At 38.2% G+C, this 144179-nt stretch overlaps 1 protein-coding gene across 3 annotated transcripts; it reads left to right on the top strand.

Annotated features, from left to right (window-relative positions):
• The first annotated feature begins 32677 nt into the window (after positions 1–32677).
• Positions 32678–124995, top strand: LOC149210064 (guanine nucleotide-binding protein subunit gamma 1-like). Of its 3 annotated transcripts, none has more exons than XM_089396599.1 (4): positions 32678–33413; positions 124045–124112; positions 124215–124259; positions 124424–124995. In XM_089396599.1, exons 1-4 carry the CDS (start codon positions 33261–33263, stop codon positions 124506–124508), a joined length of 351 nt encoding a protein of 116 aa, XP_089252725.1. In that variant the 5' UTR covers positions 32678–33260; the 3' UTR covers positions 124509–124995. The 3 variants fall into 3 exon arrangements, with proteins under 3 accessions (XP_089252725.1, XP_089252727.1, XP_089252726.1); XM_089396601.1 differs by having other exon boundaries at positions 32679–33413; positions 124559–124995; XM_089396600.1 differs by having other exon boundaries at positions 32685–33413; positions 124060–124112.
• The last annotated feature ends 19184 nt before the right edge of the window (positions 124996–144179 follow it).

Raw genomic sequence — 144179 nt, 5'->3', positions numbered from 1 at the left:
TCTGTAATCTGTTCTTTAACAATTTTACAATTTGAAGTTCTTTCATCTAATGAGGCTTGCATCAATTTTTTACCCTTTTAGAAAATATTTCTTTGTTTTTAGGATTAAATTATTTCTCCTAGTTTGAAACTTTACCAAATCATTCACTTGTCACTTTATCTTCTTCAATGATTAACTCAATATGATTAACAAAAGAAATTAATTCTTGATAGAAATTATAAAATTTTCCCAATCGTTTGAAAAAATTGAACCGCACTTTCTTTAGCTCTCCATTCACAATTAAAGCCCGATCTTTAAAAATATTGATTCTTACAGATGCCTTTTGAACCTGGATTAATCGCTCTTCAAGATTTTTTACCTATCCTTGGAATGTTGCAACAATTGTTTGCATGTTGGCATCTGATTCTTCTTTCACGATTTCAATCTCTCTCTTTTGACCTTGCTTCAAAATCTCAATTTGTTGGGAATGTTGGTTAATTAGTTATGATAATTTTGTTGAAACTATTGATCCAACTTTTCCTTCTCCTAACTGTGCTTTTTCCTCTATCTGTTGCATGGCCACAATAAATCCTTCTCTGATAACAATGGCATGGAATGAAGAAATATAACAAATAAACAAAATAATAATATCAAACAATGAAACTTGAAACTAGCGAAAAGGCTTTAAGCTTGATCGTATATTAATTAATGTTTATGATATAAATATTTATAATACAATGAATCGACCACCCATATGTTCTCACCTTGAAACCTCATAAAATAGATAAATAAGGAAGAGAGAAAATAGGATCTAGGATCTAGAAACTTTTGAACATACTTAGGATAAAACTATATCCCAATATGTAAAACAAATAAGGTGGTATACTTACGAATTTATGATTGTAAGATGATAAAGAGGCTAACATTTCCCCCCCTGAATCATAAGTCTGAGCAATAATACTAATAATGCAACATATACTAGTACCATATTCAAGTTTTCATGTTGAAACTCCTGAGGTGAGCCTCAATGACAAACTGCCAAAACTGGATACTGAAAACTCCAATATGAAGAGAGCACATAAATAGAAGTGAATCAACTGCAAGTTTGATCCATCCCTAAAAATGATTAACAACTTAATCAAATTCCAAGTTGCAATGCAAAAGGATCCATCTATCCTTTACTAGGTCAAATAACCATCCAAGTGAACACAAATGTCCACATTTTGCTCTTAAATAGTATCCCAATCTTGTATCTCATGTATGATTGATGCCCACTGGAAAATTATGTGATGTCCACTGCCAATTTTCATTGTATTGTTGTCAAAACTTTCACTCTGATAACCATAATCAACAATTCAAATTGAATATCATCACCAATTCCCCCCTTTTTTAGTTGAAAGGAGAGACCATAACCATCTACATTTGTTTTGAACACTCCCCCTTAAGAAGTAGGAGAGTTTCATTATTGTACTCCCCCTTTCAGGTGCATGAGAGTACCATTTTTTTTCACGATTGGTTGCAATATTTGTCTTCATGAGAGATGTAATTCTTCGATAAAACATATATAGTCGTTTAACTATTGACAACCACTCCCAAGGATAAATCCATTTATAATTAATCTTCAATTTGGCCAGTTTCTTTCTTTTGGAACAACTTTCTGATGAATGATTCTTCTTCCCACAATGGTGACAAGGATGGAGATCAAAACAATGATCTCTCGTATGACCAGTTCTTTGACAATGCTAACATTCTAGATTTTCTTCAACTTTCTCATTGATTGTTGACGTCGCTTGATCAATAAATCCTCCACTTATGAACTTGATTGGTTTTGAATATTCAGGAACATGCAAATTGTTGTCATCTTTGTCATATCCTAAACCATATTGTTTTTTATTGTACTAGATTTCTTCCCATGGTTTGATGATTGACTTGAAAAGAGAAATCTGAACTTTATCATGTACATCTTCCACACTTGTAGTTGTATTGTTGATTGGCTTGGAATTATCATCTTCTTCTCTTGAAGTTGTATTGTTGTATGGCTTGGAATTATGAACTTCCTCATCTTTATCATCATTATCATTATCTTCAAATAGAAGGATTTCATGAACCGAAACCAGTTGATAATCACGACTCTTCTGCTGCAACTCATCTCATTGTAGTTGTGACTCAAGTTGAAGAAACTCAATCATCTCCTATGCATGATGTATGTACATTTTAATATCAGTAAGAGTGGATTTGTTGATTTTCATTGTGTTCTCAACTATAGATAGTATTAAATTGTTTAGAAGCTCTAACAATTGAATACTTTTCTTCATTTTAACTCGTTGCTTGAACTTGTTTGCTTAATATTTCTTGAATTTCATGCTCGCTTGATCTTTGCTTCAACATGATGGGGGTGTCGAATATCACATAAAATGCACCCAAGTTAATGATTCTTACAATGTAATGACAAGTTCAAATAATTTCTTACCTTACTTGAAATAATTCAGCCCTTTCAATTATGACTTAACAATTTAATCAAGAATTGGGTGTCGGGTTCAACCGAGAATGTACCCGATACAATTAAAATTGATAAATTAACTTACAAAAAATTATAATTTGCAAGTTACAATACAATTCAATTTGGTGTGACTCTATTGACCCTATTAAAACCTTTTTACAAACTCTTGACCCAAAAATATGCAAACTGCATTAATTCTCTCTTAAACTTCAACATCCATCCTTTACCAGACATAATATCTCCTTCATGACTCAAATAACTTTATCAAAAGAAAGGTATGCTTATAGGATTTAACAACATGTAACTAAAAGCCAAATATCTTACCTTAAATGACCCTCTGTTTCAGTTTTACATAAAGTCTACATGAATCACGTAGTGATTACCAAAACATCCAAGAACCACAAGAATCATTCTTGGACAAAAATTGATTGTTGCTTCCAATTATGAACTCAATTGCCTACCTCTCTCAATCTCTAGATATACTCATATCCATATTTGCAGCAAGAAACTTTCAAATTTGATTTGAGTATATTCACTAGACATTCACCATTGATTTGTTTGCTAAACTTACACATCTGAATCCACAATATCGACCTACCAATGATTTGATCATGCTTGAACAATACTTTGTTTCAACCAATGGGTGTTTTACTCTATTTTTGTTCAATGCTACTCAACAACTAATCTTGAACATTGGTAATCTTATGTAACCTCTTGAAATGCAGATGTAAATCCATTATTACCTTGAATAGCAATGTGTGTTTACCATTCCTCAAATGGATATCAACCCTAGCGACGAATTCCAACTGGTCGACTTTGCCTTGGAAGATGCATTTGGTGTTTTATGATTGTGGAAACAATTTCAACTTCCACGTCAATTCAATATCGAATATACAACCTATGCCCATGATCTAACACAAATTGTAGTGATTATTTTATGATTCCTTGTATATCTTTGCACTCTAAAAAAAACGCAGCAACAACTTCACGTTGTTTCGACTCCTCACAGCACAATGCTTTTTAAAGAATGGATTTGTTGGCATGTCCTTACGACTCCACTTTTTGACTATTTAAAAATATGTGAGTTGTTCAACGTCGCTGCAATACGAATGCTTAGTTCTAGGTTATTTCACCTCTGTAGAGAATAATGTACACCCATCTTCATGCATCCACAACTCTACTCGCTTCAAGGCTCCATCGGTGTAGACCATTTTGAACTCAATGGCAGGGACAATAAACATTTATGCAGATTTTTTTGCACGCTGGATCAAAATATGGGTGTATAGGATTCGACTCTAGTGGACTTTACCACTCATTGGTTGACATCACACCTCTAACGTCGCACTTCAATGTCTCATTTTTTGCATAGAGATGGAAGAGACTAGAAGAAGTTGCAAATCCACTCAAAGGTTATCATATTGGAGGTGAAAAACACTTACCAAAGCTAATTTGAAGGATTGTAAACTTGACATAAGATTCCATGGCCAGCACTAACATCCCAAACAAATAGGAACAAAAGAAGACCACTGTTATTTCTACTGCACTAGTTGCTTTTCCTCAAGCAACAACTGTCAGGGTCTTTGCCTCTGCCTTCGACTTGTCCCCCTTAAAAACATATAATCACATGCTATTTTCCTCTCTCGCCATCACCATAACCAATCAACATCTAAAACCTATGACCGAAGATCCAGTATGCTAGCACTGATGGGAATATGAGAAGAGTCCTTATGAGATCACCACAACGAACACATCTCTAGTTTGCTAGCTTGCGTTATTTCATGAAAAAAATAAGTCCTATAAAATCAACTAAGAAGGATCAATAGTGCTCTGCAATGTTGTTGATGTCTCAACCATTATGAATTTTGAGAAACCTTTAGTGTCCATTTTTATGCGAAGGAACTTCAGGTCATTCCTCCAACAAAACCAATTTCTTGCTTATCGACAACCAACACAGGAAACTTCTTAATCATAATATTATTACTTTGAAAATTTTACTCTTTGTATAGAGGTGGGTCGCCCTACATTTCTATCTTAGCTTCCTCACAAACACATCACTTAAACATCTACCAAAACACAACCATGTGCAAGGCAACTATCCATTCTACGGATTCAAACAAAAAATAGAGAAAAACTAACTAACATCTTGACGAGATTCAAGCACAAGATTGCCTTGAAAATATTTCGTCTTCATACCTCAGGCTACCATATAGATAAAAAACTTGACCTGTTGCCACATAATCTAGTAGAGTTCCTACAATCTAGCATGGGTCCTAGGAGGGGTACCTAAGGGACAACTACGATACCAAATGACAACAACGGGACAAAGACCCACTATCACCTCAGTCAATGTCTCTTGCTCTTTACGGACTTTCACCGATGGGAGGAGTCCTGGTATGAGGGAAATCACTTGAATGATAGGTTCGATGACAAGGTATGTTGTGATTTCCAAGTTTCATTCAAAGGATAGGCTCAAATAATGGCTCAATACTTCAAGAGGAAGCTAATGGTTCTCCAAGAAAGGCCTATGAAGAGACCTAGACCTAGGGCTAATGATATTCAATGACGATGAGAATTCCTAAAGTCAAGGTTCCTATGATGATTAGGACCTCTCAAGAAGCTTTGAATGTTGCTTATATACCTTCAAAAATACTTTTGGTATCCTTGGAAAGACTAGAGTGGGACCATACGAGACCTAGGATTTATAGATAATCGCAAGAGAAGACTCTTCAAAGTATTCTCTAGGTCAAGGTGGGATAGGAAAAAGGGCCTGAAAATGATTTATTCCACTGAATACTATGTGTACAAACCCTCAAGAAAGCTAACACACCTAAACGTTCAAGATAGGTTGCAAAGTTGGAGTTAGGAACCATGGGAATTGCATGAAACTCGAAGGATGACTAGAGGATACACCAATGAGTAGCTTATCCAAGTGGATTTGAAAAATTCCTCCCCTAATGAATTTCGCAGGAAGTCCTAGCCAGGTCGTCTAGGTTTGAAGGTTGAAAATTTTGGAGGAGAAAAACAAAGGAAAAAGAGAGGTGACCATCAATCTTGCTCTGACCAATGCCTTATTTTTGAGCTATAGAGTCTATGAGGATAAAATATCTTCCAAAATTTGCCTTCAAGGAGGTTGAAAAGTGATGCCCTAGCATGCACTCTTCAATGATTACCTACTTTATATGGCTTTTCATGGAACAAGAAACAAATCCCTTCCACTAGGAACATTAATCTAATATCATGCAATGAATAACATGTGCAATTTGCAATTTAAACAATATTTTAATTTGATATTCAATAAATTAGGGCACACAAGATCTAGTTAATTGCCATAATTCCACACATTAGACATTTAGAAGGATTTTTTACAATATAACACTTACAAGATGATAATAGATATCCAACCATAAAAATACAAGTAGCTCCAGGATATGATGAAATTTCAACCTCCAAAGATATCAAAATGCATCAATAGAATCTCCAAGCAACATCCAAGAAAAAGTGCAAAGTTCTTTTAAGAGAGAAGTTCCAAGTGTTGATGATGATCCATTACAAATGATGCTCTCCTTTATTTATATTATCCTTTACAAGTTTGAATTAGCCTAATTAGTCTAATCAAACCCCTAATAATATTTTATTATACAAATAACATCCCTTTTAGTGACAAGCTCACCAAATAACTTAATAAATGAAAAATAAGCAATCCAAAACTAGCTGAAATGGTATAATAATGGTCAAGAGGGCCATTGGAAGGCCTAAATGGGTCCTCATAGTGCCATGATGAGTTAGAGGAGGGCTCCAAAATGATGATCAAGGGGAGTGGTCCCTTGATTTCCAAGCAAAACATCATGTGGTGGTCCCAAGTGGTTGTGGGGCACAATCAATGGTCTCATGGGTCTCCAATGGCTTAATAACAAGTTGATGATCCGTCAGTGAGGGTTAAAAGATGATGCATGCCCTCCCATGTCTCTCCAAATGAGACAAAGCCCCATTTGTGCCCTAGATCAACCGCCAAGTGTTTGGCACAAATGTTTGGTCGGTTGGGAAATGTGGTCCAAGTGCATCATCATCTCTGTATGGATGGAGCACGAACAAGAAATATGTGGTGTTGAAGAGTCCCATGGTGTGGCAATTAATGCTCTATTGTGGAGGAGGCCCATGGCTCTCAATGATCACCCTACAAGTGCCATTATGATCCTCTAGAGGACTTGGATCTCGTATAGGGTGAAAAAGTCCAAGAAGAAGACCCATTTGTAATCATGTATAAGATCCAATGCATCTCCTCACTACTAGTCCAACAATCCATTAGTGAAATTGAGTTAATAAGCTTCTTAATCATGGGAAAAAGTGGACACTTCATAGTGGTATTCCCTTCCAAACAGGCTTTAGAAAGTATAGGTGTTTCCTTGCTTGGTAAGAGAGGTTAATAAAGGACCCTATTAGGTGGTTTCAACCTCTAAGGAATTAACAAGTCTAGGGTACACCCATCAAATGGTAGGTTTCATGTGAAATGATAATGGAATGGAGTGGGGGAAGGAGGGAAGGCTCTAAGCCACATGCCATGGTAAAAGGGTAGTTATAATTAAGGAAGCCTACACATTGGGTGTATAGATGTAGGAGGGAGAAAGTGTGGTACATGAATTACCCCAACCTTTATTTTTCCACCCTTCTTCATATGCCTTTTTCCTTTTATTGTTTTTTCTTTCTTTGTTGCTCGGGGCTCCAGGTGATGAGAGCATGATGTGCATGATGTAGCAGTGATTCCCCCTTAAGGTTGGGAAATTCATTGCCCACCAGGGGTTGAGACAAGCATGGGTTCCTTAATGATGCAGGGGGCTCTCAAGGGGGCCTTAGGAACCATGATGATGGCCACAATGATAGGGGGTAGAGCTCATGTTTGTCTTTTTCCCATGGGATAAATTTTTATGTCCCGACCATCTTTTGCATTTTGTGGTACATTTCTTGTTGTAAGTGGCAAGACTACGATGTTAACTTTCCTTTTAGTTGCATCAACCTCTAGGGCATCATTCCAGTCTCGACCCAAAGTGTGGACAAGGGGAGGGGGAGCCTAATACCTTGTGGATCCAATGGAAAACTGTGGACCCAGATGGAAAAAGTGTAAAAATGGGGGTATAATGAGTGAAGGGAAGTGATATATACAGTGTTGGGAAGTGGGACCACGCAACCAAAATCATGGTTTCCCATGTAGTGCCACTCCTAAAGATGGTAGCCCATAAAGGAGATCCCATGGGACTAGGATACAAAACTAACCACCAAGTTGAGGCGATGGAACAAGAGTACAATCCAAGCCCATTCTTTTCGTTGAATCCCCCCCACTAATATATGTCCAAATGTGCCTAAGGAAAGCAAGCATAAACACCCAATCACATAATGAAAATTTATACCTTCGAGGTTGGAAGGTCCACCTTCAAACATACAATCATAACAGATTGGTGAGGGCACACAATAAATGGCTCAGGTGACAGAGAATGGTGGCACATCGAGTTATCTAATGGTTGCAAGGGGCTGCTAGCTACAGACTGAAGACAAATCTCAGGAGAAAATTTCTCCTATAGGGGTAACCCACTAGTGGTGGGTAACATGAGCTCCAAAGAAATATTGGAAATGACAATAATTTCCTCTGTTGATTGAACTATTGCATGGTGATAAATCGAATTCTCTACATAAGAATGTTAATGGGTGCCATCCTTGAAGAAGGTGTTTCCCAAGGCATATAAACCTTTGGTCAAATCCTCGGGCAGTAAGTATCCTTGTTGTCATTATTCATCAAATTTCCTTTTACACGCAACTCTCTTAGGAGTACACAGGTTCATCCACCCTCAAGTCCATTCTACATCAACCACATGAGGAAGATTACTAACCGCACGTACATGTTATAAGGAAAATTCAGACAATGAAACTTGAAACTGGTGTTGGAATTTCTAAGTCTAACTGTTAGAAACCCTTCATGTACTTTTTGATTTATTCCTTCCTATTTGTTCTGATTAATTAACAAGTTATTTACAAAGTAAATACTGAAAATAAACACAAGTACATGCTCAACACATTACAAATAATCAACTAAAGGAAATAGAAACAAGCACACAAATGACACCGTTATTTTTGGACTAATGTCCTCGGAAAAATCCAATGCGGGAAAACCGATGTAGTGATCTGAGGGTTTGATTTATTAAGCAGTTTCAGAATACAATGTGGGTGCCAAATCTGGCTCACCCAATAGAGAAAAATCTCGGCAGTAGCACCTCTCAATCTGAGACAGATGTTTCGGCTGAAATCACGGATAAACACTCCAACAACTCCTCAGCTCCAATCTACCCCATGAAAAACCCCAGCATTAGCCTCTACGGACTGCTTCAGCCTCTTCTGCCCTCTGCGTCAGCTTTTCCAACAGTTCTGGTAGTTCCCATTTGTTCCCGACGGTTCCGACTTCTACCCTCTGCATCAGCTTTCCCGGAATTTCTCTGCAGTTCTGACTGTTCCTGGTAATTCCAACTTCTGTCCTTTGCGTCAGCTTTCTCGGCTGTTCCGACAATTCCCGGCAGTTTCAGCTATTCCTGGTAGTTCTGGTTGTTCCCGACAATTCTGGCTTCTATCCTCTGTGTCAGCTTTCCCAGCTACTACGCTGATCCTCCCAACACTATCTCTGCCTCTCTGCTTCTGTCTTTACTGCCCCTCATCCGCAACTCAAGATCACTCTCTCAACTTTCTCAGCAAACCTAGCCCCAGAAAGTCGAAATCTTGATCTCTTGGTGTGTTCTCCAAGTGACCCTCAAGCCCCCTCTTATACTTTTCTCGTTGACAAATCAATGGCTGAGATTAAGTCCCTAATCAACGGCTAAGATTAGATATCTCTTGATCCATGACTTTTGTACCATTATAACACAGTTTTATATTAATTCACATTACTATTTTGATTTTTCTAAGTTTAGACTTAGGGACTCCATTAAAAACATTAATTATTTTAATATCTCCTAAACTGTTTAGAATCTGCCCAGACCCTTTCTGGGTATTGGATATCTCATGTTCCTTAGCCTCTCCACCAAATTTCGTGCCTAGAGCACATCCGATGCTACCCCAAATCAACAACTGGCGGAAAAGGCTTTAAGGATAATTGTATATTAATCAATGTTTAATGATACAAATATTTATAATACAATGAATAAACCACCCATATATTCTCACCTTGACACCTCATAAAAGAGATAAACAAGGAAGAGAGAAAATATGATCTAGGCTCTAGAAAATAGGATCTAGGATCTAGAAACTCTAGAACACACTTAGAATAAAACTATATCCCAAAATGTAAAATAAATAAGATGGTAATTTAGGACTTTATGATTGTAACATGAGAAAGAGGCTAACATGGAATTGTCATTGTTCTTCACCAAATATTTTGTTATTTTCTAATTCAATATCCAATTATTTTATCCTATTGAGATTCTATCATATTCTTGAGAAACTTCTCATACTGTAGCCTAACTATAAGTAACAAAATCACCTAGGGTTGAGACTGTTTCAATTGCTTTATCTTTTGGCCCACACGTCACTTGCGAAATTAACTCTGAAAGTGTCTCGATAGAACCATGTTTTCTCGTTTTAGATATTTTAATAATTGATTTTGTTTGGGAATTATAAAAATATATGCCCAATGATGCAACAATTTCTACTACTAGCTCTGCTTCTGGATCTCATTTAAAAATATAAGATTAGAATGGAATATTTGTTGAAACATGAGTAATTGTTACCCTTGGAGAGACTTTATCCATCGAATGCATGGATGAAACACGAGTCTGCAAGATCTCTTGAACTAGTTCTTCTGGGATATCTTGAGAAGTAGTTGTTCCTTCAAGATTGATAATTGATTGAGGATAAATAATTTTAGTTTCTTGAGCTAAAATCTCTAGATTCTTTTCAGTTTCCTTATTAATTTCTAGAACAATTTCCTGGATAGTTTCCCGAGCTTGAATTGATTCTTTAACTTGTTATGTATTAGAAGGATCAATCATCATTTGATCAACAAATTGATTTACTTGTTCAAGAGAATCAATATCTATTATTACTTTCTCATTAAGAATAATGCCTACCTTATTCTTGAATCATTAATTATTTAATGTTGTGCGGATTTACTAGCATTTTTGCTTGACCTAAATTCTTTCCTAGTTCTTTCTGGGCTTGATTGAGTATGAGGTTGATTCATCAAAGATTGTGATAAAGGTAATTTTGATACATCTATTTCCTTAACATTTCCTTCACACGTAGACTGAACATCAAATTTTGTAATGATATTTAGAAAGGATAAGCTTATTCCTTCCAAGAGTTGCAATCTTGCGAGATGAATGCCATAAATTGTACTTCTCTACTTGAGATAATAATCGTAAGCATCCTACCTAAATTTTTGCAAATTTAGTTTCTCTTCCATACCAATAAAGCGAGCCTTTGAGACAACTTGATCAAAATTATCACATTTTATAAAAATGTAGTCAAAAGGCAGTTGTTGATGAACATAAGTCTTTGAGTACTTTACTAATTGCAAATTATTAAGAACAACATTATTGGGTTCATATCTGAAATGGGGAAGAGAATGCAACCAAACTTCTTATAAACCATCTACCTTTGTCACAACATGTTCTCTATCTTTTCATAGCATCTGGCCAATTTTAATAGATTAGGCCATAACTTCTTTTGAGCTTTCTACAAGAATATGGTAATTCCATTCAATGTTATTTGATTTGCAATTTCCCTTATAACAAGTCTACCTAGAATATACCAGGGAAGGACATGTGGTCCTACTTCACTACCATAGATTCTAGTGTAGGAAATTTTTTCTTCAGTAAACCAATCCCCTATTTAATTCAATGCATAATGGACCTCTTTACTAACCCTTCGTGGAGTTTTACCAAATAAAACTTCATGAAAATGAAGAACAATGTTGTCGCAAATATCATAAAAATGATCTTCATACTTATTTTCCCATAAAATGGAATCGAATTAATGAATAGGTTGTTGATGATTTGGAGAATAACTCCATTCCAATAATGAAAAATGAATGACTACAATAAAAATATCTAGAAAATATGTTGACATGAAAAACCCTTAACCAAACTACAATAACAAGCCTCAAACTTCAAACTAAGATAACATAAAAATATTTTTTTATTAACAATGTGGTTAATAAGGTTTGGGAATATATAGTGAAAATAAATAAAACAAGAAAAGTTGTGAGCAGCAAGTCCCTGCCAATGAAATCTGAATGCAAAGCCACGACTTAAGAATCTGAATGCAAAACCACAACTCGCGGATAAGATGTGCATGGTCCAAGAAAGACTATGGAAATTAATTTTAATTATTTCAATTGTGAAGAAAAGAACCAAATCCTACAAAAACAAGATTCAAACTTATACTTATAGTGGATTGTCCAGTTCTAAGTACAATAGATTTAGAATTTTAATATACGCAAAAAAACTTTGGACATGGAAACACAATAGACTTAGAATTTAAATTTATATTAAATATTTATTTGTTGAAAATTAATTATTAAATATAAATATATTTTATATCAAATCCTTTTAAATTTAGAATATAATAAACAATTTATTAAATCTGATATATAACCAAGTGGTGACTTGCAAGTTTTGATGCATGCATTCATGTGCTTTAATAGTTTGTCACTAGCCCCTCTAGTGATTTGTATTTACCCCATGGAAATGGCGTGGCTCTCCTTTGCCATTCAAATCTTATTCAAGAGCTCGTCTATGTTCATACTTCTCAACAAAATTTGATGGCCCTCATCTGATTTTGAACCTCCTTTTGCGTTAAATTGTATAAAGGATTTTGATGAGCTGACAAACCCAAAAGGTTGGAAGAGAGACGTTTAGCTACCATTAGAGGACAATTTTGTGCATAGTTAAAGAAGTAAAATTCCTCAACAACTTAAATCAGATGAAAAATGTGCATTTTAACTTATGGACAAATATATTATGTAAGCCAACCATCATTGATCCGGATTTAAGCAGGAACACAATAGATTACAGAGATAACCATAAAAATAGAGATGTGATAACCATAAAAATAGAGATGCAGCGGAAATAATACTTCATTTCATTAATGGAGAATATTGAAATATGCTTACAAATAGAAATAAACCAGCTAGGGCGATGGTAGCTTATCTCTGAGAAGAGATGTGTCGGCTACATGCCTCTGAACTGTTTCGAACTGTGTTACAATGAGGCTCGAGGGCCTATTTATTGTTGAGAAACAATGGAAAACCCTTCACATTCCAAAACCTAACCCTAGAAGATGAAACGCCAGATTGTGGGCCCCGTTTTTGGGTAAGTTGGTACATCAACTTCCTGGGGTCGTGAATTGGTCGTACTATCTCCGTTTGACGCGCATGATAGCCCGTTGGAAAGATCTCTCCGAGGACTATGACGGAAAAGCTGATTTTTATTAGAAAAATCGTTGCCGGTGGATTTCCCAAAAAACGTCGTTTAGGGCCTAAAAAAAAACGTTGTTTAGGGCCTCAAAACTGCTCCAGAAGTTTAGGACCCGAAAAATTGCTAAAAATAGTAAACTATGCTATAATTAAGGAAACTGAAAAACTGAAAGAGACAGTTGTGGGGGTCCAAATGGGATAGGTGGGTGGCCACCAACATCCACCTGGATCATTCCTCCCCCCTTAGGAAGCAATGGTCCCCATTGCGTTGAGTTCCTCCCTGAGATGAGGAAGCTTCTGCTGAGCTGGGTCTCTGGTGAGCTGTTCTGCAATCTCTGATGTGTCCAGAAATGGTGGGGAGCATGGTCGGCGACGGTCCACATTGAACACTCGGTGCAAGCGAAGGAATGGAGGAACGCTGTGCTTCAAAGCATTGTTTCCCGTAGCCTTGTTACTGGTGTAAGGACCATGTCGAAGTGCTCTGAGTTTCTGATGGGTTCTGGTAAGGCGCTCCCTCTGCAAATGTAACCAAACTTTGTCGTCCACCTGAAACTTGTGTGGTACCCCTCCGGGTAAGGAGAAGTTATTCCTGTGTTCTGTCACGACTGTATCCCTCTGTTGTTGCTGCTGTGTGGAGGAACCCTTCGCGGGGGTCATGGATGTAGCAACGATCTTCCCCTTATTTTGGGAGCGAACCAGACAGAAAATAAATTTCCTAGTCTGTGAGATGAGCTTGCTGCCTTTCTTAGCAGTAATCAAAGAGGTGGCGGTAGGTGGGGCTACCTCCGGTATCCTGTATAATGAATTATCCAAAGAAATGATGACAGCGCGAGGCCTTGACTCATACACAACATGTCGCCTCCACAAGTATGGCTGGCCTAATAGTACATCACAAACATCCAGAGGTGTAACATCACACAATACCTCGTCTGTGAAGGGCTTGATGCTATAGGGAAGGCGGCACTGCTGGCGAACTTTGAGATCTCGTCCTTCATGAAGCCAACCGATATTTTACGGCTGTGGGTGTGGTGTAGTTGGTAGGCCCAACCGCTTCACGACCTCTGCTGAAATGAGGTTCTTTTGGCTGCCACTATCGACAATGAATTGCAACGGCGAACCCTTCACCCACATCTGTGAGTGGAAAAGACGTTCCCCCTCCTTTGGATCTTCGGGCTCATTTTTCTGGATCTTGGCAGTAGCAACAGTGACGCTGGGATCCGCATCATTGATCTGCTTCCCTTTGTCATTCCCCTTGTCGGGTTCTGACTCAGAGTCAGAACATGCATCTGATTCGGAAGCCTTCAGCTCGGCCACCAGCGACTGCTTGGTCCGACACTCACTTGTGTTATGAGTGGGACTCTTGTGGAACTCACACCACTTTCCTGTGTCCTTCTTCGGCTTCGTGGTGTTGTTCTTTTCTGACGGGTTGTCTTGGGTCACCCCGCCTTGGCTTTGTCCTTTAGGCTTTGGATTTGCAGATCCAAACTCTCGCTTCTTCTGTTTGAACTTTTCCTCGATTTTGACAGCGTATCGGTATGTTGTGCCGAGTGAGGAGATGTTCAAGAACTCCATCTCTTCCTGGATGTATCTGTGTAGGTAGCCACGGTATTTGAGTACTAGATGCAGCTCAGAATCTTTGATACCCAATTGTGTGCGAAGGGTATGAAAAATGTTTGTGAACTCCGACACATCTTGGTCTCGTCCCTGCCGTAGGGTGGTCCATTTGATGTATTTGTCCTCATAGCTTTTGACAGGGTAGTACTGCTCCTTGATGGCATCCCGGAAGTCATTCCAAGTGGGTGCGACTGAAAACAGTGAGCCTGTACTTTCATCTTTCTGTTCGCAGTAGGTTTCCCACCAGTCCTTGACGTGGGGGGCTGCTTTGAGAAGAGCGAAAACAATCTTTTCCCGACTTGAAAATTCATGAACAGAAAAATACCCATCGAGCATATTTAACCATTTATCTACGACATCTGCATCTATTTGACCCTCGAAGATGGGGATTTCAAAATTTACTTGTACCTTAAATGGTGTGGCATTTCCAGAGTAACTGTTGGAAGCCGATGCGTCGCCTCTAGGTAGCCGCTGAAGGATTTGGGCAAAGTTGTCCATCATCGCGTTCCTTTGTCGCTCAAGGGCTTCTTCGAGCAATATTCTGATAGGATCTCCTGCCCCCTCGTCTTTGTTCTCATCCGCCATGGGAGGTCGTCGAGATTTGCGAGGCTGGTCTTGCAAAGGTTCGACCAATTCAAGCCCTAACTCCTTATATCCCGACCTTGTTGGGGACATGCAAAGAAAAACAGAGAAAAAGCAGACCGCTCTGATACCACTGATCCGGATTTAAGCAGGAACACAATAGATTATAGAGATAACCATAAAAATAGAGATGCGATAACCATAAAAATAGAGATGCAGCAGAAATAATACTTCATTTCATTAATGGAGAATATTGAAATATGCTTACAAATAGAAATAAACCAGCTAGGGCGATGGTAGCTTATCTCTGAGAAGAGATGTGTCGGCTACATGCCTCTGAACTGTTTCGAACTGTGTTACAATGAGGCTCGAGGGCCTATTTATTGTTGAGAAACAATGGAAAACCCTTAACATTCCAAAACCTAACCCTAGAAGATGAAACGCCAGATTGTGGGCCCCGTTTTTGGGTAAGTTGGTTCTTCAACTTCCTGGGGTCGCGAATTGGTCGTACTATCTCCGTTTGACGCGCATGATAGCCCGTTGGAAAGATCTCTCCGAGGACTACAACGGAAAAGACGATTTTTATCGAAAAAATCGCTTGCGGGTGGATTTCCCAAAAAACGTCGTTTAGGGCCTCAAAACGGCTCCGGAAGTTTAGGACCCGAAAAACTACTAAAAATAGTAAACTATGCTATAATTAAGGAAACTGAAAAACTGAAAGAGACAGTTTTGGGGGTCCAAATGGGATAGGTGGGTGGCCACCAACATCCACCTAGATCAATCATGCTGTTTTTGTAACATGTTTTTGTAATTTGATTCTAAACCTCCTCCTGCGCTATTTTTTTAAAGGATTTTGACAAGCTGACGAACCCAAAGGTTGGAAGAGAGGTGTTTTTCCACCATTAGAGGACAACATTGTGCGAGTTAAAAGAAGTAAAATTTCTCAAGTAGCCACCTTAAATTAGATGAAATTGTGCATTTTAACTTATAATTGAGAGGTATGTTGTATAGGCAACCCATCATGTTGTTTTTGCAGCATATTGTTGCATTTAAAAGGGCATGGTTTCCACTATTGATATCATTTTATTTTGCTTGTACTTTTGTTCTTTTAATTTCTGTACACTTCTCGTGTTGAAGAACCAAAAGTGGCATGGCTTATGTAGGAATATACAAACTCAACAGTTGAAAATGCTTTTGTGCTGCGTTTTAGATTCTCTACACCCAAACTTGCTTTTGGCAAAAGCTTTGTATTTGTTTTTCCATAAATTGTGTAAAAAAAGGAATTTTGAAAAGCTATGTATTTGTTTTTCTATAAATTGTGTATATATCATAAATTGTGTTGAAAATGGAATTTTGAAAAGGAATTTTCAATGAAGTAGACACAAGAGAATGTGTTGCCAAGCAATTCATTCAAGAGAAAAAATGTTGCTACTTCAAATGTACGCTTATAAAATTTACTTGAATTGGAATTATTATATATGTGTACCTGGCATAAAATCACAAACAAAGTATTTTGCTTGGCATAAAGTCACAGAGAAAGCAAACAAAGCATTTTATTATAATCTTTGTCTTTTGGTAAATGGACATCTTTTGTAGGTTGTTGGGAAGTTTTGAGTCTCATCTTTGCAAACAATATATATTATGCAAACATGATATATTCAATAGGGTACACCTGAAACATAAGCAGTGATTGTGCAATGATTGAAGACATGAATCCAAGCTCCAAGCTTGGTCATTGAACAGACACTGGAAATATCACAAAATCTTCAATAGTTATGGTATAGGATATCTACCCAAATCTGAAGTGAATAAGTGGTGAAGCAATCGAAAATCTAAAATCCAAGCTCTAAGCTTGGCCATTGAATGGACCCTCAAAATATAACAAAATATTTAACAGTTATGGTATAGGATATCTACCCAAAATATGAAGTGAACAAGAGATGAAACAGTAAAAAATCTATAGTGAACAAGTGGTGATTCTACCCATTTCGCCAAATATGGTGTGAATTGCTTCAAATATGCCAATCTGTGAGATTGTGTGTATCGATCCCAACTCTATTTGATTATACTTCTGAGCTAAACAGGTAAGTTTTCTTCACCCATCAATGATTTTTGAAGTGGAAAAGTCCCTATTTCTTATATAAGATGCAGTCTCTTTGTATGCAAATGATGGCAGTGATGGGTTCCACTCCCAAACGATTCATAACCAATGTCAATGGAACGTTGGAGGAGTAAAGCAATGACCTGGTTATTGTGCAAGGGTTCTACACTGAAGAGGTTGTTGACATCGACTGTGGCAGCCTGGGGCGACTGAAGAAATGAGATTTATAGGAAGCAGACTCATGGTGCGTCAACGGGGTGCGAGGTCTTTGCTGTTGTTCAAAGTCGGTAGGAGCTCTGTAATTAGGTCCCAAGGTAAGATTGCAGACTGATATCTTTCACAAATTCAAAGTTTAGTCGAGAGGTGGCAGTAAGGCAGTGACATGGTAGCATCTAGTAGCCGAGAGGTGGCAACAAGGTAGTGACACAGTTGTCGCAACAAAGCAATGACACAGTGAGTCACATGCACAATCCAGTCACTGTGCAATTTTTTTTATAAGAATATGGATTTTAACACTAAGTTTCCTTGCTATCCGCCTCAGGAAGAGGCTAAATAAGACCTTAGAATTTTTTATTGGCTAACAGAAAACCTTATCAGTGTTTAATAGGTGGAGAAAAAGGTGAACTAAAGTATGCAATGAAAAATTTAGGTTAAATCATCTGATTTTTGTAGATGGGCTCATATTCAGAGGCAAAATGATTACAAGAGTCCCTACCAGCCCTTTGGGCAGGGACTAATAAGATCGAAAAGTGAATTTGTATTAAAAGTTCAAAAATAATTTTTACAAAATTTGAACATACAAAAAAGAGTTGAATATTCGGTAGTTGAGAATGTTTGGGAGTTAGTGTAATTAGAATATAGACTCATACTGGGTCTAAATTTGCTTTTTGTTGTTGTTTTTGTTTTGCTTTTTGGAAGATTTATTATTATTATTTTAAGAATTTTCAAATAATTTACAAGAAAAATAAATATGGTTTATTTACAGTGAAAGTTTGAAATAATAGGAAAAAATGAAAAAAATTTAAAGGTTCCCATTTTATTTTGGATAGCATGGGGGGTTGTTGTAGGCTTAACAACACAACCATCATGAGGGACAATTGTGAGTCCTTCTTAATTAACATAGAGTTGACACTTGTATTTAAACATATATGAATAACTAAGAAAATATTTTAATATACCTCATAAATAAAATATTTTAACAACTATAATGATGGACAAGTGTGATTTCTCCTGTGGTCAATATGAAGTTGGCACGTGGAGTTTCAAAAAATATTAAAACAAAGTAAATATTTCAATGTTAGTCATAAATGAAATATTTTAAATATTTCTATATCAATTTTTTTGGTATTTTATATAGAAAGATAAAACAATTAGAAGTAAAAAACTCTTACTTAGTCTCCAAATGCTTTTTACAACTCAATATAAAGAGGACGTGTAATTACTTTTGTGAGTAAAGGTGCTTAAAAAATATAAATATTACAATGTCAACCCCTCTCTCTATATAAAAGTGATTTAAGGCAAAATATTATCTAAGATCTAAGGAAGATTATAAACATCCATATATAAAAGTAAGATAATTTTATATTTGCTAAAACAAATATAAAATCAAGAAATATGGTACACACATATCATTCAATCTCTCGTGAAATCTCTAACAATATGACTATGATTAGTTAAACACTAAATCTTTTACAAATTTAATATACAATTTTCAAGATGGACACTTTCAAAATTATGTATCATATATTTTAATCTTTATAAATTTGATGATATAATCAATTTCAAAGAATTGAGGAAAAAGCTTTACCCAACTAAATTATATTATCTATAAAAAATCCAAATAACAAAACCTCCATTGAAGATTCTAAAAAAATTTAAAGATCCGCATAATAAAATACTAAAATTAATAATGTAGAGTTTCTACATCAAACAAATTAATATCCACTTGAAAGCAATTAACATACATCACATCTATGCCACTTTATACTCTCTTTACTTATCAATTATATACAGTGAAATATGGAGAGCATACATAATAACAATGGAAAGTGAAGAAGACTAAAGTGTGTATTTAATGATACTTGGACATCAAGTCCAAAGATGTGAAATTTCAACATATCTAGAGGTATGCTAAAGGAAAATGCCTTTAAGTAACCATTTTCAAATGATAAAGGAAGTAGAGAAAAAATACTTGTATGAGTGTGGGCACACATATATATAAATTATATATATATATAAATAATAGATATAAAGTGTGTCTCACACATATACACACATTTAAATTATATAAGAAGTGGAAATAAAGTGCGAGCTCGCACACACATATATTAAGAATCATCATAAATCTATCTTAATTTTTGAACCTATCATACACTTTGAAGGATCAAATCTTCCACATGTAAATCTTTTTGTATAATTCAAAACTTTTAAAAAGGTATACTCATGGAAGAATTTAATCCCTCTCCTAGGATCATGACACTTTATTACATGATCAATTAATCCTTTTTTTATACTTTAAAACTTTACAAAATGTTCATATAATGAAACACTTTATTTCTAGAGAAAATTTTAAGGATACAAATTTATTTTAAAGTTTAGAAACCTTGACGAATCTTACTAGTAGCTAACCTGCAAAGTATAAAATGTTTGAAGATACTTTTATAAAAACATTCAAATTTATAATGATTTTATATAGTGTTTATAAAATTTTAGCAAGTTTTAAAGTAAAATAATTTTATACTAAAAAAAAATGGAAATTGGCCATTGTTTTTTGGAAAAAACATGAAAAATCAGCCCTCCCAATATTAGCTCCTATAATTTTCCCTATTTATTTCACAATCAATTGACCATTACATTAATTAGAAATCATTACTTTTATCAACATCTATATAAATAAATTTTCATGACAAAAATTAATAATAATATTATGTTAATAAAACTAAACATAGAAAATATACCTCTCCATTTTCACAAATAAAATTTTAAGCAATTTCTTAAATTAACTAAAAAATAAAAAACAAACTTATAAATAAAAAACAAACTTATAAAGAAGATGTTATTTAGTATATTTTATAATGACATTTTAGTTATACTTACTTTATATTTACTTTAGATATTTATTTTAAAATACATTTTTTAAAATTTAATATTTATGTTGAGAGGCTCTTTACAATTTAGTAGGAGGAAATATTCACATTAAATTTAAGATTAAAAAAATAATGTCAACTAAATTTAATGATAATGAAGTCCAAAGATATGAAGATTCAATATGTTTAGAGATATCCTAAATGAAAATGCCTTTAGTAATATTTTTAAAATTATAAAGGAAGTAGAGTTTCAAGATTCTCTGTTCACTTTAGTGTAGTTGGTAAGAATGCTAGTAGCTTTTGGGGTTTTGGTATGGTTGACAAGGTCAACACAAATTTTCAAAGAATAAGAGTTGTAATTTGGTCTTACTTTAAATATTAATAGAAAATTTGGTGGGATATTACCAAAAAAAAGTGCAGCCACACATACATTCAAATTAAAAATAAAAATACAAAGTGTATTTCACACACATACACACATTTAAATTATACAATAAGTGGAAACAAAGTATGAACTAAAAAAAATAAAAAATAAAAATATAAAGTGTGTCTCACACACATACACACATTCATATTATACAATAAGTAGAAACAAAGTACGAACTCACACACATTGAGAATCAACACAGATCCATCTTAACTATCAAATCCTCAACATGTAAATCTTTTTTTAATTCAAAACTTTTAAAAAAATTTAAACATAAAAGAATGTAATCCCTCTCAAATCATGACACTTTATTACACAATCAATCAATCCTCTTTTAGACTTCAAAACTTTACAAAATATTCACATAATTAAACATTTTATTTCACAAATAATTAACCATTTTATTAATTAGAAATCATTACTTTTATCCACCTTTATATAAATAAAATTTCTAAAATAAAAATTAATAATAATATTATGTTAATAAAAAATAAAATCACCTGCGAAATAAAAAACATCGTTAACTCAATGCGTTATTTAGGATATTAAATTTCCAATATAACTCTCGTTATAACGACATTTTACTCTATTCATCGGCCTGGAGTATGCCGTAAAACTGCTTCTGCTTGGCTAAGAGCTCGTCTTCCTCGGACGTAAGGAAACAGGTTAACGGCCCAAGACCCAGAGGCATCTGGCAGGAGTGAGAGCCTGCTCCCGATTACGGACCACCAGCAGGGTTATGTCAGGTGGCGTGGTTTTCCTATTTAACAGTGATGAGTCATCCCAGCATTCGCGGATAGCAGCCAGAGATGGCTGTCCTCACTGTTGGTTTGACACCTGAGTTGATAGGTTTTACCACCTTCGGAAGACATTTTACTCTATTCAAATTTCATAGCGTATTTGTATTTACTTTATCTTTAATTTAGAAATTCATTTTAAAATACATAGTTTTAAATTGATGTTGAGAGGCACTTTATAATTTAGTAGGGAAGAAATATTTACATATAAAAATCAATATCAATTAAATTAAATATAAAAAATATATAATAACTAAATTATATACCATAATTCATATATATATAATTATTATATTTTAAAATTTATTATTTAAAATTTATATTAAACTTTTTTTCTATACATATTTTTTTTCTTTTTCTCAAATAAATTAAAAAATTTATAAAACATGTGAAAGAAAATGACTAAACATATATATAACTATATGTATTATCAAAATCTTAATAAAATTAAAAATAAGAATACTTATATATAAAGATGTGAAAGTTACATAAATATTAAATGATATTATTAAGAATCAATATAAATTAATCTTAATTCTAATATTGAGAGGAATTAAATTTCTCGACGTGCAAACTTTTTGTAAGAGCCTTCGTGAAAAAATCCATATAAAAAATAAAATATAAGACCAAGGTCATGGGACATATGTTCCAAGCTTAATGGTGGGCAAAAACATCCAGTGGGTGTTCATTCCGGTTATTATGGCTAAAGTAAATTGGCAAAGGCAAAGTGACATTAATTGACATTTTATCTATGAAAATAGTGGAAAATAGGAGAAAACGAAGGTGAAAGGTTGCATGTTGCATGTGAGGAGGAAAATAAAGAAAATAGAGGCCTCAATGATAAAAAGGTTGTTGAGGATCAATTCATATCTTTTTTTAGTGTTAGCTTTTGTTAGTTAGGCTTTTTGTCAGTTTAGCTTTTGGTCAGTTCAGTTTTGGAGCTCTCATTTTATACTCCCTCTCTCATACTCTTGGACAATTAGAGTTTTCTTGGAGCACTCTTGGAGGAGTGTGGCATACTTGGGATTTGGAGCAAGAAGGCAAAGGAAGAGCAGGAAAGTGCAAGAGGACATTGACATTAATGGCTACAACGAACTTTGCTTGCAGGTACCGAGTTGCATGTATGATTTCCTTGCTAGTTTTGGCATGCATGACACATGCATGTGGGTTTTCTGTTATAATATGTCATTGGCATGGAGGATTGCCTGGATTCACGGTGGATTTTCCTATCCTTGCCATTTCCTGGATAATCAAGGAGTTGTAGGTGTCTTTCCTTTTGTTTTCTAGTTGGTTCTCATGTTCCTTATGACTGTGGGTTGAGTTACTGGTTCTTGGAAGCCTTGGTTGGACAAACGCTCTAGAAGCCCTGTAACAACTTGGGTTGAGTTACAAGTCCTGGAAGCCTTGGTTGGACAAACACTTTGGAACCCTTGGTGGGTTGAGTTACTAGTCCTAGAAGCCTTGGCTCGAGAAACGCTCTGAAGTTTGACAATGGTTTTGGGTTGAGTCACTAGTCCAGGAAGCCTTGGTTGAAACAAACACTTTGGAGCCCTGGACAACTTGGGTAGAGACCAATCTGGTGATGGTTAGTGATGTCCAAATGTGAGGCGAAATCACTAGTTGAGGGTTAAGGTGGCTTGGCCTTTGGAAGGCCTAGTTTGGTTTTGTTTGCTTTGTTCCATGAGATCCCACATTCATGCTTGGAATATGGCACGAGGGTGATTGGTGGAAAGAAAGATCTGGTTCAGGCAATCTATGGTCGGTTGGTATGCGGAAGTCCCAAACCTGGTTGCATTTTGCATATGTTAATAAGAACTCCTTTCCTCTTGTATTTGATGGGTAAATATACTTGTTCATATGTGGTTTTTATGGTTGTTATATCTTTGTTATTTCTATTGAATATATGCTGGTTATGAGGATGTTTTATGATAGTCTTGATGTATGGCTCTCATCATGTTTTAATTAGCAAATGAATGAACAATGAATATATGACCTAATAGATGATAATGCAACTATTGTGATAAGGCATCAATACTTCCTTACAAATCTCAGATAAGTATGAGACCCCTATGCTCAGATATGTTGTTATGACCCGTAGATTACATATTTGTGATATGTTTAACGAAATTCTTGTCATGTCTAGTAGGGGTCCCGTCAAGTCATTGATCAAATGTTTGCATTAGTAATCTTGTTTCAATGCTATTTATCATTTCTGAAGGTTTCATGAAGTTTTGGGTAGTGGCCTGAGACCTAGCCTTGAAAATGTGGCACAAAATCCAGGGTAGCTAGCTCAGAACTGTCTAAAAAAGTCCACAGTCGCTCGTATGCCTTGTTGTGGGAGCGACTCGAAGGCCTTAGTCGCATGCATGGCTTGTCACGGGAGCGGTTGAAGGTCTAGATAAGTGAAATGTCAAGTTTTCTCAGTGGTTGGTCACCTAGAAGAGTTGATTGACTCCTAAAGGTTCTATTGCATGTGTGGAAGGTCAGAATGATTTTGTTTTGTTGGTTCCACTTTCTTAGCTATACATGGGGAGTTGAATCACATCATAGTAGCCTCTCGTCACATGTTTACCCCGGTGGACTAGTTAACTTGGGTAAATGTTGGAGGATAGTGATTACACCTTTCCTCAACTTATGCATTCAAGGAATATATATATATATATATATATATATATATATATATATATATATATATATATATGTGCATGTTAAGAGATTTGATCCCTCTAATCCTGAATATAAAGTTAAAATAAATATACACTAATATAACATAATCACTTAATTCAATATTAATCTTAATAATTTAAATATAATATAGTGTAAATCATCTTTAACTTACCCATGTAATTTATATAATATTATATATTATGTTATTATTAAATAATAATAAAAAATTTGTTGTTTTGTATCATATTATAGCGGCTATTTGTATCATATTATGCTAATGTATTAGTATATAATAATAAATTGTTATTTTAATATTTTAAATAATTATTTTGATTTAAAAATTAAATTAAAATTATTTATATATAAATATGTTATATTTATTTTTTTCTAAGTAAAACTATTTTATTAATATGAGACAAATATAATTACAGTGAGGCTTGGGCCTCAGTAGTGCTTAGCATCGTTCATAAAAAAATATGACTGTCTAACCTTGACTGCCCCAACAATGGGGAAACGAGTCCATGAAAGCAAAAAACCCACATAGGGGATATCAATTTTGACCAAAAACATATTAGACATTACATAAAACATAACCAGAAAACACAGACATAACCGAAATTGCCTAGTCATCAAAAAAGCATCCACCTGGCAGAAGGGCGATACCTGGCTGCCAAGTGTCAAAACTAGAGATTGTCTGGGGCCGGATCTTCCTCGATCCGACACGCGTATTGATACCAATCACCCTCTTCTGCTGACGTGCGGCTGCCTCGAGCTGGATGGGCACCTGCGGTGCTGCTCGCACCTGCATGCGGTCCGAACTTGTCTCCCGGTCTGCTTCCTGAAGCCTGCGTGTCGCCAATTCTCCCTTCAGTAGCCTGCTGACTGCCAACCAACTCTTTGCCATGCAGGGTGGCAACATCTTCGTCGAGTTGCTGATTGCTTGGGTTGCGATTGCATCTGTTTCTTTGTGCTGCCCTTTGCTGCTCAGTATTGTGCTTAGGCGAAGCTTCTGGCGGGTTGATTTCTCCAGAGAATGTGATAGTGACGGTGGCTGTGATTACAAGTCGATGCAGGGTGTTGTGAAAACGGAATTGCGTTGTATGGGGAGCTGGGTAAATATACTTGTTCATATGTGGTTTTTATGGTTGTTATATCTTTGTTATTTCTATTGAATATATGTTGGTTATGAGGATGTTTTATGATAGTCTTGATGTATGGCTCTCATCATGTTTTGATTAGCAAATGAATGAACAATGAATATATGACCTAATAGATGATAATGCAACTATTGTGATAAGGCATCAATACTTCCTTACAAATCTCAGATAAGTATGAGACCCCTATGCTCAGATATGTTGTTATGACCTGTAGATTACATATTTGTGATATGTTTGACGAAATTCTTGTCATGGCTAGTAGGGGTCCAGTCAAGTCATTGATCAAATGTTTGCATTAGTAATCTTGTTTCAATGTTATTTATCATTTCTGAAGGTTTCATGAAGTTTTGGGTAGTGGCCTGAGACCTAGCCTTGAAAATGTGGCACAAAATCCAGGGTAGCTAGCTCAGAACTGTCTAAAAAAGTCCACAGTCGCTCGTATGCCTTGTTGTGGGAGCGACTCGAAGGCCTTAGTCGCATGCATGGCTTGTCACGGGAGCGGTTGAAGGTCTAGATAAGTGAAATGTCAAGTTTTCTCAGTGGTTGGTCACCTAGAAGAGTTGATTGACTCCTAAAGGTTCTGTTGCATGTGTGGAAGGTCAGAATGATTTTGTTTTGTTGGTTCCACTTCCTTAGCTATACATGGGGAGTTGAATCACGTCATAGTAGCCTCTCGTCACATGTTTACCCCGGTGGACTAGTTAACTTGGGTAAATGTTAGAGGATAGTGATTACACCTTTCCTCAACTTATGCATTCAAGGAATATATATATATATGCATGTTAAGAGATTTGATCCCTCTAATCCTGAATATAAAGTTAAAATAAATATACACTAATATAACATCATCACTTAATTCAATATTAATCTTAATAATTTCAATATAATATAGTGTAAATCATCTTTAACTTACCCATGTAATTTATATAATATTATATATTATGTTATTATTAAATAATAATAAAAAATTTGTTGTTTTGTATCATATTATAGAAGCTATTTGTATCATATTATGCTAATGTATTAGCGTATAATAATAAATTGTTATTTTAATATTTTAAATGATTATTTTGATTTAAAAATTAATTTTAAATGATTATTTTGATTTAAAAATTAAATTAAAATTATTTATATATAAATATGTTATATTTATTTTTTTTCTAAGTAAAACTATTCTATTAATATGAGACAAAATATAATTACAGTGAGGCTTGGGCCTCAGTAGTGCTGAGCATCGTTCATAAAAAATATGACTGTCTAACCTTGACTGCCCCAACAATGGGGAAACCAGTCCATGAAAGCAAAAAACCCACATAGGGGATATTAATTTTGACCAAAAACATATTAGACATTGCATAAAACATAACCAGAAAACACAGACATAACCGAAATTGCCTAGTCATAAAAAAAGCATCCACCTGGCAGAAGGGCGATACCTGGCTGCCAAGTGTCGAAACTAGAGATTGTCTAGGGCCGGTTCTTCCTCGATCCGACACGCGTATTGATACCAATCACCCTCTTCTGCTGACGTGCTGCTGCCTCGAGCGGGATGGGCGCCCGCGGTGCTGCTCGCACCTGCATGCGGTCCGGACGTGTCTCCCGGTCTGCTTCCTGAAGCCTGTGTGTCGCCAATTCTGCCTTCATTAGCCTGCTGACTGCCAACCAACTCTTTGCCATGCAGGGTGGCAACATCTTCGTCGAGTTGCTGATTGCCTGGGTTGCGATTGCATCTGTTTCTTTGTGCTGCCCTTTGCTGCTCAGTATTGTGCTTAGGCGGAGCTTCCGGTGGGTTGATTTCTCCAGAGAATGTGATAGTGACGGTGGCTGTGATTACAGGGCGATGCAGGGTGCTGTGAAAACGGAATTGCGTTGTATGGGGAGCTGGGTACGGAGGAAGGCGAAAATTAGCTGGATGGACAGCGGCATCCCTCCTCCCTGCACCTTGGAGTTGAGCTCTTCCCCTTCCGCTACGAGCGTCGGGATACCAGCTAGAGAAGGAGTCGTGAGGATTGGGAATATCAGTTGAAGTGGAGGGGGAGACAGAGTCTGGGCTGGGCGTTGTAGGAGGGCGGATGCTCCCGCCATGAGTGCCTCCTCTCCTACTCCGCATTCGGTGGCGGATGCGAGCCATGACAGGATTCAAAGCAAGGTTATCAATGGGGAGATTGGTGGAGTGACTGCGCAGAGATTGAGCGAAGGAGGTTTGAGCAGGGGCTAAATTGCAGAGCCTGGTATGGGAGAAGTGAAACTCGTTGCCAAGGTCTATACAGCCAAGCAGCCAGCAGCGGTTTCCCGTTACTATGCGTGAACAGGGCTCTGTGCCTTGAGGAGGACAAATGCAATGGAGCAGGGGAGGAGGAATAACATTATGGTTTGCGGAAGCCATTGCTATGAGCATTGTGGTGATGTCTCGGCCAGAGCACTCATTTAATGCCGCCTGCAAGGTGCCATGAATACCCTTCAGGTTGGCATAGGGGAAGACGCAGGCGGCCATGTGGCAAGTCCTCCTGCCGCCCGACCGTCTAATCGCCTTAAATGACTTGATTATCACTCGCATCCGGGTAGATATGTTATATTTATATATTGAATATATTTTATTTTTATTTTTTAAAATAGAAAAAAATATTAGATATATATTTTTATTAAATTTTATTTCATTGCGTGAAAATGATTTCATTGTAATTAATTTTAAATACATTGTTAGATTGTTATGATGCAAGGAAGGAGATTTGACTCTAGGAGATTATATGTTCACTCTAGTGTAGCTGGTAAGAATGTGAGTAGATTTTGGGTTTGTGGTGTCAACAATTTTTGGTATGGTTGTCAAGGTCAACAAAATGTTTCAAAGAATGCTAGTTGTAACTTGGTCTTATTTTGAATATCAATAGAAGTTTTTGTGGGATCTTACCAAAAACCAAAAAAAGAGTGCGGGCACACATATATTCAAATTATAAAAAACAAAAGGTAAATATAAAGTGTGTCTCACACATTCAAATTATACAAGAAGTGGAAACAAAGTGCGAGCTCGCATACACATTAAGAATCAATATAGAACACACACACATTAAGAATCAACATAGATCTATCTTAACTCTTAATCTATCATACACTTCAAAGGATCAAATCCTCGGTGTAAATCTTTTTTTATAATTGAAAACTTAAAAAAAAAAAATTACACATGGAAAAATTTAATCCCTCTCCTAAGATAGTGACATTTTATTAGATAATCAATTAATCCTCTTTTTATACTTCAAAACTTTACAAAATGTTCATATAATAAAACGCTTTATTTCTCAATCAATTAGCAATTATGCTAATTAGAAATCATTACTTTTATCAACATCTACCTAAATAAAATTTAACAATAATATTATATTAATAAAACTAAATATAGAAAATATATCTCTCAATTATCACTAATAAAATTTCTTTTAATATAAAATTAAGATATTATAAAAAAATCTATCCATTTTTAAGCAATTTGTTAAATTGCCTAAAAAATAAAAAATAAACTTATAAAAGAGAAGGTTAACTCGATATGTTATTTAAGATATTACATTTCAATATAACTCTTATTAAAATGATATTTTACTCTCTTCAAATTTCATCATATATTATATTTAATTTAGACATTTATTTCAAAATACACATTTTTAAATTAATGTTGAGAGACACTTTACAATTTAATAAGAGAAAATGTTCACATTAAATTTAATATTAAAAAATTAATATCAACTGAATTAAATAGAAAAAGACATATACTAACTCAATTATGTATAATAATTCATATACTTAATTAAAATATAAAATAATTTATATATTTAATTGTTATATTTTAAAATTTCATATTTAAATTTATTATTTAACATTTACATTAAATTTTTTTTAATGTATATATATATTTTTTTTCTATAATTTTTTTTATAAAACATCTTAAAATAAATGATTAAACACACATATATGTAACTATATATATATTATTTCCCGGATACGGGTGACAATTAAGGCGTTTACGGTGATGAGACAGGGTGATGGTGGACGGGGTGGCTACATGGCCTTCTGCAACCATCCCAAGATCAAAGTTAATGATACTCAGGGCACCTCGCAGGGGACATTTAATGCCTGCTACAGTCGAGGCAAAGCCATCCCCGGCTTAACCATGGCGCCAGAAAACAATCGAGTCATTCTACCCCTGTTTCACTGTGCTTGCCCTCCACAGGCGGAAGAGCCGACTGAGCGAACCATCACGGGGCGCCGTTGCTGGATTGTGTGTTGCCTTGACCTAGGTAATGGTTTCCACCATTCCCATACAAATCTCTGCAACTCGGCTCTTGTCCTCCAGCATACAGTAACCTCTGCACAAAATTCCTCTGTCAATTCTCCTTCTGCTTCCCCTGACTCTTTCACTGCTCTTGTTTCCATCATGGTTCGCCACCGCATGTGTATTAGACGCGGTGGCATGCGAGGTGGCAACTCTCGCTCCCCGACTTTGCATCGATGTAAATCGGTTTCCCTTGCTTCCTCTGCTGAAAATCCCCAGTATCTGAATACCAGAAGTGGCAGAGGCAGAGCCGGCCTCCACTGCTCTAGTCGTGAAGAGGCGGCTGTCCACACTGCTCCCTTTTCTCTGCCTTTGCACCACGTCCCTCACACGACGTAGTTCCGGTTCCGCAGCTCTCTGAATTGCCCGGTTATTGTTGCCACTGTCTCCATCTCCATTACAGAAGAGCCTGAGCAGCACATCCCCATGACCATTTCCATGGAGGAGACGCACAGAGCTGGTCCAAGTCGGAACAGAGGCAACAACGACGAGCAGGAAGGTAATGGAGGTCGGAACAGACGGCATGGGAAAGCCATTGCTGGCAGCTCGCATGATGATTTGGGCATTCAAAGTGACACACAGGCCGTGGAAAGCCACATGGAGGACACGTCGGGCCCGCAGGTTGAAGCCGACAGCAGGGAGGGAGGACATCAGGAGGTGGGACGTGGCGAGGCGGACAACCCGGATGACTAGGCTTGTCCTATTGTGGAGGAACCTGCCACTGATGAATTTGTGGCGCGTGTCACATCTACCAGGTGGCATTTTTCATAGTTCTTGGTCTAGTTCTGTCTTGTATTTTGTGTCCTCAGGGTTTTTTGAGGGATGGTGGTCCAGTCCGGACAAACTGTTGTTTTCTGGGTGGTTTTCTAATGTTGTTTTTGATAGAGTGGTCTCTTCAGGAAAACTGTGGGTTAAATCTGGTTGTCTTTTGGACTTTTTTCTCATTCAGACTGGTTTCCCCTTTGTTGGGGCAGTCTCAGACAATGTTCATGGCTGCATGTTGATTAAGGCCGGGTCCCTTTACGGCCAGGAAACTCTGTAACTACTTTTTGTATTATATCAATAGATTAACCTTACTTAGAAAAAAAAAAACTATATATATTATCAAAGTCTTAATACAATTATAAATAAGAATACTTATATATAGAAATGTGAAATTTGTATAAATATTAAATGATATTATTAAGAATCAACATAGATTCATTTTAATTTCAATATTGAGAGGATTTCAATCTCTCACATGTGCAAACTTTCATCAGCTTATTTTGTATGTTAAGAGATTTGATCCCTCTAATGCTAAATAAAAAGTTAAAATAAATCTACACTAATGTAACATCATCACTTAATTTAATAATCTTAACAATTTCAATATAATATAATGTAAATCATCTTTAATTTATCCATGTAATTTATATAATATTATATATTAAGCTATTATTAAGTAATACTTTTTTTTGGTTGTTTTTTATCATATTATATGGCTATTTATATAATGTTGTATGCTAATTTATTAATGTATAACAATAAATTGTTATTTTAATATTTTTAAATGATTAATTTTATCTAAAAATTAAATTAAAATTAAATTATATATATAAATTGAATATTTTTTATTATTATTTATTTAAATTGAAAAAAATATTTTAGATATATATTTTTGTTAAATTTTATTTTATTTTTTCAAAATGATTCCATTGTAATTAATTTTAAATAAAGTTTTGTTAGATTGTTATGATGCAAAGAAGGTCTTACTCTAGTTAAACTTAGAGTTTGAGGTTATTTGGAAAGAATTGAGACACATTTGTTTTTCTCTATGTTTATAAGACTCTATTAAGAAGGGCAAACAATTCATAGAAGTGGAGCCATTTAACTATACATAGCTATAGCTCTCATGTTGTTTTTATGGTTAAATTGTTTTCTCTTTTTATCTCCAATTTGTCGATCTAAACATGTTAGTTGGTTAATAGTTTCTAATTAGGATCATATACCTTATGTTAATTTTGTTAGGCAAATTGGATCTCAAACTTAGGAAAACAAAAACTGATGCATTTCCCTATTGACAAAACAATCCATGTAAAGTGAGTTCTGTAATTTTTTGATATATCAATAGAAAAATAACTTAAAAAACAAATAACTTAAAAAACCAATGACATTTGTGATAATAAAAAAATAAATAACTACATATATACACATCTACATCATCCAAAAAAAATTTATATACATAATAATATTTAAAAAAACTATCTTAAATCTATACATATCTACATCATTCTAAAAAAATCCCAAAAATAAATAACTATAAACATAATAATATTTAAAAAAAATACAAATCTATCTTAAATCTAAATTCAATTTTTTTATGGTGTATATTTAATAAGAAGCCACTAATATCTAACATAATATTAAATAATTAAAAAACTATACTAAAAATTAATTATAAAAGTTACATTAAATTATCATAATCAAATATATTAATTTTGATTTCTTCCGATTAATTTACATTATCATAATTAAATTTATTAATTTTGATTTCTTCATTTTTATGGATTAAACTTCATGCAAAAAATAATATCATAAATTTTGTTTTCTTTTAAATATTTATCTTATTCATTCTTATCAATAAAACTTCATACAAAATAAAATATTATAACCTTTTTCCTTTTTACTTAAAAGAAAATATTTATCTAAACTAAATTGAAAATATTATAATGTTTCTCCCTTTTACTTAACATTTATCTAAAATAATTTGGAGTTGCGTAACGCCACAAACGCACTCCACGCATCCACTGTACATCTGAAAAACAAATTTTAAAGAGGCAGGCGAGTTTGAGATATGGACAAATTCGAAATAATAGCACGTAACAAATACCTGGAACAATCGAATTTAGAAGCTATTAATTACCCTCGTTGCTTCCAGATTTTTTCAATAAATCTTGATATTTTGAAAGGACGTTTGGGCATAAATAAAGGCAAAAAGTTTAGGTAAAGGAAAAAATTATTGACATGCAGATATGGACATGAACTACGACCACTAGCCGTGATTCAGGTCAAAAAGAGCCAATAAAATAAACGTTATTTAAAAATTTTATATGTTTTTATTTATCGAAGGAAAAGAAGGTGACTGCAACACAACACTTGAGAAATGCAGTTGAAGAAAGCCAAGCTGTCTTGGCTTCTTTATCCAGAATGGCTTCAAATTCTGCATTTTTTGACACAAATTCCTTCATATTAATGAGAATTGGCAGATGAATTCTTTGACATCACCAGATTGATCTTTTTTTGGGTTTCATTGAGTCCTTTTTAGGTCACTCTGCAGCAAATTTGAGGCACTCGCTGCATTGGTATTCTCTGTTGGCTTGCTATTTTCTTTCCCATGGACTGAGATCTTTCCATCGACTGAGATCAGCTGATGGGCAGTTAGTGAAGTCATCCATGGTTTGGTATAATTTTAGGGTCCAACTGTAGAAGCCCAGATGAAGCAAATGGTCATTGCAAGATGGACTTGAAAAACCCACTTGAAAGCATCATATGAGCAGGTTGTTTGGAGATTTTGTTGTGTTTTCGTAGGAACATATTCTCATGGAGCAGGAAACAGATAGGTCTGTGAGTACAGGAGCTCCAAATGGTCGGCCACAGGATTCGAAGCAGCCACCTACAGAGATGGATGTGGGTGGAAAACATCGCAAGAATGCGGAACTGTATAGACTGCATCAGGAAATTCGGTATTTGGAGGTCAGTTTGCCCTTCTGTAGTGTTTTCTGGAGATTTTCTCTGTTTTTCTGTTTAAAATGTTGTAGACAATTTTTTCTGTGTCGAAATATGGAAAGGTTAAAATGCTGATTTTCTACGCTTTTGAAGTAGAATCCATGCTTTTGTCTAATGCATGGTACCCATTTTGATAGATAACGTGTTCGAGTGGGTGCAGTATGGCCTCGTGGGTTAGGGCTTGTGTAGAGTTGTGGAGAGGGACTGGTCATCAATAGGGGTTGAACTCACGACAGCCCAAATGTCACCTGCTAAGAACTGTAACAGGTCTTCTTGTCATGAGGGCCTCCTTGTTGTAAATGGCGTTTTTGATTGGAATTAAAATTATGACATTGCAAAGGACATATGCTAACCACTCGATCCTCACTTTGTGTTAGGGTCATTATATCCTGTCTGTAGAAGAGACAGAATGATTTCATCTACTAGCTACTGATTCATCTCTCATAGTGTTGATGCCAAATTTAGTTGCAATTGATGTGAATGTAAGAGTTGTGAGGAGTCAGGACATAAATGGCAGCTGATAACTATTTAGTATTAGATCAGTTGCCCTTGGCATCGTGATAAATCATAAATCTGGACCAGGACTGCTACGAGTGATTTTGTAAACAGATGAACTTTGATGATCAGGAATTCATGAGCCTCTGGAGCAGACCTCCCAATCCACGTTGAGAATGCTAGTGGCTTACAAGCACAGAGTAACGTTTGAGCCCTGAGATTCGCCAGCACAAAAAAGAGAAAATGGGGTGTATGTGACATCATGCAGGGAAGTTTGGTGACTGTCTACTGAATTTATGATCACTGGGAGTCAATGTTACATACTAATCACTAAGTCACACCCACTGGGCCAAGTGCTCTATGTAGTTACCAGTAGCATGTTTAGAAGGGGCATGGCGTCATTGAAGATCAGATCTGTGATTCGCTAGTTGGCAAACACCACCTGCTAACCACCAAATCAAACACGTGTTTGCATTCTTGAGGAAAATTGAATTCGTGAGTGATAGTTTGAATTTGGAACAGTAGTTAACTGAATTGTAAATGAGAAATTTATCAGCTGCTCATCTTTGATTTGTTTTAGTACAATCTCCTTGTAATCACTGGTCATCAAGAAATATGTGATAACTGCTAGGCTAGTGTTAATTTCTTCAGTGTAGTACAAAAATTTGTAATTCTGTTTCTTAACTGCCAGTTGAAGAATCCTAACTCCTAATTGCTAGAACAATTATGGCTCAGTTTAGTAGTATTGATGTTAATTGTGAGAGAAACTTATCCATCCTGTGCCAGATGTACATCCTATGGTGGATGCCCTCTCCTGCAAGTGTTGGACTCTGCCTACTGTTGGATGTGCATGCACCACAGGCTGGGTAATCCACCCTTTAAATGTGGGGCAATGGACATCGTTCTTTGCTGTCAAGATAGTAGTTAAAATAGTTTCTATGTCTGCTGCATCCTGTCCCAGTCAAGAATTTACTAGACTCTATTTTGGTCTTTTGAAGGTTTCCGTACTGATCTGTACCCTTCTATAAACAGGAGTGAATTTTGAGAGATTTTCTAATATTTCTATTATATGGGCTCTCAGGAATGTTTTGATCTTAATCATTTTTGCATTGATTTTATTAGGTATCACAGAATCGTTGAAGCGACAATCCATCCTTTATGAACATAAAAGTTTCGGAGTTTTTCCAGGGTTCTCCACATAGAGGTAGGGTTCACAGGAGGGTGATGGGTCATTTTCTGTGACTTTCTGGTTCCATCGGGTGTTACATGATATCCTGGATCATAGCCCTTCGTTGGAAAATACCATTTGCCTATTGCTGGTTCAACCATGTTGTCAGTGCCTAATCTAGTCCTTCATAAATCAGGTTTAAGTTGGATAATACCTTCTGCTTATAGGTGGTTCAATCTTAGTGTCAGTGCTAACTTGCTAAGTCTAGATCTCTATAAATCAGGTCAAAGTTAGGACTTAAACTTTCATATAACTCATACCTTGTTCCCAATATATGTTGAGACTTTAATAGACTTAATTTTTTAACTTAGACTACTGCTGAAGGAATCAAGCATCCAGATCCCTTACAAAAATAGGTGTTTGCAGTTTTCTAGCTTTTCCTTCCTGTGAGTTTGTATCTTCGAGATGTGGAAGATGGGCAAGCTGTAATTTCTTGAATTATGTTTTGCCCTTGATCAATATTCATAACTTCCGGTTCTATCTTTATGCGTAATATTGTCTTGGCATTAACCAATGGGTTGAGTTGCACAGGCAGTCTAAGAGAACTATTTGTTAGAGAAACTTGGACTATTGCTGAAGGAATCAAGCATCCAGATCCCTTACAAAAAGAGGTGTTTGCATTTTTCTAGCTTTTCCTTCCTGTGAGTTTGTATCTTCGAGATATGGAAGATGGGCAAGCTGTAATTTCTTGAATTGGAAGATGGGCAAGCTGTAATTTCTTGAATTATGTTTTGCCCTTGATCAATATTCATGACTTCCGGTTCTATCTTTATGAGTAATATTGTCTTGGCATTAACGAATGGGTTGATTTGCACGGGCAGTCTAAGAGAACTATTTGTTAGAGAAACTGCTCATTTGTAAGCTGTTCATATGCAGTTTCAATCTTTTGTTCTATCAATTTAACAAGAAGATCCACTCTTGCTATAACCCATTATCTACTAGATAAGGATCAATGACGTTGTTATAGGATCACTTGTTCAAGGATTTGCAAGACAATTGGCTTCTACCCATGATTAATAATCCAATTGTGATGTCTACTTTTTCACATGCTTTATTCCCAAGACAGTGTTATTAACTTATTTTGTCTCAGAGTACCTGTGTAACTTGGTGTGTCTCATACGCTAGGATAGTATTTTGTCTTTTGCAAGTCCACATGGATTTGTAACTCTCAAGAACAATTGTAAGCCCATGTAGGAATAAGATAAGTGTCCCTAGGAGTTATGTAAGGTGTCAATAAGGTGTGGATTTGCCTTCTCTGTAAGGCATGTATAGTCCACTTGTATTTTTTACTTTCCATTCGTGAGTAATCATATTTCATTTATATTTCCGTTGAAGGGATAAGCTCTTAGGTTATATAGTATATACTTCTAAAATGTAGTGAGAAATTCTGAGTAACTTGTTCATCCTGGGATTTTGGTGTGCAGAAATCCACCTTTGCACATATCAGTCATTCAGTAATAGTAAGAGCTTTTTTGCCGCAAAATCACAAAAAGTTGTTCTATTTATCTACAATTTCCTACTTAACCTATCTGGACACTAGTCACTTATGGCTAGAGTTAGCTTTGACAGTTTATTCTTGTTAAACTTATGGGTTTAATCTTCACATAAGCCACAAGGCAACCTTGCTGTAGCATTAATTACATTGTTGTAACAATAATCACTTTCACTTTTTAAAGTGAAATCTGACCTAGTCAAGGCTTCTTGGGGCTACTGTCCTACTTTTTGAATGGTGTATAAATGCACAATCTTCATTTATATTCTTCTCTCAAGTGTATTACTTTTCATAAGTTATTTTCGTAAGGGCACCTTCTCTGTTACACTCTCTTTTGCATGTTGTTGTGTTACGGTTACTTCTCTCTTATCCACTGTTATGGTTATATGGCTACAACTCGTTCTCTCTAGCACATTGACTCTTCCTAGCTCACTAGTGCTGATTTATTGCTGCTGGTTTATCTTTTTGCTGGATTAGGGTTTTGCAGGTTGGTTCTATCTATCTCTCTTGTGAATCTCAACATGGTATGGGAGCGAGTGTGAACCTCTCTCTTCCTATTTCTTGTTTGATCCAAAGAAGCTATTGATTATTGACTTCACACTTCTCTTGTCCATTATAGAACCAAGGCACTTTTGATCTTCTCTTTTTCATAGTTTTGATTCTCTTTCAAGGACATTACCTCTTATAGGGTTCTTTTGGTGTTTTTCCTAGGTTTAATCTTTTGTCAAGTCTAGTGCCTCACTTTGAGAGTTCCTTGAAGATTTTCGTTCCTATCTATAATGGCAAGTGATGCGTAATGGACTCTTACAATGTGCACCTAGCCGTGCACTCTACATATTAGTCCTCCTTTACTTCACAAGAAAGGTTGTTGAGGTGATAGTGGCAACCCTTTCTCTTGTTGCCATAAGGTCTGGCCCACCTGGTGAGGCTTTGCAATAGGCCTGCTATATTTTGTGGCAACATGACCTCACCCTATTTTCTCAAGGGTAGCTATTGTTTTCAATAAAGTGTGTCAAATATGTCTTGAATCATCTTTTGCAGTCCATTTAACTGTGTTAAATCTATCACTGTGTTGTATGCACAACGTTGTACTATTTTAAAGTCTCTCCTTTTAAGGATGCAACAGAAAATGGACACAATTTTGGATGGCATGAAATTTAGTTCCTCCGATTTGATGTTAAGTCCTGATTATTTTGCATATATGGAAAAAATTGCTAGAAATAATAAGCATAGAAGTTGGTTATGTGTACATCTCAATGATGGGCATTATGATGTTATCCATAGAAAGTTCTAACTTGGAAATAGTGGAGGAGAGGATGCCCTAATTGGTTAAAGGTCTTGGCAAGTAGCAACATGAGTAAGTTACCTCAAAAATGAGTTGGAGATATTTGAAATAATTTAAGTATTTGGAGTAAGAGAGGAACAACAAGCACCTTTAATTCGAAGAAGGTAACTTGCATAGTTTTGAGGCTGCGTTGGTCCTTCAAGAATCTTTAGCATATTAAGTATCATTGTTAACAATAACAACATTTATTATATAGTTTGAGTTAAGAGTTAAGGCATTTGAGTTAAGATATTTTAACAAAGATTTGGGGATCTAGTTTAGTGTATTGAGATATTTTAATCAAAATTTATGGATCTAGTTTAGTGTATGCAGATATTTTAGCAAGATTTAGGGATCCAAGCCTTTGATGGTCAACTTGTTGGTCTTTGATGATGTTATAGATGTGTGTTTGGGCTCCCTTATTTTGATGATTGATGTAGTGAGGCAACTCTTCTCTTGAGTAATTCGACCAAACTATTCTTCTAGTTCAAAATTGCTCCTTTCGTATAGAGTGCGGTCTTGTTAATGATACGATATTATGCAAAATTATCCACATTAGATATATTTGCAATTTTGCCATCATGGAAAAGAAGAAACGTTCTCATCCATATTTCTTTCATTCAGAGTTGGAATTCTAATCCTCTCACCACTCAATATGATATACATTTTGCTGATTTAGTGGTTGGAACCATGGTCTTTAGTCACTATTAAAAGAGGGACTTTATATGTGTTAAACACACATGAAGTTGATAGACAGATTTAGGATAAATCATGGAATTCAATTTTATTCATAAGGATGTACATATTAATACATTGTCATTGACCCTTGGTTTCATATACCAAGAGGTCTCTTGGATTTTCGAGACTGTTCACATTCGTCCGCACCAACCCTTAGTGGATTAGATGTCCAACACCCCTCCCCGCACCCCCCTTAATCCGAAGGGGTGTATATGAGTCTAATAAGAGAGCTTAAATGTAGAAATGCAAAAATGCATGGCAACCAATGGCTGGATGTGCTCTATGAAATGGTGGTTTTTAAGGAAGACCACAAACCCAATGAGGTGGGAGAACTCGAGGTCTCAACCAGTGGTGGTTTAAGGCTGACCACCAACTCTGGAACTAAAGCTTGGTGCAATTCTTGAAATAGTTCCAAATCTAGCTAGAAGCTCAAGTCTTTTGCTAGTGGAAGTGTTCCCTGATAATGGTTTATAGTTGACGAGAAACTGAAGTCTCCTGTAGGTGGTGTTTTAAGGAAGCTTGCCAACCAAAAGCATGCTCATGGGCATGACTCTATCTCTGGCTACAACTTAGAATTCGACTATGGATGACTCTGGCACTAGGCTTTGGATTAGTTTGTGGCTTGGGCTTGCTTGATTTGTCTTTGAATATTGTAAGTGACCATCAACTCCCCATTGTCAGATACAAGGTGAGAAAATGAAGAAATCTCAACTGCAAGATGAGTCAATACTCGAGAATGAGCTTTGAAGTATGATCGAAATATCTTCTTGGCTGTTGAAGCCCATTGCTAAGATGTGATCCATTCAAGGTTCTTGCAGGAGGCTTGTTTTTGGAACATCTGTTTGCTAGAAGAATTCTTGTTATTGATGTCAAAGGAGATACCATCTCAAGAAAATTATTGTATAGGCTTGTAGATGACTTCAAGCCCTTTCCAACAAGTATTTACTTGCCTTTTGACTCCTACTCTTTGATGAGATATAGATTTTTTAATTTGAAAACCCATATGCCTATCTCTCATCAAGTCGACCTACATGAGCCTACATGAACTCAAGTCGACCCCATTGCCAAGAGACATGTTGTTTCATTAAAGGGTTAATTTGTATAAATATAGGTTGTGGCTCCTCATTTCACTCATCCAACTCGACAGACAAGAAGAAGAAAAGACAAGGTTTGGATTTGAAGAAAAGGATAAGTTCATAAGTCATGAACTTAGTGACAAACAAGAAGAAGAATTCATGATTTACTTTAGTGGTTGGATCTGGTTTTCTCGGCATATATCTTATTGGGTCTTGGTGGTTTTTTGTTTGTTTTTTTTACTAGATTCGTTGCCCTCCTGTTGAAGAAGATTTGACCTTTTGAGTGGACGTTTGGGAGCAAAACTTTTGGACCCTTTTGTACAAAACTTTGGCCCTGTGTTAAAGGTGTTTTGACCCTTTGGAAGGTATGTAACAAACCTCTATAGTTGCGGCCGTAAGTGCAAACCCGTGACAAGTTATTTTTTGTCCTGTGGAGACTTGTAACAACACAATATTTGGTCCTTTAATAGAGCAGTTTATATACCTTTGTTTGGATTAGGCTTAGAGCATACACTTTAGGCATGTTGAGCATGCTCATTGGACCTTGAAGCAAACATTTCAACCTTGTTGAAAGCTGGACTTTGACACTCTCTTAGACAGATCTTTGACTTATTTTGGAGCAGATTTTGGAGCCACCCTTGACCTATTGTTGAAGACTTGACTCAACCCTTGTGGAACAAACCTAGAAGCAGACTAGAGGTCAATTCTGTAGCAGGCTTATTGAAGCAGTTTTGAAGGTAATTTGTAACAGAACTAGAGTTGTGGTTGAGCATCATTTGAAGACCTCTTTGCGCAATACTGCAACAACACCTTTTGAAGCAGTCATCCATGGAGCAATTTTGAAGATTATTGTTGAAGATATCTTTGAGTACTTGATGAAACACCTTTGAATATCAACTGAATCATTTTTGGATATTTGTTGAAGCATTCCTGAAGATTTGTTGAGGCAACATTCCGGACTTGCTGGAGTACTCTTGAAGTTTTTTTTGAAGCATTGTTGAAGACATTTTGAAGGGGTTTTTGAAGTAGGTAATTTTTTGTAAAGTTTTTGATTTCACCAAGTTGGAGCTTGGAAGTTGTTGAGAAGATTGGAGTCCTCATTTTGACCAAGTAGGAGCTTGGATTTGTTCAAGGTTTGGAGCCTTGAAAAAAATCAAAGATTTTGTTGCAGAGGTTGGACCCCGTTTTGTTGTAAAAGAGGATTGGAGTCATCACTATTTTGATCAATAAAATTATTTTTGTTTTAGCTCTTGTGTTCTAGTCTATTTGGCAATAAAAATCTTAACTGGCATAAAATAACAATTGAAAGAAACACTGGTTCACCCTCCCTCAATATTTCTAACAGAGTATTTTTACAACAATGCTCACATGGATGAAGATCAAAACACTGATCTTTCACATGGTCAATTCTGTCACAATGTTGGCATTTGCAAATTTTCTATGGATATGGAACAAGAGTAGGTGAAATTGACTTGCCTTGAAGAAACCCAACACTTTGAAACTGAATGGGCTTAGAATAGTCTGGAATGTAAAAGGAAACATCCTTGTCATATCCAAGACTAGTTCTATTCCTTTTGATGACAACTTCTTCCCAAGGTATGATGTAGGGCTTGGGAAGTGCTACTTGAACCTCTGCATCTTTATGCAAATCTACTCTTAAAATTTGCACTTGATGTGAATCAACCTCAACGTCACTGATTTGATCAATTTTTGGTAGCTGATAGGAGTTTGTCTCAAACTCAAATAGAAAATTGTTCTGAACAAACAAGTTCAAAATGATGACTACGCTATTGTAGCTCATTTGTTGTAGCCGAGATTTGAGTTGTTGAAACTCGATCTTTTCTTGTGTATGTTGTAGACAGATTCTAATGTTAGCAAGTGAGCCTTTGCTGATTTTCATTGTGTCATCAATGACATATAGTATCAAAGTATTCAATAACTTTAATACTCCATTAAGTCTGGCCATTTTGTCAACAAATCAAACTTTGTAAATGAGGAGTGTTAGGTTCAATTGAAAATGCATCTATTTAACTTTTTTTCAAAGAAATTAGAAGTTGCTCCAGTTCCGATCGGCACCAAGTTTTGGCTCAGTGGAGAAACCATACAACATTGGAAGGGGATAACTTCTGGAATTTGTACACTTTAATGCACTATAGGCAATTCAACACCAAACAAAATAATAACTAGGAAAATGACAACCATAATGAGTCTTAAATACAATACCACAAATGTAGCCACATTGGTGCTACGGTGGTCATGCCTTCTCTACACAAGCTAGCATCATCTTTCTATAAGAGTCCACATCTTTCTAGAGATCATTATCCAACTCACAAAAATAAACAAGAGATCTGGATAAAGCGTGGAAAGGATAGAATGTGAACTTACCGAAACTACACAAACTTAACGACTATTTTTCAAGTTCTATATACAAAATTACAAAGTTACGCCTTTGGTCCGTGAGGGGTAGACGAGATTCCAAATATAGTTTGAATGTAGACTAGTAAACACACACGTGAAAATAGAGAGCAGTTAGGTTGTTATGGGTCATTAGAAATAACCAAGTGGCTTGTTGGATCATGCTGGACACTAAAGCATAGACCTCATAGAATATTAAAACTGACCATAAAGTGGCTGCTAATGTATCCAAGTGCCCAACGTTTCTATGCATGTCGCCAAACCCTCCATCTATAGTGAACGATTTCAACCTTGGCTCACAGTTAAATGTAATACAATTGCTACTCAAGATGTTCCAATCATTGTCGAATGGAAAACGAGGATGTAGTCCCTTGCTTTTGTTCTTCTCCTCAATAATGACGATAATGAGTTCAAACGAGCTTAATCCCATACTGTACGAGTCACAGCCAACAGAAAAAATTGTTGGTTGAAAATGATGACAACAGTGGTAGAGGCAACATTGACAAATCCATTTCCTCCCAACAGGATGAGGATATTCTTGAAAATGATGAGATGTTATACCTTCTACAAACTTGCATTAGACTACCCAGACATAGCTTTCACGAAATATCCATTCCCTCGAGAAATTGAAAACGCTAAGCAAAAATGTGACCACAATTCTTGTAATGAGACTTGAGTAAGTCTTTGCAAAATTTATTGCAGAGAAGAGGAGATCAATGACTGGCTGTAGAGTAGACTTCTTGTAAAAATTTGAATTGAAACGAAAAAACTATAGAGATACCTCTCAGGATTGAACTGAGACACCAAATGAGTGACCACCAAACGAACTGAAAATGTAGGTGTGGAGAGGTTAGACTTGCAATGGCACGAAACCATCGTGGTCTTCATCACTACTGGGGCCTTCGGTTGCATTAAAAACACACAGGTCCATGAGTTAGACATGTCTCAAGAAGGTGAAGACTGCTCAACAAAAAATAGGCGCTGGACAAAAAATCAACACAATTTTCCTGATTAGCAGAGGAGTGTTACGATTACAATAATGCTAGAATCTTAGAGAAAGGTAACACAGAGTAGCAAGGCTTGGTGCAATGGGACAAGTAGTGCTGGCAAAGTGCGCAGAGCATAGGGAGGAAGGACTAACAACATAATTGACATGCAGAGAAAGGTCACGCAACTAGTGGCCCAAACTTGAGCAGGGAAGGAATACACCTGCTCTGATACCATGTTAAACACACACGAAGTCGATAGACAGATTTAGGATAAATCGTGGAATTCAATTTTTATTCACAAAGTTGTTCATATTAATACATTGTCATTGACCCTTGGTTTCATATTTCAAGAGGTCTCTTGGACTTCCAAGACTGTTCACATCCGTCCACACCAACCCTTAGCGGATTAGGTGTCCAACAATACGTAACACCATTCTTTGTGGTTTAAGCTACCATTTCACTTATCATATGCTACTAGTTGAGCCTAAGTCATTCTAAATCAACTTATTTTTGGTAGGAAATTCTCTAATTTTCATTTCCTTTCAATAGGATGAGATACATTTTTCAATAAAATAGATGCACTAACAAAGACTTCCATTTATAAATAGTTGAAAACACAACAATAGATTTTTGGACAAATTATTCAAGCCTAATGCTATGCTGACATAAACTTTAGTGAAGGATTTTACCAAACTCTATGCCACTCTCTTGATTATGTGGCTCTCAAAATATATGGAAGAGAACAAACTTAGAGCTAAAGGACAACTGCGTTTTAGGGTTGGATATTGGACTATTGACCACATTTTTCTCTTTGGCTATTATGAAGGAGGTTAGACAATGACAACATGTTTACACTTTGAGCCATTATTGAGGAGGCTAGACAATGGTCATCCAAAGTCTTGTGGGTAAGTGGATTTTCAAAACGCTTTTGATTTAGTCCATAGAGAATCCTTGTTCTAGAGATTGTTAGACATTGGGATCTTTACATCTCTCATTGTTTTTATTATGAGGTTCTATGAGGTAATTACAGGAAGACTTCATATATCTTAGGGATTTTTAACTTTATCAAAAGCTTGCCATGATAAACCATGTGGAGGACATTTTTCTGACAAAAGAACTGCTTATAAAGTCTTACTTTTAGGATATTATTGGCCTTCCATTTTCATGGATACCAAGGAACATGTTAAAAGATGTGATAGTTGTTAGAGAATGGGCAAACCCATGCCTTAAAATGAAATGCCATTACAACTACAGGTACTAATTGAACCCTTTGAAAAATTGGCACTAGATTTTGTTGGACCAATCATCCCACCTTCAAAGTAAAAGAGGTATATTCTGGTATGTACTGATTATGTCACTAAATGGGTAGAAGCTAAAGCACTTCCTTTTGCTACTAAAAATGCTGTAGTTTCATTTCTTTTTTGAGGATATTTCCAGTGGTTTTGGTGTTCCAAGAGAAATTGTAATAGATCAAGGAACACAATTCACATCCAGATTAGTGCAGAAGCTTTTGGAACAATACAGAATCAAACACCGAAATCTACTCCATACCATCCTCAAGCCAATGGACAAGTTGAGTCTACAAATAAGGTGATTGAAACAATCCTTACAAAGACTGTACATTTACATAGGAAGGACTGGGCAGAAAAGCTTCCAGAAGCTTTGTGGGCCTATAGAACTACATGGAGAAGTACTACAGGGCATACTCCCTACGAACTTGTGTATGGGAAGCAAGTCTTACTTCCAATCAGTGTTACTTGGCAGCGGGAGCGAAAATGGGAGCGAGAGCAACATTTTCAAAAGCTCCCGATTTGGGAGCGAATCTCGGATCGATTTTTATATAATATATATATTTTTTATATTTTTTATATTTTGATACATATATGTCAACAAAAACATGTAGAATGATGAATTAGATATAAAAAACATAAAAAAACATAGATTGATCGTTGAACCATCAACCATATAACATCAATCATCTAGAAGTTATAATCTTGATTCTTTATCAACCACGTCCACAATTTAGTAACATACAACATATTGAGTCTCGTAGTCGTGAATTATGATTCATGATTCATGATTCATCAATCTTAAAGTTTCAACTTCAAGCTTTCAAAATTGAAAATTCAATATATAACATTTATCATCATTGATCACCAAAGTTGTACTTGTAAGCTATTACAAGAAATAATATCTAACATGAAATGAAATGTTATAAAATGAATTATGAAATGAAATGAAACAACTTTCATGAAGCATCATATTCATAATTCAGAATCATTACCAATGAGTTATAATTGCCAACTTCAAACTTAAATTGTCACAGTCATATATTGTTTACAAAAAATATCATTATGATATGAAAGAGTCAAGACTCAACAATTATGAAAACTAATAGAAATTAGAAAAGACAAGCAAACTGTAAATATATTATCTAATACTACATGTGGCCCTTGCCACGAGAAGTGTCTAATGTACGAGTAGGTCGTGGTGTCTTCTAGGAGTCTCCCACACAGCCCGCCGACCAGAACCAGAAGGCACATGCCCTCCACGTGAGGGTGTAGATGGACGCGGCGACAACAAAGGAACAAGACTTGGAACTCGAGCACTGCTACTGGATGGTGGAGGTGGCATGGTTGTTGCTTCATCTTCCTCTCTCATAAGTTCCGCTTCCAATTCTTCAATATGTATAGTGCCATCCTCCAAATTATCATCCTTTGGGTGGTTGTCCCAAATTTTATATGTTGGATCCTCATAAGCCTGATCACAGTAATGACTCAACAACCTCAAGTTGTAGTGCACAAAAACCAAGCTTTCTGCCCGGTTTTCATTGAGTCTATTTCTTTTCACATTATGTATGAAGCTGTAGGCGCTCCAACACCTCTCTGCAGAAGAATTATTTACAACCTGTGAGAGAACTTTTTTTGCCAATTTTGGCAAAAGTCCATGGCCGCCATATGATTCCCACCATGTGAGAGCATCAAATCTGTCTCTATCTTCCATTGCATGAAAGATACCAAACAAACCAGTGCAACTGAAGTTTCTGCCTATTTCAAGATGCACACTAGCATGGAAGATACCAAACAAACCAGTGCAACTGAAGTTTCTGCCTATTTCAAGACGCACACTAGCACATTCCTCCTTGTCAGCTATCAACTTTTCTAATGCTTCCAAATATCCTGTAGATACCTCTTCATCAATATGGGGTTTGGCCCTAACCCCACTCCCTGGTGCAGGTTGGCCCAACCAAGATGTAGAGTAGTATTTTGGCGTAAGGATATACGCCAAGCAATGTAGTGGAACATTTAGTTTATCCCACCGTACACACACACAATCGTGAATCAGTTTGTACAAGTTGGGTTCATTGTTATGAATAATATCTTTTATTTGCCCCAACATGGTATCCATTTGCTCATACACCTCACCAATCACTGGTTTATGTGTATCTGCAAACCGAATCATGTGATAAATGGGCTTGGTGAAATCCAATACTTGCCTCACACGTGCCCAAAACATACCATCAAGAGCGGCCTCTTCCACTTGTTCAAAACCTTGCCTGTCAACTGCATTTGTAGCCCTTTCCTTTAATACTTGCCAGTGTGGACTTGATACCATGCTAGCCAATGACTCTCTTACCTTCAAAAGGTGCCTGAAGGTGAGGTAATAGCTACCAAATCTAGTCCTCGCAATCTTCAACAACTCCAATCTTGAGTGATTGCGGAAAAGGCCATGGGTATTGCTATGATTTGTAATAAATTTTATCATTTGTTTGCCTTTCTTGTACAAATCACCAATCCATTTGTATTGTTTGTTTTTGTTCTTAACAATATCATGCATCAAAAGGTTCATTGTGTGAACCAAACACCCAGACCAAAATATGTTGGGGTATTTATCCTCAATAATTGCTCCCGTTGCCTTACAATTAGGAACATTATCAGTGATGACTTGGATGACATTGTATGGCCCAATACGGTCAATTGTTTCAAGTAATGGTTCTGCAATGTTGATGGCGGTCTTGAACTTGTCTGAGTAATCATATGCTGAAAGAAAGATGGCACCACTAACAGACACAACAAGAACATTTATTAACGGCTTACCTTTTACATTTGTCCATCCATCAGATACAATGGACACCCCATGGTCAGTCCAAGAACTTGTCATTCTATTCAAAGAATGTGATAGTTTTGCTTTTTCATGATCAAGTCCAATGGTTCTTGCCTTGTCATACCCAGGGCTCTTGTATCCTTTACGGGCATCATTTATGGCAGAAACCATTTTGTGCCAATAAGGTGAGCGAAGAACATTGAATGGTATCCCACATGCATAGAGAAACCTGTAAACTTTTGAATCCACATCATTTGTACATCCTTCATCAAGGAAATATGATATGGTTCTACGCCTTAAACCTGGTGACCTTGTGCCTCCATATCCACTGCCTTGGGAGGATCCTGAAGGAGTTCTTTGTGCATGTGATTGTGAGTTTGGTTCAAAGAAACCCTTTGATTTTTTAGATTTGTATTGGGCTTCCTCCTCTTTCGTTATGTATTTGGCTCTATTTGCTGCTGACACACCTGTACAAGTTTTGATTCCTATTTGTTTATCTCCATACCATGGCATTTTCCTGCAGAGGTGTTTTCTGGCACAGTTGTATGAACCTGTGTAATTATTGTTGCAATGGGGGCAATGAAATTTAGTGGTTCCACCCCCTTTCCCTGATTCAGACTTGTTAACATATTTCCACAATGGGGTTTGGTTTTGTTTAGTTTTTGAGCTGACTCATGTTCACTCTCCTCCAGCTCCTCCTCACCGGGGTTTTCATCAAATCCACTATGTCCCCCTTCTTCATCCCCTTCTTCATTTTCAATTTCAACCCTCCTTTTTCTACTCTCCAACACCATAATAACCAAAAAAGGAACCAAGAAGAAGAAAATGCCAAGAAATATAACCATGATGTTTGAAATTTGAAGTTTTGAATCTGCAAAATTTAAAAAAATGGAATGGGAATGGGAATGGGAAATAGAGAAAAATTTATTTATTTATTTAGGAATAATTTAATAAACATTAAAAAAAATTGCTAGACACTCTATTCAATATTGTAGAGCCTACCTCTTTGGCGTCCAATCTCCCCTTGCAAGCTCTTCAATCTCCCCTTGCTCCTTGCTTTCTCTTGCTCTCTCACTCTCTTGCTCCTTCCTCCTTGCTCTCTCTTGCTCTCTCCTTGCTCCTCACTCTCTCCTTGCTCTCTCTCACTCTTTCCTTGCTCCTCACTTTCACCCTCTCTCAATCTCTCGACGGTCGTTTTCGTCGCTCCGGGAGCAATCGCTCCCTGACCGCTCTCGGAGCGACGGGAGTGATGCTCCCTGCTTCACTCTGGAAATAGGCAGGGAGCGCAAATTTTTTTACGGGAGCGCGCTCCCGACCCCCTCCCGAGTCGCTCCCGCCTGGAGCGTGGATTGGGAGCGGGATCGAGGGGGGGCGCTCCCCCGCAACACTGCTTCCAATAGAGTTCCAAATCCAGACTTATAAAACAACGGTCCAGCTAGATCTTGACCTTTCAGAAGCACCGAAGCAAAGAATGAAACAACTTAGTGAGCTTGATGAAATAAGACAAGAAGCCCTCCAGAGAACCAACCTAGTTCAGCAACAGAGATCCAGATGGCATGATAAGTACATTAAGGAAAGAAAATTTCATCCAGGAGATTGGGCATTACTCTTTGATTCAAAGTTAAAAAAATTTCAAGGGAAATTCCAAACCCACTAGCTTGGACCTTATGAAGTTGAAAATGTCTTTGACAATGGTGTAGTTAGAATCATGGCTATTGATGAATAGAAAATTTCTCTTTTAGTAAATGGACATCGACTCAGACTTTATCAGAAGCCATTGACAAAAGAAGAATTTGTCAAAATTTTCCAAGATAATTCAAAATTGAAGATGGTTGAAAAGAGCTCCCCTTCTTTTCCACCTTAGAAATTTTACTCAATTTTATTAAAATAATAATAATAATAACAATAAGAGGTATAAACATGAAAACCAACATGTTGTTGGCATGTTTATACAGAAAATTTGAAGTGAAAACCAACTCCTGTTGGCACCTTAAATTTTCTTTCAAAAAGAAAGTTCCTTTCTTAAAGTGTTTTTTTTTGTTCTATTTATTCAGCTACAGAATGAACAACTTTTTGCGGCTAGGATAAGTTTCTGTAGCCCTAATAAATTTTTGAAGCCACTTGACAGGGACACTTGGTGATTTGAATTGAAGGATAATTGACAGTGCAAAGTACCTGCAGGAGATATCAAAGAACAATTAAGGTTAGAAAAGTTAATCAAAGGTATGTGATACTTTAATTTAACAATGAGGATTAATATATTGCATATATGAACTAAGAGGACATAGCATTGCCAAAAATAAAACGAAATCATTGCAAATTAAGGGTGAAGGTCGCTTGTCAAAATCATCATAAACCACCACTTAAAACCTCTGTCTTGTCCTTATTCCGAATCAGTTGAAGTAAATCACCAAATCATTATTTTGAATGCGCTCCAACGGTCAAATTCACTCCCACAGCCTCCATTATAATTCTCATGTTCTCCCATTTCTCCGAATTCATATAACCTTTCTATCTCTCCGCCACTAACCGAAACCCTACCAACACCATTTCTCTTGTCAAAATAAGCAGTCCTTGAGACGACGCATCCTTCATAATGGGTGTTATTGTCTGAATCGAGCCAGCAGGAAATAAATTCTTAGAAGGATATCCTCAGACCAGGGAGCTGTTGCAGAAGAAACAATGGTTACAATTCATAGAGAAATTCAGCGGTTTCCACAAGGAAGTGACGAAGATTTTTGCATGCTTGTTTGATGGAATAGAGGTTGAGATAGGAGACATTAAGTTCACAATAACGAAGTCTTTGATCGCAGAAGCTACTGAATTGCCCAGAAGCGGAGAGAAATGGTTAAAAACAGGGGAATTAATGGAGAAGATTGGAGAGTCTTCCTGAAAAATCCAAACATGGATACCACAGTCTTCAAGAAAGGTATTCCTAGTACAACCCTTAAGAGTAAATGGAGGAATTTACTTCTTGTACTTCAAAAATTTATTACTTGTGAGGGTCGGTTTGGATACATGTATTTCTACCATATTAGGATAATGATGCATTTTCTTGAGGAACACCAGATGAATCTTCCTTATTTCCTCTTGCATAGTCTTAAGAAAATGTCCATGAATGTTCAAAAGAAGATTCAATTCATAGACAATACCATGTATCATCATGGATTGGTAAAGATCTTGGTTGAATTCCACCTTCAGAGTGTAGGGGATGACTGGGAAAATTTCTTGGTAAGAAACCATTTTGAAGAAAAAGCTCTTGAACAACCTAGCAGTAGTAGAACCCTCAAGGGAAAGAAGAGAACAATGGAAACAATAAAAGAACCCCAGTCTCAACAGGAGTTATCAGAAGATGAACTGCCCATAGTTGATATTTTGCAGAAAATGAAAAGGGGAAATCTTAGAAGGAAGAAAGCTAGCAAAAGAATAGAAGATTTACCACAAACCAAGACCCTTCCTCAGGAAGAAAAGCCAAAAGCCAAAAGAAGGAAAGCACAAAGATTACAGACCCCGGGACTAAGGAGGAGTACTAGGTTGAACACAATGCAACAAATAGTCTTAGGAACTATGGAATATATTGATCTCGAGGAGAATGAGCCAATTGAAAACCCTGAAGGTTCCCAGGAAGGATCACCAAAACTATCACCAAGAGTGTCATCACCACCTTGCAGTTCACCTCCGAAAATTCCAGTGCACAGTCTAGGTGTTGACCCTGTTCAACAAGAGATTTATGACTACATAGAGTCATTGGAAAGAAAGGAAGCAACAACTAAAGAATCAATCCAAAGTCCTGGAGAAGGAAGCAATCAATTCAATGAGCCACAAGAACCTTCAACATCCAATGTTTTAAAGCAAGAAATTTTTGAGCTGGAGACATTGAACAGATATCTCAAGAATGAAAATCAGACATTGAAAGCACAAAATGGGATCCAAATTGCAAAAGTGACAACCTTATCCTTCATTTGAGTTTGTGGTATAAAAAGAACAAAAAGCTGAAGAAAGAGAACATGGCAATGCAGAGAGAAATTATCAACCTAAAATACAAAATCCTCATGAGAAAACCAAGGATGCCAGTGGTTGCCAGAAAGAAGAAAAAAGTGAATCCTGAAGGCGATAATCAGAAGGAACAAGAGAATGACAATGATGGATTGTATGAGGACATACAAAACCTCCAGCGTGGGGGAATGTAGAGTCCAAGGACTGTCTTACCTTGACACCCTTTTTGCCTATACTTCTTCCTTTTTCCCTATACCTATCACCTAAATAATGCAATAGACACAAGGTTTTGTTAAAGGTAAGCATTTAAATGTCTTCTTCTTCATATTTGTCTATATACCTTATTGTTTTGTTAAAGTATGCATTTGGCTACGGAATTGGCCTGTTTCTGCAGCTAATCTGGATTTCCGCAGCTATCTCCTTTGTTAACAGGGTTCAAATGCTCCAACTTAGCCAAGGAAGATATGGATGGATGAGGAATGATTCCCTCGTGGATTCTTTCCTATTCTCTCGAGCCAATCCTTCAAGAAGAGTGCATGACAACACGGTCAACCTCAAAGTCAACTGCAAGATTATTGCCGGGACAGAGACCGAGTTTTCTCGAAATCTTATCGATTTGCTTTTCCAAATAGCAAATCGATTATTTAGCGATATAGTTTGATTTAGTAGGATCAGAATAAAGATATATAGGCTTGAAACTCTCTTATTGTTATACAGAGAAGTATTATAAAAGCAATGGCTGCTCTATGTTTTGGGTGCACGTCGATACATGTAAACTTTAAGAACATCTTGTTATGCTTGTTTGCGAGTAATAGACTTGGATTATGTTTCCATACTGCGTTGATTAGAGATTGTTCGCTATTCTGTGGAGGGCCCTACGACTAGTACAGGTCTTTAACCAATTGCGCATAGATTTCCTTAATTGCTTTATCGTAGATGCTCTATTCTGTGTTTGAAATGCAGTATGATGGAATTCATAATTGAATTGTTGTCTGCATAAGCAATTCCCTTTGCTTTATACCTAGCTTAATCCTGTTATTTCATTTGCAATTTATCTAGTACAGTTTAATCATTTTCCTTGCTTTCTACCTAGTGTAGTCAATTGTTTCATTTTCATAGCATAGTTGCTTTTCAGTTTAGTATATTTATGACTTGTTTGGATGAAGAAAAGAGTCACAATCATTTTCTTGACAATTAAATCCAGACACCATTCATTTACAATCTGATAGAATAGATCTCTTTACACATAGTAATTTAGACTTGGCTGCAGCATAAAATTCAGAGATAAAATCCAAAACAGTCTAACAAGAAGCTTAGAATCACACTTAAACCATCCATAAATTGATTCAATAGGAACTAATTCCTAGATAAGTAGTTAACAACTTTAAGGCACAACTTTTTAATACCATCTTCATATTAACTTAGACTTTAACAAGAACGTAGATATCTTAACAACATCAATTAACTTCTAGCACATATAGTGCACTTGTGCTTCATCAGTATACCTGCCCTGGTCGATAATTTATGTAGACAATTTAAGGACATTAAATTGGCTAAACATATGCCAAAAGGAAGCTCCAAGAGAGATAGAAAATTTAACCAAACATTAAAATTCATCAAAATCATCCAAATCACTCCACAAATTTTAGGCCAAAAATCTCTAATGAGCTAGCCGAAAATCCAAATGATGATGATTTCAAATTATAGGGAGCCTCTCCTTTATACAAGACTCATAAGTTCAAATTCTTAAAGAGGGAGCCCTAAACATCATAAATGACATGCAAGACCCTTGGTTACAAGCCAACCAAGATAGCTTAGACACAAATTATTATTTAGTTTCTCCTCTAGCCCATGTCATCCATGCAAAGTGCTCTCCAAGGCTAGCGTTGAGGCCTTTTGTGATCAAACTATGGGAGAGGGGCTTTAGAATGATGACAAAAAGCGGATTTCCATCCAAATGCTGCAAAACATCTCCAAACCCCTACTTGAGCTCCGTGGGCTCCAAATGAGTCTCATGGATCTCCAAGTAGCTCATAATCAAGTCAATGCTCCATTAATGAGGGCTAGAAGATGACACATGCCCTCCCATGTCTCCCTAGGCGAGAGATAACTTCATCCAGGCCCTGGAACAATTGCCAAATGTCGGGTGCAATGTGTAGCCGGCTGGGCAACGTGGTCCAAGTTGTTGAAAATATTAGCGAGAAAAGGGTTCCTTGATTTGTGCCTTAATCATAGGAGCTAGAACAAGTTCCTTCTTGTGCATGACTCAAGTTCCTAAAAAATAGGAGATTCCCTATAAATTAGGATGAGTTCCTATAATTTAGGAATCAGTCCCTAAAAATTAGGACGAGTTAGGATGCAGTTAACTGATGTGTTGAAATTGAAAGTTGAGTTCTTGATTTTCTAGTGTGAGTTGATTGAGGCAAATACAAGTGATTGAGTTTCAAGTGGTTGACTTGAAATAGGACGAGTTGCATGAGCAATTAACTCATGCTAAGTCAATCAATCACAAAATCATTCCTTAATTATAAAACTCACTAATTTTAACCATTCGAATTGCCTTTAAAAGAAGGAACAAAGGCACAAGTTGAATCGTTGTTTTATTGAGCATGAGTTTATGAGCTTGTGAGCTTGTGAAGGAAAGAACATGCAAGAGGAGCTTGTGCAAGTATTGAAGAAGGAAGAATTGCCTTGGGAATGCGCTAGGAAATAGAGGTTAATTCCTAAGAAACATGAGCAACCCATGGGCTAGGAAATAGGGGCTTATTTCCTAGGATTTGCGCAAGGATTTCAGGCTCATTCAGGCAAGGCAAAAAGGCAAGCAGATTAGGGGTCTTGCAGATTGTTTCAAGCTTAGGTCAAGTAGAAAGATCATTGTATTCTTTATTGAAACAATATTGTATTGTAAGAGATCTATTGCTCATTCTTCTTCAATAACATTCTCAAGCAAGTAGAGGGTTTTCCTAGTTGGGTTCCTTGGAAAAAAAAATTGTGTTGTTGAATTATATGATTGTGTATTTGTTTATGTTCCTATTCTACTACAAAATAAGTAGAGAAATTTTGTGTCTATATGAAACGAAATTAGTTGCAGGTTGTTCATATTACCAGTTGCAAAATTTTGTGGATTTTCTACATGGTATCAGAGGCCAGATTGGAATAAAGATAACACATCCAAAGTGCAAAACACATCAAGGAGACATTTGAAATAGGTTGCAGACTCTTGGAGCTCAATGAAGAAGAGAAGGTGACTTGGTTTAGGTTGGTTTCTTGTGATTGTTTGGGCAGATTCAAGAAGAGGAGCAGGGCCGAGGCTAGAAGGAGCAGTTCTGGGCAGTTCTGTGCCGAGTTGGAGGTTGGTTTTCTCATGTAAATAGACTTGATCTATTATGTGTATGCCCTAGTTCAGTCTGAGTCCTGTAGGGACAATTTTGAGGGTTGGAAAGACATTACAAGTGGCTGTAAGAGGGCAAAAAGATCAACGAGTAAAGGAGCCTGCCTAGAAGAGGAAGCCGCAGTGTTTGTGAGGAAATTTGGGCCAAGAACAAGGTTGTAGCAGTAGCTACAGGTAGTCCTAACCAGGGCCGAGAATCACAAAGGAAAGCACAGGCCGAGAAGGAGCAGAACAACTAGAGATATGTTGATTGGTGTTTCATGTTGATGTTTTTCTAAGTGGATATTGTTCAAGTTGGACAGTGTGTGTTTGGCATCTTAAGAGCAGTGAGGAGGGCTGCTAGTAGGTGTCAAAAGGAGCCCTAAATGCAGACCTATGAAGGACTATTAGGTTTGCTAGGAGAGGTAGTTTTAGAGGCCCTAAGTACAGTGCTTAGAGAGCTCTCAGGGGAAGCAGGATGGCTTACCAAGGGTTGAGAGCAGATCACTGTCTAGAGGGAGCATCGAACTTCATAGCTTGGAAAGGGAGGATTATGATAGTGTTGGAAGATAATGGTGTGGGAGAATTCGTGAAACAGGCTATCCCAACACCATAAGATGCCCAAAAATTGGCCTTGTTACCCACCATATGTGGGTGGTATCATAGAAGACATTTTTTCTCCTAGATGGTCCTCAACCGGCAACCATTAGATCCTTGCAGCCACTAGATAGCTTGATGTGCCACTATCTTTGCCACATGAGGCGGCCATGTGGTCCCTCGCCCATCTGTTATGATTGTATGTTCGAAGGTGGGCCTCCCGATCCTGAAGGTATGGCTTTTCATTGGTATAGTTGAGTAATTTTGTTTGCTTATCATGGACACTTTTGGACATGGATTAGTGGGGGTATTCAACGGAAAGAGTGGGCTAGGTCTGTAATCTTGTCTCCTCTGCCCAATTTGGTGGTTAGCCTTGGGTCCTAGTCCCATGGGATCTCCTCTACTGGCTATTAGCTTCAGGGTTGGCACTCCGTGGGAAGTCCCAATTTTGGTTGCGTGGTCCTGCTTCCCGACACCATATGCATCATTGCCCTCCACTCACTTTAACCCCATTTCATCACTTTCCCATCCGGGCCACTTTTGTCCACTGGGTCCACAAAGGGTTAGCCTCCCCCTCTCCTTGTCCACACTTTGGGTTGGGCCTGAAACGATGCCCCAGAGGTTAATTAAGCTAAAAAGAAAATAAAGAGCATAATTTGGCCACTCTCAACAAGAAATGTACCACAAAATGCAAAAGATGGCCGGGATATACAAATTTAGCACATGGGCAAAAGCCACACATGAGCTCTACCACTTATTTATGGCCATCACCCTGGTTCTTATGGGCCCTAGATGAGCCCCCTCCACATTAAGGAACCCATGATTGTCTCAACTCCTGGTGGGAAATGAACTACCCCACATTAAAAGGGGTATCTACTGCTGTATCCTGCACATCATGCTCTCATTACCTCGAGCCCTGAACAATTATGAAGAAAAACAATTATAGGCAAAAGACATATGAAAAATGGTCGAAAAACAAAGGTTGGGGTAACTTATGTACCATGATTGCTTCCTCCCAAACTCATATACCCAAGTGTGGGCTTCCCCTATCATAGCTACCCTTGTACCATGGCATGTGGCTTGGAGCTTTTCCCTTGATCCCCACTCCATTCCATCATAATATCACATGCCACCTACCACATGATGGATGTATCATGGACATGTCACCCCCTTTAAAGATTGAAACCACATCATAGGGTCTTTGGTTAACCCCCTTATTAAGATTGGAGACACCTGTACATGCCAAAGGCCACTATGGAAGGGCATTTCATTATTAAATGCCCATTTGATTCCATGATTTGTTAACTCTTTTACTTGGTTATCTAATGATTTGTTGTATTGGAGGGCAAGGGGATGCATTAGATCTTATGCAGGATTGTAGGTGGGTCTCCATGTGGGGTTTGGTCTCCCTATACGAGGGCCAAGCCCTTTAGAGGGCCACATTAGCGCTTGTAGGGTGAGTGTTGAGAGCCATGGGCCTCCACCATAGCAAAAAGTACTTCATGGATCCCCAACACCATTTAATGATTGCTCGTGTTTGTGAAAATTCGGAAACCCGAATCCTATTGCAACAATTGATGTTAATTCTTCTAATTGTTAATTCGATTCAACAATTTACTTGTTGTGTGCTACGACAAATATCGAATTAAATACAATGCAACCTTCACAAATAAAATACTGCGGAATAAATAAAAACGCTGGAAGAAATAGATGCACACACACAATATGACACTGTTATTTTTGGACTAAGTCCCCGGAAAAACCCAACTCGGGAAAACTGGTGCAACAACTGAGGGTTTTAATATTATGCAGTAGTGAAAATTTGAGTACAAACTATGGATGCCCAAACTGGCTATCCAAATAGAGGAAAACTGAGAAAAATAACTAGTGAGGAAAATTCCTCACTCCATAGGCGATCCAACACTGACCTTAGCTCGAAACTGAGCCGTCCCTTGCTACCTCTGCGCAGTCTCTGCGTCAACCTACGCAGTCACTGCGTCCCTCTAGCTCAGAACTGCGTCACCTCTCACTGTCTTGTCAACTGCTGTCTAGGAAATGGATTCTCTCGGCCTCTGGAACCTCTATCCAGCTTCTGGCATTGAGTCTTGACTTCTCCCCAGCAAAATGGAAATCTCCTCTAGAGGGCTCTGCACTGCCTCTCCGTGGCAATCACTGCCTCTCTGCAATGTACTCGTCAGAACTGGAAAAGCTTCCTCTAGCCGCACTATCTCTGCCCCTCTCTCACTGAATCACCTTCGGCAACTGAATGCTGCTACTCTGGAGATCGATTTCCCAGCAAAATCGAATGCTCAACTGATTTGGTGTATTCTCCATCGCCACATTGACCTTCTCTTATAATCCTCTGTTGGAGCACCAATGACTGAGATTAAAACATAATCGATGGTTAGGATCATCTTGGAGTCGATCCGTGTGAGTTTCTAGAAGTTTCACGCCATAACTTAATTAATTCTTATTAATTAGTCATATTCCCTAAGTTTAGACTTAGGAAATATTAAAAAAACGATTAATAATTTAATTAAGTTATCTCTAGGTGGAATTTTCGAGAATGATTTCTGGGTTTTGGAGATCTCATGTATTCTAGCCTCTCCACAAAATTTCGTGGCTAGAACACATTCGATGCTACAAAAACTAACACTCACTCTTAGCGAGGAATGTGTTCTAATGCTGCTGCCCCCTGTAGCAACACCCTGTCTCTGCATCATCTCCTGTCACACTGCTGATGTCTGGCTATTGCTGCCCACCAGCTACTGCAGAACTCTGATATGTTTCGCCTCTGTGATGCTGCAGACCCTACTGAACTGCTGCATTTGTGCTGCTGCTGACCCTGCTGAATTGCTGTCAACACTGCATCTGCACTGCAACTCCCTCTCCATCTGTTGTTGCTGCAACTGCAACATCTGCAACTGAAAAGCATCCTAAATATTGAATCAACTGTGATCAGTATGATACATTTGTCACCCAAGTCTCTGATTGCTGCTAGTATCTGCGCTGTCACTGAGGCCTTTGTGCTGCTACTGGCTCTGCATTGTGCCAACTGCACTGTTGCCAACTCTGCATTACACTCCCCAGCATCTGACATGAAACTAGACTCTACGTCTATCACTCTGGCATCTGACATCATTGACTGCGACTAATCCATCTTGCTACTGACTACTGCGGGCTCCCGTAGCAAGGCACTGATTCAACAGGTGAACCTCCTCAAGAAGCTTGCCCATTTGTAGTACTCTGGGGCTACAACACCATGTCAGCGCATTTGACTCTTGCAGGTATGTCAACAAACATGGTGAAGTCTTCCTCGAGCGTTTTCCTCCATCCTGGAGGACAACCTATCGTTCTCTGCTGATGTTGCCTGCTGGTCCTGCTTCTCCTCCTTGTCCTTCTTCCTAAGAGGACACTAGGTGCTGTAGTGGCCAAGCTCACCACATCTGAAGCACTTGACCTTCGACATGTCCTTCTTCTTTCGCTGCTCCCCTTGTCCTTGACTAGGACCCTTTGATGCGAGGGCCACATTCTCCTCCTCCTTCACCTGCTTCGATCTGCTACTGCTGCAACTGATGGAGCTCTTCAAAAGAGCTCATCTCAACTCTTCCTCCAGATCGGCCCACATCTTGTCCCAACCTGGCAAGGTTTCTCTGCCCAAGATACTTTGGACAAATACCTGCCACTCCTATGAGACATTATTGAGTGCCAATTGTACTAGCTCTGTGGGTTGAGGCGCTGCCCCAACAACTGACAACTGATCCCAGATCTCCTGAATCCTGGTGAGGAAGGGGTCTATGCCTTCCCCCTTCTACATCCTGGTGCATCTCAACTTTTCCTCCAAGTACATCTTCCACTGCTCAGAAGTGCCTTGGTATAGTGTGGAAAGTGTATCCCACATCTCCTTGGCTGTTCCCTTGGCCACTATGTGTGATACAACATGATCCCGGACACCATCTAGGATCAATCTCTTCGCCCTCACCATCTCCTTTTGGTATTCCTTCAGCTGATCTGCATCCTGGGGAACTGCTACCATTGCATCAATATATGGCTTCAGGCGGAAGGACATCCTTGCCTTCCATATGACATAGTTGGAAGCACCGTCCAACCTGTCCTGATCTCATAGTTTGATAGTGGCCATCTCAGCAAAATAAGTCTAAATCCTCCTCTTCTCTTGTGCTCAACTACTGCTAGGCTTTATGCACTCCCTGCTTGAGTGAGTAAATCTGCTCACAACGAACGCTGATCTGCAAGAGAAAATTGAACTTCTAAAGCGGAAGTCCCCTGAGGAAAATTTCCCTTAGCGTGTGCTCTTTCTTGCTCTTGATGCTATTTTGCACTAGCAACAGCTGCAAAACACTGCGTCCAGCTAGAGATCTGCTCTGCAAGGAAAATACTGGCTGCTCCCTTTGCCTCTAGCAATCCTCGAACTGGAGAAATTTGATTTCTTTGTCACTCTCTCAGAGAAATCGATTTTTCCTCAAGAAATTGACTCTCCTGGCCAATAAACTGTGCTGCCTCTGAGGGTTTCGAATTGCTACTTACGCAGAGCTGCGAAATTCCTCTTCCCTTCTGCGACTGAGCTCTCCGACTTACAATCTACGCTCTAATACCATGTGAAAATTCGGAAACCCAAATCCTATTGCAATAACTGATGTTAATTCTTCTAATTGTTAATTCGATTAAACAACTTTCTTGCTGTCTGCTACAACAAATATCAAATTAAATACATTGAAACCTTCACAAATAAAATACTGCAGAATAAATAAAACCGTTGGAAGAAATAGATGCACACACAAAATATGACAATGTTATTTTTGGACTAAGTCCTCGTAAAAACCCAACTCGGGAAAACTGGTGCAGCAACAGAGGGTTTTAATATTATGCAGTAGTGAAAATCTGAGTACAAACTGTGGATGCCCAAACTTGCTATCTGAACAGAGGAAAACTGGCAAAAATAACTAGTGAGGGAAATTCCTCACTCCGCAGGCGATCCAACACTGAGCTCAACTCGAAACTGTGCCGTCCCTTGCTACCTCTGCACAGTCTCTGCATTAGCCTACGCAGTCACTGCTTCCCTCTAGCTCGAAACTGCGTCACCTCTCATTGTCTCGTTAGTTGTTGTCTGGGAAACTGATTCTCCCGGCTTCTGGAACCTCTCTCTAGCTTCTGGCACTAAGTCTTGACTTCTCCCCACAAAACATAAATCTCCTCTAGAGGGCTTTGCTCTTCCTCTTTGTGGCAATCACTGCCTCTCTGCAATGTACTCACCGGAACTGGAAAAGCTTCCTCTGGCCTCACTATCTCTGCCCCTCTCTCACTGAATCACCTTCGGCAACTGAATGCTACTACTCTAGAGATTGATTTCCCAACAAAATCGAATGCTCAACTGATTTGGTGTATTCTACATCACCACATCGACCTCCTCTTATAATCCTTTATTGGAGCACCAACAACCAAGATTAAAACATAATCGATGGCTAGGATCATCTTGAAATCGATCCGTGTGAGTTTCTAGAAGATTCACACCATAACTTAATTAATTCTGATTATTTAGTCATATTCCCTAAGTTTAGACTTAGGAAATATTTAAAAAACGACTAATAATCTAATTAAGTCATCTCTAGGTGGAATTTTCAGAAACGATTTTTGGGTTTTGGAGATCTCATGTATTTTAGCCTCTCCACAAAGTTTCGTGGTTAGAATGCATTCGATGCTACAAAAACTAACAGTGTTCCACCTCTTTGGATGATGCACCTGGATCACCATGCCCAACCAGCTTCACACTTGTACCACACACTTGGCAGAGGTTCCAAGGTCCAAATGAGGATGTGTCTCATTGCAGGAGACAAAGGGAGGGCTTATGTCATCATCCTAGCCTTTACAAATGGTTTACAGGCATTATCGATCCACTTGGAGACCCATGAGGATGTCATAATGCCCCCACACCCACTTGGGGACACCACATATGACTTGTTTGGATATCAAAGGGCCAACCCATTGTCCACTATGTTTGGAGTCCATTCTCTCACCATGACACACTTTGGGAGTCCATTCTCTCACCATGACACACTTTGGACTCCACTTGGCCTTCTCAATGGCCCAATGACTCATTATGTTGATTATTCTGCCCTCTTGAGAGGCTTTCCTTTTATGTTGTTAAGTTATTTTGGTTGGCTTGTCACCAAGGGATGTTATTATTGCACATTATTTTATTATTTGACGCTTAATTAGGCCTAATTAAGCATATTGAACTCTTTAGAGAGGATATAAATTGATGAGAGGCTCATTCATTCCTCTCATCATCATTTGGACTGGATTAATATCTCTCAAGAGATTTTCACACTTTTTGTTGGGATGAACTTTTGGAGTTTCTTGATGCACTATGATGTTTGGATTTTTGCTATTGTCTTTGGAGCTTCTTTCTAATGCAAATTTGATGAATGAATATACTCTCTCTCTCATGTAAGTGAACTTTTAATGCTATTCTTGTTATCTTACTTGTCAAATGCATGTATATTGTTATCATTATTCTTGTATGGGTTAATGTAATGCAAAATTCTTCTGGGACCTTGAATAAGTGATTTAGTGCATATGCTGCTCTTAGAGGGATTGGGTGAATGTTCCTAAAGGCACCTCTCAGGTTGAAAGACCTCAAAACTTTATCTCTTTGGCAAATTTGAAGTATAAATCTCTAATTACGTAGTTGCTACCCTTGAATAGGCTAGCAAAGGTTTATTAGGGCTCCTTAACTCATGAAATTCTTTGATCTAGGTGTATCTTGACTCCATTAAGCCCCCTAAGCAAGGCACTCATCCTCGCATCCTCTTGGTCGTCAAATTTATCTTTCTTTTCTTCACTTTTCCTAAATCTAGGCCTAACCCTAGAGGGTCACCTAGGGCATCAATCAAACTCCTTTGTAGCCATCGAAACACATCAATTTTTGGTCCACTATTGCATTAGGGTTTTATCTAGAGGTCCTCCAAGTTTGAGGCAAATTCGATGGTGGAATCCTGAGATATAGCAAGCCCTAGCCATGAGACCAATTCTTTCCCTAGGTTGATTTGGGTTAGTGTCCTCACTTGGATCATTGCATTCAAATCTCAAAAGAAAGCTCGTCCCTTGATCCTATTCTCTCCCCTAATTTGGTCAAGCCCCTCCTTGGTTGATCAACTCTGTACCATTGACCTAGTTTGGGTTCATTTGGGTTCTTTTTTCGTGCAACTCTACAACTCAAATTCCACAAGGATTACATAAAATCCATTTCTTCACGAGGATCCTTAAGCCTAGGAAGCCCCTTGTCAAGGCATATCCTCCAACCTTAGGTCTAGGTATCCTCATAGCCCTTACTTGGGCCTCTCTTGTGAATAGGCTTTAGGAATTACCTCACATCCTATCATTGATCCATATATTCTAGTGATTCTTCTCATACAGGGACTCCTCCCATCGGTGAAAGTCCGTAAAGAGCAGGGAGCTTTAACTGAGGTGACAATGGGCTATTATTCCATCGCTGCCTTTTGACCTAGTAGTTGCTCTGTAGGATCCCCTCCTAGGACCCCTGCTAGTTTGAGCGGTAACAAGCCCAACATAATAAGAATGATATCAATTCAAAGAGGATCATTCTATAAGGGGTCAAAGATCATATAGTGCCTCATATCCATGAGAAGAAGACAACGTTTGAGATGTATGATACAATCTTGAAGTTGTATCCCAGTACTAGTGATACCAGAAGCTTGCTCTTAAGGAGAAGTTGAGGAGTATCTAGATGAGCAAGGATGAGCCCATCGTCCCATATTTTACAAGGTTCATTCAGGTACGAGATGAAGTAGGTGGGGTGGGCGTGGTTGTATCTAATCATGATCTTGTGAGTTTTGCACTGACTGCATACAGGAAGAGATCCGAAGAGGAACCATAGAAGGGAGATTAGTTATGACAGAGGACGAGGAGAATTATGCCTTGGCAGGTAAGAGTAGCAAGGCCAAGGGCAAGAAGGGCCAAGGAGAGGCCGAGTCCAGTTAGAAGGGCAAGAAGAAGGATCTAAGCAAGATCAAGTGTTTTCATTGCCATGAGTTTGGCCACTAAGCTTCTAATTTTTCTTGGTAAGAAGAAAGGGGTCGGGAAGGATCATGCTGCTGCATCAACAAAGGTAGATGACTTTTCTGCCCAGTTCGAGAAATATTTCTCATTGATTGCTTGCATGGCAAGCTTAGCAAATAGCAGTATATGTATATTGATTCAGGGGCTTCCTTCCACATGACTAGGAACAAGAAGAGTTTTAGCCACTTGAAGGAGAAGGACATGCAGTTTTAGATTGAGCTAGGAGATGATGTTCAGTATGCAGCTAGAGGAGTTAGTATTGTCAGCTTTCAGAGGGAGTCAAGTAATCCTCTTCATCTCAGAGATGTTCTCTATGTTCCATGATTGAGGCAGAATCTTGTTTTGGTAGCTACCCTTGAGGACAAGGGATATGATGTCATCTTTAGTAGAGGTAAGGCGTACCTACAACACTTAACTTCTGGATGTAAGAAGCAGATGTGTGAGGGTGAAGAATCCCTACAAGTTGCAGGAAGTGACAAGTGCAACCTTGAACAACAAGGTAGGCACATCTCAGAGTAGAGATGTGGTGATTGAGCGAGAGCAAGAAAGAGCTCTCAAGATAGAGACTCAACCAGTATCTTTGTTTTAGTCTAAGCTAGTTGGTAGTTGGATTGACCAGCATGATGATGATGATGAGGACCATAGCCTATGGCGAGTGGAGGCAACCACTCAGCCTGAGACTTCAAGTATAGGGAGAGTTCGAGCCAAGGGGGCAAAGATTTGGTTAAGGGAGATCAGAAGAGAGTTGAGTCTCCCAACATCAAGAAGTAGACACCACCTAGGTACATAGGGTACAGGGCACTAATGACCAAAGTGGTGGACTCACAGAGCATAGTGGGAAAGAATAGGTCTTCAAAGCAGGTTCTGTAGAAGAAAGCAAGGAAGTTTTCTAGTTTAGAGGGAGAAACTACAACAATGGAGAACTTGGTAGAGTAGAAGACAGATCCAGGTGGACGAGGTTCTTCTAGGAACACCTTCCTTTTTAGGATGGAGTGTTGAAAATATTAGCGAGAAAAGGGTTGCTTGATTTGTGCCTTAATCATAGGAGCAAAACGAGTTCCTTCTTGTGCACGACTCGAGTTCCTAAAAATTAGGAGATTCCTTATAAATTAGGATGAGTTCCTATAGTTTAGGAATCAATCCCTAAAAATTAGGACAAATTAGGATGCAGTTAACTGACATGTTGAAATTGAAAGTCGAGTTCTTGATTTTCTAGTGTGAATTGATTGAGGAAAAGCGCAAGTGATTGAGTTTCAAGTGGTTGACTTGAAATAGGACAAGTTGCATGAGCAATTAACTCATGCTAACTCAATCAATCACAAAATCATTCTTTAATTAGAAAACTCACTAATTTTAACCATTCAAATTGCCTTTAAAAGGAGGAATGAAGGCACACGTTTAATTATTGTTTTATTGAGCATGAATTTATGAGCTTGTGAACTTGTGAAGGAAAGAACGTGCAAGAGGAGCTTGTGCAAGTATTGAAGAAGGAAGAATTCCCTTGGGAATGCACTAGGAAATAGGGGCTAATTCCTAAGAAATAGGAGCAACCCATGCACTAGGAAATAGGGGCTTATTTCCTAGGATTTGCGCAAGGATTTTAGGCTCATTAAGGCAAGGCAAGAAGGCAAGCAGATTAGGGGTCTTGCAGATTGTTTCAAGCTTAGTTCAAGTAGGAAGATCATTGTATTCTTTATTGAAACAATATTGTATTGTAAGAGATTTATTGCTCATTCTTCTTCAATAAGATTCTCATGCAAGTAGAGGGTTTTCCCAGTTGGGTTCCTTAGAAAAAAATTGTGTTTTTGAATTGTATGATTGTGTATTTGTCTCTGTTCCTATTCTACTGCAAAATAGGTAGAGAAATTCTGTGTCTATATGAAAAGAAATTAGTTTTAGATTGTTCATATTAGTAGTTGCAGAATTTTGTGGATTTTCTACACAAGTGCATCATCATCTCTGTATAACTGGGGCACAAATAAACATGTGGTGGTGCTGAAGAAGCCCATGATGTAGCAATGAATGCAATGCATGGATGGAGGCCCCTGGTTCTCAACTCTCACCCTACACGTGCCATTGTGTTCCTCTGGAGGAATTGGACCCTGTATAGGGAGGCCAAGTCCAAGATGAAAACCTGCCTGCAATCCTATATAGGATCCAATGCGTCTCCTCACTGTCCAATACAATATTTCATTAGTACAATTGAGTAAATAAGCTTGCTAATCAAGGGCAGAAATGGACACTTCATAGTGGCTAGCCCTTCTAAATTTGGGCTTTGAACATGTAAGAATGTTACCTTCCTGGGTAGGAGAGGTTAATGAAGGGTCGAATTGGGTGGTTTTATACTCAAAGGGAAGGACAGGTCCATGGTACATCCATCAAATCGCAGGTGTCATGTGAAATAGTGATGGAACATAGTGGGGGCAAAAAGGGGAGGCTACAAGCCACATGCCATGGTACAAGGGTAGCTATGATGAGGGAGGCCAATACCTTGGGTGTGTGAATGTAGGAGGGAGTAATCGTGGTACATGAGTTACCCCAACCTTTGTTTTTCCACTCTTCTTTATTTGCCTTTTGCCTTTTATTGTTTTTTCTTTATCTTATTGCTCGGGGCTCAAGGGGATGGGAGCATGATGTGTAAGATGTAGCAGTGATTACCCCCTTTAGGTTGGGCAGTTCATCGCCTATGAGGGGTTGGGAAAATCATGGGTTCCTTAATGATGCTAGGGGCACTCATAGGGGCCCTAGGAACCAGGGTGATGGCCATAATGGTAAGGGATAAAGCTCATGTTTGGATTTTGCCCATGCGCTAAATTTTATTGTTGCAACCATCTTTTGCATTTTGTGGTACATTTCCTGTTGTATGTGGCCATATTATGCTTTTTTCTTTCTTTTTTAGCTGTCTCAACCTTTGGGGCATCATTCCAGGCCCAACCTAAGGTGTGGATGAGGGGAGGGGGAAGGCTAGCACCTTGTGGACCCAATGGACAAATGTGGACTTAGATGGGAAAATGTGAAAAGGGCTTTTAATGAGCAGAGGGGAGTGAAATATATGGTGTTGGGGAGTAGGACCACGCAACCAAAATTTGGGTTTCCCATGTAGTGCCACTTCTAAAGCTAGTAGCCAGTAGAGGAGATCCCACGGGGCTAGGATACAGGATTAACCCACCTAGTTGAGGTAAGGGAACAATAGTACAACCAAATCCCATTCTTTCCTCTGAATCCCGCCCACTAATCCATGCCCAAGTGTGCCCAATAAAAGCAAGCATAAACACCCAATTACATAATGAAAAATCATACTTTCGGGGTTGAATGGCCCACCTTGAAATATACGATCATGAAAGATGAGCAAGGGCTCACAATGGCTGGCTCAGGTGGTGGAGAATGGTAGCATCAAGCTATCAGGTGGCTGCAAAGGGCTACTGGCTGAAGACATATCCAAGAGAAAAATTCTCCTATAGGGGGTCACTCACTAGTGGTGGGTAACATCTAGCTCCAACTGGGACATGAACTCTCAGTAGAGTGCACCAACCATGTACTCAAACGGGAAGGTATTGAGAACGCCAACAATTTCTTGGGACCGCAAACCTGTTACCTGAATGTCACAGATAAAGCAAACGGGGCAGCATGTTTTGATGGCGTCTTTTGATCGCCCATGTTTTTGTTAGACCATAAAACCAAACAGGAAATAAAATCTACTCTAAAATGCAAATCTAATCTAAATGCACCTAATCTAGCATGAGAAGATAACATAATATTAGATTCTAATGCAAAAATCAATATGCAATGCATCCTACTCTAACATGCATGGCTACATTATGTGAATGCTAAGTGTAATCATATAGCCAATGTAACCAACATATCAGTAGATCAATATAAGAACACCTGCCCCTATGATTATTCATGTAATAAATCCAAAAGTAAAGATAGGAAGAATCATATGCAGGATCACAAGGATGGGAGGTGGGAAAATAAGAGACCCACACATCATAGAAAGGAACTCTGGAGGAAGGGAAAGAAACAAATTTGCAGAATCGAATCCGTTCTTCTAACCAAAAGATGGAGATGTCGATAATCAAGCTCATGAACCTTCGATGAAGAGCTACCTCAAACATATGATCGTCAAGGTAGAGGAAGCAAATGGCTCACACACATCTAAAATGCTATCATGATTATTGGAAAAAGAGGATGTGAAATTGTCATTATACCTAGGGAAAAACCATGATTACCTACCTTCAAAAGGGGAAACTATCACAAACATCCACCTTTGGGTCATCAACACAACAAAGGGAGGATTTCTTAAACATGAAGAAAAACCCTTTGTCAGTGACATGGCTGGGAGAAGAACCCTTCTTAATCCCTTCCAAGGACTGAGGCCAAGGAAAAACCCACAAGGGGAAAGCCTAGAAATCTTTCCTTATTGGTGAGAGAGTTCAAAGTTCATCAATACATCCAGAAACAAGAAATCAAGATAACATTTAACCAGAAATAAGCGTATCCAATATGTGCCAAGCCTCCCTTCTAAAATTTGACCCCTCTTTTCTCCTTCTTCCTTAGTTGGAACATAGATAATCAAGTCACAAGTTGATGTGCCAAATTGTGAAAATTTTGCACTGCGAAATTATTCTATAGCTGAGAAAATTTCGCTATGAAATTTTATTGTAGCTACTGGAATTATTTCTTCTAACTGTTAATTACATTAGTAGTTTATTGCTACGACAACGACGGAATAAACACACTGCAATCTTCACAAAAATAATGTAGAAAATAATAGCGCTGGAAACTGAGAAATATGTTAGCACACACACAAAAATTGACATGCTTATTTTTGGACAAATGTCCCTGGAAAAACCCAACTTGGGAAAATTGGTGCAGCAGCTGAGGGTTTTTATTATTAAGCAGCAGTGAGAAATTATGAGTACAACAAATATTGCCAAACTAACGAATCTATCCAAGAGGAACACTGGCAAAAATTATTTGAGGGAAATTACCCTCTCTCCGAGCAATCTCGATACTTGACTGCCTTTGAAAAGCTAGCCGTCCAACCAGCGTTGCGCTAGGGTGACGCACCCTAGCGTAGTCCCTTCGATGCTTTGCCTGAATCAACTGCCAATGTAGCCGTCTTGCCTGCTGCTGACTGGGAAAATGCTTCTTCGACCCTCTTGAAAACTTTCATGGCCTTTGGAAGTGAAAACGCCTTCCTCTTCAGCTGTATCAAATTGCTTTCTTGAATCTTTGTGCTGCCTCCTAGAGAAAAAATCTCAGCCTCTTTTGAAACTGGAAAATCTTCCTTCGGACTCACTGTCTCTGTCCCTCTGCTTGCTTCTCTGGCTCGAACTCTTCCGGCAATTGCTGTTGCTCTGTGGAAATCGAACAATCCAAGGAAATCGATCTCAAGTGTGTGTTCTCCATCTACCCATCGACTACTTCTTATAATCTTTTGTTGGACCTCCAATGACCAAGATTAAAACTTAATCAAGGGCCAAGATTATTTCCCAGTCGATCAATGTGAGTTTCTAGATAATTGTCACCTTTCTCTATTAATTATGATTAATTAACCCCCTTTTCCTAGGTTTAGACTTTAGAAATATTTAAAAATAGGCTAATAATCTAATTAAGACACTTATAGGTGCAATTTCCAGAAATGATTTCTGGGTTATTGAGAACTCTTGTGTTTTAGCCTTTCCACAAAGTTTCGAGACTAGAACACCTTGAATGCTACAAAAACTAACACTCCCTCTTAGCGAGGAAGGTGTTCTAGTGCTGCACCACTGCTACAACACCTTGTCTCTACATCACCCTCTGTCACATTGCTAATGTCTAGCCACTGTGATTGACTGTCACTGCCCACCAACCACTACGCAATTCTGATGTTGCCTCTGTGTTGTTGCTGACATTGCTATGCTGCTGCCAGCTCTGCATTTGCACTGCAACTCCCTCTCATTTGTTGTTGCTGCTATGACAACTACTGCAACCGAGAAGCATCCTAAATACTGAATCAACCGTGTCTCCACTGCATTCGTCTCCTGTGTCCTGACTGCTACTAGCCACTGCACTGTCCACTAAAGAATATGCGCTGCTACTAACTCTGCTACCGAGCCTCCTGCTTTGCTGCCAACGCTGCACTGCGCTCCTTAGCACCTGACTGCCACTAGTTTTCAACTATCACTCGGGTAATTTGACTGCATTATTGACATTGATCCATCTTGCTACTAAATACTGTGGGTCCCTATAGCAAGGTAATGATCCATGAGGAGGACACTCCAATGGACCCTACCCATCCCTGCAACTCTGGGACTATAGCTCCAAATCGCCCCACCTCTCTCCTAGAGGTATAGCTGCAAACATATATGGACTCTGCTACTGAGCCTCTTACTTTGCTGCCAACACTTCAATGTGCTCCTTAGCACCTGACTGCCACTAGTTTGCAACTGTCACTTGGGTGATTTCACTGCATTATTGACACTGATCCATCCTGCTATTGAATACTGTGGGTCCCTGTAGCAAGGTAATAATACATGAGGAGGACACCTCAGTGGACCCTTCCCATCCTTGCAACTTTGGGACTATAGCTCCAAATTGCCCCACCTCTCTCCTGGAGGTATAGTTGCAAACATATCATAGTCTTCCTCCATCCCGGAGGATAACTTGTCTATCTTTGCGGATGTTGCCGCCTAGTCTTGCTTCTCCTGCTTGTCCTTCTTCTTGAGAGGACACTGAGCACTATAGTGGCCAAGGTCACCACACCTGAAGCACTTGACCTTAGATAAGTCCTTCTTCTTCTCCCCTATCCCTGGCTGGGACCTTTCGATGCTAGGGCCACATTTTCCTCTTCCTTCTCACCCTTCACACCCTTGTTGTTGCTTCCACTGATGGTGCTCTTCAACAAAGCTCGCCTCAACTCCTCGTTTTGTAGGTCGAACAACATCCTGTCCCATCTAGGAAATGTGTCTCTGCCACATGTGAGACTACATGGTCCCAAATTCCATCCAAGATCAATCTCTTCACCTTCGTCATTTCCTTCCTGTACTCCTTCAGCTGATCTGCATCCTAGGGTACTAACTACTACCACCACATTACCTACATAAGCTTTCAAGCCATGTTCATCTAACAAGAAGGACATCCTAGCCTTCCAGATGACAAAGCTGGAGGCTCCATCCAACCTATCCTGATCTCTAATCCCCGCTGTGGCCATCTCTGAATTTGGTCGAAAATCTCCCTCTTTCCCTTTGCTTGGCTGCTGGATCTGCTATTCGCACTCCCTGTTGGAGTGAGAAAAACTGCGCATGGCTATTGCCAATCTGCAACCCGAAAATTGGATCTCTATTACTCGAAACCCCCTGAGAGAAATTTCTCTCTATGTGTGATTTTCTCTTCCACCCGACACTGATTCCACTGTTGCAAAACCCTTTTGCGTCCAAGCAAGGAATCTGTTCAGCGAAAATATGATCTGCTTCACCGGAACTGCTTTTCGACTTCTCTACTTCCCTGCTAGAACTACTTCGAGGCTTTGCGAATTTTTTTGCCACGTGCAGTGGAAAAATCGAATCCTTTGCGCAATAATTCAATTTGCTAAGCCAACTTCTTCGCAAATTTGGAAATCGTACTGCCAGACTCCCTTTGAATCTGGACGATTTCTTCCTTTCACTTTTGAGCTTCCTGCATGATCAAAATTGCTTTGATACCATATGAAAATTTCGCGCTATGAAATTATTCTGCAGCTGAAAAATTTTGGTACAAAATTTTATTGCAATGACTGGAATTGTTTCTTCTAACTGTTTATTAAATTAACAGTTTATTGCTATGACAACAACGAAATAAACACATTGCAATCTTCACAAAAATACTGCGGAAAATAATAGCGTTGGAAACTGAGAAATATGCTAGCACACGTAAAAATTGACACACTAATTTTTGGACAAATGTCCCTGGAAAAACCCAACTTGGGAAAACTGGTGCAACAATCGAGGGTTTTTATTATTAAGCAGTAAGGAAATTACCCTCTTCGAGCAATCCCGACACTTCGCTGCCTCTGAAAATCTAGTCGTCCAACCAGATAGGCCCTGCGTCACCCTAGAGCAGTGCCTTTTGCGCTCTGCCTGAATCAATTGCCAATCTAGCCATCCTGCTTGCTGCTCACTGGGAAAATGCTTCTCTGCCCTTTTGGAAAACTCTCCCGGCCTCTGGAACTGAAAATGCCTTCTTGAGGCTTTGCGCTGCCTCTGTCCAACCTTATGGAGAAAAACTCGGCCTCCTCTTTCTGACTCTCCGAAACTAGAAAATCTTAGCGCATGCTTGGATTAGACCCATAAAATCAACTCATATAAGTAATTTTCAAATGCAGTTTTTAAATCTAAATGCAGCTAATCTATCATGAGAAATATCACATGACATTAGTTCTAATGCAAAATCAGCGTGCAATGCATCCTACTTTACCATGCATATGGTACAATGTCAAGGCTCAAGGAAAGAGGTGATACGACTTAACTTGATCGGCTCAGGCCAAAGTTTGTCGTTGAGTCTAGCAATGTAATAATAGTTCTCCCCAACTTTTCCATGAATCTTGACAAGCATTGTGTCTCTATGAACCAAGACCAAGTCCCCGACCTTATATTCCGTTTTAGGCTTCCACTTTTTACTCGTCTTGTGCTTTGGTCATTTGAGAATGCAAACTTCTTGTGATGGGAGAATAGGAGAAGGCTTCTCGATTTCATGTGTTTCATAGTATGGGGTTGGTCCATGCTTGATCACATGAGAAAGGTAGGTAGGCTCTCTATAGAGGATAAAAGGGGTACCATCGGTTTGTGGGATAGTAGCATATGACAAGTCCATTTGGAGATGGTCTCCAACCATGGTTCCCCACTTCCTAGATAAGAGCATACCCCATACATTAGGACATCTATGACCACAACATCCATGAGAAGCGATATATCAGGGTTCCTAGCCAAAGAGACCTTTAGGTCTTTTATGAGACCTTCCACCTCTACGAGCTTAGAGTTAAAACCACATACCTTTTTGTACGGGCGAGTGATGTTGAGACCCAATTGCTTCATAACTGTTAAATGCATGATGTTTGCGGAAGCCCTTGAGTCTAACATACAATTGTGTAAGAGGAGGTCATTGATAGCCAAAGTGAGCATAAATGGTTCATACCCAAGGTTTTGATCATGAATATGAATGTTTTGTAAGTCTTCGGGTAATTCTTCTTCCTGAATACCTAGGGACTTTTTGATTTGTTGTTGCTGCTCGGGAAGTTTTGCAATCTCTTTCAAAGGAATGGGTATGGTTATTTTCCCTATGGCAACCCCTATGTCAATGTCAAGCCTAGCCTCTTTTCCCTTCTCTTTCTTCTTGATGTTTTTTTCTCCTTGGAGGATCCTTTTTTGAATTGGCTTTGGTTGGGGAATCCTTTTTGGGAGGAATTTCAGGGAGAGACTCCTTGGGAGGGGCTTGCTTGGGCAATGAGTCTTCTTTAGGTGGTTCTTTAGAGGTTGTAGGGTCTTTATTATTGTCCTTTCGTGAATATTGGACCCCTTTGAACCTTCCCTTGCTATCAATATTAAGAATGGATTCTTCCTTTTCTTCCTTAAGGGTGACCTCACTAATGGGAGGGTGCGTATATGAGCCTCCCAGCAAAATGGTCAAAATCTCAGACTCCACAAGGTTAGCGTGCTTATCTATTTCTTCATCATCACTTTCCCCCTCTACACTTCCCTCATCCTCAGAAGACGAGTCTTGCTTAACTGTGTTAGTTGGAGCCAAAGTGTTTGGGATTTGAGATGAGCTCGACGTATCTTCTTCATTTTGCTTTTTTGGAAAAGGTTTTCCTTTTGGAATATAACTAGGTTTTTGGCCCCTTCCAAGGAAGTGATTTTATTCATGATAACTTTGTCATTTGAGTTGACTTCTTCACTAAACTTCTCCATTTTCTTGAGGATGGGTGATGAGCCTCTAAGTTAGACATAAATTAAGGCCCATCTAACCATCCTTCAACATATTAAACCTCTCTTTTTGCATTAGATAATGTATTTTTAACTTTAATATGTTCATTAGGAAGGTTTATGAATAATTGCATATTTGTGCCTAATATTATTTATTTTTGTGGAATATTATGAGAATATTGGGCAGATTATGAAGATTTGGAGGAGGAGATAATTTAGTGACTTGCTCCCTACTACATGAGGATCAATATTAAATAATAAATCAACAAGATATTATGTAATTATGGCACAAATTGCGGAACTCCAATGACTGAGAAAATCTATGAATGTGTTCCTAGCCATTTAATGCAGATTCCTAGTATTGGGAACCAGATCCACTAATCAAGGGATTTTGGTGGGGAAAACTTCCTCTTTTCATGGGGAATGATTCCTAATCATTTTGTATAAATACCAAGTCAAATTTGCCTCTAGGGATGGATTTTTATTAGTTTTATTGTGGAGGGAAGTTGTATTTTTGTAGCTCCATTGTCATTTCTTGCAGGGATGTAATTGTATTGATGGAAATAATGAAGATTGGTGTCATGTTCAACTTTTAAGTCTTAGTTTCCTCCATATGACTCTGAGTTTCCTTGGGTTTGGCCATTCTAGGAGCCTCAGAGCCCTTTTTGTATCATTTGTTTTTATTTTTCACTTCTTATTCACATGCATCTCTTGTTCTTGTTTCTTTCTATTTCTGCATTTAGTATTAATGATTTCTTGTTGTAAGATTGGGTTAAATGGTTAAAGTAAGTTCTTTTGCAGGGTCACAAGCATCATTTCATCCTTGGAAAAGATTTGGAAGGTCATAGTAATCATTGAGCTGCTTGGATTAGTTTGCTTATTCCCAAATCTAGATTTTTGGAACTCCTTTGTGGCAAATAGCAGCAAATTTCTGCTATTTTTTAGAGCATGTTAACGAGCTTCAATCAAGTTTATTCCACTTGCATTAGATCACAAAAACATTCTAGTTAATAACAAAATTTACCCCATTGCATTTGCACTTGATTAGGTTAGGCATTTGATAGATTTACTAGCTCACTAGTTCTCGAATTTCTGGATTTTAGACTAGTAATTTCTGTTATTTAATAAATCTTTCCCATGTATAGATGAATTTGTGGATAGATGCAGACACTAATGTGTGTTATTGTAGGGGCTTCTACATTGCAGGGAGACTTCATCTCGTTTGTCTCATCCACCCATGTCGCCAAAATCCACTAAAATCTCAATCCGAATTCTTGTTTTATAAGCAAAAATTGCCATTTCCATTGAGAAAATCTACCCATCTTGAAGCCCTTTCTTGAGTTCTGGGTAGTGTCCACCACCTCCATGCCTTATTCTTCCATTATCCACCTTTCCCAAGCTCCATTCCACCTTCTAGACCACTTCCTAAGCTTTCGGCCTATTCTTGTAATAAAACAGGGGATCCTGTAGGAACTAGTACATCTTGTAGACATCCTGTAGGAAATCCTGTAGCAGCCTGTTTTGAGCCCGAATTGAGAAAAATCATCATTTAAGTTAGGATTAGGCCTCTACTTGACCTCCAAGCCATCAAAACCATTGTACCCCTCTTCCTCCACACCTGTCTCCCCTGCCAAAGAACAATGAAATATTAGCATTTGCATTTATAAAATGAAAAGATAAAGAAAAATAGTTCTTTTTATTTCTTAATTAGCACATGCATGCAACAATTAATACTCCCTATATCAGATTCCATGCTCAATTAGTTTAAATCATCACATGTGATAAATAGGGTTGAGTTAGGTTTCTTTTACATTTAGTTCGTGATCCTTATGCAATTAGAATATGTTTCTTTCCTTGTACTTTATTTCTTGCAATAGGATAGGGTTTCCATTTCGAGCAGTTCATTTTCTGCAATTAGTTAAGGATTTGATTTCATTACATGCATTCCATTACATCATGACAACAAAGGAATGACACATTGTATGCTACACATATAGTGCCGATACCTCTTAAGTTTGTACGAACCCCGGGTTGATAATTAAAGTCGGTAGCCTTGGGAGTTGTAACATTCTTGTTGCAATACCGAGGCTCATCAATGGGTAGGATAGTTTCTTCGTGTTGATTTTTATATTTCGCCTTCTTGACCTCGGTTTTAGCTCTAGGGTGGTCAGTGACATCTACTTTCGAGATTCGTAAGTTTTCCTCAACTTCCATTGCTATCTCTTTGGCTTCAGCCAATGTGGAAGGTTTCTTGTCCCTTAATGCATAGGTCAAGTGGCCACCCATAGCTTTTATGAATTTGTCAAGGATGTTAGCTTTAGAGGGTTTCAAATGATCAGGGATATCCTTGACTACCCTATCAAATTTTTGAATGAATTCCCGAATGTCTTCCCTTCCCTTAGTTATTTGATAGAATTTTTCAATGTTAAAGGTTCCTTGGGCATTGCATGACCATTTCTTCATGAATAGGTCCTCGAAGTCATCAAAGTCTTCTATGCATGTTGGGGGAAGACTAAGGTACCATTCTCTTGCTTGTCCTTCAAGTGATAGAGAAAAAAGCATCATGAGCCTATCTTCATCGAAGATCATCCTAGGGGACATGTGCCAATAGAATTCTTCAACAAAGTCACGGGCACTCCAAGTAGCATCCCCTTTGAACTTGGGTAACCATTGGTTATACTTTTCAGGTAATGGTTTGGGATCATCACTCAATTTCAAAGGGGCAAAGACACTAACCAAGTGTCTTTCACTTTTGGTCATCTTGGGTTGGTCTTGTTTTGGGTCAGTGTTAGAACTAGATGCCATCTTTGGGGAAGGGTCACTGACCTCTTGAAATTCAGGGAGAAGAGTGGTCCCAATGGGTGATGGGGCTCTTTCCTTTTTTTTTTTGTAGCAACCCTAGTTTCAGGAGGAATGTTGTCGCTTTCAAGTAAACTAGGGGTTTTAAGAATGAGTGGAGTCACCAAAGGAATACTTGAGTTATCGTCAATGAATCAATTCCTCAATGATTCACTACAGAGGTAGATGTGCTTCCTCCTTGGCAACGGTGCCAAAATGTTACTGCTCAGACTAGCAGGGGGGCCCTAGAGGGGCACTTGATGGGTCAAGAGCAACAATGAAGCTAAAGCCCACTGCCACCATAGCTAAAGCTTCCTACTCTTTACGGACTTTCACTAATGGGAGGAGACTCGATATATAGAGAATGAGTTATGAAGGATAGTTCAACTAAGTGGATGTGAAGTGATCTCGATGACCCTTTCCTAGGAGAAACTCAAGAGTGGGACTTGCTTTCTTTTTAAGCAAGGTGCAAGGTTCTCTAGGATAGGGGAATAGAGATTTGAGGGCTTGGCTCAGGAAATGTGAATTGCAAAGGAGCTTCTTAAACCCTAAAATCCTAGCGGAACTTGGTTTTCCAAGTGGTTTTTTTTGAAGAGTTGACTTTGATAAGTTATGGGACCACAGAGGACCAAGTGGACCTAGGTTAGGTCAAGAGGAGGGAGTTTAGCAACCAATGATGAGCTTGACCTAAACTAGGAAGAGAAGGGGATCAAAGAAAAGATCTTCACTTAGAGGTGCTAAAATGATCCCTATGAGGTACTAGCCTAGGGAAACCTAGAGAAAAAATCTGTCTCAAGGATAGGGCTTGGGATATCTCACAATCCCATTGTCGGAATCTCCTCAAATTTGGAGGGTACCTAGGAGACACACCAACGCAGGAGAGGCCAAGAGATCGAAGTTTTTCTATGGGTGGTTTGTTGGGAAAATGATGCCCTAGGAGGCCTAATGTGGCTAGACCTAGAATAAAGAAGAAAAGGTGAAGAAAAATGGTTCTTAAAATGATCACCTTATGGTAGACCAGTGCCTAATCCTTTGGGGAGATTGGAGTCAAGAAGAATAATGAGAATGGACTTCGTTTCTAGGTCAAGGAGGCTTCAAGGACAACTTTGCTGAGCATTAAGGCAAAGGAGAGTGACCTTAAAAGCTTTTATACTTTGTTTTGCAAGATGAGATGGCTTATCAAGATAAATCCAACCATAGAATTATCCCAGGAAAATTTGTTCAACATACATGGCCCATACATAGAGAGATGCTATATAGAAACATAATTCCACAATTTCGCAGTAAATGCATGCAACAATTACCCGTAGTATAGCGAAAATCCCATCATCAATGCATGTGACAAAGTAAAGAAAGAATAACATTAAATTTTGTACTTACATGTAAGAGAATATATCCAACCATCAACAAATTGCCAATCAAGAAGTTCCAAGACAAGAAGAGATAATCCAAACATCAAAATTCATCCATGCTGCAAAATTTCGTCCACCAAGAAGGAATAGCAAAAATCTCTAGAGAGATACGAGTCTAAACCAAGTGATGATGATAAAAGGAATCCTCATTACTTCTATTTATACACTTCTAATGAGTTTGATTTATCTACTTGGGCCTACATTAACCCTTAAAATAAAATAATGTGCAAAATAACTAATTTTTGGTGACAAGCACACCAAACTAGCTTATAAACAAAATAATAAGCCTCTCAAGAGGTCGAATGGTCAATAATACATGTCGTTGGGACTTCTAAGAAACCTGATGAAGTCCATAAGTGCCACAATGATGAATAAGACTCCCAAAAGTAGTGGACAAGGGGTTGGCCCTTTATTCTTCAAATAATAAATCTGTGGTGCTCCCTATGGGTGTGAAGGCAACACAAGTGACCTCATGGGTCTCCAAGTAGGTCGAAGATGCCTGTAGACCATTTGTAAGGGCTCAGATGATGGTGTAAGTGATGCCACAAAAGCATACAAGTCCTGCGTCATCCGCCAAGTGCATGGTACAACTGTGGGGGTGGTTGGGCATGGTGAACCAGGTGCATCTTCCTCGTCCAATAAGTGAATCTCGAGCAATCTTTGAACATCTCTGAGGATCCATGGAGTGGTGTCTTTTGTTGTGGAGGCCCATGGCTCTCAACACATGCCCTACATGTGCTAATGTAGCACTCGGGAGGGTTAGGACCCCGTATAGGGAGACCAAACCCAAGATGAAGACCATTTGCAATCCTGCATAAGATCCAATGCATCCCCTAGCCTTTGAGTACAACAAGTCATCAAAGGAAATGGAGCAAAAGAACTTACAAACCATGGACAACAGATGGGCACTTCATAATGGCATGCCCTTCCATAGTGGGCTTTGGCATGTGCTAATGTCTTCAAGCTCCAAATGGGGTTAACCAAACATCCTATTAGGTGGTTTCTACTTTTAAAGGGGATAGTATGTCCAAGGTACATCCTTTAAAGGGTGGTGGCATGTGATAAAGAGATGAATGTGTTGGAAATAATACTGAGAGGGGGGGTGAATCAGTATTAGCAAATCAATAATCTTTTCATTTCCATTATCAGATTCATATACGCTTCTTCAGTTAAGGATACCCGCGTGTATATGCAACTGTGTTTAATGCAACTAGCGTATATCCAGTGAACTTATGATTCAGTTAGTTGATCTTCAATAAGTGCATCAAAACATTATTAACCATATGAACAGTGAACAGATGCAGTAAAACAGAACAGATCATCACACATAAGAAGCACACATGAACACCATGATATAAGGTGGAAACCCAATGTGGGTGAAAACCACCTACTGCAATTCGTTTCTATCTTCTTTTAATAAGAAACTTCTTTTTACAATATTTCTGTACTGGTGCAGTCTTATACCAGTGCTTCTACCTGCAGAAGGCTACAACATTCTCTCGTTCTCTAGCTTCTCCTTGAAGGGAGCTACAACCCCCTTAGCTCTTGTACTAGCTGATGTACTAGTACGTAGGTGCTGACCTACAGAAGGCTACTACCTTCTCTTTTCTTCCAGGGACCACATTTCATAAATTTTCATACTGGATACTCTTGAAGCACACCACCATAATCTGAAGGCCACGTTTCATCCAATTTTCATACTGGACCCATCAACAACATTGAAGCACAAAATCAATCACCACTGCAATACATCCATCGACTACACCTGCATCATCGATCTTTGAATCACCCACTACTGAAACACTGAAACCATGTCAACAAAACACAGTCACCAGAACATAGAGCAGAACATAGAACTCTGCAACAATATTGAGAGCCATCTGTATCATCAAAAATCATGCATCAAAGTGCATACGCTACTTGGAAGAGCCGAACCGGCGTGTATACGCAACTTCACCAAAGCGAACCAGTGTATATGTCATCAAATACTTATAACTTCGCTGCACTTCCCCACTTCAGACACACCCAGATCGTTACATTCAAAAGGATAATACGTGTGTTAGCAACCAGATCTATTAGATCACATAAAGAATTATGATCTTGATCCATTATTAGATCTCATCCATCAATACTGAAGCTAATCACAATCAACCAATCTGAATATGCGAAACACTGACACCAGTAAACAGTCACCAGAACTCAGAACTTTGCATCAACAACTAGAACCACCTATAACTTCAAACATCACAGTTCATATGGTATACGCTACTTAGATGTATCTAACCTACGTATATACACACTTTTATCAAATTCAACCAGCGTATACATCTGTAAATATTCATTCATAATTTGCAGCTATTCCAGACTTGAGTTATACCTAGATCATAATATTTACAGAACATCACATGCGTCAGTATACAGATCAAGAATAAGCATGATCAAACCATATAGAGATGATTCATTCCAAGCCATAAGATCTCGATCCATCATAGACGTTGTCCTCCATCAACCACTGAGATTCCTTCTTGGCTCAGATCAAGCAAAGCATCATAAACCCATAACCTGCATATTGGATCTCATACTTCATCAGATATTTGAGACTTTCTAAGTGCCTTTGCCTAATGATCTTCTTCCCCTTTTATAGTCTTGGGCCTTAATCAATGCCATGGTCCAAAACCGTATAGAATCAATACCTTGGACCCAATACCTAGGGTCAATACTTCGGACCAAATACCATGGACCAATACCAAAATACCATGGACCAAATACCACGGACCAAAACCAAGTTTTCCAAACTGTACGCGCTTTTCTGTGCATGAAAGTGCATGTATACGCATACGCGCCTTTTGGTTTGTGAAATCGCGTGTATACGCGGCTTCGTCAACGGGAACCTGCATATACCTCCTTTTCCTTTATTTTGAGAGCTAGTGAGCCTGAACTGTCATTTGAGTGATTTGCCGAGAGAGTTGCCTTCTAAACTAATTCCTTGAAGCTGCCTTGCAGTTCATCACATCTATAAATACTACTGTCATGCATTCTGTCACATCTGATATCTTTTCTGTAGATTCATCTAGTTACCATGTATAAGTGAGTTGTTCTGCTACAAGTGGGTTGCCATGAAGTACAACACATTCATCATAATGCCAATAGAATGGAGTTGGGAATGAAAGGGTCAATCCTAGGCCACATGCTGGGGTACAAGGGTATCTAATAAAAGAGAATCCCACACATAGGTATATAATATAGAGGAGGGAGCAATTGTGGTACATGAGGTGCCCCAACCTTGATTTTTCCACCCTTTTTTATATGCCTTTTGCCTTTTATGATTTTTCTTTAATGAACTTCTTGGGGCTCAAGGGATAAGAGCATGGTGTGTAAGATATAGCAGTGGATCACTGGATACCCCCTTTAAGGTAGGGAGGTTCATTGCCTACGAGGGGTTGGGACAATCATGGTTCTTGAATGATAAAGGAGGCCCATCTAGGGCCTGTAGGAACCAAGGTGATGGCCATGATGATGGGGTAGAGCTCATGTATTGGCTTTTGCCTACATGCTAAATGTGTTTGCCCCAACCATATTTTGCATTTTGTGGTACACCTTCCTTTTGAATGCAGCCAATTATGATTTTAATTTTCTTTTCAGCTGCATCAACCTCCGGGGCATCAATCAAGGCCTGACCCAAGGTGTGGGCAAGGGGAATGGGAAGGGTAACCCTATGTGGACCCAGGTGGGAGAAATGATGAATGGGGTTATAATGAGTGGAAGGGGAGTGATATATGTGGATGAGGGAGCAAGACCACGCAACCAAAACCAAGGTTTTCCATGTAGTACCATCCATAAAGCCCAAAGGTTAGTAAAAGAGATCCCACAGGACTAGGGTCCAAGTTTAACATCCAAAAGAGGTCTAGGGGACGAGCAACAAACCTAGCCCACTCTTTTTGCCGAATGCCCCCATTAATCCATGCCCAGAAGTATCCATGATAAGTAAACTACAATACTCAATTACCAAATGATAAGGCATACCTTTAGGTTAGGGAGACCCACCTTCAAACATATGAACATAATAGATGGGTGAGGGGCCACATGGTTGGCTCAAGTGGCAGAGAAATGGCACAATGAGCTAGTGAGTGGTTGCAAGGCGCTGTTGGCTGCCGGCTGAGGACCATCTTGGAGAAATTTTTTCTCCTAGGGATATCACCCATAAAATGGTGGGTAACAAGATCCATGTTTGTCCTCGAAGCCCAAAACTGGGGCCCACAGAGGATTTTGAGATCTAGGGGCCAATCCCTAGAGCATGATTTTAGAGGGCCTCTACACTCATCATGACACCATTTGCCCTCAATGCAAGCCCTAGGACGGCTCTATTTAACATGACATCAACATTTCGTCCCCCTTGCTTTTCATCAAAAGCTACAAGGTCGACTTTTGACCTTGCTTGTTGTTTGCCCATTATTTTAGTGATTGAGGGGATTGTAGGATAAAATAGGCATTCGTATGCCTCATATAAATTAGAAAACATGTCATTGTATTGGGTGCTCATCACACATTGGAATTTCGGCCTCTTTAGAGGAACTCACACTTGACCTCTTGTGGAAATGTTTGATATCTTGGATGCATTTTGATGTTTGGAGCTGATTTTGGATATTTTTTGGAGCTATTTTTTGTTCTAATAAATGGAAATCTTGCATGTTTCTCTTAATTGTTGACTTATTTCTTGAATTTCTAATGTATGGAATAGTTGAATTTAGTTTATGCTAAATTGTGCCTTAATTTGTTGAAGATCTTTTTGAATGCTATCTAGATGAATGTTGCATGCATTATTCATACATAACATGTGATGAATTATCCTAGTGGTGAACTCCTATTAGCTCTCCTATAAAACTCCATTTTTTCATTGAGTGGGTAAATGCTTGAATTTTGATTGCTAGGGAATCAAATTTCGACCTCTTTGGTGTTAGTTTTTGTAGCATCAGACATGTGTTCTAGCTTTGATTTATGTCAAAGAGGCTAAGGAATACAAAATCTCCAAAACACAGAAAAAGTTTCAGGAGAAAACACCTAGAGACATCTCAATTAAGTTGATCAATAATTAAAAAATGCCTAAGTCTAACTTAGGAAAATTGATTAATTAACAACAATTAATTGAGAAAGATCGAGAAAGCTCTAAAATGGTGGGTAACAAGATCCATGTTTGTCCCCGAAGCCCAAAACTGAGGCCCACAGAGGATTTTGAGATCTAGGGGCCAATCCCTAGAGCATGATTTTAGAGGGCCTCTACACTCATCATGACACCATTTGCCCTCAATGCAAGCCCTAGGATGGCTCTATTTAACATGACATCAACATTTCGACCCTCTTGCTTTTCATCAAAAGCTACAAGGTCGGCTTGTGACCTTGCTTGTTGTTTTCCCATTATTTTAGTGATTAAGGGGATTGTAGGATAAAATAGGCATTCATATGCCTCATATAATTTAGAAAACATGTCATTGTATTGGGTGATCATCACACATTGGAATCTCAGCCTCTTTAGAGGAACTCACACTTGATCTCGTGGAAATGTTTGATATCTTGGATGCATTTTGATGTTTGGAGCTGCTTTTGGATATTTTTTGAAGCTATTCTTTGTTCTAATGGATGGAAATTTTGCATGTTTCTCTTGATTGTTGAATTATTTCTTGAATTTCTATTGTATGGAATAATTGAATTTAGTTTATGCTAAATTGTGCCCTAATTTGTTGAAGATCTTTTTGAATGCTATCTAGATGAATGTTGCATGCATTATTCATACATAACATGTGATGAATTATCCTAGTGGTGAACTCCTATTAACTTGCCTATAAAACTCCATTTTTTCATTAAGTGGGTAAATGCTTGAAATTTGATTGCTAGGGAATCAAATTTCGACCTCCTTGGTGTTAGTTTTTGCAGCATCAGACATGTGTTCTAGCTTTGATTTATGTCAAAGAGGCTAAGGATACAAAATCTCCAAAACTCAGAAAAAATTTCAGGGGAAAACACCTAAAGACATCTCAATTAAGTTAATTGATCAATAATTAAAAAATGCCTAAGTCTAACTTAGGAAAATTGATTAATTAACAACAATTAATTGAAAAAGATCGAGAAAGCTCTAGAAACTCACATGGATCAAGTTTGAGATGATCTTAGCCATTGATAAATATTTAATCATGGTCGTTGGTGATCCAACGAGAGATTATAAGAGCAAATTGATCGGTTGGAGATAGACACACTTGAGACACATCAAGCAAGAGGGAGAGCGAGTTCCTTGGGGGCAGATCAAGCTATCCAGTGTAGAGATTCAACAGGAAGAAGAGCTTGAGCCAGAGCAATAGTGGAGGGAGCATTAGAGAGAAATTCCATAGGAATTTCCATGTGATTTCCAGTTCTGGAGAGCTAGTAGAGAGGAGGTCGAAATATTTTGCAGAGAATCTGTCCAGGTGGTGCGAGTTAGCTAGATCAGTGGAGCGAATAACCGAGAAGAGGTTGGATCAACCGCTGGAGGCTAGAAAGTCATTCCGGAAGGCAAAGTGACATTTTCCATTGGCAGGAAAGGGCTAGACAACTAGTTTTGGAGCAGTTTCAGGGGCTGTACGAATTGTGCAGGCCAGGAGTGCGAGCAACTAGTTTGGCAGTGCGAACAGGCCATAGGAAGGCTTAGTAATTTTGCAGTAGGGAGAAATTTTCTCCAAATTATTTTGGCTAGATGATTTTGCTGGAGGATTGCTAGTAAGGCATCTAGATTATTATACTCAGATTTTGCTATTACATAATAATAAAAATAAACCCTCATCTTTTGCGCTTGTCCCCCGTTCCTCCCCCGCGTGTCATGTTTCCACTTGTTATTTTGAAATCATAGCTCCTCCCTTTGCCCCACGAAAAGGGTGTCAAAAGAGCTTATAGGGAAACCCGAAACTGAAAATATGACATGTGAGCTATAAGCTTGATAAGAAGTCAACTGTTCAAATAACACCAACATTCAAAGTCGGTAAGTGGTTTAATAAGTCGGGGTTTTGCAGGGAACTATTGTCCAAAAATATTGGTATCATTTTTATTGTGTGTGCGCATCTATTTTCTCAGTTCCAACATTTTATTTAGCTTTCATAGACTTTATTTCTGAAGAATTGTAGTGTGGTTTATTTGGTATTAATAAAAAACGTAATAAACTGCTAACTAGTTAGAAGAGTAATTCAGTTACTGCAATTTTGAGGAAATTTCACATGGTATCGGAGCAAATTTTGATAAGATCAGAGGCTCATTAGCGAGAAGGAGAATTTGTGTAGGTTCAGAGGGAGTTTTGAGCATAGATTATTTAGATCTGCGCAGGCCACCAGGAAGTGAAAATTTTCAGAGGTAGAGGATTCGATTTCCCGTTTATGGTAGGAGGAAAATTTGATCAACATTAGGAGCAGAGTTTTGCAGGTTGTGGATTTACCGGATAGAGGTTTCTGGTGAGTAGATCAGTCAGTTCGTTGAGTAGATTTGGGCGTAGTTGGTTTGCAAGAACATACCAGCGCTGGGTGGAAGAAAAAAGCACACAGAGAAAGAGGAATTTCCAAAATTTCTCAGAGGGTTTCTAGATCCAGTTTTCAGGAGAAGATCCAAGATTTCCAGTTGCAGTAGGCCAAAGCAGTTTTGCCAGTGAGCTAGTGCGAGCTTTGGGAGCAGCGGATCGTAAACCAGATTCCGGAGGACTTTCGGAAGGTTGAGCGAGTTGTCTAGTTGAGGTAGCACATAGAGTGAGAGCTGGAGAAGGAATTTCGGAGGCAAACAAGAGTAGATCTGCGCATTCCTCAGGGAGTGCAAGTAGCAGCAGTAGGGCCACAGGAAAGAGGGAGTTTTTCGGTTAGTTTTTCAGATTATTTGAATTTTGCTGATTTTGCAGCTTTCCAGAGATGACCGTACAAGATTTCCAGGTGAGGCCATGTGGATTAGCTAGAATGCAAATTTGGGTAGTAGATTGACTTCCAGTTGTCAGAGACATGCTAGAGGAAGTGTGAGTTGCAAAGGGAAGAAGGGTCCCAGTTATAGGGATAGAGCTCAAAGGGAGGCGTAAAGAAGAATGTTATGAATATAATTCATATAAAAATAATAAATACAAATATAAATATAAATATAAATATAATAATAATAAATAATAACTAATTAACTAATGGTTAGTTAGTTAGTAATGAAGAGGCATGTCTTAGCGACATGACCATTCATGAAAGGGCACTTGCCTAGGGTATATAAGCAAGCCCTCATTCTCATTTGTAATCATCTCATATCTCATATCAATTCCTATACAATATTAAATATACAGTTACATGTCTTACAATGGACATTTACGTCTTTGAAGTATTTTAAAATTTTTTGCTGTGTATATGACTTTTGGTCGTAACATTGGTATGAAAGCCACATTCGCAGATCCTGGCCTTTGGCCATCATCTTGTCATCGCAATTAAACCGTTTCACTACACGAGTTGGAGTTTCTCCATTTTCGGTGAGGCCCTTAGCCACTTAAAAAAATAAAAAAAAGAGTTAAAAAAAAGATTAGGAAAAAAGATTATAAAAGAGGAGTTAAAAAAATGGTTAATTAAAAAATAAAAAAGGCCTTTGGCCATTGACATTTCAATTATTCTAATAAAAAAAATATAGTCCGATGTAGATTTTGAAGGAGAACATTCATATATATAAAAAAATTCTACATTATTGATAAAAAGTGCATGATAAAGTCAAAAGGGAATCTTTCCAAATATCTTTAAAACTATACGTAAAAAGAGGAAGAGTAGATAATATTATCTTGATTCTTCATTAAGTAGTTTACAAGCTCGTGGTATTAACAACCCATGGTATTTTCAATGTAAAAGAAGAACAAAAGGAATACAAAATCTCTTTATGTGAATGGTAAGTTTTACTTTTATGCAGAGAAAATTAACCGAGTCAAAGGCACATAAGTGGACATATATTTTATATTATACCCCAAAGAGGTGAATAGCCACGTTTCACTAGGGTTGTAACTTTTAAAAAAGAAAAAGAAAAGATTATAAATAAAAGATATATAAAGAGAAGTATTATATTATAAAGAGGTATTTTAAAGAAAAGTTCAAGTCATAAAATTAGTGAAAAAATATATATAAGTACAAAGCGGGTATTGTTATAGAAGGTTACTTAAAAGATCCATATATTAAAGTTTATAAAGGGTTAAATCTAGAACTATAAAGAGACATAAGGATAACAAATTATAACAAAGGAAGAGTACTTTTTAAAATCATTATAATAAATATAAGAAGCAGTTTATTTAAATAATGGAGCTATATTAACTTTTTTTAAAGTGGGAAAAATATATGATTGAGGAAAAGTTGAGGGAATTTTATAAAGGTGTTCAAGTTTATCATATAAAAGGGCACTTATTTTAAAGAAGTACATTTTGAAGAAAAAAGCGAATGTAGTCTAATTCAAAGATGAACAAAGAAACTATGGATTCCATATTTCATTCTACATTTTGGACTAGATGTCCATTTTGTCGAGCAAAAAATCAATATTTATCGATTTTTAAAAATCGTATAATACCTTGTCCAAAATGTCGAATATTGTTTATTTTAAAAGAATATCAAGATAATGCCCAGACACAAATTAAAAGATTAAAAGAAGAAATAGCAAAACGTCAACAATAGAACGAAGCATCAGAAAAGAAATATAAAAATCTTGAAGATCGGTTTCATGAAAAATCAACAGAAAGCAATGAAGGAATTTGGCGTCTAAGGGACCACAATGAGAAATTACTTTCACATTAAGAAATTTCAAGGTTAAGAAACAAAGACTAAAACAAGAAAATGAAAGTTCTGATAAGGAACTAAAGGAGAATCTATCAGAAAAAGAAAAAGAAAATTGTGCCTAAAAACCTTTAATCAAATTTAAAAGATAAAGAGAAAGATACGAAGGACAAAGTCAACAATTCATAAAATTGCGAACTTTCACGTCTAAGGAATATTAACCAAGCCTTACTTGTGCAAATAAGGAAGCTTAAAAGTGGCAAGAAATCACTAAATGACAAGTTAGAACAACTTCAAGAAGTAGTATCGAAGTCTCCAGTCGTTTTAGTCCCAGTTGAAGATAAAGAAACAAATACTGATCCAGTCAAAATTGTAACTCAAGAAGAGGATAAACCTACTAAAGTGAAGACACATGTAGAAGTTGCAGTTCAAACAATGGACATTCCAAATGATGATTCAATAGCCAACTCAACAACGACAGTACCTGAAGGAAATCAGGAAACAACCACTTACATGATAAGAGAAAGTCCAACCAGAAGAACTATTTATCGACATCCGAATCACAAGAGTGGACTTTCCAATCAATTTACATCCCAGTATCACTCAAAACATAAATGACAAGTTTATGTTTCCAAGAACATTGAAGTTTGCAGAATCCAGTCCTACGATAACTATTCATCACAAATTTCCAGAGACTAGAAAATTCCACAAAAGATTAACCTAGGATGGTCTGATCCGTTCTCAGTACGACAATTTTGTCTATCACTCAGAGCATCATATCATCTTGTATCAATGAAGATGAAAGTTCAGAGACGAGAAGATATTCTCAGACTTCAGTAAGCTTTGAAGACAAAGCGTCTTTGAAGAGAGAGGCAATGTTATGAATATAATTCATATAAAAATAATAAATATAAATATAAATATAATAATAATAAATGATAATTAATTAACTAATGGTTAGTTAGTAATGAAGAGGAATGTCTTAGAGACATGACCATTCATGAAAAGGCACCTGCCTAAGGTATATAAGTAGACCTAGGGTATATAATCAGGCCCTCATTCTCATTTGTAATCATCTCATATCAATTCAATATAAAATATTCAATATTACATGTCTTACAATGGACATTTACGTCTTTGAAGTATTTTAAATATTTCCGTTGCGTATACAACTTTTGGTTGTTACAGAAACATTAAAAAATAGGTTAATAATCTAATTAAGTCATCTCTACTTGGAATTTCCAGAAACGATTTCTAGGTTTTGGAGCTCTAATGCATTCTAGCCTCTCCACCAAATTTCGTTGTTGGAACGATTTCTGGGTTTTGGAGCTCTAATGCATTCTAGCCTCTCCACCAAATTTCGTCGCTGGAACACATCCGATGCTACAAAAACTAATCTTCCATCTTCCCTATTTGAATTTGTTCTAGTGCTTTTCTATTTGTGCAAAACCAACTCATTAGAACTTTTTCCCTTTGCAATCCACTTTTCTCTCAATTGTGTGTTCTACTTCAAACTTCTTTGATTTTCGGGTTTAAAATTTATCCTTTTGTTTTTATATCGGGTCTAGAAAAGAAGCTCCAACATTACCTCCATCCCACTATATTCAAAGTAAAACTAACATAATTACCTTCATCCTGCTATTGCAACATAATTCAAAGTCACAAATATAACACTATCTACAATGTTGTAGTTCTTTTAGATTTTTTCCTTAAAACTCTATACATTCCATTCAAAAATTATTCGCAATGATTAATGGTGATATCAGAGGAAACACAATTATTAAGCACCGTTTCCTCAAAAGGTTAGCCTCGAAATTATCCTTGGTGGAATTCATCTATTTTTTTCTCTATTCTTCTGCCTTTTACTTTAAAATTCTTTTCTTCTCCGAAGTGTACATTTTCCAAACGGTAGGTGATTGTTGACCTATGCTTCTTTAGTAAATAAATCAGATCTTGAATTTACTCAATAACAGAAATACAGTGGAATCATGAAAGTTAATTTCTCACACAGGTAATTATTCCTTCAAATCAGCTTTTCATTCCATTGAAAAAATTAACAAAATACCTCCAATGCTGCCCCAAAAAACAGCATGCATGGATACCACAAAACACTCTAACTGAGCTTGCATAGCCTGCTGAAAAGTCCAGAAACAGCAGAAAACTGCTTTACAACCTGCAGGACAGCCTGTATGTTCTGTCCGTATGATTATATGGACATGTATGGACCTGTTTGTGCGACTGCATGAACTTCCATATGACTGTACAGAACTGTATGGACCAATCTCGTGCTGCGTGCTGCCCGTGAATGGCTTTTCCCTGACTGTCTGCTGTCTCACTCTCTGTCTTTTGCTCAGCTGCTCAAGTATGTGTAATAGCCTCTACCTTGCCCTGCCTTTATAGTTTTAGCAGAAAACCTATTTTTAAGATTACTACTACTATAAGTACAATTTTAGACTCCACTGCTAAAAATAAGACTTTCAATTTTTTACTAAAGTGAATTACAAAATAGAATTGCTTTTCTAAAATTAGACTACTGTTCAAAATTAACTTTTTCAAAAATATCTCAAATTACTTCTTGCATGTTCACACTGAACATATGAGGAAGTGCCTATTTGAGCTATAATTCTCAACATGAAGAGCTACCATGAGAAGGCACTCTATCTGACTTTTAGTTGTCCACATTTATTGAAAGATAATCTCCAGAAGGTGGTGTGAGGCTTCTTTATAAAGGGGTTGCAAGCTTCTCTATCTTTGAGGTAGTTGGCATCCCTTTCAATAAAAAAGATAAAATGATGATAAAGTAGTTTTTGAAAATCATCATATGCCATATGTAGTGATTTTTTTCAAGAGACATGGTCAATTCCCACTTACACAATGAAATGGGATCTTAGAGTGCAGAGCTGTCAATGTTTATTTCTATTTCCATTGAATAAAGTTCTAACAAAGACTTCAATTGTGCAGTGTACTATATTTCCATTTGAGCTTGAGAGCACATAGGACATTTTTATGAGTATATGGCATTCTTCGAATTCTCAAAGAAATTACATTGTACCAATAACTACAATGCCCATAGAAGGTCATCTGTGAAGTTGTCAAAGGAGAATTTTTAAAAACATTGTTTGGAATTTCATTTTAAGACAACCGATCAAGCCAAAGAGGGTTGTTATTATATTGATTCTTATTTTTCAAACTATTTGAGGTGCTTTGACATACTATAAGAAACAATCATTTATATTTAAGGGCTTTCCTGCCGTTGTAAAGGTGGTATTATGATATGACCCCAAGGGGTCCACATATGAGATTATAATGGGGTAATTGTATATGTAATAAGGGTCGGCCTAATAAAGGTTTTGGTGCACACGTTTTGTCAAAGTTCCAAGGAAGCAGATATGCCAGGATTTTTCAAAGGATCGGATCATCAATCCGCTGTTCATTGAGTCATTATAAACCCATTCTGCAAATTTATAATGTAAATGATGTTAGTAAGACCCAATGTTCCACCAAGGTTCCGGGACGAGGGGGTGAGGGGGAGCAGGGGCGGCCTATGCAAAAGCTCCCCACCATTTTTTAGGAAACGTGGGGGAGCGTCAGGGTCTTAAAAACTTATAAATATAAAATATAATTTATTAATTGAGTCCACTATGACAATTTGGTTTGAATTGAAAAGCTGCAAAGCATGATCATTGATATGAATATCATTATCTAAATTTCTAATATCATATAAAATAATAAATTTAAAATTCTAATTATAAACAAAAACAGTTTCAAATTATAAACAAAAACAGTTTCAAAAACAATTTTAATTTTTTTTTTAAACACAGTGAACACTCAAAACATAATGATAAAAAAAGAAATTTAAAAAAATGAAAAAAAAAACAGCAGCCTAAATCAGGAAAATTCAATAGCAGATATCAGGTTCCTACAGTACAGGATTACATTTGGATAAGGGACATGGGAGTCTAAAGTCATGGTTCTTTCTTCATTCACAAGGAAGTATTACCTCCAACGTTCATGAAAATTGAAATCCCTTCCAACGTTCATATGAGAAATCCTTTGCTCCTACTTAGAATATAAATTGAGATGTGATGTATCTTGACGAAAATATAAAAAGATGTGAAGATATTAACGAATTATCATTTGAACTGTTTGATCACCCTACAAGAGCAAAATGAAGGAATCTTTTAAGGGTTAGAACTTCGATCACCCTACAAGAGCAAAATGAAGGAATCTTTTAAGGGTTAGAACTTCATTCTTGTTGTTTGGTTGATTACAGGTCTACTAGAATAGCATTTGAACGATGAAGGTCTATCCCAAGCTTTCGGCCTTGAACTCCGAAGTTAGAGCTCAATTTTTGTTAGCTCGAATTCCAGAAATAAGAATTGATTTTCTCTGTTCTCTACTGAAGCACCAAATCATCCCCTTTGAAGCATAGCAACTCAATACACGTTGAGGTTGATTATAGAAAAGGTCTCGGTGTCATGTGGATGGGATTGAGCAAGTGAATACAATGCATTACCTCTCTGCAGCCTGTTTGCATCTGATGGTCTCGGTCGTCTAAAATTTTTGAGTATAACGATTAAAATAAGAAGCTCGATCCTTGATCAAATCAAGTGAACGCAGAGATGTAAACGCAGTTACACAAATGCTCATGAACTGTTACTTACCTGTTAGGCTGTAGCAGTCCGCTCCTCGCACGCAGCGCTGCTCGCACGATGCTTGATGGGAGGTGCTGCTCGCACGATGCTCGACGGGAGGTGCTGCTCGCACGATGCTCGACCGGAGGGAGGGAGGAGTTCTGGAATCTGAACAGTGAAATCGAAGGCTGTGAGTGGAGCGCTCAGTGAAGGTTGTGAATGTGTTGTTCTGTGTTCACACTGCGGTTTTTATAACATGAAATAGCTAAATTCCAAAACCCTACGCTTAGTTTAACTGTTAATTAAAGATTAGTTTTAGCGTTAAGTTAATTAAAAACGTTTTTTTTACATAAACGTGTGCCATGTCCCCCCTTATCCCCTCTCGTCCCCCCTCGCCGTCCCCCCTCGCCCCCCCACGTCCCCTCACGTCCCCCCTCGTCCCCCTTTTCGGAAACGCCCCCTCAGGAAAGGGAAACGACTCCCTGGCACGTCCCCCTGAATTTCCTCGTTTTTCGGAGCGTGGGGAAACGTCCCCTACTCGTCCCCAAGTCCCTGGAGCGCGGGGGAGCGAGGAAACTAGACCCCTAGGGGTGGGGGCGAGTCCCCGTGGAACACTGGTAAGACCGTGTATGTATGTAACAACCTAGGTAAGCCTATTATTTTCGCAAGAATTTCATCCCAGGAGGTTTTTTGTCCCACTGGTTCGTCTGTGCTTCTAAACACGGATGGTTGGCATAGTTTTTCCCTCCAACCTCACCCTAAAACTAGGGTGGAATTCTTCGTCAAAGTCTTAGGTGAGTCCTAGTCAGTGTTTTACGACTCCGACTCGGACTCCGACTCGGCCGAGGATCGACTCCGACTCCGACTCCGACTCGGTAATGACTCGGCCCAGTCGATTTCAATGACTCGGTCGTTGTAAAAAATACATTAAATATTTATTTTTTTTATAAAAAAACATAATTTTAAATATTTTAAACATAATTTTAAAGATTTTCATTCATGTTTCCAAACACATAGCATTATAATATAGATGGAAGACAACATATGATCAAAGTAGGCTCATGAACCAATCCATTATATCAAAATGGTACCCAATGGCAATACATAGTCAACTGTCATACATGATCAAAGTGAAAGACTCAAAACAAAATACAAATAACCAAGGAGGCTAGAAATGGCCTCTACAACAAAAGTAAACTGTGATGCTGACCAGACTCCAATACTAGTACTACTGGCTACTGCCAGAGGAGCCAAGATCATCTCGACCAATCTCTGGATCAGACTCATCATCATCATCAGAGTCAGACAAGGGGCCCCATGCCTCCTCCTCATCATCATCGTCTCCAACTGCAACTGTAGAAGTGGTGCCAGTACCACTAGCAGATGCAAGCTGAGATAGAGTAGATATGCGGCTGCGCTTCTGTCGTGGCTGAGCAGAGGAAGCACCTACAACTGGAGTCCTACTCCTCGGAGTCCTTGCTGGCTGTGAGACTGAGGCTGGTGGATCGGGATCTGCATTCAACTGAACAGGCTGAAGTGGATGTTCCAGTTCAAGTTCATCAAGATCCTCATCAGGATCAAACTCTGGTGCACGACTCTCCACTACCCAATCTGATGTTGGATCAATGTCTTCCAACACAATGGGATCTGAATCAGGTCTTTTGTTCAGCAATTGGTTCCGTCTGAGCCGAAGGTTGTATTGGACAAAAACTAGATCATTCAACCGTTTTTGCTCCAAACGGTTTCTCTTCTTTGTGTGAATCCTCTCAAAGACAGACCAATTGCGCTCACACCCAGATGCACTGCAAGTTTGACTCAAAATACGAATTGCAAACTTTTGCAATTGAGGGCACTGGCCACCAAAGGCCTCCCACCATTGTGCTGCAAAAAACATAGGAGTGTAATGAATTATGAGTTAGATGAAGGCTGAAGCTCAACAAAATTACAAATTATATCTAACTTCCAAATTATAAATGATTCAACAAACTTTAGTCTTTAATAAAAAAAGTAAAACTGTAAAACCATTAAGAAATTGAAAATTGAAATTTTTGTTTACCTGGCTCATCTGCTTCTCTTGCAATCTTTGCTAGGTTCTTCCCAAAGGTACCTGTTGCATTGCTGAAGGATGTGACCTGTTGATGTATCTGCAGCTGATCAGACTCCGATGGGATCATGCGTTCAATGCAATCAACTAGTCCATCTCTGACCTCCCCCCTCAAAGCTCCTGACTCCTTAGCTCTATAATGATACCGTGGGTTCAAAAAATACCCAACTGCATGTATAGGGCGATGGAGTTGATTGTTCCATCTTTCATCAATGATTGCCCAAATGGGCCCATACTTTGCCACTCTATCCTTGTATGCTGTCTTTATTTGCTCCTTTGCTTGATCCATAGCCTCATAAATGAAGCCCATAGCCAACCTTTCCCCATCCACCAACCGCAACACCTTAACCAGTGGCTCAGCAAGCTTCACAATCTCTGCTGCCTTTCTCCAAAAAGTTTCATCATGGACTTTCCTTTTCAATTCTCTGCCTTCTGGTTTGTTAGACCAATTGGTTTGATTCCATTCATCACTGGAAAACATCTTTTGCAAGTTTCTATGTTGGGAAAGCATAGATTGCAATGTCAAAAAATGTGTAGCAAATCTAGTGATGGCAGGCCTAATAATATCCTTGCCTCCAGTGTGTTTCCTCATGAGACTCAAAACCAGTGTATGATTGTAGATAAATTTTGTTATGCTTTTGGCATTATCTACAGTGTTTCTGACCCAATCTAATTTTCCAATATCCTCAAGCATGAGGTCTATGCAATGTGCAGCGCATGGGGTCCAAAAGATGGTCTTGTGTTTTTCCTCTAACAGTTTACCAGCAAGAACATAGTTAGAGGCATTGTCTGTGATGATTTGAACAACATTAGCCACTCCCACATCCTCAATAACCTCATCCAATAGCTGAAACAACAAGTGGCCATCTTTTACCTTATCAGATGCATCAACTGATTTTAAAAACATGGTTCCCTGTGGGCAGAAGACAAGAAAGTTTATGATGGTACGGTTTCTTTGATCAGTCCATCCATCTGACATGATGGTACACCCTGTTCTTGCCCATGAGTCTCTGAACTCTTGCAAATACTCATTAATGGATTGAATTTCTTTCTGCAAACGAACCCCCCTTAGCTCTTGCATAGTAGGGCCTTTGAAGCTTTTTCCAGCAGCATGTATGGCATCAAACATAGGCTCATAATATGGTGAACGAGCAGCATTAAAGGGGATATCAGCATCATACCACCATCTAGCTATGTAGTCACAAGCAGTCTCCCTCAATTCTTTCTTCCAATGGTCATCTAAAGTGGGCTGAATTTGACCTTTACTAACTTCAGGACCATGTGCATCTGATGGAGAGGAGGGAGTGAAATAACTTTTGATAGTCACATCACCCTTCATTCTACCCTTTCCCTTATCTTGAACAGAACCAAAAGAGGGAGGAACATAACGGAAAGGGTTGGATGCCTCAGTTTGAGGGATAGAGGAAGAACCCTCAAAATCATAGTGGGGGTTGGTAGCCATCATTCTTTGTATCTCCCTCTTCCTCCCAATTTCATCCTGTATCTCTTTTTGCCTAGCCTTATCTTCTTTAAATTTTTCAAAGCTTTCCACCAAATTCTTTCTAATCTCCCCAATTTCATCAGAGGGACATGCGGTAATTTGGCCTTTAATCCCTTCCAAGTGTTGTTTCAGCCTATGAATCCCCCCAGGACCTGCCTTAATTTTCTTATGGCAAAACTTGCAACACATCTGACTATCAACCATTTCAACATATGCCCAAGCAGGATCTTTTGCTCTAGGTGCCATTTTTTGACTAGGAAAACAATCTGAAAATGAAAAAAAAAATAAAATAAAAATTGATTCAATGTTCATTTATTTGACAAAAAACACTCTCTAAGCTTTCTTGATATGCACCTAAAATTTACTAAGCAAAAACAGATTTGTAAGGGTGGAAAAAAATACCTCCAGGCACAAACTGCCTCCTCAAGCTTGCTCCAAAAATCAGCTCCTCAATGCTGCTCCAAATGGCTGCCCAAGAAGTTCCTCACTCCAACTACAATGCTCCTCCAAGACTCCTCACTGCTGCTCCAAAACAAGCTCAAGAACTGTTCACTAATTCTCAAAGAAGACTCTTACTCAAATGCATAAGACTGCTGTGAGTGAATGAGAGCATTTGGCTGTCTTAAATAGGGTTTGGGAGGGGGAAATGGACCCCAAAAGCACTTAACAATTTACCTAAACCCTTTGGAATCCATAAACTGATTTTAACTTTACCACAAATCCAAAAAAAAGTGAAAAAAATTCATGATTTACGCTGCCCAGCCGTCTTTCATTGACTCGGCCTGGTCAATACGGACTCGGCCTGGTTGACCGAGTCAACTATGACTCGGCCTGGTCATTGGATGACTAGGCCGAGTCATAGTTGACTCGGTCAACCGAGCCGGTTTGCTGGCCTGGTCGCAAATTTTTTTAATGGCTCGGTATGACCCGGCCGTTTCCGAGTTGACTCGGCCTGGTTGTAAAACAATGGTCCTAGTGTTCTAGTCGAGTCTTATGTAAAAATGATTTGGGAATAATTTAAGCTAATTGGCTAAATTATTTTATTACAAATCACTTGGTCCACTAGATCATATTCTGTAGCAGAATTAGGTATGTATTTTGAGGGTCTGTACCGAATGGGTGTTCCCCCTTTGAGGGTTGAATTTTAAAAATCTTATGTAAAAAAAGATTTTAGTGCATGGTCCCTCATACTTAGACGCCATGGCTAAGATATTAGAGGGTGGAAAAAATATTTAATCCCCTCAAGTGTCAATTAATTAGTTTTTTTGGCAAAAAATTAAATTAATCCTAAGCCAAAAAATTAATTAATTTGATTGAAAATTAAATGTCTAGAGAAATTAAATTTTCCAGTGGATAAATTCGTGGGTCTTAAAGGAATCAATTTTTGGAGGTCCCCTAGCAAGGGGATATTGGAAATTTCAAGAAAAATTGGACCTTTGGACCTTGGTGGTTAAATCAAAGTCAAGTTTTTGAGGAAATAGCTAATAAAAAATGGGTTAAATGAGAAATTCGAAACTGCCTCAAAAATAATTATTTCAATGGTAGAGATTAAAAGTTGATCAAGGATTTATCGACAATCGAGATTATTTTGACGAGGATCAAGCCAACTAGCCGTTATTTTTTCACTTGGAGGATTTATCTATATATATAGAGTCATTTTTCTTTGAAAGCCATCTGATGTTTGGCTAAGAAATTGTTGTAGAAGAATTGATGTAACACTACAGTCCTGCTGGGAACGTTTATTTGAATCATAATAAAGACTTTGGGGTGCAGTTCATGGTGTTCAGTGTTCATTGATTTGTGGTATGTGTTGGGTATAAGCTTTCCTATATTGTGCTTATTAATTTTAAAATTTGTTTTTCATTAGATGGGGATAAAGTCATTCTATTGATAGATTCTGGGTTTATCTTAGATGATTTGATTCGCCATATGTCTAACAAATTTTCTTGAGAAAAATATATAGTGTTTGTAGGTTCCCCAATCCTTGGTCCCCAAGTTCACAAATTGTGGGCATGAACTGACCTTGTTTGGACTCCAGATATTTATATGGTTGATTTAACTTCGCTAAGGCTATAGTGTGCATTAATTTTCCAAAGTATTATTAGCCATTTATCAAAGAAAAACTCCAAAATTTTTTATTTCTCAAAATTTATTTTAAAGCCCTTGTATATTTGTAAATTTTGTAAATAGATTTGTAAAATAATCTTGTAAATTATTTTTTCTAATTGGGGTTTTAAGATTTTTTTGTATATATTGGGGTTTTGGGTATTTGTAAATCTATTTTTTGCAAGTGAACTCAAGTGAAGAATCTGGAATAGAGTTAGATCTATGCCCTTGAGGGTAAGATCTAGCCTCTATGATTTTTTTTTGCAGGGACAACCATTGAAGAAATTGAGCAAAATTTCAAATCTGAAGGAAATAAATTTTTTTGAAGCAAGGGTTTCAAGTTTCAGCCCTCTCGGGCCCAGATCTAGCCCCTCCAAGGCCAACCCTCCTTCTCTAGCCCTGTGTCACCCTTTTATCCCTCTGCATCATCTTTTTAGCCCTTTTCAGGGTTGGCCGTGAGGCCTAGAGGCCTCAACCTTCTCTTTTCCCCTAGCATCAAGGGTTTAGGTCCCTTTAAACCCTGGCCGTGGGCCTAGGAGGCCTCAGCCTGCCTTTAAAACCCTAGAAGACAGCCCTAGAGGGCTTGCCGTGGGTTTCTAAGGCCCTTAGAGCCTAGTCGCAGCCCTTTTGGGGCTTTTCCTTGCCTTTCCTCCCTCCTCTTGCCTTTTGGCCTCCCTTTGGACCCTTCTTCTCCTCTCTTTAGCCCTTGCGTTGACCCTTGTGGCCTTTTGTTCTAGCCATTGCTTTCCTTAGTCTTCTTTCATTCCCTTTTGGCCTCTTCTAGCCCAAATTTGACCCTTGTCCATTTCTGAAATTTTCAGGATTGAATACTTAGTTGGTTTTGCAGGAGAAAGTTGCTCAAAATTGGTGTTTTCAGGTGCAAAATCATTGGAGAATTTTTTGGCAATTTGGACAACCTTATCTACAAAGCCTCGGGCCTAGGGTTTGCTTTCGAAACCCTCTTTTCCTCACTGTTTTATTACAGCTGTAATAACATCTTCATAACAATGATATGAGTGCCCTAAAAACACATTAAATTGGTCAAAACTTGCATAGTAAAATTTTCATAAAATTTCGGCCACTTGGGCTTTGCAAATCTATCCAAGATCTACATTTTTTCTTGCTTGAAATTCTTTGCATAATCAGTGAATCAGATCTGATATTTTCTGAATAACACATTCTAAAGGGTTTGAAAATTATATTTTTCAGTTTGGAAAGTTTTCTCTAAATTTTGAGCATGTTTTGACACTTGTTCTAGCATTGATAGCTCAATGATTGCCTATTTTACTTACTGCTGTAACAAGTTATTTCTGATCTTATATAATTCTGAATATTGCATCTTAAGTGGACTAAAAATCATAGTTTTACTTTGGCAAGTTGTTGGGCATTTCAGTGATCATATCTAGTTATTATATGTTTGTTGTCTCTTGAATCTAAAGTGATTTTCTTACTGCTGTCATAAGGCTAATAAGCGCTGAAAATTTCCGAAGTACTACTGCTGATTTTGGTTATTGGAAATCTATCATTTGCTTGTCTTGTTGTAAGTTATAAGAATTTCCAAATTTTACACATAAGCTCACTCACTAAAGCACTCCAATCATAACTTCCCTTGGTATTGAGTATCTTTGGGCATTTGAAATCTAAGTGGTGTTGTCATATTAACATAAGATCATAATTGGAGCATCTTGAGGAATTGATTGGCATTTTGTATCATTGATTAATTAATAAGTGGATAAGTGCTTCAAGTTCCTTAATTGTTGTCATTGTCTAAGAGCATTATCATTGGCATCTATCTTATCTCAAGTAATGGTTATTGGCATCTCATTGGCTAATTATTGAATAGAGGATCTCTTGTCTATTATTGGCACTTGTATCATTGAGCACTTGGTCTTGTTTAAGATTGTTTTCCAATAAATTGTTAAAGTACTCTCCTTATAAGATAATCAACTTCAAGTACTTGAATCACATAAACAAATTTTAAATTAAGACTCGCTCATAATATTGCATTTCATCCTAAGTGTAGTTGCATTAATAACTTACCTCCAAGCATAAGCTTGGTTAATATATTCTTAGGACAACCCTTTCTTATTTAGTTTGAGGGATTCAACTCTCCTTAGCGGTTAACACAATGACCTTGCAGTCGTTAGAGCCACAGTCTCTGTAGCGCCGGAGGCACTGGGTGGTTGGAACGCCTTTGCTTGCTTCTCGTTGGCTTCCATCTCCCGACCTACTCTGAAGACTGTTCTCAAAACATTTAAGAGAAAGGTTCCGTTTAGACTAGGCATATAATCTAAAACTAACCAAGATCCTTGCATTTCATATAGGTTAGTCCATCATCTAAGCGACAGTTGTCCATCCAATTACTTGTGTTGATTTGGGTAGCATCGGATGTGCTCTAGCCACGAAATTGGTGGAGAGGCTAAAGCACATGAGATCTCCAATACCCATAAATGGTTTGGGCAGATTCTAAGCGGTTTGGGAGATATAAAAAAATTAATATTTTAATGGAGTCCCTAAGTCTAAACTTAGGGAAAATAAAATATTAATGTGAATTAATATAAAACTGTGTTAGAAGGATCCAAAAGTCATGGATCAAGCTAGAGTTAATCTTAGCCGTTGATTAGGGACTTAATCTCGACCGTTTGATTGTCAACGAGAAAAGTATAAGAGGAGGCTTGAGGGTCACTTGGAGAACATATTGAGGGAGACTAGTCATTTCAATTTCTGGAGCGGGGTTAGTTGAGAAATTGGAACTAGTGGTCTGGTGAGCAGTGAGGACGCAGAAGGTACGGAACAGAGAGACGGGATCAGCAACTGGAGACCAGTGCTAAGGCAAGAGAGGCAGACGTAGGGCATTTCAGGTAGACACAGAGGGAGTAGGAGATTGCGCAGTCACTAGTTGGGCCTGCATGGGTGACGCAGAGGGAGCAGGGGACTGCGCAACCACTCGCTGGGCTTGCGTGGTTGACGCAGAGAGGCCCAAGGGTAACGCAGTCAAGCAGGGGCTGACGCAGAGTGTTTGGGAGCCACGCAGAGGTTAGCCAAGCTGACGCTGGGACTGGGAGAAGTGCTGGAGAATTTTTCTCTCTGTGGGTAAGTCAGTTTGGCACCCTGTTGCGCTGAAGAATCGCTGAATAATAAAATCCTCCCTTGCTGCACCGATTTTCCCACATTGGGTTTTTCCGGGGACTGTTGTCCAAAATAACTGTGTCAATGTGTTGATTCTTGTGTATGTGTTTGTTTCTGTATTACGGTGTGATATTTGCAACAAAATTTATTTTAATGTTTATTGAAGGAATTTCATAAATAACTTATTGAAGAATAAGTAGGAAAAGTAAATCAGTTGTTGTAGTGATAGAATTTTCACAACTTGGCTTTAATTTGCAATAAGCAAGAAATTTTGGCTCCATAAGGTATTGGCCTCAATTTTAAATCTAATCGAATCCTTAATCTTGCTAAATTTTACCGAATAGCTAGGCCACTCAACTGTGTCTCCCCGATAAGTTGATTTCCAACTTGTCTTCCATCATCTCATTTTCATAGGGACCACCTCCCATAGCTTGCTGTTGGGAGATAGATAGAACAAAGTGGGCAGGGATCAGAGTGACATCCCCCCCCCTAGTCGTTGTTGCAGTGCTTGTACAATCTGAGCGATAATAGGCCTCACATGTGTAATGAGCGAGAATAGTTGTATATAATGGTTAATATTATGATTTGGTTATGTGGTTGTACTTAGGTTATTTGGGGGAGATTCTCCTATTCTATATGGAGTTGTTATGTAAACTCATCTTTGTTATCTCTTTGAAAGTTTTACTCCAAGTTCACATATTATGTATTGTGGTTTATTATGCTATTTTAAGGGTTTGATATATAACATGTTATGAACTCCAAGTCCCTAAATTTGAGGGAATGGCAACTTTTAAAGTCTCAAAGAAGAGTTTGGGGTAAAACTGGTGGAGTTATATTTGGATAAAAGAGAACTAAGTGAATGGTAGACATACCACTTAAAAAAATAAGCAAACCTTTTTAGAGCATGACTAAAGTATCGAGGACTTAGAAGCCCACTTCTAAAAGAAGGGTGTATATTTTGTATCTTGAGTGATTTTAAGATGTTGAATATAAGCAACTATATGTTGAATTATGGGCTATAGATTAAGGGCTTCTCCAAATTCATGATGCATAGGTTAGCTTAGTCTTAATTGAAACTAGATAACTCGTATATTATATGGGTGCATCAAAGTTTTGGACTTGAGCTTGGAACCAATCGAGGGTCTACTTGGGCTCAACTCAAACTAGAATATAAATTACATTGGTTTAAAGTTGACTTGTTTTACTTAAAAATACATAAAATATGAAGATTCAAATTGTTGAAATTTGTAAGTCTATCCGTTAGAAATTTAATTTGTGTTCTTCTGGTTTATTTCTTCTGCTTGTTTATTACGAACAAGTTATTTAAAACATATAAATAACGAAATAAGCACAATACAGTCTCAACCATCTACAGATCAACAGCTGAAAGAAAACAAACACACAAGTGACGCTATTATTTTTGGACAACTCGTCCTCGGAAAAACCCAATGCGGGAAAATCGGTGCAACAATGTTTATTTTATTATGCAGTCTATCCTTGAGTACAAATGGGTGCCAAACTGGCTCACCCGACAGAGAAAAACAATCGGCAGTAATACCTCTCTATTCGGAAGCAGGTATTCAGAAAACCTGCCCCATGAAACCCTTTCCAGCACCATTGAAGCACTGCGTTAGCCTCAAAACCCTTCGTGTCAGCCCTCTGAGGCACTACTTAACCTCTGGGACCCTCTGCGTCACTCCTGCTACCTTCTGCGTGGATGACGCATGCCCTCTAGCCTTTGCGCCGTCTCTACTGGGCTCTGCATGGCCTGCTCTGGCTTTTGCGTCTGCCTCTCTGCCTGTGTGTTGGTCTCTCGGCACTATCTCTGCTTCTCTGTCCAGTACTCACTGCCCCTCGCTGCTGATCACTGATTCGACTTTACTTAGCAAACCTCGTTCTAGTAAATCAAATGACTGATCACTCTGGTGTGTTCTCCAACTGACCCTCGAGCCTCTTCTTATAATTTTCCTGTTGGTCATTCAACGACCGAGATTAAATCTCTAATTAACGGCTAAGATTAGATTTGGCTTGATCCATGACTTTTGGAACCTTCTAACCCAGTTTAATATTAATATCCATTAATATTTTATTTTTCCTAAGGTTAGACATTGGAACTCCATTAAAAATATTAATTATTTTAATATCTCCCAAACCAGTTAGAATCTCCCCAAACCATTTTTGGGCCTTGGAAATCTCGTGCTTTAGCCTTTCCACCAATTTTCATGGCTAAAGCACATCCGATGCTACCCCAAATCAACACTCCCTCTTAGCGAGGACTGTGCTTTAGTAATACTCCACACTGAGTATCACTCTGATTATACGACACCGGTACCTGTGCTGATGCTAGGCCTCCCCGCCCAACATCCTTTGCATTGCTGCATCATGTACTGCTGACCATGGCCTTGCTGCTGCCGCATCCATACGCCAACTCCGTCTGCATCCGTGTTGCTGATGGTCCTTTCTCCCAACATTGCATCTGCACTACAACCTCCTCTCATCATGCTGCATCGTGCTACTGCCAACCGCTACTGCACTGCAACTTAGTTACTAAGAAGTAAGTAACTGATCCACCCAACTTCTGACATCCCTGTCAGGCTAGAAACACTCCCGATGTTGAAGCTCTCTCTGCCGCTATCAAGTGCTCCCTCTGTGGCCTTTGCACTCCTGCAACAACTCCCTGCATCTCACACCGCTATAAACCTCTCTGTGCCATCCTGCACTATTACAACTTGCAACACTCTCCATGCCTCTCTCACTGCTGCAACCTGCTAACCTTGTGCTCCCCGGGGACTCCTGCACTGTAGCACTCTTTGTCGTTTCATCTGCCTCTGTCTCTATCGTCATCCGCCAATCTTGCTACTCTCTCTTCGGGGCACCCGTAGCAAGGTATATTTCAAGAGGTTGGGTACCTCAAGGATCCTGCCCCTCATCGCCTGTAGTCCTCCTGACTACAGTTCAATGTCTCCCCACCTCTTCTCTAGAGATACATGAGCACTCATGGCACAATCATCATCCTCTACCTCCTTTTCCGCTTTCGCTGGCGCTGCCTTGGAGTCAAACGCCTCTCTGTTGTTCTTCTTCCTCGGACACTGGTTCACATAATGATCCAGTTCCCCACAGTTGAAGCACTTGACCTTGGAGAGGTCCTTTTTCTTCGCCTTCTCCTGCTTTCTCACAGATGCCAAAGCTGCATCCTCTTCCTCTTCCTTCTTGATCCAGATTCCTTCGCTGCTACTTCCCGTCTTGCTCAGCCTTCTGATCTACTCTTGGCAAAGAGCCGCCCACAATTCTTCCCAATCTGGAAGATTCGCCCTGCCCAGTATGCTCTGGACAAATGTCTCCCACTCCTCGGAGACTGCGTTTAGTGTGGTCCTCACCAACATCTCCTCATCCGGCGTGGCCCTTATGGAAGTTAGTTGGTCCTGGATCTCCTTCAACTGACCGAGGAAGTGATCTATCTGCTCCCCCTTCTGCATCTGGTATGACCGCAGCTGATTCTCAAGTAACATCTTCCTCTGCACGGAAGTATGCCGATACAACTTCTTCAAGGCGTCCCACATTTCCTTTGCCGTCTCCTTCTTGACAACATGTTGGACCATATGATCCTTGACCCCATCAAGGATGATGCATTTTGCCTTGGCCATTGCCTCCTCGTACTTCTCATTATCAGCCGGGTCAATTGGGATCGCCACTGTTCTCAAGGCGAAGGCCTTGATGTGATGTCTATCTAGAATGGACAGGATCTTGGCCTTCCAGACCACAAAGTTAGATGTGCCGTCGAACCTATCCTGATCCCTCAACCCATTCATGGCCATCTCTCTGCTCTTCTTGTCGACTCCTTCGAGTCTCTCTACTTCCCTTCGAAAGTTCTCTCTTCGACTCCTGCTGAGTCTCTCTACTTCCCGCCTGGAAGTTCTCTGTTAGATTCCCTCTGAGTCACAATTTCCCTTCTGGAAATCCTCCTGCCAATCGTCAAGTCATACCCCTCCGATCTTCTGTTCACTTACAACACTGATCTGGATTTCTTTGACTAGAAGTCCGCCTCAGTAGCGACTCCCTCTACCTTGGTTTTGCCCTATTATGTACTGTTCTGCCCACAGTAACCCACTAGCTTCACTCCCGCAAACTGCCCACAACTTCCTATGCCCCAACAACTAAAGGACTGAGCCTCTAGGCTCTGCGCAATTCTGGCACTGGCAAAACGACTCCCTCAGCCAATTGCGTCAACCCTCCTGGTCTCTATGTGGCTCTGCGTGAGCCTTTTTCTGCCCTCCTCAGCCTCTGCGTTGGCCTTTCTTTGGCCTGGACTGATGACGTAGTCCCTCTGCGTCAACCCTTCTTCTGTCGCTTTCTGCAAGGATCAGCTTCTGTCACCCGGGACAGGTGATTCTACTGCAAATGCTCTGCTTCAGCTGATGCCTTCAACTCTCTTGTGATTTGCAACCACGCTCTGATACCATGTTAAAATTCCTAAGTCTATCCGTTAGAAATTTAATTTGTATTCTTCTAGTTTATTTCTTCTACTTGTTTATTACGAACAAGTTATTTAAAACATATAAATAACGAAATAAACACAATACAGTCTCAACCATCTACAGATCAACAACTGAAAGAAAACAAACACACAAGTGACACCGTTATTTTTAGACAACTCGTCCCTGGAAAAACCTAATGTGGGAAAATCGGTGCAACAATTTTGAGGGTTTATTTTATTATGCAGTCTATCCTTGAGTACAATTGGGTGCCAAGTTGGCTCCCCCGACATAGAAAAACAACCAACAGTAATACCTCTATGTTCGGAAGCAGGTATTCAGAAAACTTGCCCCACGAAACCCTCTCCAGCACCACTGAAGCACTGCATCAGCCCTCCTGGCCTCTGTGTTAGCCCTTTGAGGCACTGCGCAGCCTCTGGGACCTTCTGTGTCACTCCTGCTACCCTCTGCATGGATGACGCAGACCCTCTAGCCTCTGCGTTGTCTCTGCTGGGCTCTGCATGCCCTGCTCTGGCTTTTGCGTCTGCCTCTCTGCCTCTGCGCTGGTCTCTTGGCACTATCTCTGCCTCTCTATCCAGTACTCACTGCCCCTCACTGCTGATCACTGATTCGACTTTACTTAGCAAACCCCGCTCTGGTAAATCGAATCACTGATCACTTTGGTGTGTTCTCCAGCTGACCCTCAAGCCTCTTCTTATACTTTTCCTGTTGGTCCTTCAACGACTGAGATTAAATCTCTAATCAACGGCTAAGATTAGATTTGGCTTGATCCATGACTTTTGGAACCTTCTAACCCAGTTTTATATTAATATCCATTAACATTTTATTTTTCCTAAGTTTAGACTTAGGAATTCCATTGGAAATATTAATTATTATAATATCTCCCAATCTGGTTGGAATCTGCCCAAACCATTTTTGGGTCTTGGAGATCTCATGTGCTTTAGCCTCTCCACCAATTTTCATGGCTAGAGCACGTCCGATGCTACCCCAAATCAACACAAATGAAAAAAATATATTTTAAAGATTCCAAACAATTAGTAACAAAATATGCGAAGTCTGCTCATGTATATCAATGTAAGTGTGAATATATTAAAATGTGATAGAGTACAATTCATATATGAAACAAAATTCATAATCAACAAGGCTTTAAATGGCCTCTAGAGTCCAAAAAACAACATACTACAAGCTGTTACTCTACACATCATTGATCAACATGATCAATCATCAAACTCATCACCACTATTGGAAATGGGATCCTTGGCATGAGCTACAAGACAATCCTTTGGCTCAAAGTCTTTAGACTCATCAAGCTCCTTAAGGATATCGACAACTATAGTATTACTACTAGTAGAAGTACAACTAGTGCTTGCCATGCCAATTGCTACATCCTATGTGATGTGGTTCGAGTTTGATAATGATTAAGTTCAATTTGAATTCAAATATTTTGATAAGGTATGCCATTAGGTTCGGCTATATACATTTTAGTCTCTATATCTATCTATCTATATTATATAAATAATATGGAAATTTTGAAATAATAAAAAATAAATGTAAGTTTTCCTATTTATAGCAACACCATTAAAAAGAAAACTAGAATATTGATGGCAATTTTGATTTTGAAAACTAGAATATTGATGGCAATTTTGATTTCGATAGAATATTGATGGCTATGTTGCAGGAAACGTGGTATAGAGGTCCGTTTCCGTATGGAAACAGGTACGAAACACGGAAACGTGTTTGGTACAGTCGTGAAACGCGTTTCCGGCCGTACTGCCACGTTCCCGTTTCGGAAACGCGTTTCAGGGCCGTATGACCCACGTTTCCTCATTAACTTGTTTTTTTTATAATTTTTTTTAATTTTTTAATTTGTTTTTTAATTTACATTTAGGGCATGTTAGTGACTTATTGTTGCTTCTAGATGCATGTCTAAAGTTATAAAAGTGAATTTTGCCCTAGTGTTGATATGCAGTTCATCAAGAAGTTTGAGGGATATGCAGTTCATGGTAATGTTAAATTCTTAAAGTAAAAGTGATATTCTCCTTTATTTTTCATTTTCATCCTTTTACTTAAATTTTTAACATTACCATGAAATGACTCAGGATGTTTGAGAGTGGTTTCGCCCTCATTGGATTTCATATGGAGAAAGTATAATTTTAGATCTCACTCAAAATCCAGCGGACTTATTTGTTTTTCAGGATTTCAGGATTGGAGGGATTGCAATGTTTCCATTGGATTTTATCATGTACTAGGGTATGGAACTTGTATTTAATCAAGAGAACCAAGCCCTCTATGCAGGGGAAACTCCAAATAATCAAGATCATGTAGGGTACTAGGAGTAGGGTATGAAACATGTATTTAATCAAGAGCACTAAGGTCGTTTGACTATGTAGGAGGAGACTCCCAATACAACAGTGGTCCTTCTAAAGAATGGGATGTGGATGCAGAAAATCCTGATTTGGACCTCTCTCTTGCAGCCTTATAGTCTTTATTGTACTTGCAGCCTCATATATTAATATAAATAAAGGCTGATTTTGAGATTTGGATATATAATAAAGGTTGCTTTTGGATATTCCGATATTTTTATTTTCATTATGTGATCATTCATGAGTAAATGTGATGTAAATTAAATCTTAATGTTTAAGTGTAATAAATTGTAATGTATCATTTATGCTTTATGATTGCACATATATATATATTTAAATATTTTCAATATATCTAGCTATATATATATATATTTGCGTTTCCCCGTTTCCAAAATTTGGGGAGGTCACGTTTCATATCGCTTCCCGTTTCGGAAACTCGTACTCGTTTCCCTGTTTCGTGCAACTTAGATTGATGGCAAAACAGTGAATTTGATTTCAATCTACATATTTCTGAAGGTTGAGGCTTGGACTAGTTTGAGTTGGAGAGCATTTTCCAATTATCTGGTGGTGCGGTGAAGGGAACAAAATGTCAAACAACTACTATTTTTTAAATTGAACCACAAAACGTTAAAGCCCTAAACACTAACCTTTACAAATTTGCTGAAAATTCATCTTTAAGTCTTTTTACATTTGAATGGGTTCAATTCATGAATGTTCAACCTTGAGGTTTTGTCTTGAAGTTCAATGAACCTGAACGAATTTGAAGAAAGTTTTGAGATTTGTCGAATATCAAACCTCAAGGCTTAAATTCGACAAACCTTGTGACATAGGCTTCACCTTCTCCTCTTACTAGATCCAAATCCAAACCAATCCATCCCAAGTCATTGATATTTGAATCAAACTTTGTTGTTAGGTTGTATCAATATTATCCAACAAAATGGAATTTGTATAAAGTCTTATGTTCAGTAATTGGTTGTGCCTTAGTCAAAGACTGTACAGTAGGAAGATAAGATCATTTAATTTTTGTTCCAAATGGCTTCTCTCCTTCATGTGAATCCACTCTAAGATAGACCAATTGCTTTCATGCTTGGAAGCATTGCAAGTTTGACTCGGGACTCGAATTGCAAATTTTTGCAGTTGAGGACATTGGCTCCCAAATAACTCTCACCAATGTGTTACAAGGACAAAGTTAGGTCAACAAAGTAGATTGTGATTTTGACTAAAATTCAAATGTTTAAAGTTTTAAAAACCAAACTCAAAAAACCTTGGAATTGCTTACTTGGTTGGTCCACATTTCTTGCAATTTTTTTTAGGTTTTTTCCAAAGGTAATTGTGGCTTTAATGAAAGTACTAGTTTGTTGGTGTATTACTAGCAACATAGTCACATCAGGGACCATGCAATCTAGGCCATCATACAATCCATCTTTGACCTGCCCTAGTTCGATCTATTCTTAAGTGAGGTCTGTAATGATGCCTCATATTTAGGAAATACCCAACTGCATGTATATTGCAATATAGTTGATGGTTCCATCACGATCTCTTGGATAGGTCAATACTTAACTACTTTATGCTTGTTTGTTGCCTTTATCTGCTCCTTTGCTTGATCCATAGCCTCATAAATGTACCCATGGTCTATTTTCCCCCATCCACCAACTGCATCATCTTAACAAGGGCTCAATGAGTTTCACAATCTTTTTACCAAAATTACTACTAAAACAACTTTCTTTTTGGTGTCTTTCCCATCTTGTTGATGATCCCACTAAGATCCACCCATTCATCACTTGAAAATGTCCTTTTCAAGTTTTGTGCCTAGCAAAGTAGAGATTGCAAATATCATGGTGGTAGGCCTTGTTACCCATGAAAAGTGGGTAACCCCAGAAAGTTTTTTCTCCCACTTTGGATAGTCGGCTAGCTAGCAGCCCTACATTTCCTTAGTGTATGATGATATGCCACATTCCTTCGCCATTTGTACCGGTCAAACACCTCTCACCATTTGATATTCCTCTTGAAGGAAGGTAAGTTACACTTGACAAGTACTTTAACGATTTGTAATCACATGCTTTTACCTAATGTTTTTTGCATTCTAACATGGATAAAGGGGTGCTCTGGATGATTGATCGATCTTGACTGTAAACTTGTTCTCTCACCTTACCAGTGGGGTTAGTTTTTGTCCCTAGTCCAGTGGGACCTCCTCTAAGGCCTTAGGGTTATGGGAGGGGCTTTGCTTGGGAAAACTTGAATTGAAGTAGCGTGTCCATAACCACTCCATACTTACCATTCTTCACCATTCTTGTGATCTCATATCCATCCTTTGGTTTTGCTGTCATTGGTTCATTAGGAATGGCATCCTCATTATCCTCATCCTTGAGTCTGGGCCGAAAATTTTTCCCTTGAGATTGACACAGCGACAGGAAAGATAAAAGCATAAAATGGCCACAATAAAAGAAGAAGAAAAGTCAAAATGTAAAAGATGGTTGGGACAATAATTAGCGCATGTGCAAAAGCTTAGTATGAGCTCTACCTTCCTAATTATCCATCACTCGGTTTTTGAGCACTAGATGGTCCATCACATAATAAGAAACCCTTGCATGTACCAACCCTGATGAGCGAGACACTGACTCATAATTAAGGGGTAAATCAATGATATATCGTTAAAAACAAGCTTGGACAATTGAGCTATGCCCCTTATCAAAGCATTATAAAAAAGAAGTAAAAGGCACACTAGTGTGGTGGAGAAAGCAGGCCAAGAAAAGGGGTAACTCATGCCTCCATGATTGCTCCCTCCATACATCTAAACACTCAGTATGATGGACCTCCATCCACCAGTCCCATGACTATGGCACCCAACCATGAAGCTTTTCCCATCTGTTGGCACATTATCATGAACACCTATGAATTGAACGGTTGACCTTGGAAATGTCACCTCTCCTCAGGCGCTGGAAGCACCTAATACGGTTGACCATCTAGCCACCCCTAACAAAGGTAAGGAACACTTTTACGAGACTTGGTCTAGTTAGATATTTGAAGGTGATACCAGTTTGAAGTCTCTTTACGCCTTTAACAATTAAATATGATCCATTATGATGCATCTATTGTTATTTTCTCTAATGATTGGTAGCTTTCACTTGAGTTTGAGTTGTTTTTTCTAGGTGGTCCTTCGCAAAGCAGTAGAGGCCTTGAGGGTACACACTTCATGCCTACATTACACTTGATGCCCAGGTCGCACCTCATTCCTAGAGAGCAATGATGACCTTGTGGATGCAATGTTTCTCCTTCAGAGCAGAGCATTGGCCACTTTGATGATTTCCACAATTGGTTGACACCTCAAAGCATCCCCAAATGTTGAAATGTTGAGCTCACTTTGCTTGGTGTTGGAGATTTTAATTGATGTACCAAGTGGACCTAGCATGCCTCCAATTTGGCCTTGACATTGCTTGATGGGCATGATTTGATCCAAAGTCTAGATGATGATGTTCATTCCCAAGATGACAAGGGAGGGGTTGTACTACCACTTGGAGCCCTAACCTTGGAGAGAGATTGTGTCATGTCATACTTCTAGCCCCCTTGAGATGATGTAGGGCACCAAGAGCAGGGTTTTGACACATGGAGGCATTTTGAGGCATGTCTTGAGGGCTTCCTCTCAAGGATACAATTGATTATGGTGATTGGACATCCACCTTCCCCATTTCATGCAATTTTAGAGCATTTTTATTGCACAAAAGGGGCAGGGCATCATGGTAGAGGAGAGTTTCGACTAACATGTATATGATGTAAATAATCTCAGCAGAACTGTGTCATGTATGTAACAACCTAGGTAAACCTACTTTTTTGGTGACGATCTACATTTTGGGAGGTTTTTTGTCTTATCGATCCATTTTCGGATGGTTGGAAAAGTTTTCCTTCAATCTTACCCCAAAGCCGTAATGGATTTTGTCACTGGGATCTTAGGCGAGTCTTAGTGTTCTAGATCGAGTCTGTAAAAGTGATTTGGGATTAATCCTAACTATTTGATTAGGTTATTTTATTACAAATTGCTCGGTCTGTTGGAGTCTATGAGGGTCTATAACAAATGGGTTTTCCCCCTTATGATGTAATATGAAAATCATGATATAAAGTGTCCTGAGGGTTGGAAAGATAATTTATCCCCTCATAGGTTAATTAACTAAATTTTTTTGGCAAAAAATTAATTAAATTCCTAAGCCAAAAATTTAATTAATTCTAGGTCCTAGGTAAATTTAAATTCTCCAAAGGAAAAATTCATCGGTCCTTAAAAATTAAATCTTAAGAGGCCCAGGGACTAAGGTAAATTAATTATTTTGACAAATTTTAAACCTTTGATCCCTGGGGTTAAGTCAAAGTCAACATTTTGGGGAAATTAACGCAAAAATCTAATTTTTGAGTTAATTAAACTGCTTTTAATTGAAAATTTCCAATTTCCCCAAATATTTTAAATATTTTGACGGATGAGATTAAAAGAAATTTTAATCTTCATCAACGGTTGAGATTGTTTCGACGATGATTACTCGAACTAGCTGTTGGAGGATTTATTTTTAAATAGGTCATTTGTCAATTGATCCATCCGATCTTTGAGTCGTGTGCTAAGCGAAAAGCTCTTGTGTAATCTTTTTTTCTGAATAATAAAGAAAGACTTTGGGGTTAATTTTCGCTGGTGTTACTCTTCATGGAAATACTGTAAGATGTGTCGTTTTCATGTGTAAATTTTTTTTAGCCATTGATGATAGCTTCTGAAAGAGTGATTTGAGTACAGGTATCTTGCTCAGTCGCTGGGGTTTAAATGATAATTTAAATTTTGAATGTAATAGCAGGTATCTCTATTTATTTGAATTTTATTATTATTTTCTTGCTCTATTTTGATGGCTGAATTGAGTTTTGCAGGAAAGTCTTGATTTTTAGATCCTCGGGCGTTAGGGGAAGTTTTCAGTTGGACCAGCCAACTCCCGATCTGTGTTTTCTGAAGAGCCCAGCTAAATTTAATCCCAGGCTTATCATAAGATTTTTATTGGTGATGCATGAAGGGTTTCAAGCTAAGCACCTCCTTTAAAATTAAAAAAAATTTAATTTTTAAGTATGAAATTGATAAATCTGGCTGTTGAGAGCCTTAGATTATCAAATCTGAGAGCAGAGTTGGACTCACACTCCTCAGATCTGATAGATCTACCATTTCTGTGCATAGATCTGTAATTTTTTGTTGGGTTTTCTGACTTGGGTTTCTGGGGTTTTATTTATTTTTTGTATATCTGGGTTTTGGGTGTTTTTGTTTTTAGGTACAGGTTGCAGATCTGAAGGTGAAGTTTGATTTGAAGCCAAATCTAGGCTCTGGAGGGTAAGATCTGGCCTCAAAATCATTTTTGCAGGGATATTAGCCAACCTTTTTTGTGGTCCAAGGGTTTGAATATTTTTTTTTTAATGATGAATTTTTTTACAGAGGTTTCATTAATAAATTTGAAGCAGAATATATCAACTTAATCAAAAGTTTCTTGAAAGGTTTTTAGGGGTTTTATTGGGTTACCATTTTCCTTTCTGTCTGCTGCATTTTTCCCCTCTAGAAAATTTCAAATTTTTTTCTTTTTACTGCCTGAGTTTTGGGGTTTTGTCTGAAAAATTCCGGGCTTTGTTTTCTGCTCCCTTATCCCTCCTTTCCTTCTCTCCATCCGACATTGCACCAAACCTTTGTCTGCCTGCGTTTTTTACCTTTGTCGCTCCTCAAACCCTTATCCATCTTAACCCACAGCTACAACGCTGCATCCTTCCATCGCTGCCATCACGTGCAAATCTGTGGCCTCCTCTGCTCCGACCTGCATATCTCCATTTGCAGTCATACCCTCCTCTCCATTTCTCAACATCCATTCCTCATCCTTGCCCTCTGCGCGTTTTGTTGTCACTGCCCTCTCCATCGAGCTGCAAACCCTCCTCTCTTTCCACTGTCATATCCTTGCGTGCTGCCTCTCAGACTTGCAAACCTGCTGTTGTCTCATCGCCGCAGTTCCTCCGTCGAGTGGCTCTTCTCTTCTCTCCATCAACTTTCATCTGCTGCTCATGCCGCCGTCAAACTCACTTGCAAATACAAACAAAACACTTTCAATTTTTTCTTTTAGGTTCCATTTGTTTATATTTTTTTTTAGTGTCCACGGTTAGGGTTTAGGTTAGTTCTTTTTTATATATATAATCGATGTCATTTTTTTTGAAACTCTAGTTAGATTCATCTTTTTTTTTTTTTTTAAATTCAATCTTTTGTTTTGACTTTTATTTTTAATTTTTGACTTTATTTTATTCTTTTACTTTTTATTTTTAACTTATGATTTTAAATTTCTTTATTTTCATTTCAAAAACATAAAAATTTAAAAAAATTTAAAAAATCTAAAAATTGAAAATGAATTAAATTAAAGGTGTATTTGCGCTTTCACATTAAATATTTTTAATGTGGCCTATGGCCCATTAAAAATTTATTTTATTGACCCTTTGATTTGTTTTACTGATCTCATTTTTCACATTAAGGTTACTGCCTAAGGAATAATTAAAATTCTAATTTAAAGTTCCTTGGTGTTGTTTGGTGATTAAATGCATTTTTGTGATTACTCTATTGTCAAGATGCGATAAATGTTTAAAAATCATATTTTGGGCATTTTACAATTAATTGTTCATGATCGTCGCTTTGCCACATTTATAATTTTGCTATGGATAACTGGTTTTCATTTAGTCTATGGTTAATTGAATATAAGGCACTGGTCTATAAGCATTTGTTTTATCTTGTGGTTGTGTCTTATTTATATTAATTGTCTAATTTATCCATCTTAGTTAACCAAGATTTGCTCTAAGTTCATCTTTAAAATCTCCTAGAGCCTGTGTTCCATAGATTATCCTCATCCATTTACCTTAGGGACCACCCACGGAGTGAGTAAGGATTAGAGTGACAACGCTTACTCTGACCGTTGTCGCGGTGCCTAGACACTTTGTGCGACAACAGGGTGCATGCAGTACACTTGAACGTCGCTCATGCTTTGAGCTTGCTTGAAAGTTACAAACCTTAAATTTTTACTAGTTTGGTATATCCATGTTTAATTTCCAGCTGTGAATCTCTAGCAGTTGTGTATTTTTGTGTGGAAGTAGCATCATCTTTAAATGTGCCAAGGCTGTGTTCTATGGAATTAGTTCAATTTTCATTATAGTTTTGTGTATTTTGTTCTTGCCAAATTTTTTCAACAGCTTTTTTCGTGGTATTCAACAAACTAATGTTTTTCTAATCTATTATGGAAAATCTGGAAGAGTTTTCATATCAGGAAAAACGTATTTTTCCCATGTACACTTGGAATGGTTGGTCTTATCAGACTGTAATTTAATTATTTGTAGGATATGCTCTGTCTTCTTGTAATAAACCAAAGGATGGACCTTAGCAAAATGGAGTGTGGTGTTTAAAGGTTGATTGCTTGATTGTAGCTGGACTTTGGGATGCAGTGGAGAACGACTCCCTCAAAAAAGGAGACACTCCCATGCTCCATTTTGACCAAAGTCCATTGCTTCAAGGAAAAAAGGCAAAAAAAACATAGTAAAAATATAAATCAATGTAAACCTAATGCACAAGTGGATGAGGAGGAGGAACCTGATGAGGCTTGATTCAGGTTGGTTGGTGTGCCATTAAATATTCTTGACAATGGAAACAATACTGATTCAGATGGTGACATTCCCATGGTTGTCTGTTACTCCCATTGCTCCACGGGGACACATTCTACAAGTTGGGGAGCACACCCCTGCGATAGGGGGCACCCAGTGAAATGTTTCACCATGCACCTGTTTTGTGAAACTCAGCGGAGCATACAAAAAAACATTTCGCCAATGTGAGGGACATTTTTCACAAAATAGGGGCTTCTCAGGAAGCTTCCTCCCCTCGCCTAAAAAGCGAGATGCCTAGGTGCCCCCTCAATATTTTATTTCAGAAAACTCCAACATTAAAAAAAAGTAAAAAAGACTATGCAAGCAAATAATCCATTGTGCAATGATGAATTACACGGGATGAATTGTTATGTTGGTTATTTTTTGTGTTTTGAGATGCGCCTCCTATGTTAAGGACCTTGACATCTCCCCATCCCCCATTAATTTTCCTAAAATTTGGGGGGTGTTTCCACATGTTTCCATGTGCCTTTTCGCACTCCCATGCTCCGGCATCCTGACAACTTGGTGGAACACAGCTTATTCCTTCGTGATGTAATTGGATGCAGAGACTAGTGGGGCATTTCCTTGAGCAGTGATGCTTAATTTGTCATTTGGCATGTTCTTAGATTGGTTATATTAAGACTTAGATTTACATCTTCTAAATTTTCAAAATATAATGAGAAATATAATGGTGATAGAGGATTTGTGAATTGTGATATTATGTTATGCTACATCATTACATGTATAATTTGTGATTTAAAATGTTTCATGTAATGATGTATGTTAACGGCACATTGTTATGTATAAGATTTCAATGGTTTATGTTTCAGTTTTCATATACTTAAATTTTAATATCTTAGCCTTTCAGGTGGAATCCTGTATGTCAGAGAACTCAACCTCCTCTATGATGTTCCCTAGAATTTGGGGGTTGTTTCCACACATACCCTATATGCATTTCCCCACTCCCGTGTCCCTCCTTAATGGAAACGTGGTGGAACATTAAAAAGTTTTACACCGTGGAGGAATATTATTGTGATCTGAAAGGTAGAGGGAAGAAACTTGAAGATTTAGTTGATCATATTTTCTGTAGTGTGCTTAAGCAAGAACTATATTGGGTTTGTTTGTTTGAAAATTACACAAATTTGGCATTAATAATGCAGATCTGCACCTCACAAAGAGGGGGGATGCTTTTTTAACTCTTGTTAAATCAGGGTGGATTATAATGGTTGCTTACCAATTCAAGCACGTATATGCATCATTCCATGTAAATGAGAACTCTTTCACTTTAAATTGAAGCATGTTGGCCACAAGGCCTTGGTTCACTGGTGACGTTGTTGGAGTGTTAAGCCATCCACTTGGGCTCCATTCTTGCTGTTGTTTTCCCTGCTTGAATGACTTCTAAAAAATGGATGAGGATGGCTCCAAGTACAGGGTGAATTTGGCATAATAGATACCTCTCACCTTGCTTCTATGCTGAAGGAAGTCTGTGATATATGATGCAGCCTCTCAGGGCATGTTTCGGGACGCACTTCGACAGAAAAATTGATTCATGCTTTAAATTAATGGAGTACTTCTCTTGATAGTCATCACCAAGCTCTTGATAGTCATTGCTAAGTCACCTGCAAACTTCAACTAGGAAGTTTGAAACATGCACCCTAGGTGTGCCCCCCACAGATGAGAAGCCATCCCAAAGATGACATAAAAGCTAAACATGCCTTACATTGTGGTTACGAAGTGGATTTTCTAATCTGTATGCACATTGCAAATATTTTTCATAAACACAATTTAGCAGATTTGCACTGGCTGTGTTTCCTTGTGACCAAGATCTTAGATCCATCTACAATTTGCTAAAACTACAAATAACATGTAAGTTTTCATTTGTAACAAAGGCCACACTCTTTCAGACCAAGCCTGATACAAAAATTCCACTGACAAAGTTTCACTTGATGAATTATGACTAGCCATAAGCTTCAGTTGGTCTACCTTTACATCTCACAAAGGTTTTTACATGTTCACATTCCCATTCAGTTTTCCTGGATTGCTGAAATGGCTCCTAGTGAACTATTGTGTTATGAATATTTACATCAAAATATCCTAAATCCTTCTTCTATAGCCAATGCTTAATACCATAACTGAAATAAAGTTTTTATCACATGTTCACTTTCAAACTTTGCTGTCTGACTGATCAAACCTTTCAAATGCTGAGATGCTTCTTCAAAAGCTCTCTTCTATACATTATTTTCTTGCTACTTCTAAGAACTAGTGAAAGATAGATAGATTGATTTTCTGGAGTACAGAAGGGAAAAATCAAGAAAAACTTGAATGTCGAATGGGGGATTCGAATATGAATATGCAATTTATCTGCCTAGAGAACAAATGAGAACTACAGGAAGGGTCTCCATATCTTCTTCCCCTGCCTGACCTGCAGGAGGGTTGAGGTCAATGATATGGTTCCTTTCTCTAACTTTTTCCTAACAACAGAGTGTCACTATCCATTTATTTCCACCAAGCAGTGCATCCTTTGACTTTTGATCTCATTTTGCCCCATTTTTCAAGTGAGTATGCCTGTTCGTAGAATACTGATCCACGCCAAAAAATTTCCATTTGCTTTTCTTGTAGAATGTGACTTTTCATTTAGAGCTGGTTAGCTAAGTCCATGTGTGGATTCATGCAAACTACCAATACTAAATTAACTGGTCTTTCAAAATTGTTGTGAATCAAAAACTGCCCAAGGAAGATCCAAGACTTCCCAGCATTCCTCCAGCTATCGTAATTTCCAATTCAGCATGACCATTAAATTTGTGATCGGCAAGCCGTGAACCCCTCTTACATACCTCTCATTGCTATCAACATGGCATGGGCTGTTGATTTCTGTGGCATCAGATGTGCTCTAGCGTCGAGATTTTGTAGAGAGGCTAAGAGGCATTCCCCAAGACCCAGAAATCGTTTGGGAGAATTCCAGCTTGAGATGGTTTAATTAAAATAATTAATCATTTTTAATGTATTCCTAAGTCTAAACTTAGGAAATGTGATTTAATGAAAGGGTATTAATTAAATTTGCTGTGAATCTTCTAGAAGAAGACGAGGATCAACTCCCAGTTAATCTTAGCCTTTGATTATGTTTTAATCTTGGTCGTTGGTGCTCCAACGACCAAGATTATAAGAAAGAGCTTGATGGACACTTGGAGAACACACCCAAGATAGTGGGATCCAGAGATCGAATTTCTCAAGAGTAGTAGCGCTGAGTTGCAGAAGAGATATCGAGTGATCTTCTTGCAGTGAGGGGCAGTGATAGTAGACCGAAGGGGATTTTATCAGTTTCAGAGAGTGCAAGGTAGAGAAGACAACGAGAGGTCTAGAGAGGCAGCATAGTGCCATGCAGAGGTAGCGTAGTGCTTTAGAGGGAGTTCATAATTTTGCTGGGAGTAGTCGAGATCTAGTGCCTGAGGCCGGGGCATGAGAGCAGAGAGCTAGAGAGTTGAGTTGTAGTCAGCAAAATGATTAACAAGAAGGGTGATGCAGTTCCTAGAGACTATGACGCAGTGACAGCGTGGGGCTAGCCATTCAGAGCCTTGATCAGATTCAAATCACCAATGATAGTGTGAGAATATTTCTCACTACCTCTTTGCCAGTTTATTCTCTCTATCAGATTGTCAGTTTGGCATCTAAAGATTTGTACTCAGAAACTACTGCATAATAATTAAAACCTCCAGTTACTGCACCGATTTTCCCACATTGGGTTTTTCCAGGGACGTTTGTCCAAAAACAATGGTGTATTTGTGTGTGTTTATTTCTCTCCTATGCAATATTTTGTTTCCGCAATATTTTATGTTGTGAAGGTTGCAATAGATTTTTTTTCGATGTTTACTGTGTAACACCGTAAATAACTTGATTAAGAAATTAACAAGTAGGAGAAATTTTATCAGTTGTTGCAGTGGGGAATCAAGGCAACGATTTTTCAGATGGTATCAAAGCACAGATCGTAAGTCAGAGAGCTTAGTAGCAGAAGGGAGGAGGAATTTCGAATCTTTGCAGAGACCGTAGTTCGAAACCCTTAGAGGCAGCGCAGTCCCTTGTGCCAGGAGGGTCAGTTCCTGAAGAAAATTTATTTTTCTGAGAGAGTCGACAGAGAATAGATTTTCTAGATCAGAGGTTACCAGAGGCAGAGGGAGACACAATATTTTTCCTCGCAGAGCATATTTTCAACTGAGACACGGTTATTTTGTAGCAGTTTGCTAGTGCAAAATAGTGTCAGGAGGAAGGAAGAGCACACACTGAGGGAATTCTTTCCTCAGAGAACTTCTAGCCCATAAGTTCGATTTCTCCTAGTAGAGCAGCAGTAGTTGTGAGCAAATTTTCCCACTCCAGCAGGGAGTGCATAGAGCCAGTCAGTAGCTACATAGAGGAGAAGAGGAGTTCGACATTTTCAGAGAGATGGCATAAGTTGGGTTGAGAGATCAAGATCGGTTGGACAGAGCCTCCAACTATGTGATCTGGAAGCTAAGTTGCACGAAACGGGGAAACGAGTACAAGTTTCCGAAACGGGAAGCGATACGAAACGTGACCTCCCCAAATTTTGGAAACGGGGAAACGCGAATATATATATATATATATATATATATTGAAAATATTCAAATATATATATATGTGCAATCATAAAGCATAAACGATACATTATAATTTATTACACTTAAACATTAAGATTTAATTTACATCACATTTACTCATGAATGATCACATAATGAAAATAAAAATATCGGAATATCCAAAAGCAACCTTTATTATATATCCAAATCTCAAAATCAGCCTTTATTTATATTAATATATGAGGCTGCAAGTACAATAAAGACTATAAGGCTGCAAGAGAGAGGTCCAAATCAAGATTTTCTGCATCCACATCCCATTCTTTAGAAGGACCACTGTTGTATTGGGAGTCTCCTCCTACATAGTCGAACGACCTTAGTGCTCTTGATTAAATACACGTTTCATACCCTACTCCTAGTACCCTACATGATCTTGATTATTTGGAGTTTCCCCTGCATAGAGGGCTTGGTTCTCTTGATTAAATACAAGTTCCATACCCTAGTACATGATAAAATCCAATGGAAACATTGCAATCCCTCCAATCCTGAAATCCTGAAAAACAAATAAGTCTGCTGGATTTTGAGTGAGATCTAAAATTCTACTTTCTCCATATGAAATCCAATGAGGGCGAAACCACTCTCAAACATCCTGAGTCATTTTATGGTAATGTTAAAAATTTAAGTAAAAGGATGAAAATGAAAAATAAAGGAGAATATCACTTTTACTTTAAGAATTTAACATTACCATGAACTGCATATCCCTCAAACTTCTTGATGAACTGCATATCAACACTAGGGAAAAATTCACTTTTATAACTTTAGACATGCATCTAGAAGCAACAATAAGTCACTAACATACCCTAAAAGTAAATTAAAAAACAAATTTAAAAAAAAAATTAAAAAAAACACAAGTTAATGAGGAAACGTGGGTCATACGGCCCTGAAACGCGTTTTTGAAACGGGAACGTGGCAGTACGGCCGGAAACACGTTTCTCGGCTGTACTAAACGCGTTTCCGCATTTCATACCCGTTTCCATACGGAAACGGACCTCTATACCACGTTTCCTGCACACATAGTTTGGAAGGCTAGAATTTCTTGCCTTTTAGATGAACATGATATTAATACTTATATCGATAGTGTGGTAGTTGTACTCACAGATGCAGATCTTCTTAAGAAATACAAGAAGGAGATGGCGAAAGCTAAGAGGTTGATTCTCGATGGGGTTCGAGATCACGTGGTATCTCACATAGCTGGCAAAGATATTGCCTGACAGATGTGGGAAGCACTAGCTACACTGTACAAAGGGTCTTTTGAGCAACGGAAGATGTATTTTGAGGAGAAGCTGAGATGCACAAGGATGTAGAAAGGGGAGCGTATAGACCCCTTCCTTAATAGGCTTCAGGATGTTCGGGATCCACTGTCTTCAGTAGGGTCAGCGCCCTAGCCTACAAAGTTTGTATGATTAGCTCAGAATAACGTTTTCCAAAGAATGGCAAGTTTTCGTCCAGAGTATCCTGGGCAGAGAGACTCCCAGATTGGGAACGTATGTGGACTGATCTGCAGCAGGAGGAGATGAGGTGAGATCTGGTGAAGAGAACCATCAGTGGTGGTAGCAGCAGTAGTGGGACAAAGCAAGTAAAGGAGGAGGAAGATGTGGCCCTCACATCTAAGGGGCAGCACGAGTAGCGCAGGAGGAAGGACATTTCCAAGATCAAGTGTTTCAGGTGATGAGCTTGGCCACTACAACACTCAATGTCCTCCTAGAAAGAAGGACAAGGAGAAGCATGATCAACAGGCTGCATCTGTTGGGATCGACACACTGCCCTCCAAACTAGAGGAAGAGTTTGCCATGATCACCAAATTACCTCCAGGGGTGAAGTGGGGTGATTTGGAGTTGTAGCCTCAGAGAGCTATAGGATGGGCATGATTCTTGAGGAGGTCCACCTCATGAATCAATACCTTGCTATAGGAGCCCAAAACAAGCAGCAGCAGGATGGATTAGTGGCAATTGGTGCAGTTAGTTGCTAGAGTAACAGATGCAATAGCTAGTAGCGGTCTGTGACTAAGCAGCGCAGAGCAGAGTTGGTAGCAGTGTAGAGTCAACAACTACGCAGTGGCATTAGTGACAACGCAAACGCTAGCAACAGTGACAGCTTGGACGACAGATGCATCATACTGACCACAGTTGGTTCAATATTTTGGATGCTTTTCCGTTGCAGTTGAAACAACAACAATTGGAGAGGGTTGCAGTGCAGATGCAGTGTTGGTAGTAGTGCAGTAGGGCTAGCAACAACACAGATGTAACAATCAAAGTTGCGCAATAGTTGGTGGGCAATGGGGCCAGACATCAGTAGCGCAACAGGAGATGGTGAAGAGATAGAGTGATGCTTCAATGGGTTGCAGCACTAGAGCACATTCCTTGCTAAGAGGGAGTGTTGATTTCTATAGCATCGGATGTGCTCTAGCCTCGAGATTTTGCAGAGAGGCTAAGACCCAGAAATCGTTTGTGAAAATTCCACCTAGAGATGGTTTAATTAAAATAATTAATCATTTTTAATGTATTCCTAAGTCTAAACTTAGGAAATGTGATTAATTAAAGGGTATTAATTAAATCTGGTGTGAATATTCTAGAAGAAGATGAGGATCAACTTCCAGTTAATCTTAGCCTTTGATTATGTTTTAATCTTGGCCCTTGGTGCTCCAATGAGGGATTATAAGGAGCTTGATGGGCACTTGGAGAACACACCTGAGATAGTGAGATCTAGAGATCAAATTTCTCAAGAGTAGCAGTGCTGAGTTTCCGGAGAGAGATCGAGTGATCTTGCAGTGAGGGGTAGGGATAGTAGACTGGAGGGGATTTTTCCAGTTCTAGAGAGTGCAAGGCAGAGAAGACAACGAGAGGTCTAGAGAGGCATCATAGTGCCATGCAGAGGCAACGCAGTGCTTTAGAGGGAGTCCTTAATTTTGCTGGGAGCAGTCGAGATCTAGTGTCAGAAGCTGAGGTGTGAGACCGGAGAGCTAGAGAGTCGAGTTCCAGTCAACAAAATGATTAGCGACAAGGGTGACACAGTTCCTAGAGGCTGTGAAGCAGTGATTGCGCAGAGGTAGCATGGGGATAGCCATCCAGAGCCTGGATCAGATTCGGATTGCCAGTGACAGTGTGAGAATATTTCTCACTACCCCGTTGCCAATTTATTCTCTATATCAGATTGTCAATTTGGGCATCTAAAGATTTGTACTCAGAAACTACTGCATAATAATTAAAACCCTCAGTTGCTGCACCGGTTTTCCCACATTGGGTTTTTCCGGGGACGTTTGTCCAAAAACAACAGTGTATTTGTGTGTGTTTATTTCTCTCCTGTGCAGTATTTTATGTTGTGAAGGCTGCAGTAGATTTTATTTCGATGTTTAATGTGTAACACTGTATATAACTTGATTCAGAAATTAACAAGTAGGCGAAATTTAATCAGTTGCTGCAGTAGGGAATCGGGTCACCAATTTTTCACATGGACCACTAGTTTAATTTGTATTATACATGATATACTTAGTCATTAGACACAAGGAATATGAAAGTATGTCATAGGAGTTTACTCATCAATTCTCGTAATATGCAAACAGCTTTGAATTGTAGCATCATACATCACTTCTCTCCTTGTAATTACTTTTGGTTCATCATTTCTCATGGACTTTTTCTTGTACTTTCCACTGTACCTTTTTCATCTTTTAGTATTTAGGAGTGATCTTGTGATCTTCATTTTCCATTGTTGACTGGTTGTATTTTCTAGTCTCATTCTCCTATTCTTTGGTCATTTGTGGATATATATAAGATTATCTATCTATCTTTTCCCTTTCGTTCCTTGAATGGAAAGGTGAGAATGAATGTTTAGGCCCACTTAGCAAACTTAATTATTGTCTGTATATTGAAGTTTCTGTCTTTAAAGGATATTTTACAGAAAGAAGATGTACACGGTTCACTGGCATTACGCAGAAGTGAAAATGAAAAGTTTTCATAGGTTCATTGTGATGGAAGCCCTTTTTGCTCTTGGTCTTACTATTAGAGAAAAATTCACATGGTTGTTTCTTTTGAAGCTTATGGCTTTTGTATCTAAATATTTGTTCTCTTAAACGTTACAGCTTTTGTGCATGCAGGAAGAATTAGAAGATTTGGACAAAATAGACAAAGCCACATCTGCTTGCAAGGAGTATGCATGCTACTTGTGATTTAGATCTTTAGATGATCAAGTTTTATGCTTGTTTTGCTGTTTGAATTGACAGACTGATCACATTTTGGTCATCTCTTGCAGAATGCTATTGATAATCGAGAATACACCAGATCCTCTTCTCTCTGTGTAAGAATATCTACTGCTGTGAATCTGTTATGTTTGAAAACAATTACTTGCTGCCAAATAGTAGCAATTTCACAGTTATGGGTTTTTTCCGAAGCCAACTTATATTAATAATAGGGGATTGGAAGCTTTTATTTAAGATTGCATGTTTTTCTTTATACTTGCAGCACAAAAGGACCAGAGAACCCAGCCTGGGATAGATGGTTTGAAGGACCAGTAGAGTCCGATGGCTGCAAGTGTTGGATAATTTGAAGGTTTTTCTCAGTTTAAAATCCCTTCCATTGCTTTTATGGTGGTTTCAGGAGCATTGATTAGCGGAGAGTTCATTTCGGGTATGAATGAAGACTTTGCTTTTGTATCAAACTCCAGGAATTGTTCCTCTCAATTTTTTGTGCTAGGAAACCAAGTTTGTGTCAGCTCAAGGCACTTTTGTTATCGAGTCACGTAAATCCTTTTTTTACTCTCCCAATCTAGTATCAGGCCTGAGGAAACTGGAAATACAAGATAGAGAAAAGCTGATTATGACAATGTCATTCCATTAATTGTTCACGAGAAGTTATGAACTATCCATCTTCATTAGATGCCTTTAAAACAACTATGTATTGGCATGTGATTCTTGCCTTGTATGAAAGCTCACTATTAAGTTCTTGTTGTTAACTCCATGTTGCTTAAAACAACTATGTATTGGCATGTGATTCTTGCCTTGTATGAAAGCTCACTATTAAGTTCTTGTTGTTAACTCCATGTTGCATTGCATTACCAAAGTGATCATAGTTCATTGATGCTTCATTTGTCCATTTCAGTAAATTTGTGTCAAGCAGAATTTGATTTTCGAGACAATTGTTGTCATCAGTTGGGAAAAGGAAAGTAATCAAGTTGGCCTGGACATTTGACAGATCTTTAGTATTGTTGTCGAAGGGAGTTATATTTTGTTGAGCAAATCTTCTTATGGACGTGAACATTTATTTTGAACACATTTTGTCTTTCTTGTGCATTTTGATCTCTACATCTGTTCAATTGCAATGTGAACACGATGGGCTTTCTTATATTTAGTACGTTTCAAAGATTCTTTGGAAGGTTTAAGGGTGTATATGGTTAAAGTACATATTCTTTTGACATTTTAGTTTTATGATTCCACATTCAAAGATTCAGGCTATTGTTGCTGAGTTTCTTTGCTTAATTGCAACATTAAATATGCAATTTTATGTATGCAATCTTGGAATTTTCATGGCTAACTCTCTGTTTCTGACCCTTTTCAGATGGACTCAAACAAATATTTATTTTTGGATTTTTGTCTTACCAATAAAGATTTTAGGTTATCTTTGCTATTTTATGCATTTTCTTGCTAGTGTAGTATCTCTGTTTTTTGGCTGTGTGACTTTGCTATGTTCTCAAATTGATTTCAACATTTAAAAGTTATATTATCACTCAAATTGCATTCAGGTCATTGAGCTACGATGCAATTCCTAGATTCTTCGTTTATCAACTATGCTAAATTTAACATGGCACTTCAGTATTTGGAGCAAATAGACAGCTAAAAGGAACATATTGTAATGGAGTATAACTTGAATTTGTAAGGAGAGAAACAAACATTTTTATTTTGGGTCATCACATATGTGAGGGTTTATTTGGGCTTTAATTTAATGAAAAGTAAACATATGTCACAATACCAGTTGAAGTTTTGTCAAGATATTGGAATGAGAAGACCACATTGTATTATCATAATATGAAGGATTTTATATAAAGATAGTATTTTTTCCTGTCTTTTTGTTTTAGATCCGCTCAAAATTAAATAAAGGGATCTAAGGATAGTATTTTTTCCTGTGTTTTTGTTTTAGATCCGCTCAAAATTAAATAAAGGGATCTAAGGACACTTGTTGTTGTGTATGATCTTTGGATGTGCAATACTCGTCTTTTGGTATTTAATTGTCATTTGTCATAATGCTTATGGAGAAATAAGGTGTTATCATCACATCGATTATTCATGTCATAAAAGAACACAAATTTGCTTGGATTATAGTTCTTTTAAACATTTGGATTATAGTTCTTTTAAACATTTCCAAAAAAATGGAGGACCAACGTTAAATTAAATCAGGGAGTTAGTTGAGTCATTAAAGTCGATCATTGCAATTGCACTTTAGGGTGCATGGTTAGTAGTAGTACTTGACACCCTTAAAGTCACATAAAATCAAGCGAGCAAGATTAGGGGTTGAGTCACGTAAAAATGGGTAAAGGAGAAACACATCTTTAAAATGATTCTCAGGAAATTAAAGATTTGCAAAAGTGCAACCATGAATTGCATAATAAATTAAAGTACTGGAGTGGAAATTACAACGAAATCAAACCATAAATGATCAAATCACTGACACTAGAAAGATATTAAAAAAGAAATAGATATGAAAGACCAATTGTTTGATGCTCTTCAAACTAAATTAACAAAAAACCATGATCGTATTTGATGATATGATTAATGCAGCATCTATGGTAAAGGTAGATGCAATTTGTGATATGGAAGATCTAATAGAAAAGGTCAATACATGCTGTTATACACATGAATTCATCCAAAAAACAACAAAAGAGCTCATACAACAAAGTGATGTAACATGTGATATAGAGGTCTTTATTCAAATGTTTGATGCAGCATGTGATACAATGAAAATAATAGCAAAAGTTGATGTAACTTTTGCTACCCAAGACATAATACAAGGGATTAATGCACATTGTAATATGTATGACTCTAATGGAATCAATGAATCAATCATATAATATCATCAACAATAGCAATTGTGAAGACGAAAAAGAACAAGAAAATTATCTTTCTAGGATGGTTGTCAAACCCTGGGAATAAATTTTATTCAACAAAAATCAGCATGGATACACTAAAGAAAATAACTTTCATATTCTAGATTTCTTTAAACCATCTTAGTTTGTGAGTGCATGATCTCTTGATGAAGTAAATTGTTGATCAAAAGTGCCAAAATTGTCAGAGAAAGGGTCACCTAGAGAGAATGTTTTGATCGTCATCCTTGTCTTCATTGTGGGAAGACAAATCACCTATCAGAAAGATGTCAAAAGTAGAAAAAAATCTAAGAAATTAATTCACTTCCTGGAGATGGAATCAAGAAATGAAGAAACTACATCAATCTTATTGCCTAGTCAAAACATAGGTGAAGACAAAGTTGCTAGAAGAAATGAACAAAGCAAAAAAAAATCAATAAGTTATCTCTCCAATAAAAAGAGTACTTTCTACACCTTAAGGGGGGAGCACAAGAATAACTCTTCTACACCTTTAGGGAGAGAGTAAATTGATAGATTGAAGATGGTTAGTGGTCATCGTTAAATCACAGCTTTACTCAAAACAGATTGGTTAGTAGTAAACCATAAACCACCACATTATTTAAATTAAGCATTATGATTAGTGGTCATTAAAAACCACCATATTATTCAAGCGAAGATTGGTTAATGGTCGCCCACGGGGCTTTGGATTGACGGTGAATGGGTGCACTGTTAAGGCACTCCTTGTGATAGGTCACTGTTTCAAATCCCCCGTGGGTGCTTACGTACCAAAAAAAGAAGAAGATTGGTTAATGGTCATACAAACACCATTGCATTATTCAATACAAATTGGTTAGTGGACATTCAGAAACCCCTGCATTATTCAAAATAAATTGGTTAGTGGTAAACTAGAAACAACTGCATATCTAGTAGAATGGTTAGTGGTCATTCAAACCACCATATTATTTAAGTGAAAATTGGTTAGTGGTCATCCAAAAACCACCACATTATCTAAAACAGATAAGATATTGGTAAACCATGAACCACAAGTTACAATTAGTAGTCAATCAGAAAAACCACCACCTAAAGAATCTATAGCCCTAGCTTGGATCCTTTCCAAACATGATTGGTTAGTGGACATTCAGAAACCCTTGCATTATTCAAAACAAATTGGTTAGTGGTAAACTAGAAACAACTGCATATCTAGTAGTAAGGTTAGTGGTCATTCAAACCACCATATTATTTAAGTGAAAATTGGTTAGTGGTCATCCAAAAACCACCACATTATTTAACACAGATAAGATATTGGTAAACCATGAACCACAAGTTACAATTAGTAGTCAATCAGAAAAACCACCACCTAAAGAATCTATAGCCCTAGCTTGGATCCTTTCCAAACATGAACATACACATTCATATTCTAATTTTATGATTTTTTAAAATCTTGGCACTGTGGATATTATGAGTATAGATCCATCTTAACCATGGATCTAATATGAGCTGAGAGGGATCATATTTCTTCAGGGGCAAATTTATTTGACTTATTTTGGAGTGAAAAAAATTTATTGTTTAAATTATATTTCTGAATATTATAAAAATTACATAACATGTGCATTGAGCTATTTTATCAGCCCATATTAAATTGTTTTTCTTGTTATTAATATAGTTTTAAATATATTTATATTAAAATATTTAATTCATAATCCATATTGGATATTTTATTCTAAACAACATTAAAATATTTTCTTTTAACATTTTGATATCATTTTTGAGAAGTAGAAGATTTAAATATCTTAATTTTTTATAATTTCTTTGCATAAAATTATATGAGGTCATATGGACAACTAATTAAATATGCATAATATTGCTTTTTTATTTAAAGAATATTTTTTATTTTATTTTAAAATGAATAGACATACTTACACATCTTCACACTATGCTGTAGAATAAAGCTCTCAGCTCAAACATTTAAATTATTTATTTATTTTGATAATATTACTTTAATAATTTAAATTATTTATTTATTTTGATAATATTACTTTAAGAAAATATTTTGATTATTATAAAAATATTTATAAAATAAATCTTTTAAAAACCAACCATAAATCTTGTTATGTTATTTCAATGGATCGCAGCGCTTTTCGGAGTTAATTATGCTCAGATAAAGGATGGCTTCACTTATCTGGGTTTTCATTTAAAGCCAAAGGGATATCGCTCTCGGGACTGGTCATGGCTGGTAGACCGTTTCTACAACAAAATCTCTCGATGGGAGATGAGGTTATTATCCCTGGCAGGCAGATTCATCTTGGTTCAGGCAGTCCTGTCTCAAATGGCGGTATATTGGGCTCATCTCTTCCTTCTTCCAGCATCTATCTCAAAAAAGATGAATTCTTTGGCGGCAAACTTCTTATGGGGCGGCAGCACTCTCCAATCCAAGATCCATTTAGTAAAGTTGGAATCGATTTCTAGACCGAAGAAGCAGGGCGGATGGGGTCTACTTCATATGAAATCTTTTGGAAAAGCGCTCTTGTGCAAATCGCTCCTAAGGGGTATTTATGGGAAAAGTCCGTGGAGTTCCATCATCAACCAAAAATACCTCAAAGGACGATCCATGGTTTATTGGTACAGAAGGAATTCGTTGGGCATTAGAACAGGTTCTGCAATTTGGCGAAGTTTCAGAAAGACTCTCCCTTTTTTCATGGAAAACTTCAGATGGAGGCTCTCTACTGGCTCGAACATCTTCATAGGCTTAGATCGAACAATGTACAATTTGGAATCAATGATTCCCCCTGTTTTGCTCTCCTTCCTCCTCTCCAGGGGTCTCTGCACATGGAATAAACTTATAAAATCTTGGTCTCCCCTGGGCCCAGTTTGGAAAAACGAGGCGGAACTTTTTTTACCCTCCCATCTCCGCCCCTTATGGCAAGCTGCGGTCAACAACTTTACAGGTAAAGGTATCTCCCAATCAGGACTCAAGGACGAATTGATCTGGGCTCTTGAGAAGTCATCTCCATCCTACAGCGTCAAAGATATTTATGCAGCTATAACAAATGGACATCAGCAGGCTTCTCCTTCCTTTCCTCACAAACTTTGGGAAGCAACCTGTCCGCTAAAGATGGTCCTTTTCTCTTGGCTTCTTTTCTCAGATAAAAATCTCACCTGGGAAGTTCTTCAAAGAAAGGGTTGGCAAGGACCGGGTAGATGTCAAATGTGCCACTCCGAAGTCGAAACAAATGCACACATGTTCTTCCAGTGTGCCGCATCTTCATCTATCTGGTACGAACTATCTTTGATTTTTGGTTTTTCTCACCAGACTTTTTCCTCTGTACAGGAAGCCTTCTCTTGGTGGAGCTCCCAATGTTCCTCCAGGCGATCCCTTTTTGTTCTCACTTGCTGGTTCCTTTGGACGTGGAGGAATGACTGCATCTTCAAGAACTCCGGCCGGCCCCTTGCTTCTATTTTGATTTCCATTTCAGGCTACATGCCCTCATCGGAATAATCTCTGGCTTTAATTTTCATATGGGGGGCCGTTTTTTTTGTAGGCAACATGTGTTTATCATCTGTGTTTTTTTATCCATTTTGGACGATTCTGTAGATTCTGTTCCTCATCCTTTCTGCTAAATAGCTTCCCACAGGCTTTCTCATGAGTCATTTATCTTGGTTTATAAACTATTTTGAGGGCTCTCAAGCTTTTATCCAAGAAAATCTTTCTATTTTCTGTATGAATGTGGATCATGCTCTCCATATATGGAACAATATTCTGATGGACTGTGGCTCCATCGAATCCCATGTATCAAGATCTTTATATTTTTTTAATATAATCCATTATGCTTTTCTCTTTGGAAAAAAAACAATTATTTCAAAAATCATAAAACATATCATTGAAATTATAAAGTATACACTTTTCATTTCATTAAACTAAATATAAAATTAAATTTCAATATACATATTAATTTAATAAAATGATTTAAAATTAATATATTTTTTTTAAGCTTGGTAGGACCTTCTCATTTTCTAGTTTTTAGATGTCTATTATTCACCCCATTTCCGGGGAGGGTAGCACAAAATTAAATTTCAATATACACATATTAATTTAACAAAATGATTTAAAATTAATATATATTTTTGCAGTTGTCTATAACGCGACTTTTTGAAAGCCTTTCCGGCGGGTTTTTCCGGTCGAAATCCGGCAGGAATTTATTGGAATCGCAATTTTGATAGCTAGTTTCTGCACAATGAAAGCTTCCCAGGGGTTTTCGAGGGTGCTGAATCCAAATATGCAGTTAAAAAACCATTTTAACCGCAAGAAATCAAGATTTAACCTCAATTTCTTTCGCCGGATTCCGTCACCGGAATCTCCAAAAAGTCGCATTATAGCCAACTCCTATATTTTTTTGTAAGCTTGGTAGGACCCTCTCATTTTTTAGTTTTTAGATGTCCATTATTCACCCCATTTCCGGGGAGGGTAGCACAAGAATTGAACCCAAGATCTCCGGTTCAGTGAGACTTCATTACAAGAATTGAACCCAAGATATCCGACGGCCATTACGACTTGAGCTACCCTTGCAAAGGATTTAAAATTATTACATGAATAAAAATCCTAAAATTAAATCCTAATTAAGATACATCACATTAAATATACAACTTAAATACTACCTAAGATACCTGACATTAAATATATAACTTTACTTTAAACATGCAACCAATTAATAAAGAATAAAATACATAAATCATTTTTAACCCATGTTCAGCAGAATAACAATGTTACAGCAATCTTCAAATAAATAAATTTATTTTTCCTCTGTTCACCACAATAACAATGTAAAAAGGCCAACTTTTTCTTCATAATCAATTCTGGACTCTTATTAAAATTTGTAAATAATTTTTTGTTCCAGGTCAATATGCCTGCTTTGCAAAGCCCACCAAAGCATTATACCAGGTGTATAGACCCTTATTTTCCCTTCTACCTTCATGAATGTTCGATCCCAGTATTTGAAACCCTGGGCCGAACACCCAAATTTAGTTAGCTCAAAGCAATCCATAACCTCAGAAAATAGCAAAACGGAACCATCAAAAAACTAACATTTCATGGGAAATTTTCACCAGCAAACCACAATACCAATCCGCAGAGAAAAAGCACAACGGGAATCAAATGCACGGCATGCTCTGCCCTAAACCTCGGTTGCTTCTTCAGGTAATCCTCCGCCGATTCCTTATATCTGGGAAGCAAATCAACGGCCGCCGCGCTATAGCTCCTGTTAATAGAAGATCCTTTAACCGGAGACGGCGACACAGAGGAAGCCGCTGGTAAAGCAATGGAGAAGTCGTCCAGCGATCGATTCACGCTGCCAGATCTATGCATTCTGAAACCCTATAAAAGTCCTCCGACGAAAATTTCAAAGAAATTTAAACGTTCTGTGTTCAACCCGCTCGAATTAAATTCAAATCATGAGTGAATGGAGCACGGCCCCGGGGCTATAAAGGAAAGAATAATGAAAAATTAGGCTTGCGAGGTATTTCAGGACTCCGCGTAACGCCTTGGTTCCTCGGGAAGAGATCGCTTCAGCTTGAATCACAAGGAAGTTGTGATAATTTGGGTTCTTTATTCGTCCAGGGTTTCGAACGCGGATTCATCGCTTTTGCCCAGGGATTCCCGTGCCGGCGGATTGGCGCATGTTCTAACGTGTGTGATCACCGACGCCTTTTGTGTATAACGGACGGGATTTCGACGGGCGCCTTGCCCGTCGCCTCAAGTTATGTTGACGGCTTATATTTCCGCATAAAACAGCCTTCTTTTGATGGATCTCGTGTTCGAACAGATTGCTTCAACCAGCGAACCCGTCAAACGTAATATTAATAACTGTAGAAATCAAGCGAATTTAGCTAATCCCTATTTTTTAACAATAAATGTGTGTAGAGTTTATGGTGTAGAAGTCACTATGGTCATTATGAAATATCAAATTAGTCTCAATAATCTGCAACTCAATATCAGCGGTCGTCATAAACTCCAAATTAGTATTAATAATTTGCAAGTGAACATTAATAGCCAGCCCATTCACATTAAACAAAAGGAATTATCAGCGGTGGTTATAAACTCCAAATTAGTATTAATAATCTGCAAGTCACCATTAAGAACCCACTCACATTAAACAAAAAGAATAGTTCCGTTCTCACATTAAACAAAAAGGAATGGTAGGTATTATAAACTCGAAATTAGTATTAATAATATGCAAGTCAACATTATTAGGTAGTTTGTTAACCATTAAATAAAAGGAAAAGGAATAGTTGATAGTATAGTTCAACTGTTTATGTTTTGTTTTTTGGCTAATTTTGTCGGGAATTGTTAGAATTACAACTTTAAGTCATATAATCAATATAATCTTAGTTGAAGGAGTTTCAAGGAAACATAATCCATCAAACATTCAAAAATATAATGAAAAATTACACTCCAAATTTTAATTAAAAAGAATCAAAACATAGAGTAGTTAGATTATCTCATTAATAATGGTATTGCTAAAATACCAAATTCAAACTTAAAACATAGAATTTTGACAGTTAAGTTAGTAAATTTAGTTCAATTGATTGAGTTTCTCTAGTTAAAGCACTTTGTCAATGGGAGGTCAACTTATCAATAGGAGGTCACAGAGTTTCTCTCCGATGCTCATAGTAGCCACTGATCGCATGCCTATAAACCACACATTTAAAAAAAGTTATTCAATTAATTTCACAAAACTAAAATTTTAAGATTAAAATATGATAAAATGAGATAGAAGACACTGATTGAGGTTATGTAAATTAAGTTATTCACTGGAGTTTGGTAAACCTTAAACCATGATTAAATTTGAATTTTAAGATTTAATTCCACAATATAAGATAAAAAAGTGTTGATTGAGGTGGGAGACTAACCAGAGTGTTGATTGATGTTAACAATTTTAACTATTTTTCAAGATATAGTCATAAAATTTAGAATATTTTGTAATATATCTATTTATCTAATTTTTAAAATTTTAAGTGTGTTTTTAAGTAAATATTTACTTTATAGACATTTAGGTGAATATATATAAAGATTTATCTAATTTTTTTTTTAAATAAAATATTTGCTTTATATACATTTAGTTGAATATGTGAATATTCATTTTGAATTGGAGATTTTTATTTGTATTTTATTTTTATATTAGTTAAAGAACAAAGTCTAAAAACTATTTTTTTATATAAATATACTATAAACTGGTTAAGCATCCAATCCACACAAAATAAAACCTAAGTCTCTCATTCATTTTTTTTAATTACTTTGTAGACAAGTTACTTCCAAATCCATCTTTGTAGTATAATCAATATAATGCAATGTCAAGTATAAAGTTTGTGCAACTAGAGGAACAAAAACCCAACAAAGTCTAGTGCAAACATGTTATAGTATCAAAGAGAGTTTGAATGGTTAAACATATAGAAGATTTAATTTAATTTTAGATTTTTCAACCTCTAGAAGGATACAATTTATTGAGATAGGATTTTTTTATTGTTTTGAGAGGGATTTTTTTAGTGAAAAGCATTATGTAGTATCAATAATCTCACTCTCATTTATTTAGTTGTTCAAAAAGACTCGACAATCAGTATGAGGGAGATGCGTAATTCATTGTGTCCTTTTTAAATAAACATAAACTATTCTCTAAATGAAAAACAATGTAGACTATAATATAAAAAAAATAAAAAAATACATGTTTGGTTACATGAATATAGTTGTTTATGTTACAACCCAATACTAAGGAGATGTAAAATCACTCTCATTCCATAAATAATTTTTTTCAATGTTTATGTTAAGTCACATAATTTTCAACAACTACAGAGAGATAAAGTGATTAAAAGAAAATAAACTACTTATATTTTGAAGAAGATATGTAATTCTTTTTTTTTCCCCGTAGAAAAAAGTCGTAATTTTATTCATATTGATAAAATTACATTTTGTAGATGCCAGAGGCATATGCAGATGGTTGTTCCTGTAATGACAGGTAGCAAACAGAGAAATAACACAAAATAGCAGATGACTGTTCCTGTAATGACAGGAAGCAACAGAAATAGAATAACAGAAAAATGATAAGTTCCAGCATGCCTAAACTTTCCTACCCTTCTTCTTCTCCACCCGTCGCCATCCTCCAGAGTCAGGTGTGGGTGTAATAATAGCTAGCTGATTTTCCATTGGGATCAATTGAAGTTCTTTGTCAGATTCCGAGCCCTCTGATCCATGGGTTCGTTTGATGCCACTTACTTCCATTTGTAACTCTGGTTGCAGATCTGAAATGTGTGGCCCCAAATGAGTGGTTGGGGCATTTACTTCCTGATTTTGTTTCTGTCTCATTTGAGTGTCTGGTTCTGTCTGGTTCTCTGTAGGCTCCACATTTATGTCTTCTTCTTCCAATGGGTCGGTATGCTGCCAACCTTTGGGCTTTTTTTGTTGTTTCTTAGTTCTCCTGGGATCCTTTCGAGCAAAAGGGCAGTCGTATTGAAGGTGCCCTGTTTGCATGCAGCCCCTGCACCAGAACGTTGTGTTCTCATAGTCAAGCTGTTGTATCCATTGAGAATTATTGAAGTTCAGCGTGATGTGGTCAGGTAGCCCCTGACTCAAGTCCACTTCTACACATATTCTTGCGAATGTAAATATTCCCCTGATAGCTCTGTCTTCATCCATTTTGAGGAATTTCCCAAGGGTATTCCCAATGGCTGTTAATACTTTTTGATGCCAAAAATGTAGAGGGAGCCCATGTAGCCTTACCCATACAGGCATCGTTGAGACTATCATTGTATTGGCATCGAAATCAGAAAACCAGGGGGTGGTGAAGAGGCCAGCACTGCCCCAGAACCAAGGCCCCTGATTGATTATGCTGTCTCTTTCTTGTTCTGTGTTAAATCTAACTATGAAAAACCCTTTAGGGCATAGGTAAATTTCACAGTTAGATGTCCATGTTGAGAAGATCCATTGGTGCAGGGCATCTGATTTTGGCCAGAAACCATTAAATCTACAAATTACTGCATTATTAGATAAGTCGTTGTGTAAACTCGTTACCTCTGGCATAGATACTTGTAGCGTTGGTGATTCTGGCTTCTGTTCAACAATGTAGGGTCCTGGTAATTCTGATGGTGGTGCTGCTTTATTTTTCATTTTTTCCTTCCCTTTTACTGCATCCCGAAAGGAACCTGTATTTTTTGAGCTGGTTCCGGTGCTTCCGCCCCGCAGTCGGAGATTTAGAAAAATGGTTGAATCTTTGGCAATGCCATAGTATTGGAGGGTTTGGTAGTCCTGCATACTGTGCCCTGAGTATATGAGGTTTTGAAGATGTGCTGGGGTTCCAAGGAGACCCTGGATTTCCTTTTTTAACTCAAGTATGCTCATTCCCTTACTGAGTCGCATGCATAAGTGTTTGCCCTCAATCGATTTGATGAAGATCTGAACCAGATCTGCGTCCGTGCGGAGTGGATCAGTCTTGTAAGGCCCTCGCTGAACCGGATCTGCGCACATGCAAAGTAGATCAGGCTTGTGGTGACCTCGCTTTGCTGGATCTGGCCGACTGGGAGGTATTGGCGCATCGTTCTGTTCTGCCCTTATTTGCATAGCCGTTCCCGACCTGAACATTTCTCCCTTGTCTTTAAGCAGGACTGAATCAGGGTGGGTTTGCAGATCTGGTCGGTGACGGGCTGCACCATCCATGCCATGACGAGTTTTAGTGGGTTCAGACGGCACACAGTGTGATAAACCCTGAGACAGTGTATGCGCCTGTGTCCTGTGTGAAGAATGATCTGCCGCAGGGAACCGTTCAGCCACAGGGGTTTTGTTATCCGATCCGCCGCGGAGCCAAATCCTTGTTCGTGTATTCGATGCCGGTAGCCCTGCAGCTGATTTCCTGAGGGGGCTGGCTGCTAACACTTCCCCATCGCTGTTCTACAGCATAGTGGTGGCACTCAGAAGTCCAGTAACCCTAGCCATCGAAATCCCTAAGATATGTAATTCTTGTTAATAAAATATTTCAATATTCAAAGAGAAAAACAATTGAAAGAAAAATAATTCAACTACTACCGATCTGAAAATCACCCTATGAGTGACCTCAGTTAAATATTTATTAAACAAAAGGTATTACAGACTCATGTGCTGGTGTGTGTTCTATGTTATTGAAACAACGGATTGATCAGATTGCCAATACATAGAAAATAAATGGAAAGACAACAGAGAAACACAGTAAGCAACCCAAAGACACAAGCAATTTTTAATAAGGAGTTCACCCTATCCTCCAAGGCTACGTCTCCGGTCCAGCTTCAGTGGTGGCTTTGTTTTATTATGCCTTTGAGCAGAGAAATTACAATACAGGGACTTAATATGAGTTCTCCTGAAGCAGATTTTGCTTGGCAGGGTGGTTCTTGGATTCCCCAAGCCACTTGGAGTACACAAACTCTTGTTCTTCCTACCAGCTCTGTGACCCTCGGTCTACAGTGGAAAGAGCCAACCATGATGCTCAATCCGGACAGGTTCCTCTATGGGAAGGCTTGATTCTTCAAGCTCTCTGGTGCTCGATGCTGCCTGTGCTCAGCTCGGCCCTCTGTCTCCTCTGCACGCTTTAATGTTCTCTGTGCTCAATCCTCCTCTCAGGGTTCACTATTCACTGTCTCTCTCAGTCGCTTGGACTCTTCGATCTAAATCTCTCTTCTGATATCTGTTCACTGTCTATGCTCATGGCTTTAACCATTCGACCTTCAGTCTGTTCGGTTCCTCTCCCGCCTGCATCAATTCGCTTGTCGCTTGCGTGCTTGGAATTCCCTGTTCAGCGTCAGCATGAACGCTCGAGAAGTAGCCACGTGTCCGCACTGGAATAGCGCCAACCTGTTCGTCGATTCGTTGCTTTCTCCATCGTGGCGGTTAACGGATTCCAAATCTCTTTAGAATTCGGCTTAGTTCCTTGTCAGGTCCGCTCTATTTATCGGGCACAATCTCAGTCGTCCGATCTGGGCTCCTCCAGATCCAACGTCATTCGCACGTCGAGCGCGGTTGACTTGCTCGACCGATAACGCGCGATCACGGCGGTTTTTCTCTCACCTCCGCTGCCACGTGTCGATCACTGAGTGTGATCGCTCTGCTTTTTCCAAAACCTCTTACCGTTTAAGGGCACCTCAGGTAAAACCGTCGGTTTCCAGGTTGTGGGGCCCACCTTCGTATGATGGTGCTTTTTCACTTTTCCGCCCACGGTCCTCTGGCTCCCAACGTGACCGAGTGCTTAAGCTCTACCATTTCAACCCTGTTTGCCAGTGATGTGCGTTAGCGATTATATGAAGATGTAGCAAATCACTTAGAAGTGGGAAAATTTCCCAAATATTTGACACCCAAAGAAAGGAAATTGATTGTTCAGCGTAGCACTCGTTTCTCCTGGATTGGAGGATACCTTTTCCACATGGGATCTGATATGCACATCTGCAAGTGCATTAGGGAGGACAAAATTTATGATATCTTAAAAGCCTGCCATGATGGACCTTGTGGTGGACACTTTGCAGACCGTAAAACTAGACATAAAATTCTACAGATGGGCTACTACTGGCCCATTATTTTTAAAGATGCTAAGAAATTTGTCCAGGCATGTGATAGTTGCCAAGCGCTAAGTGCTAACGCGCATCGAAAATCAGCTCCTTTTCCCATTCGAGGGCTCCCAAGGGCTATTTTGACCTCCTGCGCAGTCTCCATGGGCCTCGGTCAGCGTGCTTTGACCGAGGTCCTCGTCGTCTCCACGCCGACTGCCATGGCCATTGGTTCAGGGTGTTTTCGATTACTGTTTTGGATTTCATTCGAGATTTGTTCGACTTGATTTATTCACGGTTCTATGATAGTCGTTTATGGATCCGATTCGGATCACGGCCTCCCAACTGAAAATCTTTTGGACCACCAAAAGTTGGTTTTCTTCAAGCATCGACTAAGTGAGGAAACTGCTGTTTCACTTATCCAATCTCAATCCAATTCGCACTGCTCGGCTTCGAACCTTTAAGCCCGATTCTGAGTTATTCCACTTGTCCACTACACGTCGTCCTTACCTTCCTGTCCAGCACTGTATCTTCCTGCAACTCATTAAGATATTCAGGTAGTAGGTCATCAACAGAAGGCAATTGACTCTACTCTTCAGGGTCCTCAATCATTGAAGGTTCAAACAATCTTAAGCAATCTGCGTTCACGACTGAGTAGATGTGCATGTGCGCTGGCAGATCAAGGCGAAAAGCATTTTCACCAATCTTCTCAAGTATCCTGAAGGGTCCAGACCTGATAGGTTTTAGCTTCTTACCTTCACCTTGCATCCTGTCCTTGCTGATATACAGCCAAACTTGGTCTCCAACTTGAAAACTATGCTCCATCCGATGCTTATCATGCCTAGCCTTGTACTTGGCCTGGCTCTTTTCCAGCTGTTCCTGTACTGCCTGGTGGATCTCTTGGATCTGTTCAATGAACCTAGTTGCTTTGTCCACATCACTGTGTCCATCAACCATGGTATCCTTACCAAAGAAAAAATCCAAGGGAGACCTTGTTATGAAACCAAAGCAGGTCTCAAAAGGAGATCTCTATATAGAAGAGTGTTTGGATCTATTGTAAGCATGCTGCACATAGCACAAGTGCTCATACCAAAGCTTAGGATGTTTGCTGCAATATCTTCTCAGTAACTGGATCACTGTCCTGTTAACTACTTCTTTCTGGCCATCTTTTTGTGGATGAAAAGATGTGCTTTTCTTTAATTTGGTGTCCATTAGTTCCCACAGACTGGACCAAAACTTCCCCACAAATCGGGTGTCTCGATTAGATATAATGGAAGTGGGTAATCCAAAATGAACCCATAAATGTTCAAAAAATAATTTTGCAGTTTGTTCAGCTGTAATCTGTTTGCTACAGGGTATCAAAATACACATTTTGCTAAACCTATCCACAATAATATATAGATAATGATGGCCTTTCCTAGATTTAGGCAGTCCCCCAACAAAATCCATGGAAATGCTCTCCCAAGGGTGAGAAGGAACTGGTAATGGAGTGTACAAGATTATTTTTCTGTTGTTGGGCTTGCTTTTAGCACACATAACACACCCCTTTACATATCTAGAAACTGTCTCACTCATTTTTTGCCAATAACAGAACTTTTGCAGCTGTGCAACTGTTTTACTTACCCCAAAGTGACCTGATATCAGAGAAGTGTGTGCTTCCCTAATTATCTTTGCTCTCTCAGTTTGTGGAAGGCAGAGTTTGCCACAATGGTATAAGAGTCGGTCCTTTACATGATAGTCCAATTCTTCTACTCTTTTGCCTTGACTCAAAGTTGCATATACATCTTTAAAGTCCATATCCTAAGCATACTGTTCTATGTAGCTTTCATGTAGCACATAATTATGCTTAAGTATGGTAGATGCATTTATAATGGGTCTAGATAACATGTCTGCAACCTTGTTATGTATGCCCTTTTTATATCTGATGACTAAATGAAACTGTTGTAGAAAACCCATCCATCTGTAATGTCTTGATTGTTGCAACTTAGTTTGGGAGTGTAGATATTGAAGTGGCTAATGATCAATATGTATTACTGTTTCTTTGCCCATTAAATAATGTTTCCACTTTTTCACACTCTGAACTAATGCATACAATTCCTTATCATATGTAGGATAGTTAACTACTGCAGGATTAAAAGTCTCAGAATGATAACATATGGGTTTACCGTGTTGTGTCAACACTGCTCCCATGGCATAGTCACTGGCATCAGTTTGGATCTTAAATGGTCTTTGTAGATCTGGTAGTGCTAGTACAGGTGTTGTACTAATTTTTTCTTTCAAGGTGTTGAAGGCTTTCTGCTATTTGCCTCTCCACTGAAACACCTTGTTCAATCCTGTCAAAGCATGTAAGGGAGCTGCAATTGAGGAGAAGTTTGAAATGAACTTCCTCCAATACTGTGCTGCTCCTAAGAAGCTTCTCACTTCTGTAGCAGACTTGGGTTTAGGCCAGTTTACAATGACTGCCACTTTAGAGGGATCTATTTTCAATTCACCTCCCCCTACTATATGACCCAAATAATTTAGAGAGGTTTTGCAAAATTCACATTTGGAGAGTTTAACATGAATTTTTTCTCTTTTCAAAACATCTAATGTCTGCTTAACATGCTTTAAATGTTCTTCTCACGTTTTACTAAAAATCAGAATGTCATCCAGATACACAATAACAAAATCATCAAGAAAAGTTCGGAGTACATCATTCATTAATCTCATGAAAGTAGCAGGGGCTTTGGTCAAGCCAAAAGGCATAACCAACCATTCATATAATCCCTGCTTTGTTTTGAAAGCAGTCTTCCATGCATCTTGCTCTGCAACTCTGACCTGATGGTATCCACTGTGCAAATCCAGCTTGGTGAAATAAACACTTCCTTCAATTGATCTAAAAGATCATCTATGCGAGGAAGGGGATAACGATTTTTGATCGTTATTTTATTCAGTGCTATGTAATCAATACACATTCTCCACGAGCCATCTTTCTTTCTCACCAAAACGATTGGTGACCCACATGGTGATGTGCTAGGCTTGATGAACCCTTTCTCGAGCAACTCCTGCACCTGCTTCTTGATTTCAGCATTCTCTAAAGAAGATAACCTGTACATCCCAATGTTAGGCAAAGGAACATCTTGCTGCAAAATAATATCATGTTCTATTCCCTTTTTGGGTGGCAGACCTTGAGGTTCTTGAAACAAGACATCATACTCTGAAACAATTTTTTCTATATCAGCTTGCTGATTAGAATTACAACCCTCAAATACATTGGTTTTATCAATTTTCTTTTCCTTTACAACCATTAGTAAGAACTGTTTGCATGAATTTATCATTCTTTTCATCTGTCCTGAGTTTTTGAGAGTATAATTATTCTTGAGCTTATGAGCTCTTACAAAGTATTCGATTCCATCTTTAACAAGTAGATATCTATAGAAAATAGCCTTTCTATCATACAAGTAAGGACTTCCTAAAACAATTCCACATATATCCAAAGGAATTTCATCTAACTCAACCTCATCTACAAATGTTGACCCAAAAGAAAACTTGAGTTTGCACTGTCTAGTCACTTGTAGTTGTGCTTTATCATTCAACCATCCCAATGGGTATGGTTTCTTATGAGGTGTAGTTGCTAATCCCAATTTCTTTACAATTGCTTCAGAAATCAGATTTACTTGTGAGCCACTATCAAACAAAGTATCAATCTTTTGATATTTGGAAACAACTCGAATATGGAAAAGCTCACGCCTTTTTCTCTCATGTTCTTCATCAATAACAGATTGAGCAGAATTACTAGTAGATGTTTCAGAATTCTTACCTTTTATACTTGTGGCTGCTATGATTGTTTCATCTCCTGAGTTTGACCCCAAATCCTTCTAAATAGATGCAACAATCGTCTTCTTCTTGCCCTCGAACTTCTTAGGTCTCAGCTCTGGATGCAGAATCCAACAGTGCTCATCATCATGCCCCTCCTTTTTACAGTGAGTGCATGAGGCTTTGCCTTTTTGTGCAATGTTAGCCTTCCTTGCTTGCCACTTCTGCTTTCTTTTCTCTTTGCTTTTTCTTACAGTGGGTTGGGATGGTCCTCCAACTTTTGGATTTCCATTCTTTCCTCTAGCTTCTAGATGAGTAGCTTGTACAGATACCTCATCTATGCTAGTGGGATTAAACATGAGGATAGTATGCCTCATGTAGCTGTGTAGACCCCCAATGTACTTCAAAAGAGTTTCTGGTGAGTCTAATGAAATACCCAACATCAATGCTTTCTTTCGGAACTCTTGAGTATACCCTTGTACACTTTTCCCTTTCAACTGCCGAAGAGTTTTCCAACTCATCATGGCTTGTTGCATGTAGGCCAATGGATAGAACTGCTTTTTGATGGCAGAAACAAAGTCACTCCAGACAGAGATGGTCTTACCATGCTTCTTCACATCATCTTGGGTTCTGCCTTCCCACCATACCAAGGCAGTGCCCCATAGGTGAAGGCTTGCCAGCTGAATCTTGTTCTTGTTTGAGTCTATATTTTGTACTTTGCAATACACATCAATTTGTCTTATCCAATTGTCCAAATTTTCAGCGTTTAACTCTCCATCATATATAGGCAAATCAAATTTAACATCTAACTTAATCAAAGATGCCTTCTTATTATGCACAGGGCTACTAGGAGGTGTAGGGAAGCTTTCTTCTTTCCCCTTTCCTTTGGAGTGGTCATGGGAATGGGATTCATCTTCTTCTTTATCTTGCTTAGAGCCTGATGAATCTTCACCCTTATGCTTTCTAAAGTCACTATACATTTCTTCCACCATGGACTTTATAGCTACGATACTTTCTAGGAATTGAGAGTCTGGCCCTATAGAACCTTCTTCTGACATTGTCTTTCGAGAATAGACTCTTCCAATTTCAGGATTAGTTTCCACCAATTCTCCTTCTCCTAATTTGAGCTTTGATCTAGTGATCATTCATAGCTAAACCAACACAAGATTGTCTAACCTTACAGCCTAGAGCTCTGATACCACTTGATATGAAAATCACCCTATGAGTGACCTTAGTTAAAGATTTATTAAACAAAAGGTATTACAGACTCATGTGCTGGTGTGTGTTCTGTCTTATTGAAACAACGGATCGATCAGATTGCCAATACACAGAAAATAAATGGAAAGACAACAGAGAAACACAGTAAGCAACCCAAAGACACAAACGATTTTTAATAAGGAGTTCACCCTATCCTCCAGGGCCACGTCTCCGGTTTAGCTTCAGTGGTGGCCTTGTTTTATTATGTCTTTGAGCAGAGCAATTACAATACAGGGACTCAATATGAGTTCTCCTGAAGCAGATTTTTCTTGGCAGGGTGGTTCTTGGATTACCCAAGCCACTTGGAGTACATAGACTCTTGTTCTTCCTACCAGCTCTGTGACCCTCGGTCTACAGTGGAAAGAGCCAACTATGATGCTCAATCTGGACAGATTCCTCTATGGAAAGGCTTGATTCTTCAAGCTCTCTGGTGCTCGATGCTGCCTGTGGTCAGCTCGGCCCTCTGTCTCCTCTGCTCGCTTTACTGTTCTCTGTGCTTAGTCCTCCTCTCAGGGTTCACTGTTCACTGTCTCTCTCGGTCGCTTG

This window comes from Pinus tabuliformis, chromosome 1_2 (genome assembly GCF_031772625.1).
Source record: "Pinus tabuliformis cultivar Carrire ecotype Pingquan chromosome 1_2, CPIR1, whole genome shotgun sequence".
Lineage (NCBI taxonomy): Eukaryota > Viridiplantae > Streptophyta > Pinopsida > Pinales > Pinaceae > Pinus > Pinus tabuliformis.
Note: the sequence above shows the minus strand (reverse complement) of the source record. Positions and strands in the feature narration are given on the sequence as shown.

Bases quoted from the DNA above. Each gene is read 5' to 3' on its own strand.
- LOC149210064 (XM_089396599.1), top strand. From the start codon at position 33,261: ATGGAGCAGGAAACAGATAGGTCTGTGAGTACAGGAGCTCCAAATGGT. The intron at 33,414-124,044 runs GTCAGTTTGCCC...TAAACGTTACAG, and splicing joins AGGAAATTCGGTATTTGGAG to CTTTTGTGCATGCAGGAAGA. The intron at 124,113-124,214 runs GTATGCATGCTA...CATCTCTTGCAG, and splicing joins GCCACATCTGCTTGCAAGGA to AATGCTATTGATAATCGAGA.